The sequence below is a fragment of the Sebastes umbrosus genome, chromosome 10, assembly GCF_015220745.1.
Source record: "Sebastes umbrosus isolate fSebUmb1 chromosome 10, fSebUmb1.pri, whole genome shotgun sequence".
Lineage (NCBI taxonomy): Eukaryota > Metazoa > Chordata > Actinopteri > Perciformes > Sebastidae > Sebastes > Sebastes umbrosus.
Window position 1 is genome coordinate 13,266,581 of NC_051278.1, and position 112,024 is coordinate 13,378,604.

The 112,024-nt window shown below is 41.3% G+C and overlaps 1 protein-coding gene and 1 long non-coding RNA gene across 2 annotated transcripts; both read left to right on the forward strand.

The window, feature by feature from the left end:
- The first annotated feature begins 19,633 nt into the window (after window positions 1–19,633).
- Window positions 19,634–84,796, forward strand: wdr11 (WD repeat domain 11). Its single transcript, XM_037782256.1, has 29 exons — window positions 19,634–19,859; window positions 25,110–25,221; window positions 27,301–27,454; window positions 27,676–27,849; window positions 28,190–28,391; window positions 31,551–31,716; window positions 34,887–34,989; window positions 35,714–35,912; window positions 36,988–37,088; window positions 40,952–41,128; window positions 50,023–50,107; window positions 54,606–54,712; window positions 58,747–58,822; window positions 61,130–61,238; window positions 62,637–62,758; window positions 63,753–63,900; window positions 67,907–68,013; window positions 68,310–68,424; window positions 69,650–69,821; window positions 70,692–70,800; window positions 72,602–72,664; window positions 72,991–73,056; window positions 74,775–74,967; window positions 76,870–76,965; window positions 78,461–78,626; window positions 79,058–79,155; window positions 79,572–79,717; window positions 80,302–80,381; window positions 82,813–84,796. Exons 1-29 carry the CDS (start codon window positions 19,774–19,776, stop codon window positions 83,013–83,015), a joined length of 3,735 nt encoding a protein of 1,244 aa, XP_037638184.1. The 5' UTR covers window positions 19,634–19,773; the 3' UTR covers window positions 83,016–84,796.
- LOC119495607 lies at window positions 41,757–43,850 on the forward strand. Its single transcript, XR_005208526.1, has 3 exons — window positions 41,757–41,885; window positions 42,431–42,493; window positions 43,337–43,850. It is a non-coding gene; the product is annotated as an uncharacterized LOC119495607 (long non-coding RNA).
- Window positions 84,797–112,024: the final 27,228 nt, after the last annotated feature.

Consider the following 112,024-nt stretch of genomic DNA (forward strand, 5'->3'; position numbering starts at 1 on the left):
CCAAAACAATGAGGTGAAACATCTATAGAGCTGAGAGGTACTGCATAGTTGAGTAATAATTGTCTGTGAGTTCATCTCTACCAGCACAAACTTTCACATACAAGTGATGTGATCAGCGTTTTTGTTTGAAACCAAAAACAAAGAAAGGAAGAAATAAAACCCAACATCCTAGAACTGTTTTTTTTTTGTTTCTTCTGTTTTTGGTTTCAAATGCACTCCCAGAACGTATGCTGACCGCACTCTTAATGTAAGATATAAAATGTTGATAATAGCTGTTTTAAATGAACACGACAGATAACACTGCCCGGTTCCTCTGTGGCTGAAATTGTGTTAACCGGCGAAATGATCTCCTTAGCTGTGAACATGACCATACAGCTCTAACCCAGAGGTTCTAGAAAGAAAGCCTGTGACCCCTGTGTACATCTGAGTAATGGAAACACACCTCACCTTATTCATCACCTTGAAGTGCCATTAAGAGGACTGTACTCATACTGGGCAGCTTTCAGGTATGAGGTATGAACCTGTGAAAGTGCTGCCATAAAGTTGGCAGATCACGTTCGCCATGTTCTCCTGGAAAGGTGACAAAGTTAGAAAATATTTTTTTCCATCCATTGGACCGACTTGACCCTTCTCTACGTGCAGAGCAGTGAAACATATTTCCTTAGAGGACTTGAGCTGCTTCAATCACACAATAAGTCAATATAAGAACTCTTGACACGCTAGGCCTCCCACGCAACAAGGTCAATTGGCATGAAGGCTGGCGCTCATAACAAGCTATACTTGCTGCTCTATAATTTTCCTCAGAGAGCAGAGATGTACACAAGACTTAATTCTAATAAAAGCTTTTTACACTACATACAACACTCTTAGGAATAAAAATTGTATTATTACAGATTAATTGTTCTTTAATTGTGGGGGGAGCATGTGTACTTGTTGCCTTGGTTACTGTATCAGTGGTAATGAACTGCCGTTCCAGTCCATCAGCCTCCCTGTTGTTGCTCTGCTATAATGGTATTCCTTACAATAATGTTCAGAAAAAAAGACCATTTCCACCGTGCTCAACCTTTAAGAGGGTTACTGTCGTGTAATAGGCTATGAGACATCAGACCTGCTCTGAATGAATGTCTCTTAATTTGCTCGGCTCAGTCCAAGTCCTAATGGAGAGGGCTCTGCAGCTTCCTTTTGCTCAGCAAACAGGAAGAGATTTGTTTATCCAGTCGTTTCCATTTAGGCCAGCATGCCTCTCATCCATCTGAGCGGCTTTGTGAAGAAGCGAGTGAATGATGATACCTTCAGGCTGGTCGATGGGGTGCTGGCTGCTGCTGAGAGCACCTATGTTCATTATCATATAAAGCACCAGACGTATTGGGCCCAGGGTTTTCTACAGCTTATGAAGCGTCATTAAATATGCATGAATCATAACAGTGATTTACAGATGATTTCCCGTCTATGAATCTTCAAGGCTTTGTACTATGTCATCTGGAGAGTGTTGCAGCTCCTCTGCTAATCAGTATGACAAACATGTTACTTTTTTTTTAGCGCTCTGGAGCCTCATTGTCTTCCTTGTCTCACACTTAAATGCATCCTCAAAGGTGCCTTCTTTTGTTCTAGATATATTTGCAAGCTCGGATATCTTGTTTTGTCTGACGTTATTCTTACTTTGAAGTGATGCATTAATACTACATCTGCATGATCCACCATGGGTGCTCCAACTCCCCAGTTTCATTATCACTAATTGAAGCCAATTACATTCCAGGCTGTGTGGGTGCATGGATATAAACACAGTAAACAGGGTGGCCTATGGCAAACTTGGCTAACAATCAAGATGCAGCTGCAAAGATACAGTAACACGTATTTTTTGCAGTTTTTCAAATATACCTTTGTGACACGCTACATGTCAAGGTGAGTAAGGGGTTGGAATTTGGCCCCGTCAAAGTTAACACGATAATAACGCGTTAACGCAAATTCGTTTTCACGCCACTAATTTCTTTAACGCATTAATGCAATCAATATTTCGGAGGTTATAGCGGACTCAGTTTTAAAGCTAGAGTGAAGATATGAAACTAGAAAACCTAGAACTAGGAATCCATTGGTACCAACTAGTCATAGTTGGTACCACAAGCTAGTCATACTAACTTGTCGTGAAGGAGGTTAAATAACGCTCCGAACTGGCATTGCCATATTCAAAGGGTTGCCTTGACCTCTGAACTCAAGATATGTGAATGAAAATGGGTTCTTTGGGTACCCACGAGTCTCCCCTTTACAGACATGCCCACTTTATGATATGCAGTTTTTTTGCATGCAGTATAAATGTGTTATTTTTGCCTGTTCTAAATGGTTGCCTGTTGGGCTTGAGTTGGCCATGTTATGATTTGAGCATATTTTTTATGCTAAATGCAGTACCTGTGAGGGTTTCTGGACAATATTTGTCATTGTTTTGTGTTGTTAAAGGATTTCCAGTAATAAATATATATCATACATTTGCATAAAGCAAACATATTTGCCCACTCCTATGTTGATAAGTGTATCAAATACTTAACAAATCTCCCTTTAAGGTACATTTTGAACAGATAAAAATGTTTGATTAATTTGCAATGTATCGCGTTTAACTATGGACCATCATGCGATTAATCACGATTAAATATTTGAATTGATTGGCAGCCTTATAGCCAGAACATTTGATAAGCTAACTCTCCGGCTGCCACCTTTCCATCCAGCAACATTAAGTCCCTGATCTGCATGCCAGTGCTCAGCCTGTCCACGCAGGTTCACAGCTAAACTCAGCACACACCTCTCAGCAATATTTTCTTGTGAGTTCACACTCATCAGTGTGTATTGCTAATCTTCTTATTCCACTGCCATTCGGATTACCTGACTGCTGATATGTTGAATAAACCTCTGTGTGTTTTCGCTCTCCTTCTTCCCTCGAGCTCTCTTTATCTTGTGAGTGTGTCCGGGCAGAAGATGCAGTCAGTAATCATTTGGTTGCAGCTGGTAGCACAGCGAAATTGCACCATATCCAGGAATTCCATCTTATATACCCGCCGTAAATACAATCTGAAGACATTCACAGACACGTTCTGCTCGTTCTCTTGTCTGCTGGAGAAGCTTTGTTTGCTTGAGTGAAACATCCCTGCAAGAACTTGCATAACAATGATGCACATTTAGTAGGGCTGGATAATCTCCCATATCATACAGTGCTGTCTTTGGTCTTTATATTAAGAATGCATGCATAATTTTGAATATTTCTGCTGATTAACCTTGCAGTGTTAATTATGCAAAGCCTTCTAGATTGTAAATGGCCTCTCACAGCTGCTCTGTAATGCCTGTCTTTTTGTCTGCTCCATGAGCAACAGTTGCAAGTAAGACACCGGTCTCAGAGTGTGTTGTAAACTGGCAAAGACACATCCCTTCATCAGTATCCCCACTCACTCACCATGCATCCACTCTCACACATGCACAAAAATATGCTGGCCTTGTTCTTTCATCTCCCTCTGCAGCCCTGAAAATGCATTCAGCCCGGCAACTGAAACGGACAAAATGGTTTTTTTTGTTAATTTTCTGTGTTCTGCTTCAGTCGGTGCAATGGCTAAATTGCTGCTCATTAGAGGAGATGCGGCCACACAGTGTCCTAGGTCCATCCTGTTCCCCAATGTATGGGAAACGACTCCACTATTAAGAGGAAAAGCATTAAGAGTGGCCATTAGTGAGCATACAGTGGAGACACATAAAAAGCAAAAATAACCACGCATTCTGGCAGAGAGAGACAGAGAGTTTCACTATTACATTATTCTCTCTAGTCTGGTCAGCAGAATTAACATTTGTTTTCCATCTAGGGACGCCAGCTTTATCACAAACACAAAGTTTTGGCATTGGTACTCAAAAATAAGGACTTCACCATGCGCATAAGAGAATACAGAAACGTGACTTTGTTTTAGAAGCAATTAGTGCAACAGAAAATGTCACTCAATTTGAGATGCTTTTCCTATTGGATGCTTGAGCTTTATATATTTTGACATCCTCAGACAAGTCGATATCGGATTAATTTAAAATAATGGTGTGCTTAGATGAAAAAGGAAGATTTTTAGTCTGACTCTGGCTAATCAGGCGGTTCTCATACACTGTTCGTAGCTATATCTACAAAAAGCAACGCACTGTAATTTATATATATTCCACAAAATCAATTTGTGTGTAATTAACATAATCATGAACCAGGAAATATAAATAGCGGCGAGCGCCACGTAGGGAGGAGGTCGGGGTGGACGGGTGGGTAAAAAGACACCAAACTTTGCCCGGGAGACCAGCGTTCGTGTCCGGTGTGAAACCAGAAGTCAGCGTTGATTTATTTGTTACGCAAGCTACGTACTAAATTAATACCACTTCCGGAGTTATTTTAAGCCTAAACCACGATCTTTTCCTAAGCCTAACTAGTTCTTACCTAAACCCAAGGAAGTAGTTCCCTGTGAAGACGGAAGTTTATTTTGAAAAGACTCTATACATGTAAGGAACGGAAATTGACACGTGTTGCTGGACATTTGTAGGAAAACGAAAGAAAAAGAAGGAATCACTTTTTTCGTAAGATATCATAGGAACCGTTGTATGAGGATACGTTTGAGCTAAATCCCAATTCTAACATGCTGATGTCAAGTAGGTAAATGCTTATGCTATGTTCACCATCTTAGTTAAGCATGTTAGCATGATAACATTTACTAATATGCAATAAACACAAAGCACAGCTGAGGCGGAAGGTAATGTCAAACCAAAGTACCGGACAACTTGAAATTTTAGCCTGATGATGGCACTAGATGAAAAGTCCAAGGATCAGCAAAGTGATTGCAATACATCCTGAAGGGAGCTTGAATGTGTGTAGCAAATTTCATGACAACCAATCTAAAAGTGACATTTCAGTCAAACACACAAATGCCAGCCTTGTGGTGCGAGGAACAGCCACGGGATCATCCTCTGGGGACAATGGATGTCTGTACAAAATTTCATGGCAACCCATCTGATGGTTGTTGAGTTAAGTGATGGACCGACTGAACAACATTCCCATCTAGAGCCTTGCTGCTAAAACACTCTATTGTTGCTGTAGCACTTTCCCACAAAATGTTTTCTTTTTTCACCATATAATCACTTAATAATGTGTAGTCTTTTTTTTTATCAGCTGCAATGGCTAAAAGGTCAGTTCTGCTTCTCCCATCAACACCAGATACAGTACTGTAGATGTCTGACTCACTGTGAAACCATGCTGCTATGAAATGTTTTCCTGCTGCAACCTGGTTCTTAATAAGTTCCCAAGCTCTCGTTAATAAGCGCTCCTCTGAGATGCAAGACAAACACGTACTTGCTGATGTATACAGTACGGGCAGCATAGAGGAAAATGTTTTCAGTCCTGGTGAGCGTGCACATTTGTGCTGCACGGCTTCACATTTATGTTCAGTTTATTAACCGTGAAAGCTATTTACAGCTATTTAAAATTGCAAACTTTCTTGAATGACAGCGGTTGTGCAATAAAATATTCATATAAAAATGCTTTTTTTGCCGTATTTGCAGGCATGGTAATGGGTGCTAACAGCAACACAGCATTCAAGGCAAAAATAAGGCTTAATTTGTACTGACAGTGTCAGCCCACACCCTGTCTTAATGTGTTTTCATACAATCATCATCTTTCACAACCCATGATTTTTAATACACCACCTCTAAAACTACACAAATTCAGCATAGACAAGCAGTCAATTCGTTGTGGCTGATATGTATTTTCTGATTTATTGGGAGTCAACACAGCCAAAATGTTTTTCTTTGCCTTGGAGGGACTTATTTATTACAGTGATATTTACTCCATGGTCAAGTACAGACCGTGGTGATCTCTTGAGGTGCACACCAGATCAAATTTGAATGTGCTTCAGCCCCAATATAAAGCAAACTGTATAGAAACTTACGTCAGCAACGCAGCTGAGCTGGGTGTCATGTTTTATTCAACACCCCTGAAAGGAAAAGACCTTGGAATAAAAACATGTTGGTCTGGGGAGAGACGGGGGAAGCAGGAGGGAGGCGGAGAAGTCAGCAGATATTTGCCTCTTTTTGACAGCAGTTCAAGCTGAATGTACTCAAATTGAACTCCTCTGTTGTCCAATATTCTTCTTTGAGGCAGACAACGGGGGTTAAATTGACAGTCTGATTTCTTTTCTACAAGATTGTTGCTCTTTGCTTCAAACTGAATTATTCAAGATCCAAGGTTCAAGAGTTTTATTTGCCATTTGCACCTAAATACATTGGAATTCTGAGCAGTTTACCCGAGTCAGCTCTAAGAAAATAAAAAAGGTAGAAAAGGCACAAGGTAATTACAGTACAAAATAAGTAGCACATTCAACTCAACACAATAAATAAATAAATTATTAAAATATAAAACGCCCTCAGTGTAGTCAATAAATATAACTCTCAAAAATATTTAAAAAAAAAGAAATAATTAATATATTTCAGAATTATTTCACCTTTTGCTCCGACCTCGTTCCCAGCAGTCTCTGCTCTGATATTTAGCACATTTTCCAGATTTCCATATATCATAATGGTTTGGAAATGCTCGAACAGAACTAGTTTGATCAATGTGTTGTTTAACCATGTCGGAAATCAAATGTGTTTATAGGTGTTCCTATAGGATGTATAGATATATTGCACATAGGCAGCCTTCACACAAACACCTCGTCGACTAATGTCGGAGGACGCCGCTACACAGCTACAAGGCTCACTGGCATGCACAGACTAGGACATTTTTCAAAGCCGTCTGGATGAAAGGGATCTCTGGTCGGAGGTACATGACTCTTAAATGGAGAAACACTCGCTTTAGTAGGAGCTTTGCCCCTTCTGCTGTAGCAGCACTGAACAATCTGCCTCGCTGACACTGTTGTGAGCTGGAATGAATGAATGTATGCATGAAGATTTTACTGTCTATATCTGGATGTTGTTACGTGTATATTCTGTATGTTGCTATATGGGACAATAAATATAAATTTATACAGTTAAAGGCTACTTACAGTAAATACACACCCCATATTCATAAGTCATTTTAACCCCCACCTGATCGCAAAGTATTAAAGAGGACCTATTATGCTCATTTTTAGGTGCATACTTGTATTTTGGGTTTCTATTAGAACATGTTTACATGCTTTAATGTTAAAAAAAACGCTTTATTTTCTTATACTGGCTGTGCTACAGCACCTCTTTTCACCTGTCTGTCTGAAACGCTCTGTTTGAGCTCCTAACCCCCCCCCCCCCCCTCCCCCTCCCCCACCACGAAAAGCCCACTCTGTTGTGATTGGTCAACCAAACCAAACTCGTGGACTCTGCTCCAGCTTTGCTCTAACTAGCTTTGTTTGAGGGTTTTGCCAAACTAGCCATTATGCAAATGTGTTACTTGGTGACATCACCACATTTCAGGCAGTTCAGGAGCAGTGTTTCTGTGTGGGAGAGTAAGGCCCTTTGGCCTGGACTTTGGGCTTTGTAACTTTGCAGACCTTTTAAATGCACAAAAGACTATATAACGAAAGAAAAAGGGAACAAGCACACGCATAATAGGATCTCTTTAAGCTCCCGAACAGGTTACAGGTGATGAATAGCTGCAGGGCACAAATCGCTTCCTGAATGGCTTTAACAGATATAAGCTGTAATCAAACTGTTTGCAAAGCAAAATAAATCCATCACCTGTTCAGAGAATAACACACAATCCTATTACCTTCACATCTGATGAAAACACAGCTTTGTTAAGCAGTCTTTCAAAATGGCCTGGTGTTCTAATACTACTGAGTTGCCTGCAACACATTTGGGGATCCACACACAACTCTCAAACATTGCACAAGTAAGGATCCAATATTTTTTATTTTATATAAATATTTGAGACATTGTTGTGGTCTAAAGTTTGAGGTTGAAGTTCAACCCAAGATCTTCTGCACTGCTAAGCTCCTCGCCCCCTCAGCGAACATTCCCCGTCTGCGTGGGTCAGTTCTCGGTGCTTTGCCTGGTGGGGACGTGCTCAAACTTCGCCTTTGTCTTTTCCACTCTGTTGCACTTTATCTCACTAACCTCGTCTCTCCTGCCACCCTGGTGTCTCTGCCCCTCTCCTCCTTCCTTGTCATTGCCTCGGGATCACTGCAGTGGAACCTGCTCTCATCTCAGCAGTGAGGATGATTGATTACCCATCAGCAGCCAGACTCATCTACTCTTACCATCAGCTGCTGCGCTGCCTCTGCCCGTTTTTAAAAGGCCAGTCCGGGCAGGTCGCCGGAGCCAAAAACAAGGGTATGACAGACTTTGATTTCATTCCAGCGTTATAAAAATGCTCTAATCTCGGTCGTTACTCTAACCAATTTCAACTCTTGGCTCTCCAAGAGTTGAATGACCTTCCCACTCTAGTAGGAAAGATCAAAGTCACTTCTCATCTCCTATAACTGGCAGTTAAGTCATCATTTAGTCATGACTCTATCACATTGTCTTATGCCATTGAAACGTAACCTCTGTAGAGACGATTATGACTCTCTTTAAAAATGACTCCCTCTTTAATCGAGTATTCTCTTTCTTTTCACAGTACTTCCTTCATCGTGATGGCTTTTAGGAGTTTCACAACAAACATCGGTTGCGGTATGTCCTTGAAGCTTGAACTGTTTATGTGCAATATTGTTGTGTGGGAGGGAGAAATTAGCTCTGATATGATACAGATCTCATTGAAATGTGTGTTGAGTGCTTGAGGCATGGATCCTTTTTGTTTGTGTGAATAATTGAAGTGGCTGTTTTGGAGCTGAATGTAAAGTTTGATGACTGAATTATTAACTATGGAGGATCAAGGCATTATGTTGTGATAGTGTAACACAATGGTGGACTGCAGGGCGGCTGTTTGACATTAATCTGGGAAGCTCTTTGTAAAGCTCATTGCTTCAGTGATTTACATGGTAGCAAAAAGCTGAATTGAGAGGGGGGAAAGGAGATTGTAGAGAGTGTTGTTGACGATTTTGCAAAAATCCCGGATTACATTCAATGACAACTGGGGGGGGGACTTCTTTTGACAACCAGAGGAGTCGCCCCTCTGCTGGCTATTAGAAATAAATGCAGGTTTAAGGCGGATCCGCATTGGTTTCATTTCCCAGACCCGGCCACACACCGCTTGGTCAGTGCCCCTCGACATCAGAGACCGACGCATGGGGTACCTCTCTTGTGTTGCTTTTGGACGGACCAGGGATGGCGTGTCAATATACAGTTGTTACATGCATAGTGTCCTTTCAAAATAAACTTCTGTTTTCACAGGAAGTTATAGGTTTAGGCAACACAACCACTTACTGTAGTTAGGGTTAGGACACGACCGTGGTTAATTTCTAGCAACTCACGTGACTCATGCGGCATGGCGATACTAACGACTCACGTTACTAGCGTCTCATGGAACTCATGGGACTGACGATACCGACGACTGACGTGACAAAATAAGTCAATGTTACGTTTAGTTTCACACGGGACACAAATATCGGTCTCCTGTTTAAAAGTCTTGTGTCTGTTTGACCCATCCACCACTCTCACGCTATTACTACTACATCGCTTGTTACGACCGTCGGATAACGCCGCGGGTGGGTTTACATTTGAGGTAGTTGAAAGCCCGGTTTGTCACACACTTTTGCTCCGTGCGTCGGTTTCCGATGCCAATCGGCGTTGCCCAATCAGTGCTGCCCGATATCAGTGTATATGATGGAATAGTAGCATTAGAATGAAAAAAAAAAATTCTTTAAATTAAAAATTAAAGTCTCATTTTATCACTAAATCAAATGTGCAATAGTCCATAATGGTTCAGAAACATCCTACACTTTCGCTCTGCCGGTACAGTAATGCATTCAGCCTTCCAGCTCTTTTCATGTTGATTCGACCTGGCAACAACAAGACGTCTGCTCTCTGACAGAGGAGTTACATAAACAACTTTTACTTCAGGGACTGTAAACAAACTAACTCACTCTATGTTGTTTTTTTGCTGTTCATCTCTGTTTCTGGTGACCTTTGCTCATCTTTGCCACAAATATTGTTTGTTTTTCTCACTCACTCACTGACACACAAACACACTTGCACCAAGGCATTGGTCAATTAATATTGAGCTGTCATGCATCCTTGCTTTTGGAAAGTAATCTGGCTTAATTGAAACTGGGATAATTAGCACATAACTCTAAGGCGGAGTGCCATACATGCACCATTGAACACGCGAGATACTGTATGCACATGGACACAGATACACACAATTAAGAAGTGTACAGTCTATTGGTTGGGTAAATTTACGTTGGAAGAGGTAGAGTGTGGAGTGCAGCAGTGTCTCGCTGTACAGCTAAGTTGTGATAATGAGCGTCTGAGCTTGCTGTGGATTTCTGGTATTTCTTTGCAGGCATCAACCTTGAGCTTCCTTCATTCTCTGTCTCCTTCTCCTTGACTTTCGCCCTTCAATCTCACTTTCCCTCCCCTCATTACATTTAGTCTCAATTCAATTTTGCATCGATCAATATTCTTTATTATTATAAAGCTTGCCCGGGAGATAAAGAAAAACCTTATTTCTCTCTCTTTCTTTCTGTCTCTCATTTCTCTTCGCTCTCTTTGTCTTGCCACCGTACAATGATTTAAATGTATCCCTGGCAACTGAGTTAGTTGCCATTACCAACAAGGTTGCCAGGGATGTACTTACACACTGTCTCTAAGGTGTATAAGAGAAACTAACTCTATAAAATGCCGCTTTATACTAAGTTGACACCACAGAGCCGAATAACATTATTAGAAGGTCAGATGAACTATTAGTGTGAGCACATTAATCAAGATGTGCCCAAGGCTATAAATGGGGAACGTATCACACATCTTTGCTCTAGGAAACCAAGTATGCAAGATTTGAATCGTATAGAAAATGTGCTGGTGATTAACAAAAACTGATTTGCATGACTGTAAGACGTCTAAAGCTTATCATGTTGTTGGAGATTTATAGGCTTCATCATCACATTAAGCTGGAGAAATATTTTGAGAACTGCTCGAAAGGCCTTTGCCATCCCCACGCTCCTCTTCCTTGGTGTGACTAATAGGCCGTGAAGCCTTGTCTGCTCTGCGTGTTGTATATAGTCTTACTTTATTGACACATCACACGCCCAAGGTTTAATTCATTTTGTTTATACTCCTCTCGGGAGAGGCTCGTCTTCTTTAACAGCATTCTATGTCTGACCGCTCCATCACCTTGTCATTTATTAGACCTCAATAAAACATCAAGAGGGAAGCCAACGCAAGAATGGTAATGAGTTACGCTGACAGCCACATCAGCATAATGTGGTTTGTGTTGATGAGGCGTCGAGCGTGGCCCGGAGACCGAAAGCACCACTTATGGTTCTCTCGGGGTCAGGTAGTTTATGTGACACCGTGTTACCGCTACAGTAAATATTCTCTCTACACTCCCTGGACAATGAACTTGACAAATGCTGGTTTAAGGTAAATATAAGTGCACTAAATGGTCATCATGTGTCTGTTTTTCTCAGTGCCTTGGTCAATTTATGTGATTTCATTTTCATCATTTTCTCATAGCTGAGCACTTAGTGATTCATTCCCTGTAATATTTAAATGGTTTGAGTCTTTAGATAACGGTTCAGAAAGGGCTTAATGACCAGTGTAATGCATAGTTTAACCAAGCTCCATCCCACTCATATCTCCACCATTAGGAAGGAGAATGGCTGTGCATACAGAAAAAGGCTTCTCAGTCCTAAATTGCTACCATGATTATTCACAAACACATATGTTAGAGATACAGATGGATGAAAAATTAAAGGAGAAGAAAAAAACAATTACCTATAATATGGTGTTGGGCCACTGCAACCCACAAAAACAGCTTTACAGTGATTCACACGGACAAGATTCTGGAGGGATGAACACCATTCTTTCAGAAGATATTCCCTCATTTGGTGTTTTGATGACACTGGTAGAGCGCGCTATCTATCACAAAATCTCTAGGGGTTGAGATTGCGACGGCCATAGCATATGATTTATATAACTTTCTTAATCATGAAACCACCAGTGAACCCATGTGCCATGTAATAATCTGCATGTTTTATGTTTCTCCTCTTGTTGATACAATAGACTGTATATAAGAAGTGGATGTAGTCACCGTGACGTCACCCATTGGTTTGTGGACTGCCGTTTTGAAGCCCAGAGCACCTGTCAATCACAAGGTAGCTACGTCATAAAACTTACGCTACTTTATGGTCTATTTGACTCTAAATGGAACCATAATTTACTAAATTGACGAAGACTTGAAACTAGCGGTTGAGACCGTAAACTCATGTTTACAATGTTTACTGAGGTAATAAATCAAGTGAGAAGTAGGGTCATTTTCTCATAGACTTCTACACAATCAGACTTCTTTTTGCAACCAGAAGAGTCGCCCCCTGCTGGTTATTAGAAAGAATGCAAGTTTAAGGCGCTTCAGCATTGGCTTCACTTTTCAGACCCGGAGTCTGCAGTCAGGTTGATTCTGGTTTTTGCTATAATTTGTCACCTTTATACACATTCAAATGTTAACAAAACATCCAAGGTCCATTTAGCAACTGAGCTTTTGATGATATCATTTGATCTTTATGAGCCGAATCCATCTGTTAAGTTGTCATGGAAATGTATTCATCCTTCCTACACACTCTACAGACTTCTCCTCCATGTTGGCCTATATAACTGCTTAGCATTTGTTTTAAGGTCAAATTAACTTTCAAACTCAACATTCAAATATATGTGTTTTTTTCCAGTGCAAAAATACACAATAATGTTAATCCATTGGCACTATAACTACAAAAGCACTCTCATTTTAACCTCCTACTTTGCACTCAGATGTGGCTCAGACACTTTTATTGCTCTGTGGAGATATTCTACGAATACATGGCCTTCATTTGCACTCAGTTGATGAAAATCACCGTCCTTTATGGGTCATTTCAGAAAATTCTGAAGATAGAATATATCTATGCATGCAGCAGGGGCAGCATCCGCTCTTTGGGCTTTTCATGAAATGATGATACTAAGTAATTGAGCTCATTATAATGTATGTATGTGAGGGTGAAATGGATGTTGAGTATTCACATGCAATCAAATAGCAATTCTCCGAGGTCATCAGTTCCCTCCTCTTATAGTCACAAGATAATATGTATTATAACCCCTATGGTTTAAGTCCTTATTCCATACTGTATTTATGATAAACAGAATGTGTGCATTATGTATAATATTCCCGATGTGAAGAAATTATGCAGCCTGAGCATAAAATGATGACACATTTCAGTGTTACAAGCCAACAATTTAGAATCAATTTCATGCCAGCAGAAGTACTAGAAGCAATGCTGCCAATTACACGGAGGACAATGCCTTTACTATACGACTCATTCAGGCTTTCCTTAATATTCATATGGCAGATGTTCAATTGCCTGGACGATAAAAGTAAATCAGAGATATCTCGTGGGGATCTCTCCTCTCAAAGTGTGACATCATAACTCATCCTGACATCTAGCGCTGTAACCGTCAAGTGAGACTGTTTGAAATATGGAGGAGAGGCGTTAACACATTCTGGAGTCATGATTCAAAGGTGGATCTGACACGCTTCACGAGCAGCAGAAGGTTTAATCTGCTGATGAGAACGTTGAAAGAAAAACATTTTGGCTTTTTTCAGCTACCTCAAACTTCTCAAGCGAACTCAGACGTGACATAGTAAAACATTAAGTTGAAACTCCCATATGGGCTGCTACGGTTTTAGAGGAATCAATGAGAATTTTATGCATCTTTCCTGTGCCCACAGTGCTCACAGAGGGAACTCTACTGATGGGAAGATCAAGAGGAAGGCAGGCAGGATGGCAGAAATGAGAGCATTCAGACTCTGAGGGGGAGAGTTTTAGCTTGTCATCAGCTCTCTGGTTTCTGAGAAACATAAAAACACACATGACAAGGCTGGATTTTGTTGTGTGTTTTGTGTGAGGTAAAAGTGCAGAGAGCTGATGATGGTGGTAAGGGGAGCCTCTGACAGCACATCTGTATGACTTTTTCATTGTGTTTTAACCCATTAACATGTTTTTGTTGTAACTTTTTATGTTTTGTTTTTCTTTTTTTGATATTGTTCAAAATAATATATTACACATTGTGTAGTTTTGAAACTCCTAATTCACAGCATTTTTTTAATTATGAAATTGAGTAGTATTTTGTAGGCACTGAGCAAGACGTTTTTTTACTGTCCAGAGAAAGAACATGCTGTATATTTCCAAAATATTAATAAAGCAACATGTAAGAAAATCAGCCTTGTTTTCAACTAGGGCTGTCAATCGTTTTATATGTTTAATTTTGATTAATCGCATGATTGTCCAAAATTAATCGCAAATGAATCCTACATTTTTTATCTGTTCAAAATGTACCTTAAAGGGAGATTTGTATTTAATACTCGTATCAACATGGGAGTGAGCAAATGTGCTTTGCTTTATGCAAATATATGCATAAATGTATCATTGGAAATCAATTAACAACACAAAACAATGACAAATATTGTCCAGAAACCCTCACAGGTACTGCATTTAGCATAAAAAATATGCTCAAATTATAACATGGTAAACTGCAGCCCAACAGGCAACAACAGCTGTCATTGTGTCAGTGTGCTGACTTGACTATGACTTGCCCCAAACTGCATGTGATTATCATAAAGTGGGCATGTCTGTAAAGGGGAGACTCGTGGGTACCCATAGAATCCATTTTTATTCGCATATCTTAAGGTCAAAGGTCAAGGGACCCCTTTGAAAATGGCTGTGACAGTCAAAATGTAGCGCAAGTTTGGAGCGTTATTTAACCTCCTTCGTGACAAGCTAGTATGACATAATTGGTACCTCTGGATTCTTTAGGTTTTATGTGTACCAAGTACGTACTAGATACCAGTATCTTCACTCTAGCTTTAAGGCTGAGCCTGCTACTACCTAAAAATCACAAGTTAATGCGTTAAAGAAATTTGTGGCATTAAAACAAATTTGCGTTAACAGGTTTTTATCGCGTTAACTTTGACAGCCCTATTTTCAACATGTTTGAGTTTATCCATTAGATATGACTGATTTTGAGATGGTTACAGACCACCATGGATAGCTGAAATGTCTCAACCCTGAAAGGGAACCTCTGTGTTTCCTGCTAGACAGCAGCAAGTGAGAATGACGGCTAATGGTACTGTAAGTGCTATAACTTAGTGTAACGGTAGCACATAGTGACCAGCCAAGGGACTGGTACAATAGGCTACATCAAATGGTAACATGTATGTTTCATTCCACATGGTCCCTCACAAATGATTAAAAATAAATATATATAAAGAAGGGACAAGCCATCAAGTCAGTAAAGAGAGTGAGCCATGAGAGCAAGATCAAGTAAACCTTTTCCTGGGTGTACTGAATTACACAATAGGCTTTTTTTTTTTATTTATAAATTATTTTAAATCTTCCATAATCACCCTTTAATGAAATATGTTATTCTTTAACTGAAACTATGGGAGTATGGGAATTCCCAAAACTTGCAACATGTGCTTCAACATCTTATATTCGTCATGAGCAAATATTTGCATGCAGTATATCAATAAAACATCCCAGCATGCTCATAAACACATCTAAACTAAGGCTGCATCAGTGGAAATAATGGGGATATTCCTCACAGCTGACAGCCAGCAGTCAAGTGTACTCAGAGCACTCAGGCGCTAATTGGGTTTTTACGTGACCCAAAGTGTGATTATCCTTGCTCTCCATTTTCATTACAGAACCTTCATTACACATCGCTGCCCAGGTCCCTTGGCCTCACAGCCGCAGAAACTTAAAGGCTTTAGGAAGACAAACAACAAGAAAGAGAAATAAAGGACTGATTTATTACCTCTCACTTTTTCAAATAATGCCTGTCCTGTGAGGGTAGCCTGACTAAATGCTTTCTTTCCAATCCCGAAGCAGGGGAGAGCTGAGGTTGAGTGACTGGTGGAGAAAGTCGTGCATCTAGCACGCTTAAGACACTGATGTTTTTTCTCAGTAGTTGTTAGAGCCCAAAACAGAGCTGGATGGTGAATATTACACTCAGCAGACTGTAGGTAGTTTGACAGTAGATAATAGATAATAGTAAAAAATTTAAATCGGTACCCAGACAGAATTGAACCAGGGATGTGATGGTTTATATACATGTTTTTAGCTGACCAGGACAACCCAGAAACATCACTCTTAAAGGGACACTTTGACATTTTGGGAAATATTTTTAGTAGTGATCTCATGCATGCAGATGAGAAGATCAATATATATATTCCATTTCTGTGCAACAACTGGCTACTGTTTCTCCAGCCTGTTCTCATTCCCAGGGCGTCAAATACCGAGGCTTTGTCACCGTTTGGTACCCGTTTTAGCGACGGTGTGAAATGCTTCGGACGTTCCATTAACTATAATGTAAACCCATCAGCGGCAACAGTAAACGCTCAGAGAAAGTGTGCCGGGAGTGACTGTGGTGCCGTAGTTTAGAGAACGAAAAGACACACATCAGGCGGGCGGGCGGGAGGGAAGGTGGATGGGTCCAACAAAGACAAGGCTTTCATCCAGGTGACCGCTGTTCGTGTCCCGTAGGTCACATTACAATCAGCTGTTCCTTCATGTCCCCTGTTCACACAATCAGTGTCATTTTCACTGTACAAATGTACTGTATAGTAGTTTTAAACCCAACCATGTATTTCTTTCCCTAAACTTAACTATGGTGGTTTTGATGATGAAAATAAAGTGACGCCAAGGGACGTGACAAAGCGGCGGTATGTGACAAGTTGGGATGAGAATGTGTTGGTTTTTCCAAAGAAAGAAAGGTTTTGTTTTCATCAAACAAGTATTGAAAAAAATCTATTCCTATAGAGGTTGTTTTTTTAAGTCCTACCCTCCTCCTGCGTAACTAACTTTAATAAGAAACGCTTAAATGAGATCCATTAGACACTGTTCCCCGAGGTTTCCAAATCAACATAATTTACCATAATACCTCTAAATGTATGCCTTTAGACGGAATAACACACCTTTATTTTTAACTAAAATGCATAACATACTGTACTTCATATTGTATGCTGCTGATGAAGCTGCTCAGATTATATCAAATTTATCAACAATGAATCATAACCCGTCAAAATTATATCCACAACTTTCTTGATATAGAAAACAGCTGTACACAGTTTAAGGATGTGTCCTTCAGGGAAGAGTGAGAAATAGTATCATAATTCTATATCAGCTCAGCGTTGTTGCTAAAGACAGCAGGCCGGCAATAATTATGATTAATGTGACAGATTATGTGTGTGTGTACATTGAATGTGCAGAAAACCATGACCGCAAGATGATTTTGACAGAGATACAATCTGGAATCAACCAATTGACAATTAACATGCAAATCAGAAAAGAGCTGTAGGAGATTGTTAAATAAAAAAATAAAAAAATCCAATAACCAGACATGAAACATGTTCATTATGTCTATCTGCCACAGAGGGAATGTAGGAAGATTGGAATCCTTTCCCCTATACCTGGATCTGTTTATTGGACTTAGTTCACAATAGAGAATGAGAATCATTTCAAAACGTTAGATATGTTAAAATTAACATTTAAGCTTAATCTTGTGATTTTATCACATAATACAATAAATGCAGCATGTGGGATTCATTCACACTCCCTGAAGAAAACAGCATAAAATAATAATTTATCTTCTTCTCTTATGTAATGAAAACACCATTAACATGCTGCATTTGCAACCAATGAACCATGAAGCAGTCAACCTGAACATTTTCTGATTGTAAAAGCTTTCGACTCTATAATGTATATATTTTTTCACATTCCATGTCAGTGTCTCTACTGCAATGTCTCTACAAATGAGAGAAATGTGCTTCATTGTCAGTACTGTGGAAACTTGTCTAGTTCAATAAGTCAAAGTCAGTGCGGGGTAAAAAGAAATATCTTTCTCAAAGGTCATCTTTAGGTCTCAATCAAATGCTGTTATCTACTAGTTACTGGAAAATCTTTCTTACTATAACAGAAAAACTGTCCGTCTAATTTATTTTTCTGCACTTTGAGTTGTTTGAATATGTGTATTTTCTTTGCATTGCACTGCAAGCTGTGCCTCAATTCACCAGAGGAGCGAATCTTGAACTTGAAGGATAACTTCTGCCAGAATGTCACAGTCTGCCATTATAAGCCCAAGGCATTGTTTAAAGTCTTGAGTCTTGAGTCTTGCTGTTACGTAGTGGGAGTAGATGACAGAACAGAAAGAAAAATGTAACTGCACCAATAAGTTTGAATATGTGTCATATAGGCTGATCAGGAGATGAAAGTATTATATCAAAAATCATCCAGGACAGGTGTTCTTCACCCGGAGGCATGGCTGTGTGTTCCACTATATCAACCAGTGAGCCAGATTGAGTCACTTCAGGGAGTACGTGACATGAAATAAAAGGCAGAAAGATTTTGACGGTTTGAACTGCCAACAGTTATTTATGGTACTTTATATTTAAGTTGCACAGCTGTGATGGCCTAAAGCCAGTCGCTGCTCTCCCTTGTGTGTTGCTTCCAAGCCCATCAGACTAGAATATATGACGTCACTAGCTTCCTGCGGGACACTGCTCTGAGCAGCATGCTGTACCTCTGAACCGCGTGGCGTCTCTCCAGTATTTCAGACTCTTATGCACCCAATGGGCATAAGATTATCAGTGTCTGATGGGAATCATGCAGGGGGCAAATTTTTTGATAATGGCAAAATTGCTGGAACAGTTGGTTATCATTAGATGTTGTTCATCAAGCTATTATAAAATGTCAAATGATGGGATAAACCACACTATTTCATTAAATAAGTAATTTCTGGTGATAGAGAAACCATTTTTTTTGTGTACTTTTAAAATTAAATGGTTTATGTAATATTTGAAAAACAAGGAAAGTATTTGGCATATTTTATCTAATTATATTTTAGATTTAATTGGTGACATTCAATTTAAACTAAACTGAGTTGTTTTTTTTAAATCATTGGTTAAAGATGAAATAATAACAGTTATCCAGTTCTTAGATACGAATAACCCTTACAAATGTTTATATTCACAAAACAAGCACAGCAAAAATAACCAATCAAAATTATTATCAACTATTATTAATATCAAAATCCCACTTTTACAATGGTTTAACTGTTAAGATAAGATAAGATAAGATAAGATATTCCTTTATTAGTCCCACAGTGGGGAAATTTGCAGTGAACAGCAGCAAAGGGGATAGTGCAAAAAACAAGATGCATCAGCTAACACAGTAAAAATGAGCTAAACAAAGTGTAACAAAATATGAACCATTAAATAAAAGGAAGTATAAAAATAGGAGCAGTATATACAGTATTGACAATAAACCGACTATTAACAAAACTGCACAAGTGGAAAATGATATTGCACTCTATGTTATGGCACTATTAGATGTAAATGAGTATAAAACGGTATCATAACAATTTCTTTTTAATTGTCATCTCAATAAATACAGTTTGAGAGAATTTATTAATTGAATTAATTCATTTCAATAACATTTTGGTTACTTAATGTGAGGTTGTTTGTTGTGGAACCTTTGTCACGCTGAGATTTTGTTCCCACACGGTGCTCCATTTAGAAACACCGTTTTACTTCCTGTTAGGATTCTCATACAGAGGCGAAACCACAGAAGCTAAAGAACTGTAGCAGCTGTTTGTCAACAAATGTTAATGTAGCGTAACAACTGACCAGCAACAATGATTCCCTACACTGTCAACATCAAACTGGCGGCTCGGACGCTGACGGGCACTCTGAACCTGCAGAACAAAACCGCTGTAGACTGGTGAGTGCTGCTGCTCTGCTGTTAGCATCACACTGTAGCTGCTCTGGGTCAATTAGCTAATGAAGACGAGAAACTGATGATGAGAGAGGATGTTTACATTATGCTAATTAAGCCATGTTGTTCCCTTTCATTGCCTGGAGAGATGGCAGTGATAATTAATGCTGATAATGTAGATTTTCAACCAAACAGAGACACTATGGTGTCTTGTGTCTTGTGTCATGTGACTTGATGTGATGTGACAGTGTTGCTGAGGCCTGATGCATTTCTTAACCCTTATTTCCCTCACAGCAATCCAGCAGGGAGCGTGACTGCAGTGTTATTATCACATTGCACTGGTTTGTGATAATCAATCAACATTTTATTTGTATAGCCCTTTACAATAGCCAAAAGGTACCCAAAGTGCTTCACATTAACATGAAATAATAACAGGAATAAAAAACACAACATATTATAAAATCATAAAACGGTACATAAAAAGCCCAGGGAAAATGTCAAAAAACATAACATATCATAAAATCATAAAGGCGTACATAAAAAGCACTGGGAAAATGTCACAGCGCTACTAGGTCCATCCATCCATCTTCAACCGCTTATCCGGGATCGGGTCGCGGGGGCAACAGCTCCAGCAGGGGACCCCAAACTTCCCTTTCCCGGGCCACATTAACCAGCTCTGACTGGGGGATCCCGAGGCGTTCCCAGGCCAGAGTAGAGATATAATCTCTCCACCTAGTCCTGGGTCTTCCCCGTGGTCTCCTCCCAGCTGGTCGTGCCTGGAACACCTCCCAAGGGAGGCGCCCAGGAGGCATCCGTGCTAGATGCCCGAACCACCTCAATTGGCTCCTTTCGACGCAAAGGAGCAAGGACTCTACTCCGAGTCCCTCACGGATGACTGAGCTTCTTACCCTATCTCTAAGGGAGACGCCAGCCACCCTCCTGAGGAAACCCATTTCGGCCGCTTGCACCCGCGCTACTAGGTATTAAAAGCCAATCTAAATAAAAAAGTCTTGAGCTTGGATTTAAAAAGTACTAGGTCAGTGACAGTGCGTATATCAGGGGGTAACTTGTTCTATAGTTTAGGAGCAGCGACAGCAAAAGCAGCTTATACCCCGACCTCTTGACCTCTTAAAAAAGTTGACCCGATGGCCGATGATAAAACTTGCTTAAAGAGACCAGAAACGTTACCATTTTCACCAAGTTTTATTCCACATACATGAAGCTGGCTTAAATTTTGTGATAATTACAACCTCTTACTGCATTAATCATCTTTAATGAAACCATTCAGTGTAACTGTTCTGGATTTTATTCACCTCGGACAGTGTAAATAGCAGAGGTGGGAGTAAGTCACACATGTGCAAGTCTCAAGTCTCAACCTTCAAGTCTCAAGCAAGTCCCAAATCACTGTGGTGAGAATCAAGCAAGTCAAGTCAAGTCAAGTCACAAGTCAAGTCACTGCTCAGGTCAAGCAAGTCACAAGTCACAAGTCAAGTCATACGAAATTCTGATGATCTAACCCAGTTTCCACATTTAAAATCAGTTAAAAGACAGTGGTCATGAAAAGATGATTATAGACATACTTTACAGGGCTCATGGCGAGTCAAATTAAAATGCTCACCATGGCAAATTAAAAAAAAGTTGCAAGTAAAGTGTCCTTTTGAAAATATTGAGTTAAAGATACATAAATATTTTTGATGATGATGAAAGATGATGTTTACATTATGCTAATTAGACAATATTGTTCCCTTTCATTTCCTGGAAAGATGTCAGTGATAATTAATGCTGATAATGTAGATTTTTCTCAACCAAACAGAGAAACTATGGTGTCTTGTGTCATGTGACGTGATGTGATGTGACAGTGTTGCTGAGGCCTGATGCATTTCTTAACCCTTATTTTCCTCACAGTAATCCAGCAGGGAGCGTGACTGCAGGGTTATTATCACATTGCACTGGTTTGTGATAAAACTCACTTAAAGAGACCAGAAATTTATTCCACATACATGAAGCTGGCTTAAATTTTGTGATAATTACAACCTCTTACTGCATTAATCATCTTTAATGAAACCATTCAGTGTAACTGTTCTGGATTTTATTCACCTCGGACAGTGTAAATAGCAGAGGTGGGAGTAAGTCACTCATGTGCAAGTCTCAAGTCTCAACCTTCAAGTCTCAAGCAAGTCCCAAGTCACTGTGGTGAGAATCAAGCAAGTCAAGTCAAGTCCCTGCTGTAAGTCAAGTCAAGTCACTGCTCAGGTCAAGCAAGTCACAAGTCATACGAAATTCTGATGATCTAACCCAGTTTCCACATTTAAAATCAGTTAAAAGACAGTGGTCATGAAAAGATGATTATAGACATACTTTACAGGGCTCATGGCGAGTCAAATTAAAATGCACACCATGGCAAATTAAAAAAAAAGTTGCAAGTGAGTTAAGGATACATAAATATTTTTGATGATGATGAAAGATGATGTTTACATTATGCTAATTAGACGATATTGTTCCCTTTCATTTCCTGGAAAGATGTCAGTGATAATTAATGCTGATAATGTAGATTTTTCTCAACCAAACAGAGAAACTATGGTGTTTTGTGTCATGTGACGTGATGTGATGTGATGTGATGTGATGTGATAGGACAGTGTTGCTGGGCCTGATGCATTTCTTAACCCTTATTTTCCTCACAGTAATCCAGCAGGGAGTGTGACTGCTGTGTTACTTATTTTAAGTTATTATCACTTTGCACTGGTTTGTGATAATCAATCAACATTTTATTTGTATAGCCCTTTACAATAGCCAAAAGGTACCCAAAGTGCTTCACATTAACATGAAATAATAACAGGAATAAAAAACATAACATATCATAAAAAGGTACATAAAAAGCACAGGGAAAATGTCAAAAAACATAACATATCATAAAATCATAAAAAGGTACATAAAAAGCCCAGGGAAAATGTCACAGCGCTACTAGGTATTAAAAGCCAATCTAAATAAAAAAGTATTGAGATTAGATTTAAAAAGTACTAGGTCAGTGACAGTGCTAATATCAGGGGGTAACTCGTTCAATAGTTTAGGAGCAGCGACAGCAAAAGTTGCTTATACCCCGACCGCTGGACCTCTTAAAAAAGTTGACCCGATGGCCGATGATAAAACTTGCTTATAGAGACCAGAAACGTTACCATTTTCACCAAGTTTTATTCCACATACATGAAGCTGGCTTAATTTTTTGCGATAATACAACCTCTTACTGCATTAATCATCTTTAATGAAACCATTCAGTGTAACTTTTCTGGATATTATTCACCTCGGACAGTGTATATAGCAGAGGTGGGAGTAAGTCACACGTGCAAGTCACGAGGAAGTCTCAAGTCTTAACCTTCAAGTCTCAAGCAAGTCACTGGTGAGAATCAAGCAAGTCAAGTGGAGTCCCTGCTGTAAGTCAAGCAAGTCAAGTCATAAGAAATTCTGATGATCTAACCCAGTTTCCACATTTAAAATCAGTTAAAAGACAGTGGTCATAAAAAGATGATTATAGACATAGAGTCAAATTAAAATGCTCATCATGGCAAATTAAAAAGAAGTTGCAAGTGAAGTGTCCCTTGAAAATATTGAGTTACGGATACATAAATATTGTTAACAAAATCTGTGGTCTTCATTCCTTCTCTCTTCCTTTTATTTCGATCCGGAGGCTGCTATAATAATAATAATAATAATAATAATAATAATAATAATAGCAGCTAATGTTATGGGAATATCACGTATTGAAATTAAACATTTACAAACCTCTTCTGATTATTAATTGTGCATTGGTAGGCTATAAACTATCCCATAGCTATAAAACAACAAAGGCATCCATTTCATGGCTATCAGAAACTTTTAGAAAACCTTTAACAACGAACTTGATCATCAGAAAATAATGACAATCTCTTCTTACTAACGTCATCGACAACATAATCATTGAATCCAAATTTTAGTATTTTTGTACTAGGCCCCTCCATGATAGCTCGCTGCCTCCTGCGTTAACCACTGTTGTCTACTGCGTCCTAGTAGGTTGCCAGGTTTGCGCGCATTGCACTAGAAATCACCCGATGTTTCAAAAACAAAAAGTAACTTCTCAATATCTAGAAAAATGAAAATATTTAATTTTTAAAAAAAGTCAAGTCCTTTCGAGTCATCCATCTTAAGTCTAAGTCAAATCTCAAGTCATGAATACCAAGTCAAAGTCAAGTCGAGTCTTTTATCAAGGTTAGTCAAGCAAGTCTCAAGTCCTCAAATTTGTGACTCGAGAATGACTCGAGTCAAGTCATGTGACTCGAGTCTGACTCGAGTCAAGTCATGTGACTCGAGTCCCCCACCTCTGGTAAATAGTGTTATCTTCACCTGCAGCTACTCTATATTTTTCCCGTTATTATTCCCCCTATTTTGCTTTACAGTCACACACTTCTTCCAGATGTGGGTTGTATTAGCCTGTTGCTCCAGAACTCATTAATTGAAAATCTGTGTGTACAAAAAACAGCTTTAGTTTATGTTGGGGTTTCAACCTTTGGTTTGGAATTGAGTTGTGATTTTGTGCAGTCTGGATGTGGTCCAGACACATACTGTAATCATGCAGACGATGTATGCACACTGAAAGATTAAGAGACATGGATTGCATTGATGATCATTGATGTCGGCTCTTATAATGCAGTGTTTGAATTCACTTGTCGGAATTCGCTTTACGGTGTTGCTGTGCACACCTCATCCTCTGTATGGGGAATTTGAACTCCTACCCTCCAGATGGAGATTTAGACTCCCAAAGGCCAGGTCCAACAGGCTGAAAAATACTTCTCGGGCCACCAAACTGTTAAATGCTCACAATGACCCAACTGATTATACATTTTCCATTACTGGGGGCTGATGATGATTGTTTTAGTGATGGCATACTTTAGGTTTCCTCCATCCATTATCTGTAACCGCTTATCCTATTCAGGGTCGTGAGGGGGAACTGGAGCTGATCCCAGCTGACTTTGGGCGAAGGCTTGATGTATTCATGTATTTTATTATTTTTTTTGTACCTGAGTCTGTGTGCCTACGTCTCTGTGTGTTGTTCTAAGACATATTTCCCCTCAAGGACAATACAATGAAGTTGAAGTTGGCTCAAAGTCCCACAAACCATCTATTTTTTCATTCTGTAGTGGAAAGAACTTTCACTCATCATTCACTTTCCTCATTATCTGTGGCTCTCCTCTTCCCATCATTCTCTCTGGCTTTCATTTACTACAGGGGTTGGCAGGGGCTGATAGCTCAGGGATGTCACTCCAGTATTCTCATCATCGATCCAAAGACATCTCAGACCATCCAGGTGTTGGAGAGGCACAAAGCTAATGTGGTCAAGGTGAGTTTTATCTGTTTAGTTGTTTTAACCTTCATAATAGGGCTGCAACTAAAGATTATTTTCATTTTGGATTACATTGTGTGGTATTTTCTAAATTAAAATCCTAATCGTTTAGGCTATAAAATGTCAGAAACTTGTGAAAATGAAATCACAATTTCCCACAGCCCAAAGTGATGTCCAACCATCCAAATCCAAAGAAATTTCCTTGACTATCAAAGAAACAAGAAAAGCTAATTTTCCAATTTGAGAAGCTGGAAACAGCAAATGTTTGTCATTATTTTTAAACGAGTTGAGCAATTGATTAATTATAAATGGACTAATCAGTTAATTGACTAATTATTGCAGCTCTGCTCCATAGGCCACAGCTAAAAAATACAATTTGATATATGTCAGTAAGTAAAGCTGTAAACATAAAAAGGACACAGACGAATAGGTTGAAAATGAATGTGACAAATATGGTCTGATTAATGTGAAAGAATATCTTGGATGAAGATATTTTGGGACACTAGTTCCACTTCTTTTTTGTTCTTTGTCAGTCTCAAAGTGTTTCTTGGAAGCAAAAATGTACATGTTGCACTTAAAGGTGCTAAATTTTAAATTGAGAGTATATCTATTGCCTCCACGCGGCTCTCAACATGGCGATGTCTGAGCCGGCAGCTCGTAGCTAACGGTGCAAACAGTGCAAACAGTGACAACAGTGCTGACAGAACTAACAGTGTTAACCTTAGGGGGGAAAGTTATACACGGCCGGCCCGGCTATGTCAACAACAGAGAAACTCTGATTACTACACACACAGAGGGAGAGTGACTTCATTCTCTGCTCAGGTAGACATTATATACATATAGACAGTATGTATGGTTTGTAGGGTTCAAATGCTTCCAGTGCACTTACTGTATATGTGATACTGTATGTCCTTTTATATGTCAGTTTCTTGCTGACTTTGTGCTTTCCAGGGGAAATACAAACACACACCTGCTGAAGAAGTAATATTTCATCACCCAGTATTAATATTAATATTGTGTAACCTTGAGCTAAGTTGTTTTCGTCCCTCTCTGGCAGACACATTCAGCTCTGCTTCACTGTGTAAGCCAACACTAGCAACACTAATAAAGATTGCTTCTGTATTGACGGATAGACCTATTGTGTGTGTGTGTGTGTTAGCGTATGTGTCGTTATATGTTTGATGTTAGTGTGCTTTGTAGAAGGGTAAATAATGGGCAATAAATTCCACAGTGATTATCAGTGCCTGGGCTCAATGTGAGGCTCTCATTCCTCACTCCTAAGCACACTTTAATCTTGTAAAGCACCGCAGTCACAGCAGCGGGCCATTTCTCATCACCCAGCCCGACACAAGAAAGCTTGCTTAATAAAAAAAAAAGCAGTATCCACAGTAAAGAGCACGCCTATTCAGGAACAAACACAGATACCCAATCAATTATTTAAACACCAACTTGTTCATAGCCTTACAGAGTCATTTGTCTTTTTAAGTATAGAGCCTGCATTGGCTGCATTTCAATGTTGTGTGTTTTCCTATATACATTTTCATTGACAGTCTGTTGCTAGGGCAACAGCTTTGGTCCAAGTTTACTTCCTGTCAGCTACTGCATTAATAAACATAGCAGCAGGAAATACAAAGGGGCCCATTTAGAATGTTTATGTCGCCAAGTTTGAAAAGGTCTATAGGGTCTGCATCTTTTTTCTTCAGTTTTCTGTATCTTTCTCCCCTAATGCTATGTTCACACTACTAGTACCAGCAACAAAAGTGACAAAGCAGCCAGCGTGGACAGCTACATTGTTGCCGAGTCACCGTTGAAGTGTTGCTCAAGCGCTCGTTGACGTAGTTGTGTCAGTTTGTAGCTTAATGTCACCGGCTTCCATTGAAAAAGACTTGTAGAAACTTGTTGCTGAGTCGCTCGTAGTGTGAACACAGCATAATGAACAAGGACAGATAGAAGGATTGATCTCCAGTTAACGAGAAGAGCTTTGCATCCGTTGTGTGGTCAAATTCATCATCTTCTATTTCAGATGGCAAAATGTGGCGACTGCCAGACGCTCAGCATATGTTTTGTGTTTGGTAGGTGAAATGGTCGAGGGAAAACTACTACCACAACTTGAGCTCTCCCTACTGTCTGCGGCTGGCTTCAGGAGACGCCTCGGGGAAGATCATAGTGTGGGATGTGGTCAGTGGAACCGCCCACTGTGAGATCCAGGAGCACTCCAAACCTATCCAGGGTAAGAGAGGCTTGGATTGATTGTTTGTCCATCAGTTCTGTGCAGGAAGTTCTGACAACACTGCCAAGGAGAAACTTGGAACTGTTGGAACTGTTGTTGGCGATTTGTTTTCATTAAGATGCTCTTACCATCATTCTCTGTCTCTCCTCCTGGCACTTACTACGCCTCCATGCTCTTCATTCCCACATTCTCCTCTCCGTCTTGCTCTCTCTCTCTGCCAGACTTGGAGTGGTTATGGAACCAGGATGCGTCTCGTGATCTACTGTTAGCCATCCACCCTCCCAACTACATCGTTCTGTGGAACGGAGACACGGGCACCAAGCTGTGGAAGAAGAGCTATGCTGAGAACATCCTCTCCTTTTCTTTTGACCCCTTTGACCCCTCCAACATGGCGTGTAGGTGAACAACATACGGTCCAAAAAAAAATCTGACTCAGCCTCAGTTTATTCATCATGGCCCATTCGCCCACATATACACGTCATGAGTCTATATTGTAGCTGGAGGTCTTAGATTAAGATTCATAGAGCTCACACTTATCAGAGACACTGCACCATCTCTAGAGAGATGAATTGCATTCACTTATTATAACTGTTTGTAACATCTCATTTTCAATACTTCACTTTAAAAAAAAAAAAAAAAAAAGATTTATTTTCTAAATTGCTAAAACAATACTGACAGCTGTGAGAAGAATATGCAGCTTTATGATGTTTTTTTTAAAAAAATCTTTCCTGGCAGTGTTGACCAGCGAAGGAATAGTCTTTATCACAGACTTTACCCACAACAAACCACCGGGCAACGCTGGCAAAAAGGTCTACATCGCCAGCCCCCATGCAAGCCCTGCCCACACCAAGCCGGCCCCCGCCGCTGCCCCGGTCCCTACCGGCGCCAAGAAGGCCCTCAACAAGGTCAAAGTACTCATCACCAATGAGAAACCCACGTAAGTTGTAATGTTTAAATGATTTGATTGCATATTTAAAACCATTTTAAATATTTTTTTTTGCTTGCACAACAATTTCTAAGGCTTAGGGCATCTTCAGCTACAAAGTGTATTTATGTGTCTTTCACCTGTAATGAATGTACACCTGTCAGCATGTGTTAATTCTGTTATGTCCTCTGCTGCGGGACAACACATTCAGTGCTTGTTTTCTCTCTGCAACCTGTGCTGCTCTTCCCCCTTTTTCAATATGTTAACTGACCTGTCGATAGTGAATCGTGACAGCTTGTCGGTTTGGGAGTCGAGGACTGACATATGACAAAAGACAAAACTATTTATCACACATCTATCAGAAATTATGTTCCTGTAAGAGGATGAAATAACAGGCTTCCATATGTGAGAATAATAATGGATTTTGGATCATGTGTTCATTTTGTGCCTGAGCTTCTTTGGGGTTAAAACTGTCATATCAATTAAGAGTAGGTCTGGTGATAAATCAATGCAATTCGACACAACTCAAAAGATGTAGTGACTAACCTCATTTTTATGCCATTAAGTGTCAAACTTGTGAAATTCTGTGAGACATTACTTTTTCAAAAAGTTGCGTCGGATCAGGGACCAAATGCTTGTTTGATGTGCTGGCAGCTTCCTGCCTGAGCGGTTGTGACTGTCAAACAAGCTTATTTATAGCAGCCGACCTATTCTGTCCATCTACTCAACCAGCTCTAATAACAAACACTCCATTAATCTTACTTGTCTTTATTCTCTCTCTCTCTCTCTCTTGTCTGTCTCGTCGTGTCCATTTCAGTTTTTGTGTCTTCCGTTGGTAATCTGTAATTGCTCAGGAAGATGCTGTGCTCCATCAGTCTGCGTTTGTCTGTGTGTCGGTTTCGGGTGTTTATCATGTTCAGCGTTACAGTATCTCTCCTCTCTGGCTCGGCCTGCCTGTGGTTGATAGATGGGGGATTTAAACAAGACACTGCTCTCTCAGACTGTTATCAGACACATGTTGAATACAGCACTATATCATGCACATTAGTGTCTCATCAGGCCTCCATTAATTTGGTTGTTTAGCCAGCACACATTTGGTCCCTTTATCATGATAATAGACATCGGCTTCACACTCAAGCAAGTCTGTTCATACAAAATCACATTGTGTCTAGTTATCTCTCAGAACACTTGAATTATAATATGCTGAAAGGTTATTATTTTTGCCCAATGATGCCAAAAATACACTGCCTACTGCCACTTTAATACAGCTCCGACACGGTGTAAAGACAGTCAACACTAAACTGTGAGAAAGTAACAATAACATACATGCATAGTTTCCTGCGAATCCTTTGAATACAGTGTGGGGATGGTGGATTTTGCCTCTAACGATGAAACTACTATATATATATATATATATATATATATATATATATATATATATATATAGAGGTTCAATTCAGGCCATAGATGATATCAAAAACAGGGTTTGAAATGTTTTTTCGTCTGTTTTTGACGTGGTGATTTATGCGATTTTAGTTTCATTTTTTCATTTTTTCATTTTTTGTCCCCACTGTCATTTCCAGCTGCTGATGGTCTCTTAGCCAAGACTGGGGGGCCTCAGTTATTAAACATAATTATGCCCACATTTGGTGCTCATGTGCAAATCCAAGCCAAAGTCATGATTTATGCACCGCTGCCTGCCAGTATCGAGTTGTGTGAGTCTACTCTGTGTTGTCCTCAGAAGCTCAAGCTGAAGCGACTACATAATATATAAACACTGTATTTGATTTGAACGTCCTCTGGGTCATTTATGTTTATTCAACATGATTAAACAATAGAAGGTTCTTCGGAAACCTCGGTCCTCTGAGGCTGCTTATCAAACACACCTTGCAGAACACACACTTTGTTTGTGTGTGCGCACATGTATGCATGTGGCAGTGTGTAATGATCCACAGACTGCTCCAACCTTCATGGCTTATTTACATTAAAGCGAGGGAGAGAGAGAGATGTGAGGAGTGTGTGATGTTTTGGTAAATTGTACAGCTGAACATTTTGTGAGGGTTTAGGGTTACAGCACTTTTTCTTCTCATTTCTGTTTTTCCTCTTTTTCTCTGAAGCTCTGTCGCGTTTGCGTCTTAGACACAGAAGTCTCTTTAGCTGTTGCTTTCTGATGTTCTGCCTTTGGTGGCTCAGACATTCCAGCCGCTATCTCTGCCTCGCCTGACTCGCCAGTAAGCTGGTAACCGTGTGGCTCAGCGGCTCCTAAAGGTTCTCCTATTGAGTCCGTTTTATCTGTTGCGCTTTCCCCCCGAGATGATAATGATCTCCATTGTGTTATAAAGTTTGTCTCTCCTTTATTTGATCTCATGGTGACCTAGAGGAATGAAACTGTAGGAATGAGTTATGGCCTTGCACCTGTTCACAAATCCTGTGAAAATCAGCCCTATGTTCCTTCTTGATTGAACTGCTAAGTGTTTGTGACAGCTTTTACTGTCATATGGAGACATTGATCGCACCTGCCTGCTGCCATGGATCATAGTGTTTGTGATTAATTTAAACACACATGAAAGAACTTACAGCAAACAGACTTTGCTGAACATTTTTAGGACACTCAAAGTAATGGAAGAGATTTATATTTGACGCTGCCAATACCCGCTTAATTCATCAGCCTCCCATCATTCGACCAGATTCACTTTTAAGTCCTCCCTCACTTTCCTGTGATTTACAGAGGCCACAACAGTAATAACTAATTTATTCAGTGTTCTGTATGGGAAGACATGAATAAAGATCAAGTTGATCTTAGAAATGAGACAGTTTTTATTAAGCTTGTTTTGAGACTTTCTCATCCATCATCATGTTGGTGTATTTGCATATTTCATATGCGTGTGTTGTTACAGCAGAGTCTCATTACATCTTTGGTGATGTGTCTGCTGAATAAGACTCCAATAAATCCCGTTATCTAGACCTTCATTTCTACTCATTAAAATCTACTTTTTGCTACTTCGAACGTGTCTTGTGTGCAGCATATTAAGTTTAAAACAAGTATGCAAAACATAAATAGAAATATGTGCTTTATAAATACACTTTTTCCAGTTAAAATAACGCTGACATTCGTTTCCTTTTCCTACTTTGTGTGCTTTCCCATCCTTCCTCTACTTTGTGGCACTATAGTGCGGAGGCGGTGACGTTGAACGACTGCCTGCAGCTGTCTTACCTGCCATCCAAGAGGAACCACATGCTGCTGCTTTATCCCAGAGAGATCCTCATCCTGGACCTGGAGCTCAGCCAGACGGTCGGTGTGGTGGCCATCGAGCGCTCCGGGGTGCCCTTTGTTCAGGTGAGGCATTGCATACGTGTACAGCAAAATCTGTGTAACGTGGATCTCGGTAAAGCTTCATCATGAAATCATAAGACTGAAAAGAGTTAACCTAGTAGTAGCCGATGGCAAGAATTTTTCAAAGTCAGAATTCGGTTAGCTCTCGGGCCTTTTTCTAACAGGTCGGAAAGTGATGTAGAGACATTCCTGCGGTCCATTTCGAAGTTACATGCAATGACAACTTGTTTGCACTGGCGTCTACTGCTACGTTCAGACTGCAGGAAAAAGTGGTCCGAATCAGATTTATTTGATGTACATATGTGACTCGGACATAGACTGTATATATAGATGAAAACCAAAATATTTCGGATACAGGAGCTGCCGTCATGAGATGGTGACGGTAGATGACGTCAAAAAATAAATATAGGCCTAGCCTATGTTGTGATAGAAACGATAAAGAAAAATATATATGATAGATATTTTTATATGATTTTGATAATGTATATCGTCATATTGCCCAGCCCTAAATGAAAGCACGGCTGTGCTGTCTCACTCTAACATGCTTCATACATCACCATCTTTCCCTTCCCTCAGACGAACCCGGTGCACAGTTTCTACTGCTATTACGTTGCTCGAAAGGCTTTACCAAAACCTGTCTTTTTTTATGGATGATTCTTCCAGGAAGCCAATTCCACCTGCCGTGAATGATAAAGTTCTCTACTTTTCTTCCTCCCTCTCAGTGCTCACCTCATCAAGGTCTGACGGCTGCACAGTAGGGCCGTGCAGTCTTTAGCTACAGCAAAAAATCTCACCAGCCTACATATTGTCTGACTCCTAGTTCCTTTCTATCGTCCCGTTCAGCAGCACCGGTGACCCTTTAGGAGCCAGTTCCCTTCTTTTGGAGTCTGGATTTGTAATTGGAAATTGATGACTGCTGTGGGGGTGTAAGATAGAGGATTTGTCACGGCTTCAGAGCCAGTAATGGAACAGAAACGGTCTCTTAATTTCGCTCTGTTCACTCCGCTTTCACTCCCAACTCAGTGTCTGTCTGTGAACAGATGACCATAGTGGTGGCTTGTCATTACACTGAGTAGATCTCATGTGGTGGTTCTACTCTATTTGAGCCATAATATGGTCTTTGAAATACATAACCTTGAAAGTTATGCACATGCATGGACCAGCTTACTGTTCCTCAGTTTATCACTACAGTCAGTTGACCTTTCTGTGTGCGTGCAATTGTTTTCTGTTCTATATTTTATTGCCCTTCCATAAATCATACTTATTTTGTGTTGTCAGGGATCTTCATTTAATAAATGAATACGTGGTTAAACAGTACAAAGGTGGAGAACAAGCCTTTGTAGTCAAGGAGTAAGTCCTAAAGTCACAGAGCAGGAGTAGAGAGGTATTACTCAGCCGCCCAGGCTCTGTCCGGCCAACGCCTCCCTCCTCTAAGTGTTATAAAGTGCTTGTCACACAGCCAATTTGCATGACTGATGACACCGCTTCAGCAAAAGTCCAGGCTGGAGTGTAGAAGCTCCAAGAGCCTAGGAAAGACAGGGACTTGTAGACACATCTATACTACACACTGTCAGATTTGGCACCTACACTATGTACACAGAGCTGCCCATTTATCAGGTACACGTTCAGTAGCTGAACACCTAATGCAATCCATGGGGGGCTGGGGATCTGGCTTTAAAATGATTAGTTGAAAAACAACAACAAAGATGAAGCTCAAAATTGAAAAATGATAAATGAAAAATGCCTTATAATTACTAAAACCATAGAACCATAATGCCCTATTAAAATCAAAATCAGTTCCAGTTTGAAATTTAAAAAATATACTGAGCGTTGTAACTATTTTCACCTTATTGATGTTGCTTAGTACAATCGATCTTGTACGCACAAGCATCTCAAAAAGGATGTCTTCAGCTTGTTTCATCCATTGAGAGTGCATTGAGCCAGAGTACTTTCATTATCACATGTGCTCAGTTGTTAACATAATGACTAATAATGTTTTTATTCCATCTAGAGCTGAAACACTTAATCGATTAGCCGAAAATTAATCGGCAACTATTTTGACACACTGGATTAAAAAGTCTTTTCAAGTCAACTTTTCAATTAAAATCATTAAACATCCCTAGCTTCCAGCTACAGGTTATAAAGTACCTTCCTACCTACCTTCTCCAGTTTGAGCATTTATTATTATTGCTATTATGATATTATATAATTATTGTAAATTTAGTCTCTTTGGGTTTTGGACTGTTGGTTGGACAAAAGAAGCAATATGAAGGCATCAACTTGGGCATTAAGAAATTGTGATGAACATTTTCCACTATTGTCGGACATTTTTTATAGACCAAACGTTTAATCGATTATTTAAAAAAAAATGAATCAATAAAAAAAATTCTTTAGGGCTGTTACCGAATCAGAATTTTTTCATTTGACTCGTATTTGACTCTTCAATACGAAGACTTGACTGTTCGTTCTTTTGGTTTTTCTTCATGTAGACTATCTGGAAATCAGAAAATTCATTGGCCTGAGTTTCAGTGATGATTTCGATCACATAAACATAGTCAAATGCAGTCTGCTACAGTTTCATAATGAACCAAAAATAGTTTTACACTTGCACAGTCTGACAGGGGATTCAGCAAACCACCCAACCCGTGTTGAAACACGGACCCCGTCGTGTTTACCATGCTTGGGTTTGACTTTTTTTCTGGATCATCATCACCATTCATATCTATATATATAAATATATATACAACCAATGTGTTTATTTTTAATTTGTTTACAAGAGCACAAAGTTCTTTATAGATTTAGCCTCTTAAATAAAACGACGGCTCAACTTCAAGAATTTCAAGTCGACTGAGGGGATACTGTCTCTCACCCCTAAAATAGTTGTTACTTGCAGCGCTAATTTTATCCATCTGTGATGAGTAACAAATAGAAGTTAACTACTCTTGTTTTTTTTTCAGACTGACATACTGTAAGATCTCAGCTTGATTCAGCTCAGCTTTTGTTTACATTTGTGTTTGTACTAAAATTACAAGATTACACACACATACACATTTGATGCAGTGCTGAGAACAAACATAAGTACCACCTGCTCAATGCTAAGTCCTCAAAAGACAGTCGGCAAACTTGATCATGAACACATCGTCACCTGTCTCCCCGACTCTCTCTGTGTTCAGGTGATCCCTTGTGCTCAGCGGGACGCCCTCTACTGTCTCCATGAGAACGGCTGTATCACCCTCCGAGTGTGTCGCTCCACCACCGCTCCAGATGAGGCTGCAGGTATGAAACCTCTTCACAGAGACGTGCACGTACACACACACATACTGCACACGCTGCACACGCTGCACACGCTGCACTGTACTGACTCACAAAGTACTCACCCTCCTGTGATATCCCCATCATCTATTCAGCCAAACTGCAGTGCAGTCAGAGCCTGCAGCCTGTCTCTATGCTCCAGTGGGCATTTAGCCTCTCACTGTCTCATTTATCTGGGGCTTAGTGTTATAGGTCAATGAGACTCCATTGTTGCTGAATCTCTCTCTCTCCCTCACTTACTCTCCTTGCTATCTCTTTCATGCTACTCATTTTTCTTTCTTCCCACCATCTCCTTTTGTGAGTCGCTTATTCGCTTATTTCCTGTCTTCTTTTCTTATCTCCTTAAATCCTTCCTCATATCTCTCTACTCTGCTCCTCTTCTTTCCTCTCACACTTACTCAAAAATGGTCTTCGCCGGTGTCTCAATCACACTTTCTCCCGCTCCTATCTACTTCCCCTCTTCTTTCTGCTTCTATTCCCTTTGATTATTAACATCTAATCAATGTCTTCTTCCACATTATCTCCTTTATATTTCTTATTTCTGTCCCCTTCCCACCAATTTTAACGTCATTTGCTTTTATCTCCCACAATATTTCTTTCTTTTCCACTCCCCCCATCCTCTCATACTGTCTCTCCCCACCTTTTTACCACTCTTATCTCCTTCTGTGTCTCTACTTTCTTCCCTCAGACCCCGACCAGAATGTCTACGAGCTCATGTACGACCTGCGTTCTCAGTGCGATGCCATCCGAGTCACCAAAACAGTCCGGCCATATCGCATGGTTATCTGCCCCGTCAACGAAAACAACGCTGCACTAATGGTCAGCGACGGGAGAGCCATGCTGTGGGAGCTCAAAGCCCACACCGGCAAAACTGTCGTCAATCCTAGGTACACACACACACACACACACACACAAACACAGATAATTCTGCAAAGCTACATTCCCCTTTTTTAGGTGAAGGCTGAAATAGCAGGGAATGGTAATGGTTTAAAGTTTGAATACTTTGTAAAGTGACTTAAACTGACTTTAAACGTCTTAATCCTCTGACCTAAATTTAGTGTTCAATGACTAGCGCAGGTAGGGGGTGCACAGAGTTTAGCTATCATTGATGAGCCCTGCTTCCCTTTGATGGAGCACTCCCTTGCTGCTGTCGAGGAGACAGTTTTGTATTTCTCTCTGAAGTCGGCTTCCTGTGTGAGGCACGGAGAGGTTTGTCTGCCTGTGAGCAGCAGAAACCTGAATTTATTTTGGGCAAACGAGGAATCTTGGGATGAGGGATGGCATGCTTTTGCTTTTTTGCCACTTTGTGTGATGAATTATCTTATTATAGTCTTGTTTGAATTGATTTGCTCTGAAGTTTCAGACAGATGGGCTTTCTATTTCAGGACTATTGAAATGATGGTTGTCTCTCGCACTACACTACATTGATAATCTGATGCTTCCTCGTGATTGTTTCAACATTCTTGTACTCGGTGTTCCCAGACAAGTCCTGTAAAGATGGCTTAGCCCAGGTTTGATATGCTGACATGATTTATAACTCCTGTTACATTCTCTTTGTGAGGTGCTGGCGTCACGTTGTGCCAAGCATGTAGAGATAAATTAAAAAGAGTTATTCAGCGTGGAACATCTCACTCTGCTGTACCTGCTCAATTATAGGTCAAGCCCTGAGCGTATAAGCTCAATCACCGTTTACAGCAGTCATGAAAAATATTTTTTCCAGCAATCATCTCTTCTTTTTATTGAGCAGCATTTAATCAATACAATGAATCAGTAGACATGTCATCCTCTGTGAATGCTGCCGTCTCCCTCTGGTTCAGTCATTTATTAAAAGGCGGATCACATTCATCACTCGCACAAGCAATATTCATTTATCACTCTCCACTTCACTTGGTTTCAATAACGGCTGTGAGCCATGCTTTCAAAATGTATTTAATTAATAATCTCTGTCCCCCTCTTTGTCAGTTCTGGGCTTTCGCCGCTCTACACACCCGTGTCCTTCTGTGGATCTCCGCTGAGTCCAAACCAGAAAAGGATTCAGGATCTGTCTCTCAACAGCATGATCGGTACGACTGCACACATCACTGTCATCTAGCAAGCACCTGACATGTTGGGGTACTTTGGGCACCTCAGGGGTCTGAGAAATGAAGCCAATGCAGAAGTGCCTTAAACGTGCATTCTTTCTGAATTTCGGGAGACTCCTCTGGTTGCAAAAAGAAGTCTGATTGTATAGAAGTCTATGAGAAAATGAGCCTACTTCTCTCTTGATTAATTACCTCAGTAAACATTGTAAACATGAGTTTATGGTCTCAAGCTCTAGTTTCAAATCTTCTTCAATACAGCATGATGTTCATTTAGTAAATTATGGTCCCATTTAGAGTCAAATAGACCATAAAGCAGGGGATGCTTTAGGGCATGGCTACCTTCTGATTGACAAAATCGTTACCACGGCGTTGTCCGGTCTGGGAGTTGTCCGTGTTTTCGTCTTAGATCTTTAACCCTTTTACAGTGCATTTTTAGTTCATGAAAGTTAATTGTAACATTTTGGTCTCCTAAAAATGTCTTATTCAGCGTTCGGTTGTACTTAGCTCCACCCTCTCGTGTCACTTCTGGTTGCAAAAGACCAAGACGGCGACAATACTGTACTCGAGGCTTCCACAAACCAATGGGTGACGTCACGGTGACTACTTCCACTTTTTATATACAGTCTGTGGTTGGGGTCTACAATGTCACCATGTTTGGTGGTTCCAAGGCAAAATGTCCCATATATTGGGTAGAAAATGAATACACCTTCAAAGTTTTTATGTCTTGTTGTATCGCTGTCTGTACATTTCATGCATTATAGAGGAACTTTTTTTTGCCCTTACTCAAAGTATACAACCATATGTAATAGTGCATTAAATAAACAAAACTGAAAATTCTTAATTTGTTGGGTAGCTCTGCAGACGGTTGGCCGACCTGGATTTGTTCCTTGCAGAACTGTTCGAGAGGTTTGTTGGTTTCCGCTGATGGACAACAACCTTCAAGTCATTCCACAGCTTTTCTTTGGGACTAAGGTCAGGGCTGTGACTTGGCCACTGCAGAACATCCACCTTGTTTCTTTGCAAGCCGCTCCATGTTAGCTTTGGCCTTACCTCCGACCCATTTTCAGTATTTTTGCAGACCTCATCAGGTTATTGCAATTCTTTATTTTTAATTCATGTTAGGAAATATTTATATTTTGTTTTTCACTTTGAAATGGCTAAGTATTGAGTTTAGATTAGTAAGAAAAATAAAGAGATTTATTATATTTTAATTCAACATAATCTGAAAATTGTTCAAGAGGGTGTATTCATTTTTCTATCCGCAGTATATCCCTTCTTCTTTCTTCATCCTCCACAGAAGGATGGCTTTCATTTTTGAAAGAAAATGTGAAAACTAAAAAGAAAGAAGGAGACATATCTGTGTGTGAGTCTGTGTACATGTACAGTATGTGTGAGTGTGCACCAGGCCCTCTTATATCTTTTATTGTACCTCGGGTTGTTGTGTAGTGCTTCGGGGCACCCGATCCCTTTATGCTTTATTGTGTGGCTGCTGGTTTCTCCTCTGCGCACTACACAAGCCAGCGTTCTTCCCCCGTCTGAGCGGCTCTGCATAAAGAGTCCCATGGGTGCTTGGCCCTTCCTCTCTTTCACTTTGTCTGTCTCATCCTTTTGCTTATGATGTGTTTCCATCTCTCTCTCTCTCTCTCTCTCCTCCCTGTTGATTTAGAACAGAGGTGCCTGTCAAAAGATGAATGTAGGTATAAAATAGTAATGAGATGCAGGATTCTTTTTCTTTTGTTCTTTTTTTTTTTACGTTTGTCAGTTGTGTTCAATGAGAGTCAAACTGCCAGTGAGCCAAGGTCCTTTGGGAGGTGCAGCAGCAGTAGTAGTTAAAGCCGTCTCACCCCTCACACACACACACACACACACACACACAGATTGGAGCCAGCTACTGCCTGGAGGAATATCTCTGTCTGACAGTTGCTGACTAAAGCTCTTGTTATGAGGGAATGTCACTGGCCAGCAGTTTGCTAACATTTTATGAAAAGCAAGCTCGTTGTTAAAATTTGATGCTGATAGGCTGACACCAGTAGGGCAAACTGATCATCGCTAGAAAACTATTTGCATATTTTCATTTGCTGCACATGGCACTCTGATGTATGTATGTTTTTTTGGTTTTTTTTTATGTATTGGTTTGTTTGGAATTATGCCCTCATCTAATTTTATTGTGTCTTCAAGCAGCGATGGACGCTCATTTAGAGAGACATTAAATTTCCAATGTAAAGAAGGCTATTATGGTGCATGAAATGAAAACCAAATGGATTTCTCGATCAGTACCAATTATAACTTCAAGGCATTTGCACCATCATAGGTGCCCTATAGCTCTGCAGCAAATACACAAAAGGAGATGATTGCCCATTTACAACGAATAAAATGTAGTCATTAACTGTCTGGATGGGGAAAAGCATTGCCATCAAATCCTTGCCTCAGTAAAAAATCTTCGAAAAGTTTTTGAAACTATTAAAGGACCTGGGGCTTATATTTATGCTGAAACTGTTACATTTTATGACTGCCCGGTATTAGAAGCATAAAATAAGTATTTAAAGCATATAATAATGACTGGGTTGAATTCCTGGTTCAATTGTGTGAAAATGTGAAATGATAAGACTGTGGAATCGTTTGCTTAATACGTCACAATACAGGATCAATAAGAAGGTTTGAAGAAAATTGGTTGAAAGATATATTGTTAAAACCAAAGTTGCGAAGATATATTCAAATCAAGCACAATTATGGTACTGAATCTTATAGCAAACTTATCAAGGAGTCAAAGGTCTTGAGTTGCATAGTTAAGAACAGGAATCCTTCCTCTGGCCCTTGAAGTCGGTAGATTTTAAAACATCCAACAGGTTGTGCGAAGTATGCGAGTTAGGAGAAGTTGAAAATGAATCACATTTTCTTTTGTATTGTCCATACTATGAAGAGTTAAGAACTCCTATTTTAAATGAAATGTCTGTTCAAAATCCAGAAATGTTTTGGTGAAAAAACGCAAGTGTGGTTTCTTTGTTTAGTATTATTTGTAATTCATACAGCCGACGTTAAAGATCAAAGTAATCACGCTATAGATATTGACCGTCATCTTTTCTTGTAAAATGTCCGGTGTAATCGGTAACACCGGTGTTGTCACATGTTTATTAAATTTCCTCATCGTCACATCCCTAATATAAACAGCCTCATCTGGAGTTGTAGCAGGAGTGACTTATCAATAATTGATGTAGTTGCTGTCGGTACGTCGGGTAGATTCAGTTGATACTGTAGTTTGGTAGTTTTGCTTCATTTGCTCGTGTTTGATTTTGTCTGACATCTTTGTGTTTGTAACGCATAGTGCTCCAGGTATGCCTGCCAGCTCTCAAAAACGGCTGATTGCACTCTGTTGAAATGGTGTAAACTATTCCTAATGCACATTTTTGCAAACATGTGAACCACGTACTGTCACAGACAAATAAACCGTTGCAGTTTTAATGAGATATCCACAGTATGGATGGGTGCTTCAGAGTAGCTGTCTAAATCCTGTCCAAACCTTTACAGACCGAAACTACTCCACAGATATTATACAACATACTGTATTAAAGAGCCATTAACGTAAAGTCACGTTTGCTTAATGCAGACTTTTTCAGCTGCCAGACTTATCATTTAAATTGGATCAGCTTGACTAATTTTTTGTATGCCTAAATATTATATTGGTCACAGTTGTATCAACACATACACATTAAAGGACTTGGATCAGGGTCAAACAATCTAATAGGACAATCCTAATTGGAGCTTCAATCCCATGCTAGATTTACTGTGTTTAATATTAATAAATTGCTTCATTAATTAAGTAGCAAATGTTGTGGTTATATCTCCAGGCCAGACCTTGATAGCTGGTGAGGCTCTACCTCTATCATCCAACCAGCAAGAGGTTCAGTTGAAGTTCCTGCTGACTGGCCTGCTGTCTGGTCTGCCGCTGCCACCATTTGCCCTCCGCATGTGTCCACCTCTTACCACCAAAAACATCAACCACTACCAACCCCTGCTGGCTACAGGTACGTTATAATGCACCACTGACACACATGCACATGCAAAACACTACAAAACTCACTGAATAGCAAGGCACTACCACTGGCAATGTTCTCTTCCCAAACAGAAGATCCTTTACACTGCAGAGTATTCTGAAATATAACGAATGGTAAGAGCGTGTCACATCGGGGCTTCTCAAAGTTCGGACCAAGGTCTGCTTTTAAATGTAGTTTTCTGTGTGTTGTTTTGTTTCATCATGCTTTGTTGCGGTTTCAGAGTAGAACCAGTTGCATCAGTGCTGCAGTTCATGGAGAAATGAACTGCTTTTATATTTGTGTTTCTTTTCGCTGTCACAGTCATGTCAACAAATAGTTTTACTGAACATTAGTAAATGTTTCATGAATGCGGTGTGTGGCTCATTTAGATTAATGGCTATTATATCTAAAAATACTGAACAGATTGCAGGAAAAAAATTCATTCGCTTTCCGGTTGCGAAGCAAATTCATCTTCAGATTCTTGTGGAGTTCAGCTTGGGTGAACTTTCATCTCGGCAGGCGATGGTCGCTCACCTGCATTCGCACATGTGTGACCGTGCATGGGATGCTCCGTGATTTTGGCTTTCTTATTTTAAGAACACTTTTGGAATTGCAACTTTTTTAATTGGATTCAGCTTTGGTTACCATGGAAACCGTCAGTGCATCTGTCAAACCTCTCTGACTCTGATGTTCGTGAAGATGTCCATTAACCTGCAAGGGTTGATTAATCTTCATTCACACATTAACGGTAAGAAAAAACAAGATTTCTTCAGCTGTTTCATTTTTTATTTAATGGTCTATAGTTCAGAGGAGGATTCTTCACGAAAACTTAAATCCTGACAAACAGTGTTTGGCTATAAGAGCTTGACTAATAGATAGAGAACTCAGGAAAAAATCATAAGTTTACTGTAAGTTTACACTATAAAACTTAGTTTGGTATTTAGTAGACTCAACTGATCAGTTTATTCGTTCTGTACATAGTTAATTGGTCCTGTTGTGAAGTGAAGGCCCTTCTTTCTCTTCACAAGTATAGACTAGAATAGCCACACTTAAATTATTTTATTGTTCACATTAATATTTTCCAAAAAAAGTTTGTTCATTTTTTAAGTTGCAGTTATTTAAAATTGACTCTAACTGGATTAACATTATAACATATCTCTCTTATGTCTACTTAGTAGTAATTATTTTGTAAAGAATTAATTTTTCAAAAATATTTTTTCAAAATAAAAGATATGTTTATTTATTCATGTGTTTGGACAATAAGTCTCATCATAGGTGCTGTTATTGTTGCAGATGGAGGAATATAGGGTAGAAGAGAAGAGTAACATGAGCAGCAAAATAACTTCATCGGCAAAGGTAAGTTCCTTTAATATTTAAGCCACTCCTCAGTCAGTAGTAATGTGTAAATCAGTTGCTAGGAAACATCTGAAGTTTTTTTTTTATTTTGAGGTGGTGTACATTTTTTCACTTCTTATATACAGTCTATGGCAGCAACCTGTTGATTTTTTTTATTTAGTTATACATAAATATTCACTTATTCATTACTTAACTTATAACTAAGCTAAGTTTGAACTTATAAACTGCTGATGTAACCAGCTCCTGTTTGGGAGGAATCACTATCTGACAGGCTGATATTGGGCCAAAGAAGTCCCTCAACTACTTTGAGCTTCCTGGCTAGCTATTTGCACAAACTACCAGTTACTACCTACTTAAAGGGATGATCTCCAACTGCTCACATTATAACAGCATCATTAAAATGAAAATCTATTTTTCAGCTCAAAGCACAGCTGAGCCTTTGTATAATAACTTGTCCTTTATTCAGGCATCACCCTTAGACAATTTTTTTCTCCATTATTGGTAGAAATATCAAAGGCAAATAAATTGTAAAAAATAGTGGCAAACTGCATAACACTCACAAAAGCTGCAAATTTATATAGTTTAGGCCACAATAAAGACAACAAAACCCTGAGGAATCCTTGGATCCTTCAGTGTGATAGAACCAGAATGCATTTTCAGGTTTCATTGTATAGAAAATAGAAGACTTGACAATAGAAACCCCACTCAATTTTTCACTTTTGACATGTCCAATTCTTACTTGTATTAGGAAACCCCTTCCTGTGGAATCAGGAAGGGGTTTACCATTTAATATTGTTTTACACGCTTGTGACTGTCTCATCCATTTGTCTTTTTGCTTTATAGAAACAGATCTGCAAAAACCCAGATAGACCTCATGATGAGGGTGAGGAGAGTATTAATAGAGGACAGCTGGATCAACATCAGCCTACCTGCATTCTAGAGAGACCACACCGCTGTGACCAGTGTGGGAAAGGTTGCTGTCACTTCCTGATCTCGAAGATTCATGAGCGTATGCACACTGGTGAAAAGCCTTAAGTCTTTGACCAGTGTGGGAAAGGTTGCTGTCACTTCCTGATCTCGAAGATTCTTGAGCGTATGCACGCTGGTGAAAAGCCTTACATCTGTGACCAGTGTGGGAAACGTTTCTGTCGCTACGTGATCTTGAAGATTCATCAGCGCACAGCGTGTTCACATTGAAGAAAGCTCTTACATCTGTGACGAGTGTGGGAGGGGTTTCATGCACTTGTGCTCTTACAAGGCTCATCAGCGTATCCACACTGGAGAAAAGCATCATCAGTGCACTAACACAGTTTAGAAAGTATATTTGAACTGTATTAAACAATTGGCTGTTAAAAGATGACGTGTGGATTATGAAAGTTGTCATGAAACTGTCTCAATAATATTCTTATGCATGCAACTTATGTTGTCCATTTTTATTGATTTACTTCCACTGTCAAAGCTGCAGCAGTAAACACGCATGTGCACACACACAAAGCTCAGTATACTATATTATATATAATATATAATATATATTATATATACTCTCATAACACATTTTCCTTCCACATTTTCACATCATCGACATTACAATTTTAAGTTACATCTTTACAAAACATTTGCTTCCGTAAGTCATCAGATAAGAGCTGGCTAGCGTTAGTTATTGGTAGCTAATCCTCGATCAAAGCTAATGTTAGCTTATAGATCTTCCTGTCTAACGTAATATTGAAATTTACAATATATGTCTGATATCGTAAACAATAAAGCTGATGTCATGTCTTGGGATTTGGAACAATAACGTTAACTCAGCATTATTTAGCAAACTTTTTTTATTAAACGCTATCTTAAGTTACTTTAGGTGCACTTACATGTTATATTATATTATATTATATTATATTATATTATATAGGGATGTCTCCACACGTATTAACAGTACAGCACTTGAGTAAATGAACTTGCTCACTTCTTCCCACTGACTAAAAAATATAACACTTATATATGTAATATTTGAATCGATGAAGCATATAGTTATTCTGTATGAAAGCTCTACACCAATACTTTGCATGTTTTTGGTGGTGTGTGTGTCTGTGGCCAGATCTGGTTCTGAATGTGGGATATATTTCTATATATCTGTCATGGTTGTGAATTATCTGTTTGTTTGTTTGTTTGTAGCATGTACTCTGTCTCAGTGGTTGTCATTCCTCATGCCATCTCTGTAACAACCACAGATTTGGGGGTTGAGAATAAAAAGCTTGTCTGGTTTGATTTATGAAATGTTGCTGCCCGGTGATGAGGGCACAAAACATCCAGCGAGTGAGGAGTGCTTTGGAGGGCACAGGGCTGGATGATTGTGCAGCTGCAGTTACACATTTTTAATCGCTTGCATGTCCAGGCCCTTTATCAATGTGCATCTGTGGTTTGGGTCTGAAAAATACGACATAATAAGCACTGGAAATGAATAGCAGCAGAGCAAGACCTTAATCATTGATTCATCACGAAACAGGAAATTAACAGCTACTGATATGAAGGCAGGCCTTTACCTCAGAACAGCGACACAATTATCAAATATATTCATCCGTATGCTCTGCCTAAGGGACCCGTCAAAGTGAATAAATCTTTTCCGAGTTTCCAGTATTACTCCATGTAGGTTTTAATTTAAATTTTGCCTTTAGATGGTGTCTTTTAATATTGTTTGTAGTCCAATTAATTTAAGCTGTTTAGGTTGCCATAAAACATGCATGGAGTTGCAAATTGCTCTTAAACTTACTGACACTTTTGTTGAACTCTCTTGGCACATCAAATGAAAAGCACACATCATTATGTCTGAATATACAAATCACTGCTGTGAGTCAACTCTTTGAGACAGGAAAGTGAGTAAGTGGCAGTCAATCAAGTCTGACTCTGCGGTCTCAAATGATGCAAAATGCAGAGACTTAATCAGAAATATCAGCCTCTGTTATTACTCCCCAACGACGGCTGCTAGACGAGAGAGAGAGAGAGAGAGGCAGTGAACGTTTTGATTTATTTTTTTTAGATCAGCATAGCCATTTTCTTCAAAAGCTACCCTATCTTCTCCACAGTAATGATGCATAACATTATGAGAGTCTCAATTTGAATGGGAAATTAAGAGCAGAAGCGTGTTTGTAATGTGTCTGTTTTTGTCTTTTCTGTCGCTTTATGTGTGTGTATATCTGTGTGCGCCCACTGTTGCCTGGGCACCAGATTTCATTTAAGGCGAACGCAGGCGTATTTCTGTTCTCCACCCAAAGCTGCAAACCTTCAGTTTAGTTGTCAAGCTGAAAAATAGGCTACGTTCAGTCCCCTGACATAGCCCACATAAATTAATCATACCTCAAAGATACATTGCCTCCCACAGACGAGCAGATGAATAATAACACCTTCAACCATACACATCTTCCAACCATTTGCACTGGGTCTCTTTGTCACTTTGATATGTGCATCACGTCCACATTGGTGGGGACACCGACATCTCTGAGGTTAAGTTAAGTTCTAAAAGGCCTAAAGGGATGGCCACTGCTGTTCTCCATCTGTTATGGGTTTTCCTCAAATGAGTTTTTGTTGAAGTGGCATCTCTACCTACAAAAAACAAGTACCACCATTCTTTCAAAAACACTTTTCAATCACAGATTTTTTTTTTTTTTCCCTCAATCAGTGAATGAATTTTGGAGCAGAGGGCAGTAGGAGCCCATCACGCCGCAGATGGTGTGGGGTTGTCTTGGCACAGCTGGTTCCCAGTGGCGTTCTGAATCTAAAACTAGAACATGGCGATTGAGTTTTCTATGCACATCGTTTGTCAGGTCCCCATAGTCAACTTGAGTCAAGTAGTTAAACAGTCTCTAGCTGCGTTATTGAATTTTGCCTTTTGCTCCACTTCCTGTGAGCTGGCTCGTGAATAGTAAGTTTAGGGGACTGGATAATTACATTGGGGATTTAGATGGAGGGCACATATCTGCTGAAAGGTGGAGGCGATGTAAGTATGTTTAATTAAAATGGTATCTTGAGGCGAGTATATTTCATTTCTAGCCAATTTCTTGTGGAATGATATATATCCTATTGCAACACGGTAGAAGTTACAATAACATTAGAAATTGCCACATTTGGAGTCTAATACTTGGTCTCACTGCCATGCTTTATAAATTGAATACATTCCTGGTTTACAATTGCAATTGTCACTTCCTCAGTAATAATGCCAAGGCTGGTACTGTGACAGGTGTTCTGGCAGGCGTTGGCATCTGTCACCTCTCTTGTTTACCAAGAGCCAGAGAATACACCTGATCATTAAATCCAGAGCGATCCATAGATGAGTGCTCGGCAGATACAGCTCAGCCTCTTTCTTCCAGCCTCTGTTCCAGTCCGCATGAGGTTTCTCCCTAATGTGTAGTTAAGTTAAAAGTGGGACTCACTGAGTCTCAGTGATGCGACACCAGTCAGAGGAACAGCGAAGGGAAACTGAGTTTTTACACCTTCCACTAGGTGCAAATAAAGCTTGAGATGAGCTCACTGCTGATGGTGTGAAAGCACTGGGGGTTGAAATTGCCAGCCACCGTTTCATTACAGTTAGACAGAAGGCAGGGTTTCCCGTCTCCGTTTTCTCTATTTCCGTCTCTCACTCTCCCCCTCTCAGTCTTTCGTGCTCCTTGCCTCCAAAGGGAAGGTTACAGAAGCTGTGCAACCAACCTAGCTACCCAGAAGCAACTCTGTCTGGTCTCCTGTCTAAAAGGCTGTAATCTTTGTGAGACCTGACAGCTCCATTAGAGGTAGTTGCAAGGCCCAGAGCCTTCCTTTTCAGTGACATGTACACAAACACCGACGATCCGACATCCATTCCTAATCATCTGAGGGTGGCATGCCTAATTTATTAATCCGTGCTCGCCCGACAGCTAGTCTTTGCTGCATTGTGTGGATCTGCAAAATGAAACAGCATAAAGAGTGGAATAAAGTATTAACACAGGAAAAACATAAATGCATCAATTGCAAAATGTGAAAATTCAGCACCTGATAAGAAGTCAGCTACTGTTATGAAGTCAGCTACTGAGGCATGCACCTCAAAAAGCAACACAATTCTCAGATGGACTGACACTCATTCTCAGCTCCAGTGGCCTGTCAAAGGGAATATCATATCAATAGGTTTGTAGTCCACAAAGGAGTCTATTCAAAGCTTCCAGTGTACACATTATCCTCTGCCACCACACACTTCATTTGTAAAGTTTGTTAACTGAGAATAGTCCAGCTCTGTAATCGGCTGTGCTTGGTGCTGAAACATTTAGGATTGCTAACAAATTTCATTTTAATGCACCAAATGCAACAAAAACATTTCTATCATTTGAACAAGGATCAAATCATTTGATCATTATAATAGAGCAGATATGAACTTTTACTATAGTGTGGTTAGCCATGATCCAGTTTAAAGCATGTTTGCTAAAGTGTGTTGTTAACTTTGGCCAAGCTTAAAGGACTAGTTTGACCTTTTTGGAAATACACATACTCGCTTTCTTGCCAAAAATTAGATATGAAGATCAATCCTACTCTCTTTTCTGTAAGGTCAATATGATTTTACAGCCAGCAGTCGGATAGCTTAGCTTAGTAAAAAGACTGTAAACGGGGGGAACAGCAAGTCTTGCTCTATCCAAAGGTACGCTCACTAATACATTTCTTGGCAGGTAGCAGTGACTTCCTTCAGTGTTGTCATTACCGTGACTTTGCCAGACAACAAGCACAAACACGGGAGTCACTGCCAAGGAAAAGTGCAGCACAAAACCCCTTGTGAAACCACAACTTTAAGTTTTTACACTCACGTTTTTGATACAGATTAAACAAACAAGATATGTTCCTGATCATGTTAATTTGTGAACTTTGTAGGTAGGCAGGTTTTGTTACCTTTAGACAGAGCCAGGCTAGCTGTTTCCCCTTGTTTCCAGTCTTTACACTAAGCTGTGTTAACTGAAATGCAGTTTTTTAGAACTTGATTTATTACCAAACCAGTTTTGCTAGTTTAAAACCGCAAAAATGCTTTGACACTAGCCAGAGGCCATTTTCTATTTGCTGTCATATCCGTCCCAGAATCAAACTATCAACGATTTTCATCTCTCACCTCACCAGACCATATGGAGGGGCAGCATCTTTTTGATCATCTTGATTAAAGTAAGCAAATGTTGGCTGTGAGGCAACTCAGGGACAGAAGTATCTATGTTTATCTCCACCCACCCACTTCCTGTTTGCCTGACATCTATCAGCTGCACAGGGGGCAGGATGGGAAGACACACACGCACACACACAGATGCCTATGCGGCACTGCCTATCACCACCTCCAGATGTTGTGTCAGCATGTGGTCGTCTCGCTGACGCTCAGTACAGACTGAGTTCTTTTCAGCGGGACTGGGTCAGCCTAGGTCCAATCACACTCCCACTGGATAATTATAGAAATAAATGTGCTCCTGCACCTGCCTGTGTTCACCACAAACATACAAAAAATAAATCCCCCAAATCTTGTTAAACACTTTCAAAGCATCATGAAAATAGCCTTTTGATTTGCTTTCACATCTGCTGCAGAACTGCTGTTTTTTTTGCAATCCTCCAGAATTGAGTAATTATTTTAATTGCTGCTTCTTTCAGCTTTCTTGCTTAGGTCATAACCTCAATTGTTTTGTGCTTTTTTGTTTCCCCCTCTAATGTAAATTAGCCCATGGCATTCTATAAAACCATGAAAAAGCTTTTGTAATCATTTAAGGGAAATTTCCATAATGTAAATAGGTTTTATGGTTTAAAGCTGAATGTGTAGACAAAGGCTTTTATTACTTGCTTTGTTAAAATATAAAAAAAGATATCTTAGAAATAATCACCAATACAAATCAGTGCACAATACTCGTGATACAAATGCACATAAAAAATGTGCCTTAATAAGCAAAACGCAAGCTAAAATGTGACATAATTTGTTCAAATCCCCAGAAGATGCTTCACTATCACTATCACTATCACTGATTACTATCAAGATACTCTTGAGCAAGGCACAAAAATTAATTTTCAATCAATTTCAACTCTGAATTTGAAACTTTCCCTACATATGCTGAGAAAGGTTGTAAGTTGATTTGGAGTTAATTTTAACTTGCAGCATCTTAACTACCTAAAATAACTTTTAAGTAGATTTTGGTTTGATTTTCTCTGTCATCATCACTTAGTCAAACCTCCTCAGAGTTTCTGATCAAAGTGTCAAATGTCACCTGCAGTATTTAATCAGGTTTGTGGAGGAATGGAGCTGGTGTGATGTTTTCCCAGCGGCAGATGAAACAGTGAAATGTTCTCAGGCTGTGAGCTGAGTGACACAGGGTTTGATATGCTGTCTCAACACACACCTACTGCAGTGACAGGGAACACATGGGGTGTCTCTCTGATCCTGCTGGAGGGTAGATGTTGCTAAGTTAAGTAACTGTATGCCTTGTGACCTCTTGTCTCTCTGTGTCAGTCTGTCTCATATTTCTTATGCACTCCTCTTTGTCTCTGTTTCTTCTTCTCAGGCACCAGTAATGGGTCTGTACTGGTCTATAACCTGACCAGTGGTCTTCTCCACAAAGAACTCAGTGTCCACTCTTGTGAAGTCAGGTAAGATTGTTGTTTCTGTGTAGTTAAATGTGCGACCAGGCAGAACATTCCCATGGTCAGCGGTTCAGTTCACACTGGTGAACGTGCAACAGCATGAGCTCATGCACTTTAGATGAAATATCTGTAAAATGACACGTTAGATGAACCCCAGTGGCCAGTCAATCAGCTTGAGGCAGATTGATTTTGTGTTGATTGTTTTCAGGCTCATTAGAGTTGGCGGAGGCAATTGGCAATCACATAATTAGAGTGCCTTGTCAGCTCTTGTGTTCCATAGCCGGCTTTTTATCTGAACATCGGCTGAGTATGGTTGTCTTGACTCGAAGGAATAAAGACGACAACCACAAGAACAAAATGAAAAGAATTCCAACAAACACAGTGGTTAAAGATAATGTCTGCATGATCTTGATTTTTACAAAACAATATCAAAATCACATTTTTAGTTTAGCTTATTTTCATAGAAACACCAAGATGGTAGTAGCGTTGCTATTATATGAAATCATGAAGGCCACAAATAGAAATGCGTCATGTTGCTAAGTGACAATGTGATTACCTACGATGTTCAGTGGTGAAAGTAACCGAAAAATCCTGGCACCACAAACTATGTAATCAAGCCAGAGCATATAAAAAAAAAAAGAAAGCTACACAGTCTCAAGGAGCTGACGAAAATACTGCAGAGATGCCTTGGGATGTTTATCCCAACAAGTAACTGAATGGTGAGTTTGTTTCCTGAAGTGTGGGTGAACGCAGAGGGAGCTTAGATGCACTTGAAAAATGGTACCAGCTTTGAGTACCATGCAAATCAATTCATCACAACATCCCAGTAAATGGCATTACAAGGCCTATATATTACACACTGTGTGTGTTTGTGTTGATTTGGGGTAGTGAGAAGAAGACGTCATGTTGAAATTAGTGATGTCCAATGTTGCATATCTACAGTACCCAAAGCTGCTGATGTAACACAGGCCCTGATCACACAGAGCGTGTTTTGCAGGCGGAAAATGTTAGGTGCACCGCACTACCTGTTTGTTGCCCGGTCAGACAAAGCGTTTTTTGCTGTTTGCTGCGTCTTTTTTTAATTGTTGCTAGGCAACCAATGAATGAATGCTAATCTTAGCTTAACACAAACCATGAACTGTACACCACCTAATAGTTAAAAGTAGTTTACAGTGTACATTTATGAAAACAACTTAATTGCAAATCTCAAATCCTGCACTAATTTACCTCTTGCTGTCTTCTGTTGAGATCATGATAACTACGGTTGGTAAAGTCATAAAGCTCCAGGTATCCAGCAAAAATCACCACAATGAGAAAAAACGCTAATGACGTAGATCACTTTTCCGCTCTGAGTTTTAATTTTTTCAACTGCCCCAGGCATCTAAAAACGCGCTCAGTCTGATCGGAGCCCAAGTGAGTAAATGTAGTGTTGTATTTGTCAGTAACAAATAAACTATCACTGCCAATTCACAATACACCCTTCTCACTGCAGCCAATTCAACATGTCATAGCAGGGTAAACACCGGTGTAATTGGTGAAATTAATTATATTCCCGTTCTGTTTAGTGTCACAGCCATTCCAGTGAGCCAGCATGCACAATACCAGAGCCCTAGCACACCTTAATGGAACAGGGCCATAATTAATGTTAGTAATTACACCTGTGACCCATTACCCCTGCAATGACACGTCAAAATGGCTGCAGTGAAAAGTTGTTACTGACCTCCACAAAAGGACAACAACAGAACTTTTAGATCTTGTTTACCAAGTCCTGTTTATACTCTATACACCTTTTCTCACAGAAGACCTTTTGACTCGTGTAACTAATAACATTAATGCAGGACTCTGGTATTGTGCATGCTGGCTCACCGGAACACGTAAGCAGAACAGAGACATCATTAATGTTATTAGTTACACCTCTGTTTTTCCTGCTACGACGATTCTAAATGTCTGCTGGGAGTAAGGTGTATTGATTGGGTGAAATGCATGCTGCATATTAATATAATTTCCATTGTGACTTGAAATAAATTACTTGATTTTTTTTTTTATGGTGGAAATGGAGCCAAATGTTTCTCTCCTGTAATTTTCCTTTAACCTCAGAGCACTACACCATTCCCTCAAGTCTAAGTAGCTAATTAATGAACCTGTCAGTAACACATTAAAGGGGGCCATTCAGGGAAAAGCAAAATTCTGTATTAGGAAGCTTTCTTTTGCTGTTCATAACCAAGCATTTAAAAAGAGAAATTAAAAACAGGAGTGGCAAGAACATATTGAACAGTTGTTGATGATCGTTTCTAGGAGCCGATGACGTGACTACTAACACAATTAAGAGCTATTTAGTTGGGAAACTCTATCTCTCAGAATGAAGCTATTAGAAAGATACATGCTAAGTCCACTATTCCTATTTAAGTATTTGTTTCTCTTGTTATCCTGACCAGTGGGCTACCTCCGTGTCTGAGAAGTAAAGTCAGTGCAGAAGTGCCTTAAACTTGCATTCTTTCTAATAGCTAGCAGGGGGCGGCGACTCTGGTTGCAAAAAGAAGTCTGATTATATAGAAGTCTATGAGAAAATGATCTCAGTAAACATGAGTTTATGGTCTCAATCGCTAGTTTCAAGTCTTCTTCAATACAGCATGATGTTCATTTAGTAAATTATGGTCCCATTTAGAGTCAAATAAACCATAAAGCAGGGTATGCTTTAGGGCGTGGCTACCTAATGATTAACAGATTGCTATCACGGCGTTGTCTGGTCTGGGAGTTGTCCATGTTTTCAGTTCATGAAAGTTAATTGTAACATTTTGGTCGCCTAAAAATGTCTTATTCAGCATTCGGTTGTACTTAGCCCAACCCTCTTATGTCACTTCTGGTTGCTAAAAAACAAGAAAAAAAGCCGAACTCGAGGCTTCCAACGAACCAATAGATGACGTCACAGTGATTACGTCCAGTTTTATACAGTCTATATTTCTGTCCGTGATTGTGAGAAGAATATCTTTATTCTCCAGGATCACAAAAAATGTTACAATAGTGATAACTGAGAAATTCAAGGGACTGTACATGGTATGCAGTCTCCTGTGGCTATATATGACTATATATGTGCTCAGAAAAAGATATTAAAAAAGCCCCCAGTTAATTTAATTTGGTTCTTGTCTTCTACAATTATGGATTAATTTGGTTTTCAGAACTTTGTGATTGGTTACTCATAGCTTTTACTCAACATCACTTTATATAAGAACACCATTCAGTATTTGACTCATTTAGCAAAATGAATATCAAGTTAGTCTATTTATTCTAATTTGGGCAAAACTGGTCCATTCAAGAATTGTGAATTAAATTAGGTTGTAGTGATGTGCTCTAGTGTTGTTTCGATGTGGTTTTGCTATAAAAATATTAAACTCCTTTTGTCCCGCTGTGCTTGTGCACAGTGTATTGGTTAATTATGGTCTGCAGGGCGGGACACACTGTAAAGAGTCAAACTCTGAACGCCGCACCACCTTCTGAGCGCCCCCAAGATGCAAACATCAACAAAGAGCAGGCAGCGCTTCATTAGTTAGTATTCTCTAATGAGCAGCAAAACTATTTCACCAGGTTTAATTAAGCACGAGATTGAATCAATTAATGCTGTTAAGAGATTGATTGGGAGCAAGCACCATCCGTTCAAGCAAAGCCAAGGCTCTCTTTAATGAGAGAAGTTGGAATCCACAAATGCAAAAACTCCAACAAACTTTAATGAGCCGTGCAACACATACGTTTCTTGAAATATATGCAGCTACCTCTGCCTGTGCTTATGTGTGTGTGGATAAAAGTGAGTGATTAGGCGATGTTTTTTTCTGGTGTGGGTTTGTCACTGTGAATTTTCTCTACAGTCCTGACACTCAGCGGTTGTAACCGTACCTTTTGCTCACACACTGCATATATTTAACAACCCTTGTGTTTTTTTTAAATGTCCACAGTAGAGCACAAACCCATTCAACCAAACATTCACATCAGATCAGGGCTTTCTCTTGAACACACCTCCATTAGATTGTCCATCTTCCTGTATTGGCTCTAGTAGAGCACTGCTGTTATTTCCAGTGCTGTGACGTAAAGCATTAGGATCAAAGCTGTGGATTTTCTGTGGTGGAGAGAGCAGAGGTGCTTTATGGAAATGAGCCCAGCAGCCCTTGCCCTAGCACAGCCATGCCAAACGAGTCCTCGCTGCTTAGCATCTCATTTACATTTAGTGGGGAAATCGACTAATTAATCATGTGGCTATTTACCATCTCATTACTGTGGAGTTTGTGCTCCCTGAGCTGGGCACACTTCTCAAAAATATTCATATGTCACACTCGCCGGCTTGATTTCCTGTGCATTTTTTACAAGTGGATTTTGTAGAAGTTTTAGGTGTCTCATTTACTTCTCTGCTTGCTAGAAATGTAGAAGAGGAATATTTGACAGCTACACTGCGAGTATTAGATAGCAATATTATTCATTTAACTAAAACCTTTGTGTGTGTCTGCTTATTCCGCAGGGGGATTGAATGGGTGAGTCTTACCAGTTTCCTATCTTTTGCCACTTCTGCTCCCAACAACATGGGCCTGGTGCGAAATGAACTGCAGCATGTTGACCTGCCTACTGGTGAGGCTCTCACACACACATACACACACACACACATACACACACATATTATCACCTGTACCTAAGGCTACCAACCAGCACTTTTATATTGTCTTTTGTTCTTGAGGTTTCTGTTTTGCTCAGGGTTCCTGCAGCCTCAACAACAAAGAAAATAGACACTTCAGTCTCTCCCTCTCTTTTTATTTGTTTTTCTGTGTCTATATGGTCCTTTAAGAGACTCTTCTTGTTCTCCTCCAGGGGATACTTACACACTCCTCCAGATTAGATCCAAACTACACAGTGTTAGGGTACCACCGAGGGATGCCTAGCTCTGAAAATGAGATCCTATCATGAGTTCCTGCAGAGCGACTTATATCCCTGCCAGTGACGGGTCTTTAGAATTACTGCACCAGCAGTGACCGTTGTGTGTTTGGACCTCCTCCAGGGGTGGAAAGATAGAGAGAATTGGAAAGTTACCTGACGGTGAAGTAATGAGTGGTCAGGAAGAGATGGTTAAAGGGACTGTTTGTAACTTTTTACACGTATAAATCTACCAGGTCGTGATCCCATGCGCGCTCGCATATGCAGCAGTGATTCATGGAGAGACCTTCGTCTGGTCAGCTAACATTACTGCCGAGCAGGTGAAATATAGAGTGATATTGTGGTTTTAGCTGACGTGTGTCGCCTCACTGTTTTGAGCGATGCTCGTTCATGTCCATTTAGAGCGAGCAAGCGCGAGCCTGACGCTGACTTTCGTTGACTTAACGGCCACAGGTGTAGCTGTTAACAAGCATTTCTGAAAGTTATAAATAGTCCCTTTAAAGGTTTCAGTGGAAAAAAAATATTTTCTTTTAGTTTAGATGTATGAGAATAAATAGATCTACAATCTTGGATACAAATAATTGATGAACACTTTTATCACTTTCACATATATTTCCTGTTTTTGTCACGTGCGTCTGCTTCATATATTTTAAACTTAAGGGGCCCTATTTTACACACGGCTCAAAGTGGCACACAGCTGTCATTGCTAGCTTCAGACCGACGCAGTTGTCATTTTCATGCCCTGCTCTCACGTTGTGTAAGTAGCACTTGCGCCCGTCTGTGCACCCGTTGGTCTTAAAATGAGGTGTGGTCAGGCGCGTTGTTGGCACATTGCTATCTTGAGGCAGCAGAAAACGATTACGCCATTGACCAACAGAAACCTGGTCTAAAGTCTAGCATCACTAATTTCCTGCTATTTAAAGGCCGCATTATTCAGATTACACACACACCTCAGTTAAATACAGTGTCGGTGCGAGAACTTGTTTTTTATGCAAAGGAGAACATAAAATGCAGGTGGCAGGTGACCAGTATAATGAAGTAAGCCTCTCAGGCGGGCTGTATTGCTCAACCTGCAGCACGCTCTCAGCGCTCTTTGCGGTCTCTCCCCCCCTAAACGGCAGCGTTTTGAGGCCGATGGATCCACTCGTTACGCACCGCCTTTCCGGCAGTGCCTGGCTGAAAGCCTGTGCGTAATGGATCTCCAGAGGATTCCATACAGCCAGTCCGAGCCCCCCGTGGGTTGCATCGGAAAGCAATACAGTTTTCATTATTTGTTAATACATGTTTATCATATTTAGCTCCCCCATGCCGTCTGAACCAGTTAAATAGGTTATTGGTACATTTGCTTATATGCAGTCAAATGGATTTGTTAATAGGACAGAGGATTGGGAGACGGCGGAGGCAGAGAGTCCACCGGCCAACGACCACATTCATCTGCTCCTGCACTTTCACTTTTGCGCATGAGCAGAACTGTTTCCTCAGCAGAAAACCGCTCGGTTCTCCAGTTTGCTGAATCAGCCTTTTGAATAGCAATGCGCCAATGTGCAGGTGCACCTGACTTTTAAAGGGAAATGGAGATGACACTCTGATTGGTTTAATTCCTGTTAGGCCCAAAACACACCTATGATTAATTTAGAGACTAAATACAACCCCTTTCCCCTTTGCGCCTTACTTTGTGCCCAGTTTATGCGCCGGTTAACTAGCAAAAGTGGAGTTGGACACTCCCTAAATGCACTTGCGTCATGCACTTTATACCATGCGCTGTAGATCGTTTCAATAGGGCCCAGTGTGTTTGGCTTGAGAAGTTTGCTTGGGCACACAAAAAAATATGGCCACGATAAAGGTTGGGTCACAGAGTCTTTATCCCCAGTTCATTCAGAACAATGGAGAGGGGAAGTCACTTCTTTAATGACTCTCTCTAAAGCACCAGAGTCGTCAAAGTTAACAGTCCACGACATTAGCTTTGGTTACAGGCTCACACCCTTTCCAAAACACATATACTTAATTGTTTTTGTTTTGAATAAGTTAAAGTGACTGAGATCCTCCAAGGACTGCAAAAGTAGCTGCTGATAGTGCACATAGGCTGTGGGGATCTCAATGTCATGTCTCACATCACTGATGCACACATGTGTGTATGTTTGCTTCTTCACAGCATTTTGGGAAATACGCTTTTTTGCTGTCGTACTATGAGTTAGAAGGAAAAGATCAATATCACTAAGCTCCATTCAAACTGAAAAAAATGTCGTTCAAGAACTCTAAAGATGACTTATTTACAGGTTGCAACTTCTACTACATTTAAAAATACATTGTGATTTTTCACAGAGGAAATCATTTTTGAGTTTTTCAGCCTTCTTATTTGAGTTGCAGATGTTCTTATAGTATTTTTCATATAATGTTTTAACATGAGATGTTGAAATGACAATTATACCATCCAGCGTTTAAATTACTGCAACATCTGCACATCCCAGACCAGCTCCAGTAAGACTGCATGCAGATTTGCACAGTTTTGAGCTTGAGCTTATGCTTGTTCGTCTAATTTATTCAGGGGAAAGTGAGCATATTTTTGCATAAACAAGTCCTCAAATAGAACAGCGCCAAAGTAGATTCTGTACTTAAAGATTCTGTACTGCACTTCACCTGTAAGTCTAATCCGCTAAGGCAGACACATTGTGCCCTTTACAGCTGGAGCATTTTCTGATAAGAATTGAGACTCTAGGATGGTAAATCATCTGCCTCGCTCGTCTTACTCAACGATACCTGGTCTCTGCAGCACTGAAACGAGCTGTTCTGAATGGACATGTTCTTTATCTATGAAAGGATACTCTGTGTGCCACAATAACTGGGGAAACTCACTTTGCATTGCCTCACAAACGTTATAAATATTCATGATGTGTACAGATGATAATTACATATTATAATTACAATATAATTTATACATGCGCGATCATGGCAGGTGTCTTCAGCACTTTGAGACGTCTTTCCAGTAATCATCCACAGTAAGGGAAGAGCCTGAACGTTGTCGTGTTCGCTAGAAAGCATACCTTCTTCCTTTTAAAATGTGACCCCATTTGTGTCTTTATTGCTGTATGCAGGACCTCTCGACACGTGTGTGTTTTTCTCTGAATGCATATTTGACACACGTGATTAGAGCCTGCAGGCTGGTGGTCTGAAGAGTGAGATAATTGACACTCTGTGGAAACAAAAGAGGAAATGATGATGAGGGCTGCATTAGCCTCTAGAGCACCACAGGTCGTCCAAGTTTTCTCGACACCATATGCTTAGCTATCCTGTCCCCTCTCAACATAACTGTTGGAGGTCAACCCCCTCCTCGCCCAAATCACCACAGGCAGCTCTGTCACTTGTGCATTTTAAACAGGCCCCCTTCCTTAGTGTCCTCAGCGAAATCATATCAGCACTTCCTTAGGCAAATGTGATAAGATGCAGCTGAAGGGTATTCTTGTTTTGTTTAAAGGGGCACCTTGATGCTCTGCATAATGTATGCCTCGTTGGCGAATGAGAAGCGGGGATTACAGCAGGCGGTGAGAATAAGTTGTCGGCAGTTTGCTCTCCCCGCTCCGGCGAAAGAGATGAAACCAGGACGCCCTGGCACTGAAGTGAAATGAGATCAATCAGTCTCCTCACAGGTGTAAGGAAAGATACCGTCTTCAGCCTGCCATCATCACCTCCTCTCCCTCACTTGCTCACTTTCTCTCTCTGTCTGTGGTGTTTTCCAGGCCGATGCTTTGCATTCAGAGGCGAGCGAGGAAACGATGAGCCGCCCATTGAGATGATTAAAGTGTCCCATCTCAAGTGAGTTTTTTTAATGCTTTTAACTGAGACGCACGCACTTAAAAACACAATCTGTACATTTATATGTAAACAATTTACACCCACACACACCTTCACCTGACCTGTCTGGAGCCGTCTCACCTTTCTCTCTCTCTATCTCCTTCTGTCTCTGAACATATAATTACATATTTGAAATGGTGCATTGTTCTTCCTTGTTTTTACTGAGGTGTTATAATAACCAGATTTAAATCTCAATGCAGGTCTGCAGAAAGACCTGAAAAGAGCAAACCTACCATTGATTGCGCTGTTTATATATATTTTTTGCCCACAAAAACCTTCACTGACTCACATTTGTGCAGTGTTTTGGATCTTCAATTTTTATTCAAGCATTCATCATCGCTGCATCTTTTAATGGGACTTTGATATGAAAAGAAATTGAAAAATAAAAGAGCATGCATTTACAGCCATCGCACATTTTCGGAGAAATGAAACAAGGTTATCAGGCGGCCGTTGTCTTTTGTATACTCAGTTCCTCTCGACGTGTTCGGCAGTAAATTCTGATTTCTTTTCAAGCGCACCGTATTTTAACAATGTCAAGCAACCTTTGAGAGTCCGAGCCTTGTGTGAACATTAGAGCTGCAACGATAAGTCGACTAATCTGTTCTATGTAAACTATTTTGATGATTGAATAATCGTTAAAGTAATTTTTCATGCATAAATGTCAGAAAATACTGTTTTCAGCCTCTCAAATATGGATATTACTCGCTTTTCTCTGTTATATATCATATTAAACTGAATATCTTTGGGTTTTGGACTGACAAAACAAGGCGTTTAAAGGCTTCACCATGGACTTTGACAAAATGGGATGGACATTTTTCACTATTTTCTGACATTTATAGACCAAGCGATTAATCAATTAATCAAGAAAATAATTGGCAGATTAATCGATAATGAAAATAATAATTAGTAGCAGCCCTGGTGTACATTAAGAATATTATTAAGTGTATAATGTATTATAGTGGAAAGGGACACCTCTGATTATTCTGCCTACATTAGTTAACTACTGCATCTGTTGCTCAGCGTTTCCCCTAAAGTGAAAAGAGTAGGCTGCTCTGGAGGCAATGAATACAAAGGTCAGCAGTATACAAAGTCATGGCCAATAAAATATGATATATGTTTAATAACTGCGGATAATTCACTACCCTTACATGTGAAAAGTTGATTTTATAAGTGATAAAATGCACTGCTGCTAAATTCAATACACTCAGGGGATTTGCTGCAACAGCCTTACTTGCTCTTGTGTGGTCTGGTATAAACTAATATTAGCTATTAATGGCAAAGTTAAGGTAAATATTGCTGTGTAACGTACATTACTGCGTCAGTTTGCTGACTTACCTACTGTTACAATAGCTTAGCATTGTAGCTAAATGCTGAACAGCTTTTAGTATTATTCTATAAACTGTCACTTGTCACTGCAGTGACTGCTATTCAGCAAAAGTTGCACAGACTCGCTTTAAAAGCAGTAAAATAAAATATATGATGTACTACTCTCTGACTCTACACTCTCTACACACTCTACACACCATATCATGGGGTAAAAGGAGGTGAAAAAATCTGTTATTACTGGACACTGCATCATATCTTTTTTTTTTTTTTATCTAGATTATCTTTTTTATTTGAACCAGGCTGCCATAGATCACAATCTTATAATAGCACAGGCCGGGGGGGTTGTAGTTACAGGGAGATGGAGAGGGTAACATGGTGCTGCAGTGTTTCTGCACTGTTGAATTCTGTTTCTCCTCTACAGCAGCCGAAGGTTAAGGTATTTGCTCTTGAGCAATTGCGTGGTAGCTTTTTAAGAAGAGGAGCCACATTTTTGGCCAGATCTTTGTCCTGGGTTAGGTGGGGTATTCAGACTGACTAACTTCAGGTCACAAGTCTAAATATTGGATTCATATGTACAAGAAAATGCTTGTATAGTTTAAGAGTTGAACAGAAAGCAGGGGTGGTTTTGAAAACTCACCCTTGTTGCATTTACTGTTGGCTCAACATTCATCAATCTAAAACTTGATAGTGTCACATGAACACACAAAAAAACATTCTGAAACATGACCAGATAAACTTGAATTCCTGCTGCCACTCTTATTGCTGGTAATCTGACACATGACGCAGACTCAGCATCCAATGTTTAGACATCCAAGCCACACGGCAACCACATTTTGAGACCCCTCCTCTCTGAATACAACAACCACCAGAAACCTTATAGTGGGGTTGTCGGAAGTGTATGTTTTGAGATTGATTGTGTGTGTTTGTGATGTCCATCCTCAGACAGTACCTGGTGGTGGTGTTCAGAGACAAACCCCTGGAGCTGTGGGACACCAGGACGGGGACGCTTCTCCGGGAGATGGCTAAGAACTTCCCCACTGTTACTGCATTGGTACTGACAAAAATCTACAAACTAGGGCTGTCTACTAATTTCTTTAATGTGTTAACACAATCAATCTTTTGGAGGTTGGAGTAGGCTGGAGTGAAGATACTGGTATCATGTGTAACTAGAAAATCTAAGGAATCCATTGGTACCAACCATGTCATGTTAGCTTGTCATGAAGGAGGCTAAATAACGCTACGAAGTTATGCTAAATTTTGGTGAGGAAAAACTGGCATGGCCATTTTCAAAGGGGTCCCTTGACCTCTGACCTCTAGATATGCGAATGAAAATGGGTTCTATGAGTACCCACGAGTCTCCCCTTTTCAGACATGCCCACTTTATGATAATCACATGCAGTTTGGGGCAAGTCATAGTCAAGTCAGCACACTGACACACTGACAGCTGTTGTTGCCTGTTGGGTTTGAGTTTGTTTGAATATTTTTTATGTTAAATGCAGTACCTGTGAGGGTTTCTGCATAATATTATCATTGTTTTGTGTTGTTAAGTGATTTCCAGTAATAAATATACATACATTTGCATAAAGCAAGCATATTTTCCCACTCCCATGTTGATAAGAGTATTAAATACTTGACAAATCTCCCTTTATGGTACATTTTGAACAGATATAAAAATGTGTGATTAATTTGTGCTTAATCATGGACAATCATGCGATTAAATGCAATTAAATATTTTAATCGATTGACAGCCCTACTACATACTAATAAAATAATGCTTCATTGACCAATCCTTATTTCTGAGGTGCATACTGTAGAAAGTGAAATATAACAGAAATAACAGGGTTGCTTATTTAATATACTGAACTGCATATATGAACATCTTCAGTTAGAATATTTACTTTACCAAAACACAGTGCCGGTGCTGTAATAATACCCATTGTTAACTCTTCCCTTTGTTATTAGTCTCTTATTCTGTGGGGTGGGCCATCTGAAAGATTAGTCTGAAAAATTTCCCCAAGCTCAGCAAAGAAGCGAGGCTTCATTAGGCCGGAGAAATGCTCATAAAACAAGAGTTATGCTGGATAAACTTTACAGTGGGGCTGTAAAATCTCCACAGCACAAATAAAAAAACACCAGTAACCTTAATAATACATGCTGGCCTCCCCCAGCCCCATATTGCTGTCTCATTTCCATATTGATTACAACCTTGAGTCAACCAGACTGCAGCCACAGTGGTCCAGCAGTTAGACAGGACGGCCGGGAAAAACAGCTCTCCCGTGTGCCTTACTTTAATTTATGTGAGCATCTACTGTACGGATCACTTCTCTTTCCTCCGTTCTCAATCTGTCTGCATTTTGCGCAGTGATCAAATGTGTTTGTGTCTGGGTCTTTGTCTGGGTTTGTTGCTGTAACTGCAACCCTATCTGTCTGTGTGTGTGTGTGTAAACAGGAGTGGTCCCCGTCACACAACCTGAAGAGTCTGAAGAAGAAGCAGATGGCAGCGAGGGAGGCCATAGCTCGGCAGACGGTGTCAGACGCCGAGCAGAGTAGCGTCGAATGCACAGTCATCAGGTCAGCGTTATGAAGCTTCACAATTTTGTTATTGGAAGCTTTTTGCCAGGATAGAAAGCCTCCAGGCAGAGTTAAAGTTACTATGTGAGGAATTGAAATTGGATTTTTTTTTTTTAAACGCTGTGGCAGACAGCAATTCGTGACACTAACAATTTGAATGTTTTTTTTTTTTAATTTAACAGTTAATCCTCAAGGCTGTAACGATACATTTAAGATCCAATGTCATCAATGCAAAGTTAAAATATCGATACATAATCATCATCCACTAAAAGTGCTTGTTTTTGCCACTGACATGTTCAGATTGCCATTATAAGTGTCTGTCAACATTATGGAAAGGACCCTACAGAGAAATAAAATGTTTTTTTTATTTCACTTGATCCGGTCTCCCGCTCAAGGAGAAGTCACGTTGTGAAATCTGAATATCCGTATACTCTGGCAAAAATAATCTCTCAAATAAATACGGGCAGCGAATTCACAGACCTCTTCCACATTGTCAAAATTAACTGAATATGCAGCCATGACATTGAAAAGCTTTTATTGTTCTCCTTCTCCTTGAGAGAAACAATTTCCATAATGTCAGACACTTGTAATACCAATCAGAGCCTGTCATGGTAAAAACAAGCACTTAGTGGACGTAAATCACGGCGCCAGCTTGCCCCAATAGCACCATATTACATCCTGTGAGCACCTGCTGTCTACAGCGTTATCCCTCAATACTGGACCAGTTTCAGAAATTGTTGTTCCTATTAGTCAGTTAAACACAAAAACATGGGAAAACAGGGTCCAGGTTGGATGTATTTTTTCTTTTTATGAAATCTTTATTTCTATTTTTTACCCCCTGGGGTACATGTACCCCTGGTTGCGAATCACTCACTTAGAAGAGAGTGGTAATGCCTTACCACTGTCAGCTGCAGAATACCAAGATGTCCAAGTCCTGCCAGAATATTTCACACTAGAAAGAGTGCAAAAAGCCTGACATGTTTCTCCACTCCAGTCTCCTGCAGGATGCGGAGAGCAAGTCAGAGACCAGCCAAGCCATCTCAGCCAGGGAGCATTTTGTATTCACTGACACAGACGGGCAGGTCTACCACATCACTGTAGAGGGCAACACGGTCAAAGATGGCGCACGAATTCCCCCTGATGTGAGTCCAGAGACTGTGTGTCTTTCTTATGTCTCTTTTTACTTCATATCCTCCTGAACTACTTCAAGGTCATCCTCACTGATCCTTGCACAAAGCCATTCCTACTTGTTTCATATCTCTTACTCGACATTCAATCTCATATTTTGTTAATCCCCTCTGTACACAAAGATCTAAATCTGTCTTTTCTTTTCCGTGTTTACACTCTGAGGGACATCAGTATGTTTCCTATCACTACTTCTATCTCTGACCGTTTCCTATCTTCTCTCTGTAGCCGTCTGTTATCTGTCAGATCTATTAATCAATACTTTCCCTCAGTGTTGTAACCTACACTGTCACGTATACTGTGTTTCATTTTTACACACTACATCCATCATTGTGCAGTCATTTATTCTAGATAAAAAAAAACGACATGTCCCTTTTTTGGGGTCTTTTTGCTATCTTCTTTTCTTCCTGCTCCAGCATCGTCTCTCTTATATTCAAAGGTTAAATCTTTTTTTGCAACATGTACGATTCTCTCTTAGTGTCAAAGAGAATGAAAAGATGTTACACATATATTACTTCACTGCATTTGCGATCAAACATCTGCATTGTGTCAACATTTTTATCTCATTTTGGAGCTCAAAAGGAACACTGTTTTCTGGTTGTTAGCCAGCGCCTGCAGTTTCCTCCTCTATAAAGTAAAAGCCATCACTCCCTCTCTATATCCTGTGTCCTTCAGGGTTCTTTTGTGGGGCTTGTGTGGGGGATGATATACATGTTGGCTCCACAACAAAAAAGTGTTCAACCTAATGTGCTACAGCCTCTACAGCTTGATGTTTTTCTCCAGGTTATCTTTTTGCTGCAGAGAACAAACAGTCAACTGAATGTGTGTGATTTTGTGTGTGTCATCAGTTTGTCCCGGGTGGTGTTTTGCACGTGTTCTCTCCACTGGTTCACAGCGTGACTCAGTCTGAAACTGTTACTGTATTTACCTGTAAAGCATCTCACAGTGACTTAGCTATTAATTTGCTGTGACAGCAAAATGGCCCGGCTGGTAAGCCGAAACAAGCTTTTACTGAAGACAGGTTTCTATTTTCACCTGGATGACTACAAGATGTGGTGGTAAAATCAGAGCAGCAGGATGTTTTTACTTTACAAGATGACGTGTCACCACTAACAAAGAGCCCTTTGACTGTTAATTAAAGAAAGGTGTGTAGATAGACAAACCGACCTCACTTACTTTCTTTCTTTCTTACTTACTTATTTATTTTCTTACTTATGGTGCCTTCAAATGGTGTCGTGTTTATCATGTTCACGTGAAGATTCCATATGAACGCCCCCTTCTTGTGGTATTCACGACCACGTTAGTGGAAAGTTTCTGAAAGCTCAGAGTTCACGACTTGTGACCTGTTTGTTGACGTTGTCAGAAATGGCTTAGGCAATGGAAGTTCATTTTTCGGCGCATAAATAAGTTAATGTATTGTAATTTTAGTCGTATATTGTTTTTCTTTGTAATTTTATAATATATCTGAGGAAAATGTTGATATTCCCAACAGCCTCATCTTTTTCCTCTTTCATTATGCGTTTGCATTTTCTGCATTATGTTACCCTAGCTTACTAAATTGTTAGCCTCTGGGGCTTCTAGATGCCAACAGCGACGTTAATATTGCCGTTGCTTAGCAGCGGTGTTCTCACGACTCAACCACTTGAACGCCAAGCATATTGTGTACACAACTTCCCATGTTGTAAACACGAGCTCACGAGCTTACTTTATTGTCCACCTCATTGGAAATTGGTTTTTGGCTTCCTCTCATACAGCAAAGTTACATACAATACACACAACACAACACACCATTAAAACATACAAATGATACAGTATACAATAGTGCAATGGGCAGGTAGCAGCAGGTTATATAAATAGTAAAAGACAGCACATCTTATAAAGTAACTAGTGTTCCCTGTTTCAGTCATTCTGAGTTCAGTGCCTGTATGGCAGAGGGAATAACACACTTCTCATACTGTATATGTTGCGGCCGACCCTTGGGACCCTAAATCGATGCCCAGACGGGAGCCGCTCAAACTCTGAGTGTAGTGGGTGTATCTGCAGCTGTATGTTTAGCCTTCCTGTGTACAGCACTGTCAAATGTATTGCAGAGTTGTTTATGTTGCTTGCCAATCACCTTCCCTGCAATACTAACCATCTTGGAGAGCTTGCTTTTGCTATTTGCACTCAAGTTACCGTACCATGCTGTTTTGTTAAATGATAAAATGCTTTCAATCAGGCTTCAACACCAAAGCTCCTCAGCTTCCTGATTAAAGACAATTGCTAATTGGCTCTTTTAAAAATGCTCTCTGAGTTCTCATTAAAAGTTAAGGCCTGATCAATAATTATATTTAAAATGTTTAACTTTTTCTGCAGGCTGGTTATTGAGTATGACGGGGAGGATGATACTTGTTTCACTTGGGTTCGTTTGTATTATAACCCAAGCATCTATTTTCCCCAGAGTAACATAAAATGAAGGCTTTTGTGTGAGAAATTGAGAAGAAAACTTTGTCTCCAGGAACTTTCTTGGACTCATTATCTAGTTGTGACTCTTGCCGAGCTGAGTCAAGCTACAGAGTAGATGGCACCTTCTGTTGTTTGTTGTTGATTGCTCACATCTATCAGCAAAATTTCATACCCTATCACTAACACTCCATTTTTTCTCCATTCAAAATGGCAAATTCATCATCTAGTGTTTCTAAAGGAAAGCCACCATAGCATAACCAATTCTCTCAAGTCCATTCCTGAGCAGCAGATTGGATTGTTAGACAGCCTGTGTTTTGCCGGCTCACTCCCTGTGTCTATTCACATCAACAGCACTGACAGACACTGGAGGTTTACCTGGGGATTTTAAAGCCTTATCTTTGTGACAGCTACAGATTCATTGTTCAAAGATTTGCATACCTCAAAGGTTTTACAGTCCTTTCAGGATGATGGAAGATCTTCATATCTCTGTCAGGGAACTTACGGAAACTCTCCTAAAAAGTTTTGTCCTATCATTCACTGGGTACACGCTGAAGGTGAGCTGACGCTTTATGTCTTCACATCAGCACTCTGTCTTGTGGCACAGCCTCACTTAACCTCAGATGTTGTGCTGCCTACCACTCAGCTAGAGAGTAGGATTTTTTTTTTTATATATTAGAGGGAAAAGGCAATTTTTCTGCTGTTGGGATTGCACTTTTTAACTACCTATTGATCGGCTGTATTAAAACTATGGTTGATAATCATCTTCATCTTGATATATTTGTTGAAATTCTCATTACATCCCGACAGCAATCAATAAATCAAATGCTCTGACAAAAAAACTAGAAAAGAATGTAATAAGCCCGTCCGATCATTTTATACAGCCCGAATGAAGTGATTGAACGGCCTGCCTGCTCGCTTGCGCGTCATCAGAGTCTTCCACAAGCTGCTAGCTTTACAGCTGTAGGCACTAACAATAGTTTGTTGTTTATGTACATTATATGTTTACATTCATAATGATGATTTTGGAGGACTTTTGAAGTTAGTGCTGTTAGCTACTTTCACTGGGCTGGGTTTTTCGGTTGGATAATTTTTAAAATCTAGCATACTCTTGCTAGTTTCTCGAGATTACCGACCCTAGCTTTAAAGAGAAGACTTGTTGACATCATAACATTATTGTTTTTATGTCTATCCTCTAATTATGTGGAGGATGATCATGGACTTGTGATGATTTTTAAAGATGGACAGGGGCTATCTCAGTACTTGAAGGGTACAAGCACAGTAACAGCTAGTAGTAGGGTAATTCTTGCTCTATAATTTTGTGTCTGTAAATAATAGAAAAATAATCAATACAGGCAAGATGCTTATAATCCAGACATACTGTCAAAACTGTAAAGTAGATTTTTAGGTTTTACGTAATATGCATGAATTAATTGTGAATCTTTGAGCATGTGCGGCTGTCCTTTCTTATTTGTTCTCTTGCTCCTCTCACTGAATATATGCCTTCTTCCTGTGTTGCAGGGCAGTATGGGTAGTATCGCCTGCATTGCCTGGAAAGGTGACACCCTGGTGCTCGGAGACGTTGACGGTAATCTCAACTTCTGGGACCTCAAAGCTCGTTTATCCAGGTAACGGCTAAAAAACTTTTTAATGCAAGTTTCAGGCCTCTTACTATACTCTACTTACAGTATACTACACCACTACCTACAATTCTCCAAAGCACTTATTTGTGATTTATTGGGTTTTTATATATTTGTTTAATTGTGTTTGTTGTTTTAAATACATTTTTTATGCCCAGAATGTTCATGGATCGATCGTCTATGCTGATGTTTCTTACTTTTTTAAAAACAAACAAGAAAGAAATGACCGTGGGGAAGGAAGGAAAAAAAAATAAATCAATGACCGATGCTGCTGATGCTTTCAGGGGAATACCAACACATCGTGGCTGGGTGAAGAAGATCCGCTTCGCCCCGGGGAAGGGCAACCAGAAGCTGCTGGTCATGTACACAGATGGAGCCGAGGTCTGGGACACCAAAGAGGTGAGGCTCCACACACCAGCTCTCGGCAGTTGCCGCCGTCGACATGTCATTATAATAAAATTGATTGGTTCGTTTTAACACATTATAAACTCCCAGCATGCATCACCTGACCACACTGCATTACTCACATAAAAAAAATCTGCACCGGTCTGCAAGTTCATAGCAGTGGTTTTACATTTGAACAGATTTACTGTGGCAGAATTAATGTGTTAGCGCTGTAATCACTGAAGCACTACAATATTGTGGTGGGGTGTATTTAACTAATGTCCTCTCTCAAACTAACGCTGTGGTAATAGTGTATCCGCTGTAATTGTCCTGTTGTTTTAAATAATCATTAGAGTGCACTGTGCACATACACAAGCCCTAAAAGCTTCCACTGACATATATAAGCTCAACCACAGCAGGATGGATGATCCTGGTTCCTGTAAGCGACATGCATCCTCTTAAACTTTGTTTACCAAAGTCGCCATCATCCTGAAAGTCCTCTCTCTGCACCGTCTTCATTTCACCTCATCTAAGAATCCTTTGGGCTAGTTTGCGCTCCAATTCATCATTTGATCTAACGTCACAGACTGGTCTTCTTTTGTTTATCTGTATCCACACCGCAATATTTGTTAGCTCACCCAGCAAAAGAAAATATTGAAAAGCAGATGGATGTGGACACAGATAGATGCTCTGGTGTTTTAAGCAGCATGGGGTGGAGGGAGAGGGTCCCACTGGAGCACTATTGTCTGGGTGGAGGGATGTGTTTTCTTGAGGGGAGCTGAGATAAGACACAGTTTTCAGTCCCCAATCGTAAAAGCCAGACGGCAGATGGATCAAGCTGCAGAGGGCTGGAAAGAGAGGGAGGAGCAGGAGAGAATGAGGGAGGAGAGGAAGAGCAGGAGAGATCTCGGAAATGCTTCAGCGCTCTGCTGACAGCTGGGTTACACCGACTCCCATACAGCCCCATAAAAAGCCAGAGAGAGAGGGAGGTTTTGTAGAACACCTTCTGAAAAGCCTGTTTGTCCACTGAGTCTTCCATTCTGTGTCGTGCTGTACTCAGCATCAATTAGTTTACAGTTGCATCCATCCTCTGCTTTCGATCATCACATATTGTGTCTTTCTCCTTTTGAGTTTTGTAGAGAAGTGGTTAATTTCCCACCATTTCCATAAAGCAGATGCTTTAAAAGAAGCTTTAAGGTGGCAGTTTGAGATGAAGTACCTTCGCCCTCCTGTCTTGCAGGTCCAAATGGTGAGCAGCATGCGGATCGGGCGCAACGTGAACTACCGCATCCTAGACATCGACTGGTGCACGTCAGACAAGGTTGTTCTGGCCTCTGACGACGGCTGTATCCGAGTACTGGAGATGGCCATGAAGTCCGCCAGCTACCGCATGGATGAACAAGACCTGACCGGTGAGCCAGAGAGCAAAGAACGTGAAGGAATGAAAGAAAGTTGCATATAGGATTTTGAGGAGAGGATTGGATAAAGGCTTGATGCTTAAGAAATAATGTGCTTTTTTAAATATCTATCCAATTACCCATTGCAGTACATAATGACACATGATGTATTACTACTAGGGCTGTCAGTCGATTAATAAATGTAATCTTGATTAATGGCATGATTGTCCATAGTTAATAACGTTTAATCGCACATTAATCGCACATTTTTTATCTGTTCAAAATGTACCTTAAAGGAAGATTTGTCAAGTATTTAATACTCTTATCAACATGGGAGTGAGCAAAAATACTCTTAATGCAAATCTTTGTATATATTTATTACCGGAAATCAATTAACAACACAAAACAATGATAAATATTGTCCAGAAACCCTCACAGGTACTGCATTTAGCATAAAAAATATGCTCAAATCATAACATGGCAAACTCAAGCCCAACAGGCAACAACAGCTGTCAGTGTGTCAGTGTGCTGACTTGACTATGACTTGCCCCAAACTGCATGTGATTCTCATAAAGTGGACATGTCTGTAAAGGGGAGACTCCTGGGTACCCATAGAACCCATTTTCATTCACATATCTTGAGGTCAGAGGTTAAGGGACCCCTTTGAAAATGGCCACGCCAGTTTTTCCTCACCAAAATTTAGCTCAAGTTTGGAGCGTTATTTAACTTCCTTCTCGATAAGTTAGTATGACATGGCATTAAAACAAATTTGCGTTAACGCGTTATTATCACACTAACTTTGACAGCCCTAAATACTACTCATGATGGCATGAACAGCCATGGCCTGATATTGTGTTCTCTCTGATCTGTGGGGATTATGTTCAGACCCAGTGTGGTGTCCTTACCTGCTGCTGCCCCGAGCTGCCCTCACTCTCAAGGCTTTCCTCCTGCTGCAGCCCTGGTCAGGAACCTTCACCATGGACATCACTCAAGTGTAAGTCTCAACTCTGAGTAAATCACCGTTCATGTGTCCACTCTAAAAATCATCTCCTCTCTTCAACTTCACCTGACCTGCATGTCTTCAGGTCTGTGGGATGAACCTGTGAGCTCCCAGAAAAAGTGAATACTTGGAGAATATACAACAGCAAAGATTTTTTATCAACAGCAATGTGTGAGCAAACCTTTTCACTGCTCGAGATGCCCAAAGCCAGTCTTCAAAATTAATGTCAGGGCTGACCAATGTGTTTTATTCATTGAAATCTCAAGAAATGAGTATGAAGAGGTTTTTAGCTGCCAAATATATTTTATTTAAAGATGTTTGGCCCAATTGGTTTTAATGTAGACTCATTTTCAAGCTGATTAGTCTCAGTTTCACCAGAAACATGAATCACTTGAATTGGGATCTTGGTCAAACCTTAACAAATCCATATTACATCAATATCGTGATATGAGACTAAATATCGTCTTAGATTTTGAATATCATATGGCATAAGTGTTGTCTTTTCTTGGTTTTAAAGGCTGCATTACAGTAGAGTGATGTCATTTTCTGAACTTTCCAGACTGTTCTAGCTGTTGTATTATTTGTATTTACCCACTTAGTCATTATACGCACATTACTGATGATTATTTATCAAAAATCTCATTGTGTAAATATTTTGTGAAAGCACCGATAATCAAGCCTACAACATCGTCGCCATATCGATAGTGAGGTATTAGATCAAATATATCGTGATATTTGATTATCTCCATATCGTCCAGCCCTACATCCCGATTTAATACAGTCTCTCTTTGGATTTGAGGCTGATTTTGTTTCAGTTTGAAGTTACGAACTACAACTAGTTGTGAGCAGGGATGATCTAAAGATCCAATTTAAGATAATTGTGTTTAGTAATATATGAAATAGAAAGTAATGAGATTTGAAAGACTGAATCAGAATCGATAAGATAATAAGACTTGCCTTGATGTATTGTTCTATACCACCATACCATCTCTGCCAACCACCCACGCATTCAGTTTATTACCTTCATTAAAAAAAATAACCAATTTGTAAGCAACTCTTCTTTGTAAACAAGTCAACATGGGAGAAAATAGAGGCCGCCCTTGGAGAGCTGTTTTAGTTTTATGCCTCAGCACCAGCGACAGCCGTGGCCGGAGGTATTATGTTTTCGGGTCTGTACCATTTAACGTGATATCTCAGGAACGCCTGGAGGGAATTTCTTCAAATGTGGCACAAACATCCAGCTGGACTCAAGGATGAACTGATTAGATTTTGGTGGTCAAGGTCACTGTGGCCTCACAAAACACGTTTTTGCCCATAACTCCAGAGTTCATATGCTAATTATGACAATTTCACACAAATGTCTAATAGGATAAAATGAAGTGATGACAATCTGGACAGACATGGATGTAAACTACAACTTGACTTGTTAGCGGGGGCATACAACCACGAGGTGGTAATTCTAGTTGATTTTGTTTCAAATGGCTAAATCGGTGTTTAACTATACCCTGATGTAATTATGCCCCATTTAAGTGAGTCCTCAGTGCTTTCTTCCATTAAACACACAGCTGCCTTATCATAAGTCAGGCAGTTATATTAGCAGCGCTTGCCTCGCGGGGATGCTACCTGACCTCACCTTAAATGTTAAAATAGAATTATGTGTTACTGCCCGACACCACAGATCGACTCCTCTTAACAAGCGGCTTCTCGGCTTCCCTTTTAATATCAGGTCAGGTTTTATTTTAGGGAGACGTGACGGGAGCCGTTTGACCGAGTTTGATCCTTCTGTCTGTTTCAGAGACTACAATGAGAAAGACGAGATAAAAGGCCTGATCCAGGAGCAGCTCAACTCCTTGTCTAAGTGAGTTATTGCACTTTTCTAACGGTAATGGTTGCACACTGTAGCTCAAAACAGAATATTTATATTCGTGTCATGAAGTAAACGGCAACAATCAGATGTTGGTGTATGTGTGTTTGCCAAGTCTCAGTTTTTGTTTATGTGTTTTGGGCTTGCACTCAGAATCCCAGGGTCCTTTGTGTTTTAGAAAGCAGGCCCAAAGAGCGTGTAGTCTGCGGGTTGACAGATAAGAGGAGCCTCCTGTTACAGCCACACCGGGCCAAATGTGTTTGAGAAGTGTAATTGGCTCTCGCTGTGTTCTGATTGTCTGTCTCTGATTGGCTCCCCAGTGATATGAAGAGTGTGCTACAGGACCCGGAGCTCAGCCTGCTGCAGCGCTGCCTCTTAGTCTCACGGTGAGTTAAATCTCAGCACAGAGTCACCACTGTTTGTTGTCCTGTGCCCAGGAGGGTTTACTGGTGCCGCAGCATGATTATTTTGTTAACATTCAGACACCTATGGCAAAGACTCATGCAGTTCTGAGTGACTGAGCTCTAACAAAAGTTTCTATAAGCAGTAAAATAAAACATTTCAAATAAACAGCTGCTATCCTGGAAGTGGGATGACACTCTTCCAGGCACACCATTTCCCTCTGTCATCATAATATGACTGTAAACATATGTTAAACTAGTTTAACTCCATATGTGTGCTTCTGCTAATGTCTTGCTATTTGCAGTAGAGTGAGTTATACTGATCTGAAGCCCAACTGGGTTTGCACTCAAGCTATTGGGGTGTAAATCACAAGTTTCATCACGATACAATGTTATGTTGATTCTTTGGACAATGATACGATATTTGCTGATGTCTGCCACGATACGATTTTTGATTTGATTCAATTCAGGGGCCTGCGATCGATATGAGAGGATATCATATGCCCATTTAACACATTTATATAAACTCACAAAAAACAACTAAAGTATGATTTGATAATTTTATTACTTGGCTCCTCCAGACATTTAAATGAAAAAACTATCTATCCTTTTTAGTCAAATAATAAATATAGACCTCCTGTTGTTCACTATAAAGTGCCACATTTCTCATGTTTTAGTGCAAATGTTTTTTATCTGTTAAAAATTTCACAATAAGGGCTTATCTTAAAGATGATTATACGTATTAATGATTTCACTTTGCATCGATTCATTCAATCTCTGATCATTGAATCAATATATCGATCTAGATCGATGGATCTTTACACCCCTACGGGCTACTACTGATTGATCAGGATGTAATTAGAAAAGACATAATTAGATGGATCAGGAGTGATTTCTCTACAGAAATCTGTACGTAATGGTATACTTTTGTTTTAATATCAATATAGGAATGTAACTTATTTATTTATTATTACATTTCACTTAATTCAGAATATGTAATGTAATTGGGAAAGATAAACAAGATGATGTAATATTATGAAGCAAGTTGAATGATTTCGCTTTTAAAACAGTCAAATTATCTGCCTAAATAACAGGATTCATTATTTGCTGTAACTGTAGAGCTGTGACTCTGTATCTCCACAAAAAAAAGCATGACATGAGAGCTGGTGTCAGCAACTCTGATCTCATCTCTGCTCCAGTTCTCATTTCCCTCGAGCATCTGACAAATCTAGAACAGCCAGTCTGAGAGTGGAAATGTAATACACACACCCCTCCTCCCCCTCTCCATTTGCATCCTGTTATTAAAGCTATGATTTACCTGGAAACTCTTCCAAGGACCCTTTTTGTACAACGAGTACTATGACCGAGCTCATCATTATGTCTCCACATTCGGCCATCCAACTTTTCTTGCCATTGTTAATGTGGTAAGGTAACCTAGCAACAGCTGTGTGCCTGTGCAGATATGTTAAAAGCAGGCCGAGGGAAGTAAACAAGGGAAGAAAAGATAGAAGGATGTGGAGAGGTGGTGGAGGGGAGCTGAAAGAGCGAGGCGTGGGTTGTGAGGTACAGGATCTATGGTCATCAGTAGGCACACTACTAGAAGAACCACCATGTTGGTTCGGACTGCAGAACTTGACTAACCTCTCCAGAGAGAGCGTTATCCTCTCTGCGCCAAGCTGATGCGTTGTTGTGGTAAACCGCAGGCTGTTCGGGGACGAGTCGGATCTTCACTTCTGGACAGTGGCGTCCCACTACCTCCAGTCGTTCGCCAAGGCTCGTCAGCTAAGTGTGTCCACCGCAGAGGGTCAGGCTCAAAGTGAAGGAGCCCAGCCGTCGTCACCTCATAACCACCTGGACATCTGCCACGACTACCTGTGTGAGAGCTCTTACTTCCAGGTCAGTGAAACAAGAGAAGAAGTTTCCGCTTGTTTTTTTGTTGCCTTTGGTAAACCGAGACAATAGAGACAAACACATGATCCCAGCAGTCAACATTTCACAATCCCCGTAGGAGTCATCCAGAGACCATCCTCAAGTCAGACCACGCACAAACAAAACCCCCACCAGGCTGCGTCTCGTCATCCAGTGTCAACAACATCGCCCCGGTCACACAGTACATCCCATTATCAGTGACATTGTGTATCTCCTCTGTTGTCTCACTAAGCCCCGGTCTTTAAGGGAAGCATCTCACATCTTTAAGCCTTTGAGGTCAAATATCTATCTCCACTTCGTCCTCACTAACATTTAATTCCCCCAGCATTTCCTCCAATGATTCTAGCCCGTGCCGGGACACGCTCAATTAAAAAATACCCTCTCTTGTTTGTGCCGTGTCGTTGCTCGGATCAATGCGTCTTGCTGATGGCTCTTATAAACAATACCTTGAATCTCCCGGGTTTTTTTTCTAACTTTAATTATCGACCCAGTTTGTTCTGAAGAGTGTTAGAAAAATTTCTTCAGAAGATGCCCCATTGATTGGTCCTCCTCCTCCTCTGCTGTATCTACCCGCATCACTCTGCCGGTCAACATGGCAGCCACACAACACATCCCCCTTTATGTCGCCATAGTGAATGCAAAGGTTTTTTCGTTCGGTAGTTATCTTGTGATGTACCCACACATTGTCCAAGCTCCAGAAAATACTTCGGCAGACTTTACTTTAGAGGAATAGTTTGAAAACAAAACTGTAGATGGTAATTAAAAAGTTGGCACTCTGTGCAAGTGAAGAGAGGCATTCTTTGGTACGTCTGGCCTTTTTATCCCCACAGGGCTACATCGATATACCCAAAGAAGCAGAGGAGAGGAAAGAATGTGTTCCTTCTCTGATGAAAGACGATTAGCCGGTTAAGAAAAAATGTCAAGTAGCTTTTAGCTAGCATTGAAGCTTGAAATAGCAGAATGGAAATGGACTTTCAGATTTATAATTGTCCTATTGAAACATCTCAAATATTTTTTTTTCTTTGAGTGCTTTTTCGGGTTGTTATTTTTATGTATTATTCTGTTTCTGTGAAATCACAACCACCCAAGATCACAAAGTTCAGACTTTCAAAGCGCTACCCAGACAGTCTGCAGCTACATTTGGTTCCTGTTGTCATGAAACAGCATCAGTGGTAGCAGTCTGACTGCAATTACTAATATCCAAGACTCCGATACAGAGCATACAGTTACTAAACTCATTTTGGTATCTCGGCAAGGATTTATGCCCACGGCTGTGAGTGACTCACAGAAGAATTCATCATAATAAAGTGCAAAAAAAAGTAAAGCTGTGTCAGATATAGATGCACACACACACACACACACACACACGCACACACACACACACATACAGCCTATGTAACTAATTTTCTACTATGCTGTTATCTCTCCCCTTATTGTGTCATTCTCCCCCTCTAGTCCTCATATAAAAACTCATACTTTGAAATATCTATTGCTGTTTTCATGTTTCATGCCTCCCTCACTGGAAAAAAGAAATGTGATCTCCCATCAGGGAGCGTGTAATGAAATAATGAGGGAAAAGGCACCAATAATGAGTAAGGGAAACTCTGGCGCCAGACACACTGTGAAAACTCCTGAATATTTTAAAGACTTTTATTATTACATTCTCTATCACTGCACTCTGTGTTTCTATAATTGTCCTCTATGTCTTTTTTGCTCATCATTACTCTTTTTAATGTCCAATAATCTATCCGTCTCTGTCGCTCCCACACACACACATGTACAAGGACCATTACTCAGTTATGCTTGACCATGGATCTATGAAAACAACAAAAAACAGTAACTTGTGTCTCCACCTTCGCTGCTCTACAGAAGTTCCAGTTGGATCGGGTTCACCTGCAGGAGGTGAAGCGCTCCAGTTATGAACACACTAAGAAATGTGCTGACCAGCTCCTCCTGCTGGGTCAGGTAAGTATTGCACTACTCATACTGCTCACACAATTATGTCTGTAAAAAGGCTGCAGATAGATGTTGCATTCATATCAGATGGAAGTGAAATTAGAGAAGAGTCAGATAAACAAAATGATGGAGGAATTCATCAAACATGTCTTTTGTGGTTGTTATCACAGCGGTTCTTTTTCACGTTCAGGACCCCTAAACCAACGCAAATTTAACCACGGACCCCCATTTGATAAGATTTTGTCCCAGAGTACCCCACCTGAAGTTGTTGCTTTTAGATGTTTTATTACGGAAAGTTTATGAAACCCATGACCAAAATAGTCATAAGAAAGTTGTTATTAATAACAAAGGACATTTTTTTTGCCAGAGATTGCTCAAAAATTACAACAGCATGAGAATAAAAAACACAACAGAGTAATAAATATAAATTGTATAAGAAGTAATATTAACATCAGAGCCTAATAGAATAATAATAAAAATAAGATACATTTAGTAAAAAAAATAAAATAAAAATAATATTGGAAATGTGGAAAAAGTACTAAAAGGAAATATTGGACGTGATATTCTGTTATTATGCTACTTATGGATAGAATTATAATGAAAATATGTAAGGGATAATGTACAGATAGCAGGTCATTGTTGTGAAAAAAAAACCCAGACAGGGCGATGTGGCACTCTGACGCAAAGCGGCTACTTACTTAAGAAATCAATAATTTGACACAAAAACGGTCCACCAGAGTCTGACATTAGAACTGCATCCATAGCAACGGTCTATTATACATAGCAACGGTTTGCTATAAGGAAATAACAGACCCCTTTTTGCTCGGGACCCCCTGGAGCCCCTCAAGGACCCCTGGGGTCCCTGGACCCCACTTTGAAAACCACTGGGCTAGCATACTATAACATAATCACCCCTCACCCATGAATGGATTCATTCTAAGCTTTTGTTTTTAGCTGTCACATTATGATAATTCAAAAGATAAATGTGACACAGATTGTGCAATCTCTCTCCCTCTTTCTTTATTGCAGCTTTCAGACTATATACTGCCCTTCTCTCTCTCACACACACACACATTAACACCTACACACTCCAGACCTCCCAGCATATATGCTTATTGCCATAATGGTAAACAGGTCATATCGGTGCTGTGGAGCCAGATAGATGGACGATAAGTGCTGCCTCTGTCCTCCCCGGCGTCTCAGCCTCTGGGGATTGGAATCACCTCTCTCCCCTCTCAATGTCACCACTCTCCTTCTAATCACAGGCTGCAATCAGCTGGCTGTGTGTCGGAGGCTCAGTCCTCCAATAGGCAGACAGGCCGAGGCCAGCTCGAGCTGACCCGAGCGTGAGCTCGAGCCTCCGTCTACGCCAGATGAAAAGCACGATAATGAACATAATTTCCCCTTGTTACTCCGTGTCGTTCATCTCACACAGCGGTTACCTGGCTGAGCTGCCGCTGCCTTGTTTCTCCCCACTACATCATGTCTTTGTTGTCGCACTCAGACGGACCGAGCTGTGCAGTTACTGTTGGAGACGAGCGCAGACAACTCCAGCTACTACTGTGATTCACTCAAGGCCTGCCTGGTGACCACCATCACCTCATCAGGCCCCTCACAGTCCACCATCAAGCTGGTGGCCACCAACATGATCGCCAATGGCAAGCTAGCAGGTACTGTTAACTGTATGTCTGATAACAGTTAGAAACCTTCTCTGGTCTTATTTTAATGAGTACCAGCAGCATTCATTATGTGGGTGTCTGCAGCCTTGAAAGGGCCTTAACATATCTTTAAATAATTAATTTGTTCTTCAGGCCTTTAAATGAACTGGACTCCTTTAAATATGATGTTTTCTAAAGGTTTTAAAAAGGTGGTGGCTATTAATCACCTGAAAAAACAAAACCTGTATACAGATTCAAATGTTGGAGTGGACTCGGTTCACGTTTTGCATAATGAGTGTGGCTACTGCCAGCAGATTTACAGTGTGTAAAGAAAATCATCACACTGGTGTCTGAGTCAGACTTTGCCACCCTGTGTAGTGATAGGCCAACATTTCTTCATCTCACATCCTTGAACAAATTCTCCCCCTTTCGCTGTTTGTCAGAGGGAGTACAGCTGCTGTGTTTGATTGACAAGGCGGCTGATGCTTGCCGCTACCTGCAGACCTACGGGGAGTGGAACCGCGCCGCCTGGCTGGCAAAGGTAACTCAGCATGACGCCGTCCGTCAGCAAGAAACATCAGATACTGTGTAATGTTTGGATAGTTTGTGAGTGTGCGGGCATGTGGGTGGTGGGTTGGTGTTAACTGTGTACATACTGTGTATTGAGTTTTTATTAGGTTTGTCAAAGATAATGCGATAGTAACGCATTAACGCAAATTTGTTTTAACATCATTAATTTATTTAATGCATTAATGCAACTTGTGATTTTTAGGTTGTAGCGGGCACAGTTTTAAAGCTAAAGTGACGATTCTGGCATCATATGAAACTAGAAAACCTAAAGAATCAATTGGTACGAACCATGTCATACTAGCTTGTCAGAAAGGAGGCTCTAAACTAAATTGCCGGTTTGAAGCAATTAGAGTTTCAGTACCTTGCATGTTGTGTGTGTGTCTGCAGGTGCGTCTGAACCCAGCGGAGAGCTCAGATGTGCTGAAGCGCTGGGCAGAGCACCTGGTCTCCCCGCAGGTCAACCAGAAGTCCAAAGCCATCCTGGTGCTGCTCTCCCTGGGCTGCTTTTACAAAGTAGGAGAGATGCTCAACGGGTAAGAACCAGGAATATATATTTATGTATTCAGAAGTTAAAAAATGTGCGAGACTAAAACTGAGGTCTTGAAAAGTATTGAATTTTAAAATGAGAAACACAAACCCTATAATTTACTGTCTTGTAATAATTGCATTCCACAGTAAGACATCCATGAAAATATCCTGTTTCACAATTTATTCTCAAAAATTGAGATTCCCCTCTAACTCTTCAAAATTTAATTTTATAAAATGTACATACCCTGTGACTTTTCTGCTAGACCTTCCTCTCCTTTGCCCCCCTCATCTTTCATCCCCCATCATAAACACAGGAGTATGTGACATAGAGTATGTTATGGTCTGACCCCGCATCTTTTACCTCAGCATCGATTCGCTGCTGGTCTACTCGTCTTCCTCCTTGACAGCTCGTGTTCTGAGATGCCTCAGGCAGTAAAAGCTCGGAGAATTAGAGCAGCAAGAGGACGACCGGGTTGATGTATGATTTAGGATCACAGACATCGAGGCAGGGATGATGCTGTTTTTTTGACAATAGCTCTCACCTCCTTCTGCCTGTGTCTTTCTCTTCCTCCTTCTATCTGCTGGGTAGTATGAGGCACTTTGATCGAGCTGCCCTCTTCATCGAAGCCTGTCTGCAGTACGGGGTGATGGAGGCCAACGACTCGTCCAATATCCTTTTTGAAAACCCATTACTGCACTCTGAGGGCCACTTACAACCAGAGGTAGCTCCCCTGCTAACACTGTCTATCTCCACTACAGACGTACACGCGATAGCAGAGAGCTTTTTCACAATGAAGGCCACCTTAAAAGCTCCACAGAACTCAGTTATGCTGCAGACTCATAAAAAAACTTATTGTATCACACATATTGTATCACTGATCAAAGACGTACATCCATTATCTGTAAACACTTATCCTATTCAGGGTCGGGGGGGGAGCATTAGGCGGTCGCCGGACTATCACAGGGCTGACACATAGAGACAGACAACCATCCACTCTCACATTCACACCTACGGGAAATTTAGAGTCAACAATTAACCTAACCTGCATGCCTTTGGATTGTGGGAGGAAGCAGGAGAAAACCCACGCTAACACGGGGAGAACATGCACACTCCTGTTCAAAGACCTATAGAACAAAATGATACAGTATATGTTGGTCACAGTTTACCACATACTACTTTTTTATGCCTCTGTATCGGCAACAGCGGTGGCCGGAGGCATTGTGTTTTCAGGTTGTACGTCCGTCCGTCCGTCCGTCCGTCCTTCTGTCCTTCTGTACCATTCTTGTGAATGTGATATCTCAGGAACTTCTTCAAATTTGGCACAAACGTCCACTTGGACTCAGGGATGAACTGATTAGATTTTGGTGGTTAAAGGTCACTGTGATCTCACAAAACACGTTTTTGGCCATAACTCGAGAATTAATTTGCTAATTATGACAATTGCACACAAATGTCTAAGTGATGACATTTTGGACAGACATAGATGTAAACTGCAGAGATGTTCCAAGACCATTTTTCCGGAACTTGCGGCCGATCCACACTCTCCACTAGCGCAGTGCTAGTGTGTTTTTGTAAGCTATCATCAAGTGACAAACTACCTGCAATCAGTTCTTCTTCGCTGCTCTAAATCAATAGTTGCCAGTGGCAGCAATGATAAATACAGGGTGACAGCACAGTGAAGGTTACTGTTTTGGAGCAGCTAAGAGGAATTGATTTCTGGTTAAACAAGTTTATTTTTTTCTAAGTTAATAAATTATTGTATCGGATCGGTGTATAAACTGGTGTACTCGCCAATACCGAATTTTGGGCAGTATCAAACGCATTTCCGATACTTGTATCGGAACAACTCTAGTAAACTGCAACTTGTCTGATTGGCGGAGGTCGTTTGAGCTATAAACTAAATGATATGACTATGATATGTACTTTGATGAAAAACATCAATGCTGGTGTTAATATTTACATTTATTACCAAATTTATAAAAATCGTAATTTCTCAACACGCCATCTACTGAATACTAAATCAGCCCTGAACCTTACAAGGTCAATGCTGACAGAGTCTACCGGTTGGGACTAATCTATGTCATAAAAATTATGTTAAAAAATGTTTTAACGCCGTCTAATCAGAGGCCAGGGGGATATCACTGAGCAACTCCTGCCTCACACCAGCTGTCTTTCAAGAAGTGAAGATATCTCATTTTCAGAGTTAGTGAGCATATGACTTAATATCCGCTTTGGTTCTCTTTTAAAAATACAGGTGAGTGACAGATGTATTGTAAAACCAACATAAACTAGTCACAAACACAAACTCAGGTGCAAATCTTCAGGCACAAGCATGTGTGTCCATCTAATCTTGACCATCGGCAGTAGCAACGAGGCGCAATGCGGTGCAATGAGGATAAAAGAGAAACTATTGTAGTCAATGCAGCGGTCCTGCAATAAATCCTCCCTTCACAAAAGTGATAAAGACCTGTTTATGTAGTAGCTGTTTTAGAGAGCTGTTGATTCAATGTTATTGACATTCTTGTAGTTTGTATTTTATCTAACAGTATAACAGTATTCCTCTCAGCTCAATGCAAGCTGGTCCATTTGCAGCCAGGAAAAAAAAAGAGAAAAAGACAACTGCTTGTGTTTCAGCTGAATGTACGGTACTGCTGGCATTGCACTTGCAGGAAAATAAGGCGCAGAGTGTCTAAGAAATGGTGACTGGAAACGTCCCTATATATAATTATTATTATTATTATTATTATTCTCACCAAACTGTTCAGTGATCCCTTTTATCCCGTGTGGAAGCACCCGCATTCATTATGTTTCCTCACTCGGTTATTCAGGTGTTTGTCTGTGGACATTTTGATGTTAATCAAGTTGTGGCTCTAATCAGCTTCATTGGATCAACACTGGTTGCCACTTGTTTAATTGTGTTGCACCTTTTAATTTGTAGGATGTGATCATCTAGTGTGTGGTAGCTTCAAGTCTCTCTGCACTGACAGCTGAAGGGTGTGACATTAAATGACAGAATATTTTGAGTGATGAAAGCCTTCACTGGCTCGCTGTGTTAATGGCCATGAAATGTTATCAGTTCTCCTTGACCTGCGTTTGCACATAAACTTATCAAGACTACGTTTTTGGAGTATGCCCGGCTGCTGCGCTCACTGGGCCTGCGGGAGGGCGCCGCTCTGTGGGCATCACGGGCCGGCAGCGCCGGGGAGCAGCTGATGGAGGAGCTGTTCCAGGGAGAGGGAAACGTGTCAGACAACATCCTCGGAGAAGAGGAAGTCGAGCTGGGCCAAGAGAGCGCAGAGTGACCTCGGAAAGACGGGTCAATAACGATAGGTGATAATGTGACCATTGTGTCGGCATCCAGCGGGGTCCTGATCATCACCTCCACATCATGAGAAGAGAGGAGATATGAGGAGTTTCCTCCATGTGAAGCTGTCAGTCCGTCACTGTGTCTGTGACTATAACGAGTGTGACATTTCTTTATGTTCGGTATGATCAGTGTGTGTTTGTGCACTTATGTGTATGCATGTAACAGCCCCAAAAGAAACACACTTTTGTCCGGATTCCCCCAAAACAAGTGAAGTTAAACACACTGTTGATATCGGTCTGTGTGTTTGTTGAATTTAACTCATTAGATATTTTTTTAATGGTTGCTTGTTAAGCTTTATTTTGTGTGCCTGTATTAATAACTTCAAAGTACTGTTGTAGCTCTACACGTTTAATTTGCCTTTTTGCTGCTGAGATTAAATGTGGCAGAGTTAATTAATCCCAAAATAATAAATTCCCTTTTTCATTTTAAAAATGCACTGCCCTTATAGACGGCCCCCACTACTACTCCATTCATGCATACTTCATGACTGGATTCCAAAATGAGTTTTTTGCACTCTTGATTTAACCAAAAACACATTATTTGAATGAATAGATTTCTTGACCCTCCTTGCAAAAGAGACACAATTTTGCTCCAGATGGACAGATAACAGACTGACCGTTACAGCCACAGCAGGTGGAGCTGTATAATTGACTGACCAAAGCACCAGCCTCTGCAGCTGGAACAGTAAAATGAGTTAGCCAGGCCACCTTGTGCTTATTAGACACTTATTAGTATATTATTTATCTCCCTGAACACAGAGGGGAGAGGAATCTGACCTGAGTGATACCATTTAATTAGCTTGTGTAGAGTTCAGTTAAATAGATGCTGGTCGTTCATTAATCCATTCCATTAATCCCAGTGGAATTTTTTAAATTACTACTTTTATGAAGACTTGAGACGATACTTTGCTCTCCGTTGTTCTTCGGTGTTTGTATAATGAGGTTGTTCTCTGGTGTGCGTATTACAAGAAGAGCTGTCAAAATGTGTTGTAACTCATTTTAATCAGACCTCCGATGGATCATTTTACACACAAACAATAATCTGTGCGGCTCCCACTGTTGCTCATCACAGTCACAAAGCCTGACACAGTTTGAAAAATGGTTTAGACTTGCTGCCATATCTCCCTTGCTCTGCTTTTGCCTCACGTTTTCATCATAAATATCATCAAAATCCCCTGTATGACAATGCCAAGACTTTAGTGATTGTGTGTTTAATTGCCTTGTGATGTGTTTAGTTGTCCTGAAACGAGACAGTAACTCCATCCATGGGACCTTTTTTAGTGTGTTATTGTGTTTCATAAACACGTCAGTGCTGTTTTCTCTTGTGATACAGTTAACCCCAGGCAGTGTCACTATGGCAACCCAGGCCTATTTTAGGGGGACTTCATGTTAGATCCATTTCCCATCCACTAACATACTGTAGTATCTCGTAGAGAGTCACACAACCCAGCAGATAATCAGCTGTAGTTTACCTGACGCTGTGTATCTTCCTCCAATCATGTCGTGCAGTATTGTGGAAGCAACATGTACTGTACTGCCTCTTTATGATTAGGCACTAGTGTTATTAACACTCGCTGCTCTTCTTAAACTAAGTTTTCATTGTTCTGTGCTCATTGTTTGTACAGTGATCCTAATGCTTTAAGCAATATAAATATGACAAGAGAAAAAAAGATATATGTATATATGGATGGCAATAAAATCGATATTATTAACTTTATGTTTTCAGTGTGCTGTTTCCTGACTGAAGAGGGCGCTCTCACCCCTCGATGGGAGGCAAAGTGGCTCTTTTGTGTTTAATGCCAGGCACTTTGGGAGAAAAGACCTGTTACAGCAAGTGCTCTTTGCAATTATCCTCCTTTAATTTCAACCCAGGTAGATGGAATTTGAATGTTGGTTCATTTATCAAACTGTCTTAATAGTGAATTAGTTCCCGCATGAGTCGCTTCCGCCATTAATTACTTCTTTTGGGCTCAGAAGGAGGGCCAACAGCTGGCTTCAGCTCGCTGCCCGGGTCTAACCGTTCTCACTCTTTTCTTCACCTCAGATTTATTCATTGACATGTATTCTGTTTCTCTCTCTCTCTCTCTCTCTCACTCCCGCAGAAAAGCAGAGCACAAAGAGAAGAAAAACAGGCTGAAACAGAAGGCCACACAAATGACTTGGTTGTGTTCCTTTAATGGCTTAATGAATAACTGCCGGAGAGCCGATCCAGCCGTTAGAGCCAGGTCATCAGTATGCGGGACCTCGCTGCAGGATTTCTATTCTGTCCCACTGCTTCTCCTTTAGGCTGCCACCCAGCTAGTCAAATGGCTCTGATAACAACTCCCATCCAGCCATTCTCACTTGTCACTCCCCTTCTCCACCTTATATACTGTATCCCTCTTTTTATCTATCTGTCCCTTGCAGAAAACAAGCATGCCAACTCATGTTCTCGCTGCACCCCATCTCCACTGTTTTCCTGTGAAGCCTTGTTTCCATCTGCTGCTTGGCTCTCACCTCTCAGTACCCCCTGTCCTGACATAAAGTAGTGTCAGAAACACAAGATTAAGTGTGTTTGGATCCAGAGCCGTGAGGTGCACTTATGTTCATTTAACAGATGGAAATCACCGGCCTTCACTGTTTCACGCTGCTGCATACGGCGAGAATTAACAGCCAGCTCCAAATCAATCGTATACGGTAGTCCCGCTGCTACGCGTTCTCAATCATCTGTATTAAGCAGCTGTCAAACTGGGACTTCATGTGCAGCGAGCAGAGTCTGTGTGGTGGAGACGGTGAAGTACAGCAGGTCATCCAGTTCCCATGAGTATGTTCTCCTCTGGTGCTGACAGATAGCTTTATCCAGGATGGGCAGGTCCCTGCCTGCTCGCACTACTTACTGAAAACCCACCGTGTCTTCCTCTGCGTTTGTGTGTTTTATCCTCCTCGATGAGGGTTACCGCTGAGTTCATTCCTCATTTTCGCTGTAATTATCCCACCTTCCATTGTTTTCTCAGACATTTTGGAGCATTCTTTAGGCAGGTCACACCCCAGGTGGTGGAATTATTTTTCGGGTTGGGTGGCGGCTGCATTTATGAGGATAATTATTTGTCTCGGTATGTTGATTGCTGTTTCACTCTTGTCCTTTTGACCTGTGTTCATAGCATTACATTTACATACTTTCCTTTGCGTTGATCTGCATCCTATTTGACCTTTCTCCACGCGGTTGTCAACAGTTTCTTACTCCCAGTCCGCTCCACGGGGGAACCTGATCTACACGTGTAAAAGTCATATCTGTTTCTCTCACCCCCGCATCACCTCCCCTCGCCCACATGTGGGGGTATCGCCTGGCGTGGAAGGAACCCACAGGCCTGATCTCATCTGATACCTGCAGCCAGCCTCTCCTCAGATTGGTTAGAAATGACTTCCCGCCCTCCTTTCAGCCTCTGTTATTGGTTGAGCTACCCGTTCCCCCTGATGTTTGTAGACTCCGGTTGGCCGAGCAGTGCCGCCGGGGGCCCCCGCTGGGTTGCTCCAGGTGTTTATGTTGAAGATATTCAGGCCCCTAGCTTTATCTGATTCCATTTATATGAATGTCACAGTGTTCAGCAGACCGTGGCCTCACCTCGCCACAACACCACACTGCTCCCATTTAAGAGAAGCATGAGAGAGAGAGTAAAGCGGGGTTGAGGGGGCTAGGTGGGGGCAGCATAGGGGAACAACAGGATCTATGGAACATTACCACACGATGACAAACTCTTATCGAGCTCCGGTAATGACCTGCGGACAGGATAATCTTTTAAAAAGCTCCTGCTATCTCTAAAACAGCTCTTTTGTGGCTTCTACGCGTGCATGTTGCGGCCGGGGCTGTTATTTACAGAAGCAAAGAGGAATCAATGAGTGCATTGTGTCAGGAGCGTGGGGCTGCCTCTGTCAATTATACTGCAGTGTGGTCTGCAGCTCCCGCGCAGGCTTTTACATGATTCTACTCTACTAATCCTCACAGGATGATCAGGGCTATGTGTGAAAGAGACAAGTGATTTGCTTAAAGGTTAACCCTCGCACAGACAGTGGCAGACTTCATCAGATTGACAGGCCTATTGCGCTGGGGGGGTAGATTTCCAAACTGGGAGCAGGAAGTTTATCTGATGATATTAATGCCACGTATAATAGGAAACCGTCACTGCTATGTCAACAAGCTGTAAAGACACGGCTGACAGATCTCTTCCCAACTGTTGTTGTCAAAGCTTAAACCACATCCAGACCCTCTGGGACTGTGTGTGTGTGAGTTTTATGTGTAAATACACACTGCATAGAGATCCTATTAATGACTGTGATGTCTATTAATAGCAACTAAACAATAAGGTGGTGAGAAATGAAGAAAGAAGAAGCCCTAATGAACAAATATGTAGCATATAAGGGAGGGGAAAAAGTTAAACCAGGTTTATTCTATGCAGAGACGACTCAAAAGGACTCAGAAATCCAAGCTATGCCTCTGGGTGATCCTAAAATGTGTTTCAATGGCAGGCCATGAGGTAATAGAGATGCCACAGATGCCCCTACTACAGTGAGGCCCTCCCCGGGCTAATTGCCACTGTCCTTTGGGAGATTAGAGCAGGGGAAGGCAGGGATGATTATGAAGGAAATGGCCTCTTATAAGCCGCCGTACGCTCGGCCAGCCGGGCCCAGGGCTGCACAGACCTGAGTATTGAGTATTCCCTTTCATCGGCGGACAGTGGGAGCCAGTAGAGGATGTAAAGGATACCTGTGCTGCAGCTGACCCATTTCCTGTGGTGTTGGTTGTGTATATGTGCATGTATGTGTGTTTATCTGATCTGTGTATCCATGAGTATGCGCTGGTTTGTCTGAACGTACAGAGTGATCCCAGTTTAACTGCCCTGCTGGCCTCTTTCCTGTGAGCGCAGAGAGACTATCCTGCTGTGTTTGGGTCTCTCGCGGAGCTGCGTGTTTTTATTTCTAGTCAAGCGCAGTACGTGTGTTTCCTCTCTGTGTAGTCCGACCGGACACACTGGGCCTGTGTGTGAGAGTGGGGGGCCGTGGGGGGGGGGTACGCTGGAGGCTCGGGAGCGGTGGGCTGTTTTGCTGCGGCCCGTGCAGGCCTTCACTCCTGGGGATAAGCACGTGCTACGCTGCCAAGAGAGAACCGGGTCCAGGCTCGGTCTTTCTCCGGTGCTTTACAAAGGAAAACATCCGCTGTGCTGTTAACTTGAGATGAGGATCAATCTCAGAATAGTCATATCTACAGTGTGGGGTGCAAAGCCATAAACTTTGTTTTATGACTGCATTTCCTGACAGTTGATACAAGCACTGTGTCCCAATTATATTCTACTAATTCTAACCATGTCTTGGCTATAAAAAAAACTAAAGGAAAGACAAAAGGATTTTTGAGTGTGGTGTTGATGGACACTGATGTCCCACAATGCAACATACCACAGAAATGGAGGATTGTTTACAGACTTAAAGAGTCTATACTTACTATTAGGTGCATACTTGTATTTTAGGTTTCTCCTAGAACATGTTTACTGTTCAAAAACTGGCCCACTGTTGTGATCGGTCAACCGAACCAAACTCTTCGGACTTTGCTCCAGCTCCGCTCTAACTAGCTTTATTAGAGGGCGTGCAAAAAACTAGCCATTATACAAATGTGTTACTTGGTGACATCACCACATTGAAAAGGCAGGACTTCAATCAAGGCGTTTCAGGCAGTTCAGAAGCAGTGTTTCTGTGGGGGAGAGTAACTTTTACATGCACAAAAAACGATATAACACACAAGGAAAGGGAAAAGGCATAATGGGTCCTCTTTAAAAAATGTGGATAAAGGTATCACAATTTCAGTGATGGCACAAGAATCACCCAAATCAAGAAGTAAATCTAGAAACCCAAATTTACTAGTTAATATTTCTCAAATTTGAAATTCCTAATGTATTGTCTCAAAGTTGTAATTTGAATAAGTTTGTCTGTGCACAAATTGCCTTTGTTAAAAAAAATGACACCGCTAATTCATGTTTTGTGCACTACCTGCCAAAGTAGTGCACTGTCAACAAACTGTACTTTACTATTAGTACAGGACTGATATCTATATTTTGTTTGCACTAGGGGGCGGCAGAGGTCTGGAGAACAGATGTGTGATGTGTCTGGTGGTAAGTATCTTCCTCCTCAAGTCCAACTCCTGATTTAGGGTTTGGAGATTTAACATCCGCTGGACCAGTTTCCAGATATTCTGTTTATAAATTAGAAATTCAAATAGCCTGTTCTGTAGATGCAGCTAATTAAGAAGACAAAATGCATCTTCTTAATGATCCTATTCTGCAGTTCAGTGGCAAGTTATTTCACATCATCATCCTAAAAATGTTGCATGCATTTCAGTTAACTGGATAATTCATCTCATTAATTCAACATGTGATTTAAAAAAAAAAAAATTTCAACTAGGCCTTCATCCCATTGAAAAGAGTCACATTCCAGTGCGTCTGCTGCGTGCGTCTCGTTGGCTGAGGTGTGTGTTAGTGGGTCATGCATTGAGAGAGCCAACCAGAAGTCGCAGGTCCATTTCATAACAGCTCACTGTATTTGTGCGTGACGGCGCCATGTTCCCTCTATCACCGAGACAATCTGACTGACACCAGCACTGCTGCCTGTTGCCTAATCTGGGAATCAGCGCAGCAGCAATTCCTTATAGCCACTGCAGCTCTCTAGTGCAGGGAAACCTCCTCTCAGATATACCCAACTCACTCTTGTGATGAATATTTGGAGGTCACCGCTCACTGACACGCCTGCTTGATCTCTTTGAGGGGACTTTGAGTGATATTTGATGCAACACAGCTGGGAGAAATGCTGGCGCGCTGCAAATGTATTACATCAGACTAGAGAGAAGTGTTGTAGACTGGAAGAAGAAAGAGACGAGGGATTGAAAGGTTAAAGTGATGAGGAGACAGAGTGGAGAGAGAAGCAGGATGACAGAAGAAGTGGAAGGCAGGGTGGGTGAGGGAGGGGCAGGGTGCTGACAGTGTTTTGTTGGAGTTATGTAGATGTAATCCCTTCTGATGGGCAGGTCAAGCTGCCTGCCGAACGCCGAGGCACCGGCCAGCCGTGAGTGCGCATTACACACACACAAGTGCGAGAAGCATGCTGTGTGTGTTTGTGCAGGTCCGTGTGTCTGTTGAGCCCCTCGCTGCAATCTGGCAAGGCTCATGAAAGAGGGGGGAACAAAGGGTAGATTTTCTTTTTCTTTAAGCGGCGAGGGCCGGCCCGCAGACGAAAGAGAGATGGATCTTCTCCAAATGCCACCGTGGGCGCACTAATGCCTGCTTTGTTCGCCACGGTAATTCTATTATGGTAATGGGGGATGAATCCCAGCTTCCTTGCCCTTCTTGCTCCATCCCAGTTCCAAGTCTCCTGTCCTCATGCACACCCCCACCGGAGAGTTTCCGGCACAGGAACACAACCGTTAAATGGCCCCTGGAGGCCCCCCGAGGGATTAGATGCAAAGTCCTACTGTTGCATAGATGTAGTGAGTGCTGAAACTGATATTTATCTGTGTCCCAAGCAGTTTTGAATTTATCACGACAGCGTTGTGAGTTTCTATTCTTCACATTTATCAATTGGTCATTGTCTGCAAATCAGCAGCAGATGAGATAATGATACAGTAATGATGTTCTGCCTTAGTGAGGTAAACAATAGCATGAGAGATTTGGAAATCATCCATGACACGGCTCTGCCATTGTGCCAGCCTCCGGGACTTTGTCCGGGTCGCACGATGCCACGCTGGGAGGAGAGTGCGGGTGGCTGACAGGCCGGACCCTTAGGCCACGCAATGACTCGGTAAATATCCAGTAATGTTCACTCCACTGGGACTGGCGTCTCTCTCCTCCACTTTACCCAGCGGCCCCTCGAGAGCCCCTAATCCCTCCAGCCTGGGAACACCTCCAACTTGCAGTCCCTTAAAACGTCTTGGTTTGTGCATTATTAGATGCTATGAATTACACTTGGGGACGTATGGAGGGAAAACACTGGCAACTGGCAAACATGGCAGTGATAAATCTGAAATAATGAAACAGGGCTCTAAGTGGAACCAGGAGGGCTTCGCTGACCCAAAATCAGGGTAACTCGATAGGCCTGCGGAGATGCTGGAGGCGGGACTGCTAGTAAAGCCCAGCTGGACCTGCGGGTACCTAACCTCTGTACAATGTAGAGCTCATTGGAGCCCTGGGAGATGTGAGGAGGGTCACATTCCTGGCCTTTAGAGCGACCCTGGGAGGGATGGGAGGACTGCGTGTCAGACAAGGTGTTACTGGAAGTGATCCTAGCCGCACTATCTCTTTATTTTTATTCTTCCATTAAGAGTTATAGTCCTATCAAGAGCGTAGGTGATGGTGACTTGAGATAGAGCTACTAATGACAGGCTGTTTAGCTTTGATATCTGATAAGTTATTACTCCAGACGGGATGAGTTAATGACTTAACCAAGACAAATATCCTGCATGCTCTGAATCCTCAGCCTGTTCATTCATTAATATACAGCAAGACCAGATAAAGAGGCGTTTTTTTTTTTTTACATTATGTAGACATAACTTGTAATTCCCTGTGTGTGTCACGACTTTGCGTGTATTCAGTGTGTACGAGGGGCCTCACTACTGTGCAGCCATAAAGGGCAGCCTGTGCACATGAGCGATGGAGCCCTGCTGCACAGACTGAGGCGTAGTTGCTTTTTCACTCTGAAAGCGATATAAATTCCCAGCCGGTAATATAACATGTTTGGGTTGGTTGGTCGGTGTGTGCAGAAGTGTGTGTGTGTGAGGAGGGAAAGAGGGCCTGTGCGTTGTGTGTGTCAGTATTACAGCGCAGAGAATGAATGGCTCTGTCACAGAAAGGCCAGCTAATAAAGTAGGTAGTTGAGGGAGGGGGTAAAAAGAATGCATCTCGCCTTTCGCCCCTTCGCCGTGGGTTGTCATCGAGGGTGAATTAGTTTTATGCCGAGGCGAATGCAACCAATAAAGCTCCATCCACTGGTTGGGCCATTCCCACTATAACCCCCTCCCTGCCTGGCAGTGGAAATTGCATTGGCCATGGTTTAGGAGACGCATGCGGCTCAAGTTTCAACCCCTTTGAAATTTTCATCGTCAATAAATTGCTAGATCAAGCAGATTAGTTAAGTGTATTTTGGCTTCTTTTCACAGCTGGGCGACATTTGTGTGTGTGTGTGTGGGTGTGCGCCCTTGTGTGAAACGAAGAGGTGGTTGTTCTTGGACTTCACTTTTGCTTTTCCAGAGCCCTGACCCCTGTGTGTTGTTGAGCAATTTGACAAAAAAAATTTAATTACGCAGAAATTAAAGTTTAGAAACACTGACACATTGTTCTTTCTATCTTTTTCTCAAGAGAAAAGTACATGTTGTCAATTTAAAGGTGCTGCATTTTATAGTCAGAGCATTAATATAGCAGCAAATAACTATATGCTATGTAAAGATATAGAGGAGTAATGTCTACCTGAGCAGAGAATGAAGTCACTCTCCCTCCGTGTGTGCTGTAAGCCAAGCTTCTCCGTGCTTTGTTGACGTCGCCGGGCCGGCCGCGTGTGTTTTTGGTGCATGTTCGTGCATGTGAGCGTGCCCCACTGGCTAGCTCACAACCACCGCTCTGCACTGCTCTCATACGGCGGTTACAGCTGATAACGTCATCCAGACCAACGGTGTCGTTTCAGAAGCGTAGCACCCACCGTCTTATTCCCCCTCAGGTTAACACTGTTAGCTCTGTCAGCACTTTCGCTGTTGTTTTCATGTTTTAGCACATTTCAGCGTTGAGAGGCAATAGAAAAGCTCCCAATTCTGTATTTAGCACCTTTAAACGATTAGTGATGTAGTATTTCACTTTTTCTCTGAGGTTGCTGCCATTCCATGACTTATTTGTTTTCTTTTACGCTCCGGGGAGAGTCTTGTATCAGAATCTGTGTCAAAAAAGCATTTTATCTTGAGGTGCTATAATCCCAACATTTGTCACAGCGAGGCTGAGAGATGTAGCTGTCATCAGACGGATGGGTGCGCTTTAAAGCTACTGTTAAAGTCTACTAATACCATATTGAACAAGCACAATGCATCACTGTAAAAGAGCGTCTCGCACGGTATTCACTTGACTGATATCTATGTTCGACCCCCGTCTCAGTCCAGCACTTTGACAGCCCCATCAGGCTAACAGCTCCACTTTATTCAGACCAGGGTAACAGCTCAATCTCTCCCAGCCTCGCTCCTTTTCCCAGGCCTTTTCTCTGGAGGAGGGGAAGAAAAGGGAGGTGTGTGGGTTGATAACCCCTCTCCATCACCTTGACACTGGGAACAGAGCAGTCTCTGGAGCTGTTGCCCAGCGGAGTGGTCACCCCCAGCTGGGAGTTGGAGGGCAACAGGGGTTGGGGGGTGATTGATAAAAAGAATGAATGATGGAGGTCTAGCTGAGAGTTATCTATCTGGTCATATGTTTGACAGACTCTCTCTGTCTCTCACAATCACTCATCCTGTCATGTGATATCAGTTCTGCTGTGGCGCCAACTTGTTATCGGGCCCAGAGAGGCCGATAGGTTTGTGCACATCTGGGTTATCATAAATGTGCATTACTACATACCTACTGTATGACTCCACTGAGCTCCATAGATAAGGCTGACGTCTTTTTCATGCTGATCAGCTTTTCACGCACTGTTGATAGATATATGACATACAGTGTAAACGCAGGGATGTATGTGGGTTGCAGCTACTCTTATATATGGGAGCGCTAACGGGGAAAGGACAGACTCTCGCTGGACCCGCTGCTGCACAAATAAACATCAGTGCAGAGCCGTAAACGTGGGGAGAAACGCCATCTGTCACCACGCTGCGTCACCCCCATCAGAGAAAGAGGTAGAGAGGAAGCATGGAGGGAGGTGTGAGCTTTAATGGAACCCAGGCAGTCGCATGATAGATAACAAATTTCACAATGGGGAATGAGGGAATACCTTAATGCAAAGCAGCCATGTACAGCTGCACTGACCAGTACAGTCCCAGCATTAGCTCTGACTCTGCAGCAGGAAATGGGAATTACCTTATGCAACAGTGTGTTGGAGGCTTTTACTCTCTTACCTGGCATGTTGAATCACGGCACGCCCTACAGTAACACCTGGCAATTAGTTTTACTGTACGCGTCTGGTAGCTGCTTGTTCAACGCCATAGTAACGCAGTGTATTGGTAAAATATTTATAGCAACCCCTAAAGTATAGCACATTGTTTACAGGAGAACGCTGCTCCCAGCACAATTCATGCAGGGACAGGTGAGCCCGTCCGTCATTGTGGGAACGTTGGGTTTACATTAGGGATTGAGCAAGGCTTCTGTTGGAATGGGCTGCTGTGCTTTCACACTTTGCTTCACCATGCCAATAAAATCATGTTTTACAGATGTCTTTCTGGTTTCTTTTAAAGCCTGACAAGATAAATGCACATTTTTTTGTGCTTCATTTAAAGCTTCAGTAGGCAGAAAGTTTTTGGCATCATTGGGCAAAAATTCCACAATAACCTTTCAGCATATTGTAATTCAAGTACTCTGAGAGATAACTAGACCTCCTCATGGCTCTGTTTTCAGACTTTAAAACATCTAGCCCATGACGGGAGACTGTGGCCAATCACAGGTGACTTCAGAGAGAGAGCGTTTCTATTGAGCGTCACTATTGGCTTTGCTGTGGCTGGTGGGCGGTGCTTGGTATTGCCAAAGAGATCTCAACATGGCTGCCGGGTCAAACAGTACACTACAAGATGTTTCTGAAAACATTTGAAGTGAGAAATAGGTATTACAGTAACAGAATGTTGATTCATATTTTATCAGCGCTGCCTATTTTGACTGTTTGATGGGAGTTCATGAGTGATTGACAGCCGGCTTTCATACACGGCAGCTGGACAGCAGGCTCCAGCTCGGCTCTGATTGGTTGTTTTCCTCCGGTCTGTGAAATCTTGCAGATGCCAGTTTTATAAAAATAACTTTTTTTAATCATATTTGCTCCAATGCTTATTTGCTCTGCTGTTTTAATTGCAGTGAAAATGATTCTTCTTATCACGTTTTATTAATTTCTGAGAAATATTTCAACAAACCAACTTATAACCGGAGGCCTACATTATTTTTGCTCCAGTTGTGGAAAAAATTATGTTTTTGGAAAAAAACAAAAAACATCCTCCCCCATCTTGGAAACCAGCTCTCAGAAATGCATGTTTAATCTGTTTCCATGTAAATTTTGACAAATGAACAGAGACGTGAGGGTTTAAAGAGTCTTAGGATCTATACACTACACAGCTGGTGGGGCTTGTTTGCAGATGTAGCATGCAGGCTGCACTCCTTGGCCTCCTCTCCTGTTCATGCGTTGCACGACTGAAATGTCACAAGAGGAGTGGGAACGGATTTAAGCTCCTTTTCAAATCGGCCTTTTCCACTTCTCAATCAACGTATGTGTCTCATCGCAAACGTACGGGCTATTAATCAAAGCTAGGATAAATAAGTTGTGATGGGGGAAGTGTAATGGTCTCTGTTAGTGCTGGCAGCGGCTTCTGAGAGCCAGATAAACAAAAGATAAGAAGGAGAACCCAGACAAACATGGCCACTTCTTCTGGGTGCAGATCTCCAATATGAACACCGCTCTTGTTTTTGCTGCTCGACAATCCTTCGCGCCATTTGAAATCCCCATTGTGCCAAGGCAGCGCTGACATACAAAGATTGATGCATTTTTACACCCATATACCACCTCCTTGAAAATGTTTAGTTTGACGTAAACTAGTCAGCATGTGTGTTTTTGAAACCCACACCAGTGAGAAAAGACTGAACGATGTGTTCCAGGGATTGGATAAATATTTAATATTCCAGAGCCAGGCCACACCAAACGCATGGTGAAAGATCACAATGCACGCAAAGGCTAAATAAAGAAAAAATATATAAATTTATTTTATTAAGGTCATGATTTTTTTTCCCCCTAATTTCTTTCTTGGGTCTGGATTTGTCAGTTGTCAGCTTCAAAGCCTTGGCATCGCAGCCGACCACTTGGAGAACAAAAGAGTCTCTGCATGTTGTCATTTCGGAGCAGAGTTCGCTGCCCAGCTCTAATGTTTTTAGAGATATTATTATTTCATTTGAAAGCCTGTGCCGTGTGTATTTTCTCTCTTGGGTTCGGACTTTGCTGTTCTTTCTGGACCCTGAGCCGCTCTTCTGCTCCTGTTTGCTTTCTCCTGGCTCGCTTCAGTTCCTCACGTCATGGGCCAGTGACGCTCTTACATGGGACACACACACATACACACCTTTCCTCTTCTTATCCTCTCTTGATTCTCAAGAGAGTGTTTGTTATCATTAACAAACCTTCCAAACAGGAGGACACGATCCTCTCTGAAAACCTCTGCGTGTAAAAGAAAAAGATGGACGTCTGAACTTCTCTGTGTGGAACTTTTTACAGTCTTATTCATCTGCTTCATTTTATTCTAAATTGTTGGTTCGGTGTGTAACAGTGTGGAGGTACATTTTAATACCTCACCAGTGAATGTCCCCCAACACCACTTATATCATTGCCAAATGTGTTTCTGCAAGAGTGAGCATCTATAACATGAACGTGGAGGTCTTTACTTCTTTGTTCATGTCTGTGTATCTGCTGCGGTCTGTCTGTCATAGCTTGGGAATCGGGGGTCAGCACATGCTTTTAATCAGGCAACCTCTGGCTTTGCCAGACGACTGTTCACTGTTCCCCCTCCGCTCACTCCCTCCTCTGCTCTCCCATTTTCTCTCCCTGCTGCTGCTGCTGCTGCTGGGAAATGGCTCACTGGCTCCACGCTGTGGTAGAGATGTAGTTTATACAAGACACAGAACTTATCTTCATTTGCTGTGGTGGAATGTATCTAAAGACATTTACTCAAGTACTTAGTACAGTACAATGTTGAGGTACTTTTACTTTACTTGATTATTTGTAGGCCTATTTCGTGCTACTTTATACTTTCAGTCCACTACAGCTCAGGGGAAATATTGTACTTTTTACTACATTTATCTGTAAGGTGTTATAGTTATTTTTTAGATTCAGAGGTGATAAAGATTAAACCAGTGGTTCCCAACCTTTTTGGCTCATAACCCTTTACACAAAGCAGAGTCTGGTTGGGGCTCCTTGACACATTTCAGATGTCTATGAGTTGTTAGAGCGCCCTCCTCCCCCCCCCCTCCCCTAAACTTCTCAGATGGTTTCATTTAAAGAACTGTTTGAGGGTCAAAGAGGTCAAACTCTCCAATATTTCTCATAAAAAGCAAAAATTAGAGAATATTCCCAAAAATAAATTCACATTTGTGTCTAGGACTTTGTTTTTTCTTCTTTCATCTCATGACCCCACCGATTTATGTTGTGACCCTGGATGGGGAAACAGTCCATGGGCCTGTCCCCCTCGCTGGTAACCACCTACCTACAGTAACTACAGTACTATAAGAAGCTACTCCTCGACTACACCAATAAAATGTTGCTCATACCCAGATGCATCAGTATGAACAATCTAATAACGTCATATATGATACAATTTTCCAGCAGAATGAGTCATAATTGATAATATTTATATACCTTTGAGTAAGTGGGATTTTAAATAGGACTTTTACTTGTAATGGGGTAAAATTGAATAATTTGTGGCATTGGTACTTTTACTTAAAGGTATAGTGTGTAGGATTTGGTGACATCTAGTGGTGTGGTTGCAGATTGTAACCGACTGAGTACTCCTCCGCTCACGCTTCCCTTTCCAGGACTGCGGTAACGTGAGCTGCCGAGTGCAAGACTGTGCTAAGGCCGTTCACCTCGCGCAAAGGCCATCCTTACCATAATAACACTACTTTAGGAGCAACAGAAGTCAGACGGCGGCTGGCGGTACCACGGTTCTGCACTCTGCGGCTCATGTTACCGCAGTTTCACAAGCGTGTCAGAAAACTACAGTGGCCTTCAGGTAGAGTAAAAACATGAAAGGCTCTCTCTAGAGCCAGAGTTTGGTTTGTCTGTTCTGGGCTACTGTAGAAACATGTCGGAGCAACATGGCGGACTACATGAAGAGGACCCGCTCCCTATGTAGATATGAAGGGCTCATTCTAAGCTAACGAAAACACAAGGATTCTTAGTTTCAGGTGATTATACATTAATGAAAACATAGTTATGAATATTATATTCCATTTCTGCTAATAGATCCGTTGGTATGTTACACACTTTTCCTTTAAGTATTAAAACTGAGTATTTCTTCCGCCACTCTTCATATGTAATGGATGTTATTTATTGGATCTTTCTTTATTTCTATAACTAAACTAAAGCTGGATCACTTCCATGCCCTAGAAATGTGTTTGGGCTTGTTGTTTGTGTACGTGTAAGTGAACAGTTTGAGCCTTTAAAAAAAGAAAAAGAAATTTATTGGAAAATCACCTTCCAATGCAACAAGTGTGTGAAACTTGTAAAATATGTTCTGGTATTCCTGTAAAGTGATTTGTAATAATCCTTTATATTCTATAAGATTTCATCTTTAACCAATTTGTCTTGCTCCACAATCTTAACTGTTTTGTCTTCACTTTAATCCTTTCCCTGATGAATTTCTCTTTCTCTCATTTCCTGCCACTTTCAGCCTGTCTCTCCTCCTCACCCTGGGTTTCCCCTTCTATTGCTATGTCGATCTCTCAGGTGAGAAAGAGTGACAGTCAGAGTGACAGGCTCATTAGGGCTTCATTACACGGCTGCTTGGACAGGAGGAGGAGAGAGGCCCAGGAGATGAGCTATAGAGCAGGCCAGGCTGGCTGGGCGACCTCAGCAGGCCTGCAGCTTCACACAGGTTCACTGATGGCCCCAGGGGTGGAGAGCACACCTGGGCCAGGTGAGCTTTGCCATGGAGGAGGGCACCGGGTGCACGTCTACCGAGAACGCGGGGGCGGATTCCTCACATTCAGCCCAGGAGGTAACCCTGAGGCACTACTTCATACACACAACCCACACACACACACTGTCTGCCAAGGATATTACAGCAAGTTTAGACTTTTAGACTACTCAACTGAAAAAAAACAGTGAAATTACTTTTCCAAGCTTGAATAATGAGAATTAAGACAAGACACAAGTCATGACATGAGCTGTTCACATTAATGTTCCTTGAGCTGCACCACACCTCTGATTCCTGTCAATCGTCGAGACTTGAAAAGCAGGTCGATTGTTCTGCAGTTGAGTTCGAGCTTAACGCCTGGCAACAAACGTCAGTCAGAGGTTTGTTTTCTTGAGGAGCAACTGAGAAATGTACCTCGAGCTGCGGTGATTAAGGCATTGAGGAGCCATTATGTAGTTAAATTAAGTGCTTAAATGGAGACCAGGTTGCCAGTCGCTTTTTGAAAGATTTGAGGGTGGAGATCGGGTAACAACTCTAAATCAAGTAAAGACCTTAGTCAAGCAATGTTTACACATAATTCACGATGTTTATAGAGTATAAGATTTGTGGGATTTAGCAACATAATTAAAATAGAGGTATGTAGGCTACTTTAAGCTGATATTAAAATATTTTCCACTGGTAATTTGGTACATTTTAAAGGTCTGTAACAAGATGAAACTGCTCCATAGTGCTGCCGTTTACTTCATTATTAGTTCTCTTAAAGCACCATAAATACTTCAGCCACTGTGCAAAATACTGATAGTGATGGTGTTTTGTGTCAAAATACAGGGAGTTTTCTACAAGCAGGTTTCAGCACCTGTCCCGAGCTCCTTGCACTTCCTTAATGGTGATAAATGAGCCACGCTGAGTCTGTTGGGGTCTTATTGAAACAGGCTGCACCCAGAACTGTGTGCCAGTGAAATATATCTTAATGAAGGAAATGTGGCTTCACTGGGACTTACAGCCACAAGTATGCAAGAGCGCGTTGTTAAATGTAGTGTGAGTGAGTGGAATGGGAGTGGGTAGTGAGCGTGACGTTAGATTTGTGTTAATGTTAAATAACAAGTGTGCGTGTGTGTATAAATCTTCCTTGAATGTGGTATTCATTTGCACTTTTACCTTTCCTAAAGAGGTGTAGGACACAGCTATGGTGTCACATTAAACTCAAAGGAATGTAAATGTAAAGCACATTTGATAAATGAAAATAATAAATGTGATATCTACTTGTAGCAATTTCCCTTGAGATAAATCAAGTTTTATCTTATCTCTTATGGTTCCTGTCATATTTATGATAAGTGACAACATGATAAACATCTGAATTGGCTGAGTTTAAAATCATGATGTAGTATTAAGGACTTGTAATTGTTTCAGATTATAACCAATTTTTAATTCTTTACAATGCTAACTTGTTGACAAAAATCCTGCAGATATCTTGTCAACAGATGTTTTAGAGCAGTGATCCATCATAACTGACTACATGATGTGTTTTACCTGCAGCGTTAGAAACTGGTTATTCTCACTGCAGCAGCTCAAGGAATCTGTGCAGCGAGACGTCTTCTTGACAGCAGACAAACACAATGCAGCTCCTTGTAGCTCACTCTGATGAATACAACACAGATAAAGCATCAGCTCACTGGAAGCAAATAAAGTCTGTCACTGCAGTAGCCAGGCACATGTTTTACCCATCAACCCTGATTTTCCTAGAATACTACAGCTTATATATCCACTGACTGTAAAGTGATACTGTCACCGCATGCACTCAATGAGGATGAGTCTGGTGCAGGACTAAAAATAGTTAAAGGTGCTAAATGTGAGATTGGGAGCATTTCTATTGCCTCCACACGGCTGTCAAGTCTGGCGGCTGGCAGCTAACGGTAAAGAACGTATATTGCTAAGAAGTGAAAGTCAATTGTTCGTTCCATTGCAACGTCAACGCCCAGCAGCAAAGCTACGCCTCCGCCATTTTGGACTGAAAGCGACCGGACACCAGTAAAACGTCCCCCTAAAAAGTGCCATACAAAATTATTTCTCATATTCTACCTAAATAGCCTGTGTTGAACAATAAAATATTATAAATATAACAAGCATTTTCAGTCCAAAATGGCAACAGCGGCTGAAAAAAAAACACGGTGGGGCATGCTCACTTGCATGAACATGCACTAAAAGCATGCATGGCCGGCCCGGCTATGTCAACAAAGCAAGGAGAAGCTTGGATTACAACACAAACAGAGGGAAAGCGACTTCATTCTCTGCTCACGTAGACATTACTGCTCTATATCTTTACATTGCAAATAGCTGTTTGCTGCTATATTAATGCTCTGGATACCGAATTTAGCACCTTTAAACATGCGGCCTGCAATTTGTCTTTGCATCGCTGACGCTAACATAAAGTTCTGTATATATATATATATTGTATATACATCTGTTGATAGAAACCGGCTAGACGCTAATGCTAACTAACATCTAACAATAAAATGACAGAAGAGGATTGTGGAATACTCTGTAATAATGATAGCAAGCAAATTTGATTAATGAAATCAGTGTTTACTTAGGCTACTGTTGTTTCAGGAGAAACGTTAGCTTGTGTAAAGTCATGAAAACGTAGGTAAACCTGTTCTGTTTGTTGCAGTTACTGTACTATGTACTGTAAGTGTCATTTTTGTTTTGGTCATTACCAAATTCCTTTATTATTGAGATGGGTCTATTAGATGTCAGTCACTAGGTCAAACAGGCTCAGCAATGAGAAAAGAGTTTGAAAAGAAAAAGACACGTAAAAGCAGCCAAAAGTTCAGAGAAGAGAAATCAGCTATTTTATCCGTTAGTGAGAGGATAACATGACTGCTTTGGTGAAGCTTCCTGCTTACAGTTTGATTTAATGTTTACGGTTCCACTATCATTTTCACGGATTTTTGTTTTCATAATATGTTTTTTTTTTTCTTCCACTGAGCTTAATTTGACTCCATACAAAGCTCCTGTGTTGTACCCTTTTGCTTTAGACTGCATCACTTGTTTTCAACTAATCATCTTAGACAAAAGTGAATCTGAGGTTTTTGAATTTATATCTAAACAGGAAGACCGATCACTCCAAAGAATTAAGTGTGATTTGGCTCAGATTGCATGCCAAAAATCATAGAGGAAATATGAACATACCCATAGTCTAAACCTCTACTTATAACCTCATCCCTTTTTTCTCTCTCTTACCACTGCTTCTCATTTCGTTTTGCCAGTGAATACATAACCACCCTGCATTGGTCTTCCCTTTATCCCCCTTCCTCTGGCTGCAGCGGTTTCCCATCCCCATGCTCAGATGTGACCTTTCACCCCTGGCGGCATACTGACTGCTGGATGGCAGACATGCTGGTGTCTAATGCTCACCGCTGCACGTATCGGTTGAGTCGCGGTCGTTTCCGACAGTGCCTGTGGCCGAGGAGCTGGATGGAGATGGAGGATGGATGTGAGCATTGAATAGAAACTATTATTGACTTCACTCTGTTCTTCCTCTGCTTGGGAGACTAGCGGACGCCTCGTCTCTTCCTGCTCTCTTCTCCTGCTCATTATACTCCAGTTCTTTATTTTTCTCTTTGCATGTTGGCTTTGGTCAGGCTGTGCACTGCCAAATGAGTAGAGGGAACGGGAGGGAAAAAGCTCAAATTGTTTTTCATAATGTTTTTTTGTTTATCAGTTTAGAGAGTGGCTGGTTCATAAATTTAACACATCCAATGACACGCGGTATTCTTTCTCTGAACTGCCGTTTCGCTACTTCCCACGACTGAATACACAAAAGACACTAAATTAAAGACAGACTACAAAATAGAAACATATCAGGCACAGCGAGCTGACATTCAAAACCCACGGCAGCCGCATCACTGGATATCATGGCTCTATTTGCTGAAATGATAATTATGATAATTGTTCTGTGAACTGTAGCAGTGTGGGGTTGTAATAGTCGCTCTCCCCACAACAGGAACTACTGGGATCTCTGCACCGGCTTGCCAAAACCACAGAGCTTACACAGCCCTGAGGATGACAAGACAGGGAGAGCGGAGGGAAGGGGTGAGTGGAGCAAAGAATGAGGCACACTATAGGGTCCCATAAAGACTTTCATATGTCCCGTGCCCTGCATGTTTGATTTTCAGTGACTGTGGCATGGTTTGGCTGCCTCTCAAGGCAATCCAAGAATAATTTCCATGAGTAGCGGAGTAGATCTATGACTCTACAGATCTGTTAGTCATATGTATCCCATTGATTCAGACTTTTCTTCCCCGACATTTGAGTGTTTCGGTGATAGGTTCAGTTTCGTGGCTGTAAGACTTAGATATACAACCCTGTCAATCAAAACTGTTTGAACTCTGTGTTCTAGCATTTTTGTTGACATCTCAAATAATGTGACCACTGAAAATACCAGAACAAAATAAGGGATAGTCATAGGTAAAATAACAAATGTTTGGGACTATTTTTTTTTTTTTAAACCATCTAATTTACTTAGAAATAGCATCTAGATCACTCTAACTAGGCATCTGTGATATATGTGTCTAACCATTGTTGCTAGAGGTATCTGTGCATACAGTGAGTCTGCCAGAACTCTTTCAAAGTTGTTGTTCTGCACAGTTACAGTTTCTAGATCCTGTAAATGACGGTGCTGAAAGACACTAATTTTTTGGCAATTTCTCTGTAAGACAATATTTGTTTCCTCATAGTGATAATAGCTTTTCTTTTCTCTGTGGTGAGCTGACATTTTGCCATCATGATGATTACAGAATATCATGCAGATGTCCAACAAAGTCATAAAATCTCTGTATTTATTGACCTGTTAATCGGCACACTCTCAGGTTCTTGTGAGACTTTTAGGGTGCTCTCACAAGCCATAGTCCGTATGACTAGTCCAAATCAGAGTGAAACTGATTTAGCCTGGTTCGGTTTCACAGTGCACAAATTTTAGTGGACCAAATAAAAATAAATATTTGCTGAGTGGTGTGTACGAAGGAGCAAATGTATCTTTTTTACCTCTAGAGCTGCCACGTCAATGCAGGGAATTGCGAGCTGTTATATGTTGCTGTTGAAGTAATTTCACTTTGACTCTGCATGGATCTGCACACGAATCCCTTTTCCTCCAGTTTATCCAGAATGACTTTATACACGTCACTGTTTTTGTGGACTTTATTTGGCATATTCTGTATGTTCTGTCAAGCAAACATCGGACTTCTGCAGAAGTCCAGGTCCGTCCTCTCCCACTCATGTTAACCTGTTGTTTACCTGTGTCCATCTCAACAAACGCCCGCTCAGGCAGCCTTTTAGTTTGCTTGGAAACGGTCAAAGATCACCACTCGCAGTATAAAAGTATATTAGGAAGAATTGTGCCAAGGAAAAGCCCTGTTTTAGGCATTAGGCTGGATTTCTATCCATTGCTGAAACATTTGTTCTGCTGAGCATGTTCTCACATACACAGTCATTGTTAGGAGTTAGATAGAGTCCTGTCTCCTTTCTCTCTAAATCCCCTCTTCAGATCCAGTATCCTCTCCGTCTCTGGCTAGCGTCTGGTTTTTCCAGAGCTCTCTGTAAGCACTCTGAGCTGTCAAAGAATGATGCTGCACAGCTCTGCCAGGCATGAGGTGAGGATGGAGAAGAGAGATGAATCTTCTTCCTCTTCATCAACACCTCTGTGATGTATGTGGTGCTGCGTGTCCATCCTGTGTATAGATAGGCACTGTTCTATTTCCTCTGTATGCTGTGGCTGTGATCTTAATGACACTTTATTATGTATGTCCTATAACACACAACATCCATTATATTAATTTTTGTTTGCTTTATTTCATTGTTTTACTAGTAAATCTGTGTGTTTGATTTAGCCAACTAGTGTATTGGACGTGTCAGCAGATTACAGTGAGTGTCAAAGTTTAAACAAAGCTATTTGCCAAAAAAATAATCATTAACCTGATTCCATGAACCATGCCCACTGGCTATTTTCAGGTATTGGTCTGATTCACACGTTCTCACCTGCACACACACGGTGAGCGGGCATGATGCTGCCGTCACACACTGGCACAGCCTCAGCTCTCAGACATGATTCCGTCTTCTACGTCTAATTTGGGATTTTCAGGCGGGATATGTGCGTGGACAATTCGCGCACGTTGCCAGGTTTGTGTCAACATTTCCAGTGCTCCCGCCATGTTAATGGCTGGGCTGTGAATCGTCACCACGGCAATGGCCAGACGTGGCCAGGCTGGTGACGTTCGCCGGTGAGTCCATCCAAGGGAAATAGCAAGTGTGTGTGTGTGTATTTTTGAGGTGTGTTCAAAGTCCTCTCTCCTGCCTGCCCTCCCTTCTTTCTGTTTCCTGAGAAGTGGGCAACGGTGTGAACGGAGGGTCATTGCCAGATTCTTCTTTGGCACTTTGGCACCTTGCAGCTCTTATAGCACCCTGCCTTCTCTCAGTCTTACTGGCACAACCTCATTTAGCAGGACTGATCCTCACCAGGGCGACGGGAGAGCTTCATTTAATCATTGTGTGACTGACTGGTGCTGCAGATTTCACAGAGAGTATAATGCTGTCGAGACAGGGTTGCCTTCTGCACAATCTTGTGACTGAAAGGTTGCAAGTTCAGTCCAAACAAGATCCAGAATCCCTTTTTTTTGCCCCTGGGCCTTACTGTGAATCGAAACCAACCATCCGTGAAAGACTGCACACCACTCAGCAGGAACTTTATTTTTGTGAAAACAGTTTTACTTAATTGCTGTGACAAGGTTTGCACTGTCACGACAGCAGCTGCTCCACCTTCTTTCCCCTTTCTGCAAACACATCCATATGTGGGAATTGACGTCCCGTGATGTTTGCTTAAATCTTAATTCCCTCAGAGCCCCGGCTGGCCCGGCCCGGTCCAGGAACTGCACCAGCCGTGCAGCGGGGCCACGCTGCTGGAGGGCAGGAACTCTCTGAACAGGAGGGAGAGCTCCTAATTGGCCTGAATGGCTGCAATCAGAGCCAATAAGAGATAAGCGGCGGATTGCTCTCCAGATCGGCAGCGATAGCATTGTGCTGTGTGACCGGACTACGATTGCGCTGTTGACCAAACAAAGAACAGGTGTGCAAGCTCTCTGCCTCTCAGGTGGCCTTCCCAGCAACCCCGAGCGAGCTCCGCCACGGCGGGGCCTCACACACCCTGAGCAAACACACTGAACGCTTGGATTGCTATACACTATATATGCTTTTATACTTCGAGGAGAAAATCCATCTCTGTGTGACAGGCTTGTTCCCGTGTTGTAGCTGGATAATCTACAGTACGGAGGAATGTATTCATAAATGTTGGAACAAAGGCGCTCCTGACCTGCTTCCTTCACGCCTAATCGAGCCGTATTGACTTTAGTGATAGGGGGCTGGTTAGACGGATGTTGGAGGGTTGAACCGAGTGCAGTGCAATCCATTACTGCTTCATCTTATTATGGATCTCAAAATGGCAGCTAGTGAATAGCATGTTCTTCTTTTCCTGTGACTGCTCCGAATACTAATTACAAATCCCTTTGACCCGCACAGTATTTTTATTTCACAAACAATATATATACTGTAAATGTTTGGCTCAGATGGCCAGTCTTTGTTTTGATTAGTGTATAAATATGCCTATAACCTTCTTGGCAAGCAAACCCCTGACATTAATGGCTTCCAGACGGCAAAGGACCAATGGAGGAATGTTAACAAATTCACTTTTCGTATTGTAAACAGAGGAAGAGAAATAGGAAAAAGAATAAGCAGTAATATCAAAACAAACAATTCTTCACTAGTTTCCCTTTAAGGCTTTTTGCTTAACATCTTTTCCATAAGTCAGTGTGTTTGGCATTAGTAATTTTAATGCTACATGTATTAATTATTGATTTTTGCTTATAAAATGTGTGGAAACAGCACACAAAGGTATCTGTAAAACACAAAAATTAGTCAGTTCCCTCAAATGCGGAGGCATGTGCGCTGCCCTCTGTGCTGTTTACATCTGAATTTGACTGAGTGAGTGTAACTTTTTCAATAAGAGAGGAAGGGGGTCTTTAAGAGGGGGATCACATCCTGTGCCAGAGCCCTGCACTCTGTTTCCAAAGCCAGCAGAAGTGATGGGTGTGCTGGGATAATGAGGGGGGTCAGTATCAGAGGGTGAAAGCATTTGGGGATAAGCCACGGCTAATGACGAGGAAGTCCGAGGTGGCTTTGATCTACACGGGTCCTTTGGCACATCGAGGGAAAGCTGTGTGCTACACCAAGGAGACCCCTAATCTCCTTAGGGATATGCTTAACATTCCTCTACTTTCAGGGACCAAAAAGAGCGCTCCATCTTTCCGTCTGTCTGTCCTTTTTATGGTTGCAATTCAGAACAGTCTGCAGGCCTGCATCCTATTTCGCTGTTGGTTTTCAGGGGAAACCAGAGAGAGCTGTGGGTTGGTGGGTTGGCTGCCCGATGGGAGGAAGGCCTCTGTTGGTCACAGTGTGGGACGGTTCCTACTAAGCTGGAACAGGTTTTTTTGGTGGGAAGATTTCCGCATCAATCACTGGCATCGCATAGCTGAAGCTAATTCTACAGAGGAAATTTTGATTTCATTTTGGAAGTCTTTTTCAAAGCAGCATCATCCTCACTTTGAAATTATTTATTTCTTCCCACGTCCACTGGGATTATTTTCTAGAAAACCGCTCTTTTTTCATCTTTCTGCTGTGGTTGGAAGGAATTTCTAGATGTGATATTTCCAATTAGACTGAATTGGTCTATAGGAGTGACATTAAGCACTAATTTTCTGAGGCGTTTTGAGACAGGACAGAGCTGGAAATTATAGCGGCCATGCCAGCCTGTTGCCTGCCTGCGTGCCAGTCGAGGAGAAAAACCCAAAAAGCAGCAACCAGGATGGAAAATATGGAGCAGTCCTTTTCTCCCCTGGCTGGACTGGCACCGTGACTCACTAAACAACTGCAATGAGTTCAGCTCAGTTCGCAGCAGGACGCGGTTTCTGTAAACACTTTTGCCTTTTTGTTTTCTTGCTCTTACAACAACGCTTTTATTCTCACAGTCAAGATTGGCTTTGTACAGTACATCCATGTATAATGAGAGGGGAAGGAGCAGAAAGACCTTCTGGTCGGTCAAAGCTTTGGTCTGGGGGAAAGTGATGGACCCAGAGACCCTTCTGTAGGCCAACAGAGCATTAGCCAGCCGAGGCCTGCGTGTCTGCAGGGGCTTAGGCCTGCCTTCATTCCCCATTCTGCAGCCAAAGCCGACGCCCCTCCAGGGCATGAGGAGCGAGGAATGCACCCCGACCCTCCACCCTCCTCTTCTCTCCTCTCTCCCTCCAGAGGAGCAGAGATGGAGGCCCCTTTATGGAAAGCAACCAAGACCCCAGGCACCAGCTCCCTCTGTTTTTCATCCTTCTCTTTACCTCCTCACCCTTTGCTTGCTTTTTTCTCTCCTTTGTGCGAGGGTTGTTTGCAGTAGTAGAATACACAGTGCGGTGTAGCCGCAGCCGTCCAGAGGGCCGTGGCGAGCTAGGCCGGGGCCCCTGATAAGGGCTGCTGCGAGGGCCATGAGAGCACAAACATTACACCACTGAGTAAACGGACCCTGGGGCCCACTGCTGAGCGCCTTTTGTTATTGCGGCTCACATGCAGCCGGGTCAGAGCAGATAGAGAATGCAGCTCATATGGCTGGCTTATCACTAAATCCAATCCCGGACCTTGTGGTACAGCCTATTCTTGGAACTGGAAGCATGTTAACTCTCTGGTTGTTTTGACTTCTTTTTTTTTTGGGCTCTTTCAGGGATTTGATTCTAAAGTTATTTATAAGTGCAGTTATGAAAGGGCATTTTAGGATAGTCTCTGTTCCAGATGGCAATCTGTGCTGTTTGTTTAACTGTGATAAACCAGATCAATTATTTATGTTGAATATTTACCCGCGATATTAATGTTTAATTAAAAAGGAAATGGCTCTCCTCAAATCTCGGTTAATCTCACCGAAACTAACGTTATCTTGCACTGCTGTGGGAAAAACACATCTCCGCCTCTGTTCAGATCAGATAATCTGTAGATGTCCTTGACTTATTGCAGGATTTTCTCTTTTAAAAGCACAGCAAGTGGTAGGAAACATTCCTCTCGGTCAGCTTAACTGATATTTACAAATTTCATTTCCTGACACTTATTTACAAAATCACTGGAGATTCCAGCACCATCTAGTGACAGAATTCATGCATCTTATTTTCTGTGTTTACTGCTTCTTCTCTGTCTCTGACGCTCATCTCAGCATCTTCCTTCCGTGGTCCTGGAGGTGCAGGATGGAGGAGGAAAGAGGAGGCAGGGTGAGTTATAGCGGGAAACAGAGACTTAAGCAGATGTCTAAACACTGTCAGCAGTGTTCCTCCTCGTGTTGCTGTGTGTTCTGTCTGAGGTGACACGCTGGAGGCTCTGGTTCCTGTCCTGGACTCCGGCTCTGGCTCTGCTCCATGATGTCCCACAAGCAATAAGACGGCTTCAAATTTCAACTTAAAAACAAGTGGCTCATTAGGGAAAATAAATGTGTTTCTCCATTTTCAGTTCCTCGTCATGTTGTTATAGTTTGGTATGCACGACCTTGGTTCGTATCTGCGATCATCTCCTGCTGATTGGACAAGATTGCCCAAGCAACACATCTTGTAGACTACTCTGGAGTTCATGCAGCGTGTTATTTTTCTTCCAAGTGATGACTTTTCTGGAATTTGCCTTTAAGGACACAGGGCCAGCGACCCGAGTCACCGGCTCTGTATGCACATGCCAAACACGCAACACCAGTTTCTTTGCTGCTCCAGTGTTTTACTGGAAGTTCAGGTCAACTTTCTCTGTACCCGTCCACGATCCGCAGCTCGGCGTCTCCATCCAGACTGTGCAGACAGAACGGTCTCACCTTGGTAAACTCAGGGCACTTAATGAAAACTGATGACAGATCAGTCATTAGAGCTACACACAGCAGCCATTTATACCCTTAATCTGTCAAACACGGGTGACCTTGGGATCCACGTGTATGTGTGTATATGCATGATTGTGCTCTTTCAGGTGTGTTTGCATAGTGAGGCTGTTGATGGCATAAATATGAATATGTGCATTTATATTCTCACTGTAAGTAAGGCAAGACAAGTGAGGTGTGATCCAGAAATATTAAGGTTAATTAAGGGGTGAGGGGGGCGGGGGGGGGGGGCGATAGAGCATAGTATTGCGATATTTAGCGTGGCAATATTGTATCACTACATGGATGTTGAGTATCGATCTTTTATGATATAAACTGTTACTCTTAAAGGACCTATTATTAGCTTATTTTCAGGTGTGAAGGTGGTCTCCACCTCCCCCCCGATTGGTCAACTGGCCCACTCTGTTGTGATTGGTCAACTGAACCAAACTCCGAACTGGCTTAGTTTGAGGCCATGCCAAACTAGCCGCTATGCAATACGTGTTACTCGGTGACATCACCACGTTACAGAAGAAAAGGTGGGACTTCAAGCAAGGCGTTTCAGGCAGTTCAGGAGCAGTGTTTCTGTGGGGGAGAGTTACTCCCTTCGACTTTGGGCTTTGTAACTTTGCAGACCTTATACATGCACAAAAATAACGATATAACACAATAAAGGAAAGGGAAAAAGCACAAAAGCATAATAAGTCCTCTTTAACAATCCCACAGCCCGCCAGCAGGCCTGGACATTATTCTGTCTTTCAGAGGTTTTAGCGGGCTCAATCGTAAGGCTAGTAATTAGCTTGTCAGGAAGAACGCTAAATAACGCTCCAAAGTTTGGCTTAATATTGGCAAGTAAAACCTGGCATGGCCATTTTCAAAGGGGTCCCTTGAAAACTGTAAAATGTTTAAAATCACAATAAAATCGTATCGTGATAATACCGTATCGTGTTGCCTCTGGTGATTCCTACCCCTAGTTTCCACCCACAGAAGCCTAAATAGACCAGAATGCAATGCACATGTTTGTTTTTTTAAGTTATGGGCACAACTGTCACTTTTTCTCAACTGGGAAAGCTCACTTTTAATGCCGCTATGCTATTGCCATCACTAATGCTTCTTCTGCCTACACTTATAAAATCAACCTATTCAGACACTGACTGGGTTTGTCATGCTTGGAAATGTTGGAAATAACAACCAGCAGCAGAGGTACCGTAGACGAGGCAGCAAAGTAAAGGAAAGTGGGAACACTTGAAAAGTAAATTGCAACAAGTCCCACACCGCGCTGAGCAAAAGATTGATTGCTTACGACGCTTCAAGAGAGTTCAAGGATGGAATTTTCCTGTTAGGTGTGCGTCTCTATGCATGTCTGTGTACATTTTCATACATCCAAGAATATACTTTAGAAGCCTGCGTGTCCCAACAAGCACAGACTTAGGAAGATGAAAGGTAAATCAAGACAATCTTTGAATTCAGCTTCATATCCGGGAGGCTTGAGCAACTTAGCTATGCCTTGTAAAAAATGACTTTTAAGTTGGAACAGTTTTATTAGTCATAAATAACACTTTAACAAGGCATTCACATTAGGAAGAAATCCAATATACTGTATATTCACTTGTAGTCTTTCGAAACAATCGTTTCAGCACACTATTGCAATGTCAACACGAAACAGATTGAGTTAACCAGATACACTTGTTATTGTTTCCCGGTCAGAGCGGCGCTGGAGACGAGCCAGAGCTCTTTATAACCCGCAACAACATTTGCAAAACATTGTCTCAGTGATCTCTTGTTTTTGCCACTGACTTCTCCAGGCTCATTAACATGATTAATGGATATCTGAGGAGCTAATGGAAATGCAGTCGGATCCAAGCGTAGCATTGGATTTACACGGCTTTTTAATTTCCCATCACTCATTAAGAGAAAGTCATTCAAGTCTCTTGCTGGGATATTAGACTGTAATGACTGTGAGTCTCCTAGAGGGAGAGCAAGTTAAAGGAACAGTGTGTAACATTTTGGGGGGATCTATTAGTGGAAATATCTATGTTTTCATCAGTTTATAATCACCTGAAACCAAGATTTGTTGTGTTTTCGTTTGCTTAGAATGAGCCCTTCCTATCTACATAGGGAGTGGGTCT

Bases quoted from the DNA above. Each gene is read 5' to 3' on its own strand.
- wdr11 (XM_037782256.1), top strand. From the start codon at position 19,774: ATGATTCCCTACACTGTCAACATCAAACTGGCGGCTCGGACGCTGACG. The intron at 37,089-40,951 runs GTACGACTGCAC...TTATATCTCCAG, and splicing joins GTCTCTCAACAGCATGATCG to GCCAGACCTTGATAGCTGGT. The intron at 76,966-78,460 runs GTAAGTATTGCA...TGTCGCACTCAG, and splicing joins AGCTCCTCCTGCTGGGTCAG to ACGGACCGAGCTGTGCAGTT.